Source organism: Halichoerus grypus, chromosome 6 (assembly GCF_964656455.1).
Source record: "Halichoerus grypus chromosome 6, mHalGry1.hap1.1, whole genome shotgun sequence".
NCBI classification, from domain to species: domain Eukaryota; kingdom Metazoa; phylum Chordata; class Mammalia; order Carnivora; family Phocidae; genus Halichoerus; species Halichoerus grypus.
Window position 1 is genome coordinate 178,234,347 of NC_135717.1, and position 131,766 is coordinate 178,366,112.

The following is a 131,766-nucleotide window of genomic DNA, read 5'->3' on the forward strand; positions in this document are numbered from 1 at the left end:
CCATAAAAATGATGACTTGGCTCAGGCTCCAGAAAGACCATGTGTACAAGGCATCCGTGGCCATGGGCCCCACCTTTCATCTTTGGGGCCCAAAAGCTGAGTCTCTTCAGATCCGTTCCCTCCTGCCCCTGCCGCTCAGTGGAGTGGGTAAAGGGCTTTTGTTAGGGCTAACGTTTTCAGTCTGTCGTGCTATTTAACAGCTCCATTGAGATATAATCCACATATCACACAACTCACCCATTCAAAGTGTACAGTTCGACCCCTCTTAGTGTACTCACTAAGCTGCGCATCCGTCACCACCACCACCCGGAAGACGGTGGACATTTTTACCACCCCAGAAAGAGAAAGAAATCCTGTTCCTTCGCCATCACCCCAATCCTCCGCCTGCCCCCAGCCCCTGGCAACCACGAATTCACTTTCCATCTGCACAGATTTGTCTATTCTGGAAATTTCATATAAACTGAAACACTCGCTGTGCAGCCCTTTGTGAGTGACGTCTTCCACTGATGTCTTCAAAGTCCACGCACGCCCTAGTGCGCGTCCGCGCTTCGACCCTTTTTATGGCTGAGTGCCATTCCAGCGTATGGATACGTCACATTTTTTAAATGTATTGATCCCTTGGCAGACATTGGGTTGTTTCCACTTTTTTGGCCACTGTGAATACTGCCACCATGAACATTAACGTACGATCATGGGATGAGATGAGATATGTTGTCATTTCTCTGGGGTAAACACCTAGCAGTGAGATCACTGTGTCATCCCGTCACACTCCACTTAACGAGCGGAACTGCTAGACTTTTTCCGAAGTGGTGCACCCCATGACGTGCAGGCCAGCAATGAGGGTCCCAGTCGCTCCATAGCCTTGCCAACACTTGTTATCATCTGTCCTTTAGACTCCAGCCATCCCAGTGGATCTGAAGTGGCACCTCTTTGTGGTCTTGACTTGCATGTCCCCGACGGCCAATGATGTTGAGCATCTTTTCCTATGCTTACTGGCTACTTATGTATCTTCTTTGGAGATACGTCTATTCAGATCCTTTGCTCATTTTTAAATTCATTTATCATTTTATTATTGAGTTGTAATTGTACCTTATATATTTTTTTATATTCTAGATACAAATCATTATCAGATATATGATTCACAAATATTTTTTCTCATTCTGTGGGCTGTTTTTTCATTTTGTGATAGTTCCTTTGATGTACAAAAGTTCTTAATTTTAATGAAACCTAACTTACCTATTTTTCCCTTTGTGGTTTATGCATTTGGTGTCATATTTAAGAAACCATTCACCTGGGGAGCCTGGGGGGCTCAGTCAGTTGGGTGGCTGCTCTGCATTTCAGTTCAGGTCATGATCTCAGGGTCCTGGGATCAAGCTGCATGTTGGGCTCCATGCTCAGTGGGGAGTCTGCTTGAGATTCTCTCTCCCTCTCCCCCTCCCCCTGCTCAGTGTCTCTCTAAAATAGATAAATCTTTAAAAAAACAAAAAAGAAAAAGAAACCATTCACCTAATCCAAGGTCACAAAGATTTACACCTATGTTTCCTTCCAAAAGTGTTACAGTTTTAGCTCTTATAATTGGGTCCTTGATTCCTTTTGACTCAATTTTTGTATCTGGTGTGAAGTAGGGGTCCAGATGTGTTCCTTTGCCTGTGGATGTCCAGTTGTTCCCACGTCCCCCTGTTGAAGTTCTTGACCCCCTTGTCAGAACTCAGCCAACAACAAAAGTAAGGGCTTGTTTCTGGGCCGCTCTGGGCTGTCCCACTGACCAGCCGACTGTCTACCCTTACACCTGTCCCACAGTCTTCATTTCTACAGCCTTGCAGTGAGTTTTAGAATCAGAAAATATGAGTCATCCATCTTTGTTCTTCTTTTTCAAGATTGTTTTAGCTATTTAGGGTCCCATGAGTTCCCATATGAATTCTGGGATGGAGTTTTCTATTTGTACAAAGGGGTCAGCTTAGATTTTGACCACAGCAGATCTGTAGATCAATGTGAAAAGTACTGCCATGTTAACAGTATTAAATCTTCTGACCCATAAACGTGGAATGTCTTTCCATTTATTTAAGATCTAATTTAGAATGTGTAGATACTTATATAGATAATTCAGATTATTATATAGGTCTATCTTCAGACTTATTTAGATTTAATCTCCTTCAACAGTATTTTGTAGTTTTTGAAGTGTAAGTTTGCATTCTTCTGTTAAACTTATTCCTAATTCCCTATTCTTTTTGATGCTATTGTAGATGGATTGTTTTCCTAATTTCATTTTCAGTTAGCTCATTGCTACTGAACAGAAAAACAATTTATTTTATATATTGATCTTGTAAGTTGCAACCTTGCTGAACAAATTTATTAGCTCTACTAGTTTTGAGTGGATTCCTTGGGTTTTATACACACAGGACCATGTCATCAGCAAATGGAGACAATCTTACCTCTTCCTTTCCCATATGGATGCCTGTTATTTCTTCTCCTAGCCTAATGCCCCAGGTGACCCTCCAGTGTGACGACAAGAAGGCTAGAGTGGACATTCTTGTCTTACTCCTGATCTTAAGGGGAAAACATTCAGACTTCCACTGTTCGGTATTATGTGAGCTGTACATTTTCATAGATGCCCTTTATCAGGTGGGAGGACTTCACTTTTGTTCCTTGTTTGTTAAGCGCGTTTATCACAAAGGGATTTGAATTTTGTCAAATGTTTTTTCTGCATCTATTGAGATGATTGTGTGGGTTTTGTCCCTTATTCTACTGACATTGTGGATTGCATTAATTGGTTTTCAGATGTTAAACCAACCTTGCCCCTCCCTGCCCCCGGGGGGCTTGATTCGCTATTGTCTGTTTGTTTGGTGTCTTGGCCAGGGTGCTCTAGCAGAGACGATTTTGGTGTCACTGTGGGAGGGCTCAGGCCTTGGGCATGTGCGGTCTTCGAGGGGCAGTGGCAGACCTGTCCCCGACTGTCTCTTTCCCTGACCTCTCTGCTAGGCTGCCAAGTGCCCCTTGCTCTCACACCCAGCCAGTGAGGCTCCATTAACTACCAGCTCACGGCTCCATTGTTTTTACTGCAGGGCAGGAATTGCTCAGCAGGTTAATCCAATTACATTCAGCCAGGGGTGGGTTTTGAGGTCAGTCTTTGAGGTTTGTTCTGACCCCAGGGGGCTCTTAGCTGTCTCTTCCTTTGGTTCCCTCCAGTGGACTAGTTGGCCCAGTGGGTTAGTGTGTTGTTGTTGATCAAGAAGGGCAATCTTGGGCTTGAACTTCCCAGTCAGCTCCTGGGGAGACTCCGGTGCTCTCTTTCTTACCCACCACCTCTCCCCCGGACGACGTCTTTGAGCCACTACTCTTCATGCTTCCTTCTCCTGGAGTGGAATCTCTGTCCTATGGAAGAGCTGGAGCAAAGGTGGTCATGTCCCCGCCCGGCCAGCCCGCCGCAGCCAGGACAGCCCCCAGGTGACGCAGGGACGGTGGGGAGGAGTGTAGCCCCCTCCACAGCAGCTGGGAGGGGTGAGGATGCTGGTGGGTGGCCCCTGCTGACACTCCCCAACCTTGGGTTGGGAGCTGAAGGAGAGGGAGCCCCACACTCTTGGTCCGTCTGCCGGCTTCCATCACGCCGGCTGGCGGGAGGGAGATAGGGTGAAGATCTTGGCTCAAACACCGCACGCTCTCAGCAAGTTTCAGTAGATTTTCTTGAATAAATATTTCTTCAGTTGATGTATGCCCTTAGGACAATTTCCAGAGACTTTAAATGGGATTTTTCTTTTTTTTCATAATTTTGGCAAGCTTTGCTTGTTTGCTGGGTCTGTGGAGACCCTTCAGCTGCTGTCTTGGACGTGAGACTCCTATTACCATTCATTTCTTTAAATTCCCGTCTCTAGCCCAGACCACCCACCTACCTGTACCGGCAGCTGCGTCCAGGACACCCCACTTTTGTTTCCATGAACTCATTATGTCCCCCGCTATATAACCCCCTGCCCAAGCTCCCTGTCCATGATTTCCTCCATCCACCAAGTGGACCACCCCCTCTGTCCTCGGGCCCCACGGGGCCCCTTCAGGCCCGTCCCTGGCTTCTCCCTGCATCCCCCTGTCAGACCCTCCGCATCCCGCTCCTGCACTGTGGGTCACCTCTGCCCAACAACCTAATCCCTATGCATTCACTGGGGTCGTGCTCCCACCTCAGCTGCTCCGGAGGCCCAGGCAGAAGTGGAGAGGCCCGTGCACATTGACCTCGGACTTCTAGGAGTGGACCCATCCCACCCAACGGCAGTTACCACGCCCCACCTGTGCCCCCCTCCAGGTAGCTGCCCACACCTACTCAGAGCTCCTGGAGTCTGCAAGTGCAATGTCAAGTCCTTCCAACTAGAACCTGTTAGAACAACTTTTACATGGGAGGGTCAGACGGAGGAGTTCCCATGCTGGCAAGATGGTAGACAGGGTCTCCAGAAAATGGCACGTCCACCTCCAGTTTCAAGTTCGCAGAAATGCTGGGTGAGCGCCGGATGCCACTGAAGAGCAGAGCCAGAGGAGGATCCTGTGGCACAGTTAACCAGGACGTGGATTTACCTCAGTAGGCGAGGGGACCCACAGCCCACTCTTCTCGTGCGGCAGTAAAACAGGACACATTTACTGACCTGAGCATCACGGCACAAAACGGTGAGAAAGGAACCATCCAGTAGGATCCCACTGATGCAAGGTTTATAGCACACGATTATGTATTGTTGAGGGTGAGTCTTTCCCGAGGAAGGGCGGGGGGACGCACTGCTTTGGAACTGTCCTGCGGCGGGACACGGGCTGAGGACGGTCGGGGCTGCGGCCCGGCCTCCCATGCTCGGCTCACTGCAGCGGAACAATGAACCAGCGGACGCAGATGGGACGACGCATTAATAGCTGATTGTATGGGCAGAGGGTATGTGAGTTTCTGTGATACTGTTTTCTCCACTCTTCTGTATAACTGAAATATTTCATTAACACTTTTAAGAAAATATAAGGTTATTCGTGTTACATTCATACTATGCTGTAAATGACTGACACCTGTTCCTTCCAACTACAAGCGCTTTGGTTTCGGGGAGAGAGAAGGACACATGAAGCATCCAGAACCCCTCCTGGAAGCACCAGGATCTGGGCCTTCCCCACCCCCACCCCCAGAGCTCACTGTAGTAACCCGCAGACCTCTGGGACTCTCATCAACCAAGCTGACATCAGCAGGCCCCCGGGCCCCCACCCCACCTCTGACCACGCCCAGCTGCTGCCAGGGGTCCACGGGTGGCCTGGGTTTGGTACCTGACTGGCTGAGGGCCTCTGAGGTCTGCAGTAAGAGAGTCACTGAGAATGGCCCTTTATCGAAGACCAGCAGGTGCCCAGTTGCGTGCAGAGGAGAGCAGACAGATGCGGTCCAGCCTTCCTAGAGCTCAGAGGCCATGGACCCCAGAACAAACAGGGCAGCCTCTGCGGAGGAAGACAAGCAAGCAGGCAGCGGGGTGAAATCTGAGAGGCTGGCAAAGAGCCCAAGGACACCGTCCTAGGGAGGCACGGACAAAAGCAGATACACAAATGGACCCAGTGGGCCCTTCTGAAGGACAGGAGCAAGGGGACAGAGACGGAGGACAGGTGTCAAGGGCCAGCCATGGGGGCTTGAATGTGTGGGTCACAGGGTCGGGGTGCTGTCTGCCAAGTCTCGGGGGGTGTGCAGGGAGGGTGCGGAGTGTGCGGGACGTGGGGGGCGGTGGGGGAGGTGGAGGAGACGTGGAAGGAACCGTTTCTGGACCGTGTGAAGACAGGGATACATAGCGATCAGTCTCGGAAACTACAGGGGCCATCAAGACCCCCGAATTTTGGCCTGAGCAGCTGGGCAGGTGAGGGTGAATGCAGGAGGAAGAGAGACCCCAGCCTGGCCCAAAACAAGGTCACCCAAGGCCAGCTGAGGCCCAGAGCCTGGGCGAGAGAATAGCGGATCGTGGTGGGAACAGGGAGCAGGCTTGTGTGCGTGGACACATTCACTTTACTTTCCGGATGTCATAAGTACACCCTCCCCTGAGGCCGAGGCTGCAGGGGGCTGCCCTGGGGCCTGAGCCCGGCAGAGGCCCAGCGGCTGCTCAGGCCTCTCCGGGACGCGCTGTCCAGGGGGACAGCGAGCCCACCCTCAGGCGGCTTCTGAGGGTCCAGGGCAAAGCTGGGCCGGAGAGCACCACGGCCCCTCGGGCTCTGAGGGCAGAGGTCAGGTCCTGCCCTTCGCCTGGTGCCTCCCCAGGAAAGCCAAGACAGGCCGCCCAGGGCCCTCCCGCTGCCCCTGCCCCTCCGTCCCCGCCGGCCCAGGACACACCCAGAGCCCCGCCTCCGCCCACCTCCTTCCCCGGCAATTCCTGTCCCAAGGTTTCCGAAGTTTCCTCTGGGTGTCCAGGGGGTGTGAGCAGTGATGTGTGAGCGGCGCCCCTGGCCGCACGGAGCAGATGCGGGTCGTGGTGAGCTCACGGCGCGGCCAAGCCAGCGTCTTTGTCCCTCATTCACACACTCTGTCATTAATTTGCCCGAAAGTAAGCATGGCCCAGACCCTGGCCCCGCCGAACCCTGAGAGCCGAGGCTAGACAGGAGCGGTCACTGGAGGGGGTCAGCCCAGGAAGTCCCCAGAAGGGGAAGCTTCACAGGACAGGGGCCACTGAACCAAACAACCACGGTGAGTCATCTTCCAGTGTATCCTGAGAGAGCAAGAACTTTCCAGCACTCCCGGGGTGGGGGGTGGGGGGGAGGAGATAGATGGGGACAGAGCGGGAACAGGGTCCGGGTGGAGGGGTAACCAGCGGGGACAGAGCGGGAACAGGGTCTGGGTAGAGGGAGGACCAGTGGGGACAGAGCAGGAACAAGGTCCGGGTGGAGGGGGGACCAGCGGGGATGGAGGGGGGACCAGCGGGGACAGAGCGGGAACAGGGTCCGGGTTGAGGGGGGACCAGTGGAGACAGAGTGGGAACAGGTCCGGGTGGAGGGGGGACCAGCAGGGATGGAGGGGGGCAGACAAGGGCCGGGGTGGTGGGGGGACTGAGCTAGGCTGCCTGCAGCCTCAAGGGTCCCCAGGGCCCCAACAGGAATCCCTGGATCATTCCTGACTCCTGAGCTCCCCCCAGACCTGCAGTCCCCAGTCAGAGCTTCTCCACTGGTGGCTTCGGGTGAGCGGCATCCACATGCTGCTGAGGGGTCTGTCCACAGCTCCACCCAGACCACGCACCCTACCTTCCTCAACCTGACCTCCCCCTGGCACCCCAATGCCTGGCTATCCTGTGTCCTCCGCCTAGTAGGTCCAGCCAGGCGTCACCTGCACTGGTAGGAGCCCCTCCCTGGCGGCACCGGGGCCCCCACGCTTGTGGCTGTGCTCACCGCGCACATTCTGTGCTCCAGGCCATGTGCTGGGGACACAGGCGGCCTCACCATGTGGCCCTGCCCGGGAGGTCGCAGTGTGAGCGGACGGCGGACATGAATCAGGCACCCAAGTAGTGATCCCCTCCCCTGATGTGGGCCCCAAGGTTGCTCTGGAGGGGCTGGGGGCTTCCTGGGGACCATCGTGAATGACGCGGAGGAGCCCATCGGTCAGCTTCTCCCCAGCACGCGTCCAGGTCGGAGTGGCGGCCCCTGTGCCCACAGCCCCTGCATCAGCTCCTCCTCAGGCCCCCCACTTCAAGCTCTCCGGAGCTGGGGTCCTCCACCCTCCAGGCCCCGCACCCCGACCTGCACTCCAACCCAGAGACCGAGACGCCCCCCGGGTTCTTCACCAAACGGCTGATAATCGGCATCATTTCCAAGTCCAAGGGCATGTTTCAGTTTTGCCCCCAGTTATTATTTAGCCTTTTCCTGTGAAATATTTTCTGCTTTTCTCCCATACTTCGATCCACAGAAATCAGTCTTGGTCCAAGGCTGGGCACCAGGGCCGAGCGGGGCCGGCGAAGAACGCTCCTGCCACCTGGTGGCCACATGGAAGACGCTGCCCGGGGAAGGGGTGCTCAGCAAACCCTGGGGACAGCAGGAGGGGGGTCTCGGCGGGGGGCGGCGGTAGGCTTAAAAAATCAACACCCAGCTTCTCAGATGCTGCAGAACATGCCCACGGCTGCAACACTCCCGAAGGGCCTGGAGGACCCATCTGCTGCCCACCCACCCCCCCGGGCGTCTTCCCACCGTTCCTGAGCCTGGTGGGCACAGACCCCACCCAGAACAGGACCTGTGGGCGCAGACACAGGGTGCACAAGGAGAAGCCCCGGGGAGCCTGGGGAGGGGTCCAGGCAAAGGAGCTGGAAGGAGGGAGTCTTGGAACCACTGCTTCTCCAACTCCTACCGGACTTCGAGCCCCACCAAGCACCCCTGGGTCCCAGCGAGGTCCCAAGCACAGGACAAAGTCAGAGCCATGCTGGACAGTCCGTGGGCCCCCTCCCCCCCAGGCCCTGGGAGGCCAGACTGACCCCTGATGGCGGAAAGCAAATCATGTGAGCCATGGTCAGGGGGCCACCAGGTCAGACGAAGCTGTGGGGGCCCTGAGGAGTGGGGGTCTGCCCAGAGCCCAGGCACAGAGAGCTGCCCCACCGGGAAAACCCAGTGTCCCCCGCAGAACTCACCCTGACTTTCTTCTCTTGTTTGATTTTAGATCAGCTACTTCACAGAAATCCAAGGTTCTGAGTATCTTTGGTATATTTTCCCACAGACGCCCAACGACTGAGCCACCCAGGCGCCCCATTTTCCCACTTTGAAACAAAATTTATTTTTATTAATAAAAATCACTGCATGTACATTGCAGATAAGAAAATACTCTTGGGGGGCGCCTGGGTGGCTCAGTCAGTGACGTGTCTGCCTTCGGCTCAGGTCACGATCTCAGGGTCCTGGGATGGAGCCCCGCGTCGGGCTCCCTGCTCCTCGAGGAGCCTGCTTTTCCCTCTGCCCTCCGTCCCCGTCTGTGTTCTCTCTCTCTCTCAAATAAATAAATCTTAAAAAGAGAGAGAGAAGAAAAGAAAACCCTCTTGGGGCGCCTGGGTGGTGCAGTCAGTTGAGCGTCCAACTCTTGATTTTGGCTCAGGTCACGATCTCAGGGTCGTGGGATCGAGCCCTGCATGGGATTCTCTCTCTCTGCCCCTCCCCCGGCTCACTTGCTCGCTCTCTAAATAAATAAATAAATATCTTTTTTTTAAATCCTCTTTAAATAGACCCTGAGCAACTTGACAATTTGTTCCTTGAAACCCGACGATGAAACCCAGGCCGACGGCATCTGCCACAGTGACATTTCTCAGGTCTCGGGGAGGCACCTGTCCTGTTCACACACCGCCCACAGCGCCCAGCTCAGGGCAGGGGTCTGCAGGAGGCAGACGGCCACCTCAGAGCACCTGCATCTGGGCTGTCCTGGCTCCCTGGGGGCAGCTGGGGCCCGACGGCCTGGCCAGGCAAGAACGTCGGGGAGTGGAGAGTGATCTTCTGAAAGCCAGACAGACCCCTCAGAGGCAGGGACCCCGCAGTCCTCAAGGGAGGGGGCAGGCCCGTGACTTTCCACAAAGCCAGAGCCTCCTCTCCGTTTTAGAGGACACCACGCCCCCCACAGCCCCAGGCGTCGGACCTGGAAGGGCCCCATGACATCACAGTGCCCTGAGGGGATCCAAGGAGCCCCCGCCCCCGCCCCCACCAGCCCCTGCTGAACGGTGAACACAGATGCCCCAATCCTTCTGCTTCCCCACGACCCTACGCTCAAATGGGATAATTTAGAAAGTAATCGCATATTTGAAGGTGGTGATTTACGTTTTTCACAGGCAAGGAGAACTGAAGCATCATTTTTCACCCGTGATCACTGTACAGTTATTGAGAAATTGAAATAACTATTTGTCTACAAAGTTGGAAGTGGACTGCTAATTAGGTTTTGATTTATAATTGAGGCAGACACATTGTTTTAAAATCTCTTCAAAGTGTTTTCTTGGAGATAAGCCGCGGGCCAGCTGTAGGGCGGGTGTCCCACGCCGTCCCAGGGCCACCTGCTAAGCCCACACCTGGTGAGGGGTCAGGGCTGACAGGTGTGAACTTGAAGAGGAGCAAATTTCACCACCTCCTCAGAGATCAAGATATGCAAATTAGATGAAGATCTGGAAAGAGCCGAGAGCCAGGGTCTTGTTAGACTTTCTAAAACGTGAGCGTTCCACATTCAGGCATTTAGCCTGACAGGCAGCATTTGCTTCTGAAGGGTAATGCTGAGGTCAGGTGGTGACCAGGGCTCCCGAAGGACATTGTGCAAAATGCTGATGCACAAGGAGCTACGCCCCATCTCCCACTCCAGGCGGTGCGTGCCCCACGTGTGCTGGGTACAAGCAAAAAGACCCTGTAGCTGAGTTGGCAGGAATCCGCCGGAGGAACAGACAGGATTCAAACACCCCTCCGCTTCCTCCGAAGCTCACCTGGGTGGGTTTCCCACTGAGAACAAGAAGAATCAAGACCAAACCTCAGATGAAGCTGCAGCCTCTGAGCTTAAAAGGGCTGCCGCTGGGGTGGGGAGGGTTCAACATGTCCCGGTCTTGGCAGGCCAGCGTGCATGGCAGCCCAGGAGATGCAGGCATGGAGCTGTGCGCAGCACACACCGGGGCCGCTCAGATGCCGGAACGAGGCTAGAACCAGCCGGCTGTCTGGATTCCAGGGGGCAGATGGCTGGATACTCAGGAAGACCAGCAGGGTGGGGGCAGCGGTGGAAATGGACACACCCAGGAGGCGGCAGACAACAAGCCTGGCGGCCCCACCCGTAAGACCAACACGCTTGGGTCTGCGGGATCTTTCAGTGTCGGGGTGCGGGTCGGGGAATGGACACTCTCAGGGTCCTCCCTGCCTGACCTGGCTCCCCCAGGAAGAGGCCTGTTTCCGATTAGCCAGGCTCTGTGTTGGCCTCCATGCCTCAGGAGGGCACCATAGGCCAGCGTCCCCTACAGCTGGACACTGAGACCCGGGTCTGAGCTGCAGCAGCAGGAAAATGAGCAGACAGCCTCGTGGCCACTTTGTGTGTCCTGGTGATGAATTCTTCAGGTCCCATGTGTCTGCTAGTATTTTGCTTGAAATTGTGAGAATGTTTGGCTGGACAGGGTTCTAGGTGGCCGGTATTTCTCTTCAATATTTTAATGATGTTGCTCCGTTGTCTCCTGGCCAGCATTGTTTCTGAGGACAAGTCAGCTATCATTTTTATCTGTGTTCGTCTGCCTGCCTTTGAGATTTTCTCTGTAGCGTTCCTTTTATTTTATTATTTTTTTAAGATTTTATTTATTTATTTGACAGAGAGAGACAGTGAGAGAGAGAACACAAGCAGGGGGAGTGGGACAGGGAGAAGCAGGCTTCCCGCGGAGCAGGGAGCCCGACGCGGGGCTCGATCCCAGGACCCTGGGATCATGACCTGAGCTGAAGGCAGACGCTTAACGACTGAGCCACCCAGGCGCCCCTCGGTAGCGTTCCTTTTAGGCAATGCACCTTGATGTAATTTTCTTCGGGTGCTTTGAGTTTATTGAGATTTCTAGATGTGTGGTTTTATAGTTTTCATCAAATTTGGGGACTTTTTCGCCATTATCTCTTCAAAAAATTGAAAATATCAAGTGCTGACAAGGAAGTGAAGCTGCTAGAAATCTCCTCCATTGCTGGTGGGAATGTAAAATGAAGCAGCCACTTTGGAAAACAGATTGGCGGCTTCTCATAACGTTAAACACACACTTAACATGTCATCCACCAACCCCACTCCTGGGTGTTGACCCAAGAGAAATGAAAACACGTGCCCTCTCCAATGATCAGGTACTGGAAACAACCTGAAACTAATGAATGGATAAAATAATTTTAGTATATCCATACAATAGAATACTACTCAGCAATAAAAGAGGACGAACTTCTGGTGCATGCAGCAGGATGGGTGATTTCCAAATGCACTGTGCTCAATGAAAGAAACTGGACTCAAAAGGCAACATGCTGTATGACTCCTTTTATACGATGTTCTGGAAAAAGCAAAACTGCAGAATGGGTATGAGATCAGTGATTGCCAGGAGCTGAGGCTGGGTAAGGGATTAACTGAAAGAGGGTGAAGACATTTGCCAGTCTGTTGAGTTGTGCATTTAAAAGAGGTGGGTATTGCTGTAAGTCACACCTCCATCCACCTGACTTCAGATCAGATGTGCACTCACTCAAACGCCCTCTGTTGGTCACTGATCTGAGCTGAGAGTCCTGGGAGATACAGACTAGGAAGCTCACAGTTTACCAGGGAGAGAGCCCACTCTTCCCACTTACTCTGAAAGTTACATCTTTTCCCTTACTGTTTCTTTGTTGTTTCCTTTTCACTGTAAACTTCCTGCAATAACCAACAATCCTGAGGCTCCATCCTCCAATGATATTTACGTGACCCTGTTTCCCATCCGTTACTCAAGCTCGTTGAATATGATTTAAATTCCTAGAACATGAACTCCTTGAAAGCTAAACCTGTTTGTCCTCTGCATCCCAGATCTCAATCCCTCACAGGCATTTGATGGATATTTGAGAAACAAAGGAAGGAAGGAAAAAAGGAAAGGAAGATAGAAGGATGGAGGGAGGAGGAAGGGCTGAATAAATATTCCTATACTGGTATTTTGTGTGTGAGAATTATCTCCCATCTAGATTTCAAGCATTCTGAAATGCACTGGCCCCCAGAAATCATCCTACAATGTCCAATCAAAGGATGTGTCTATGGATGGATTGAAGAAGGGAAGGAAGTAGTGGTGAAGGGGTGTATGAATACATGGAGGGGTGGATGGATGGATGATGGGTGAATGAATGATGGGTGATGGATGGATGGATGGATGGATGGATGGATGATGGGTGAATGGATAATGGGTGAATGATGGGTGATGGATGGATGGATGGATGGATAGATGGATGGATGATGGGTGAATGGATGAGGATGGATGGATGGATGGGTGGATAGTTGGATGGATGGATGGATGGATGGATGGATGATGGATGGATGGGTGGATGGATGGATGATGGGTGAATGGATGATGGATGGATTGATGGATGGATGAATGATGGGTGAATGGATGAGGATGGATGGATAGATGGATGGATGATGGGTGAATGGATGAGGATGGATGGATGATGGGTGATGGATGGATAGAAGGAAGGATGGATGTATGGTGGATGGAAGGATGGATGGAAGGAAGGATGGATAGATGGTGGATGGATGGGTGGAGGGATGGATAGATGGATGGATGGGTGGATGATGGATGATAGATGGATTGATGGATGGATGGTTGAAGTAATGAATGGGGAGAGGAAGAGTGGATGGATGTGTGGGCAGATAGAGGGAGGGCAGATGAATGACACACTCATCAACACTAGGAACTGCCCAAGTTCTTTATGACCCTGTTGAGCACCAAGTTTCCTCTTATCTGGCAGGTGTGCCATAAACACTCCCAGGCAACTGCTCATTCACCTCTGATAACGCATTCCTTGGGTTGATTACCAACTCCCTGAGATGTTTCCCCACCCACCCACCCATCATACACAGTTGTCCACACAGTGGAGGAAATAGCCACTAGGGACTGGCTGGCTGTCACTGGCCTGGATTCTGCCCATACCTCAGCAACATCCCTCCCAACCACCCACCTGACACCAGTCAATGAACATCTGAACTTTGCCCCTCACCCAGATTCGGCTCCTCTCTCCAAAAACCCCTTGAGTAATGCTCTGCCCTTACAGAACTGACCTCATTCCTCTTGTGTTGTTTCACCCCTCCTTCGGCACACATTTGCTACACATGGCCGCCTGCCAGACTCAGGGACAGCGAGCCTACCCTCAAAGAGCTCACAGCCCAGAGCAGCAACAGACACACAAATAACAAGTCAAAATCACACCAGGAGCCATGGACACCACAGAGGAGGCCCCTCACTAAACAGTGGGAATGAGAGGAAATCCAGAAGCCTTCCTGGAGAAGATGCCTCTGCACTGAATCTTCAAACACTAGTGGGAAAGCATCTATTTTCTCACCATCAAGTATGACGCTCCCTGTGGGTTTTTTGTAGTGCCCAAGTTGAGGAGGATCCCCTCTATTTTTATATTGTGTAAAGCTGTTATCATGAGTGGGTGTTGGATTCTGTCAGATGCTTTTTCTGCATCTCTACATATGATCATATGATCTTTCTTCTCTAGTCTGTTGATGTGATGGAGTACATTAATTGATTGTCAAATGTTGATCCAGCCTTGCATGTCTGGGATAAATCCCACTTGTTCATGACCCCTGTATATTCTTTTCATACAGAGTTGGGTTTGATTTGCTAATATTTTGTTGAGGATTTTTGCAACTATGTTGATAGGAAATAGAGTTTTCTTTTCTTGTAATGCCTTTGTCATGGTAGTAGGAAAATGTGGCCTCACAGAATAAGTTATGAGGTGTTCTCTCTGCTTCTATTTTCTGGACAAGATTGTAGAGAACTGGTACCATTTCCTCCTTAAATGTTTGCTAGAATCCACCAGTGAAGTCATCTGGGCCTGATGCTCTCTGTTTTGGAAGGCTATAGATTTTTGATTTAATTTCTTTAATACTTATAGACCTATTCAGATTGTCTATTTCTCCTGTGTGCCTTTTGGTAAAATCTGTCTTTCAAGGAATTGGCCTATTTCATCTAAGTTATCAAATTTGTGGCATGGGGTTCTTCATAAAATTCCTTTATTATCCTTTTAATGTCTATAGGATCTGTAGTGATGAACCACCTTTCTGATATTAGTAACTTGTGTATTCTCTCTCTCTTTTTCTTAGTTGGCCTGGCTAAAGGCTTATCAATTCTTTTAATCTTTTCCAAGAACCCACTTTTAGTTTCATTGGTTTTCTCTATTATTTTTCTATTTCCAGTTTCATTAACTTCTCTGTTTGTTTTTTCTTTAAAGATTTTATTTTTTAAGCAATCTCTACACCCAACATGGGGCTCAAACTCATGACCCCAAGATCAAGAGTTGCATACTCCAGCAACTGAGCCAGCCAGCAGGAACCCTTCTGCTCTGGTTTTTGTTTGTTTTCTTCTGCTTACTTTGGATTTAATTTGCTCTTCTTTTTCTAATTTCCCAAGGTGAGAGCTTAATTATTGATTTTAGATCTTCTTTCTTTTCTAAAATGTGCATTCTTCTATAAATTTCCCTCTAAATACTGCTTTTGCTATATCCTATCAATTCTGATCATTTGTATTTCCACTTTCATTTAGTTCAAAATATTTTTAAATTTCTCTTGAAACTTCTCTTTGACCTATGGTGTTATTTATTCCACAAATATCTGGTGACTTCCCAGTTATCTTTCTCTTACTGATTTCTAGTTTAATTCCTAGCATTAAGAAGTTACTAAGTGCATTATGTTGGATTGATTTCTAAGTTTAAATCTTGTGTTCTAAGAGCAAACTTTGTGTGATTTCTAGGCTTTTGTTAAGGTGCTTTCCATGGCCCAGACTGTGGTCCATCTTGGTGAAAGTTCCATGTAAGCTTGAGAAGAATGTGTGTTCTGTTATTGTTGGATGAAGTGGTCTACAGATGTCACTTATGTCCAGTTGATTGGTGGTGGTGTTGAGCTCAATTATACATTTACAACTTCCTGCCTGCTGGTTCTGTCCACTTCTGGTAGAGGCTGTGGCTGTCTCCAACTATAACAGTGGACTGGTCTGTTTCTCCTTTCAGTGCTCTCAGGTTTTGCCTTATATATTTTCACCCTCTGTTGTTAGGCACATACATGTCTACATTTGCTGGCGGGTCGGGCAGCCAAGGAAGGGAAGGCATTCTAGGGAGAGGCAACAGGAAGAGCAAAGGTCCAAAAGTGTGGCAGGGCAGGCACAAGGGGTGGGCAATAAGGGAAGTGAGGGTCAGACCAGTTGGGCAAACCCAGCAAGGGGTGTCTTGGCCTTTCCATCCCTAGGAGGCACATGGAGCTGTGCAGGGGGCTCAGACCACTGGGTGGTAAGACTCGCCTGAAGGGGCTTGGCAGACGGGTACTAGACCCCACATCCTGGTGTCCACACCTTTGTGTGGCCTCCTCCCCTTGAGTGTGGGTGAGACCTGTGACATGCTTCTAACCCAGAAAATATGGTAAGAGTGATGGGTATACATGGCTTTGTGCACATGGTTGCATTATGTTGGGCTGTCCTCCCATCTTCCTGGGTTGCTCTCTCCTTGGCTGAGGGAAGCAGCCACACTGGGGAGCACCACATGCTGGGACCAAGGGGCAGCCTCTGGCCAACAGCCAGCAAGAAGCTGGAGCCACAGTCCTACAACAGAAAGGAACAGAATGGTGCCAGCAACTTGAGTGATCATGGAGCCAGTCCTCCCCAGCCCAGCTCCCGACAAGACCATGGCCACGTGAGACCTGCACAGAGGACCCAGCCAGTGTGCCTGGACCCCACCCACAGAAACCCTGAGATAGGAAGTGTGCGTTGCCTGAGCTGCTGCCTTTGAGGCGGTTTGGTTTTACAGGAAAGGACCGCTAGCACACCCCTCATGCAGCTGGGGTCTAGGCCCAGCGCTCTAACACCACGGCCTTCGAGACATTTCAGGGGAGTCGAGGACAAGCTGGCCAAGGCCAAGGGGCACATCGCCAGGGGCTTGACACACACAGCACCAAGAGCCATCGCAGACTGCAGCCGGGCTGGTCTGAGACCTTGCGGGAAGGGATGGTCTGGGTAGAGGGTCAGGGCCCTCCCTGTGAGCAGAATGACAGGCGTGGGGTCAGCAGGGATGATGGGGGTTCCCCAGGGCTGTGGTGCAGGGCTCCCCAGCCCCAGCCCGCAGCTCCCAGAACCACTTCCTGGGACAGTCAGTATAAGCATGACAGCAAACGCCATCAACAACACGATTTAATTAAAAGATAATGACAGTGAAATCAAGAAGTGTATTGTGTGGGGGTGACGGTCTCAGGTGGCCAATGGCAGCAACATGGCTCAAAGTCTGGGATAGGAATGAATCGCGATGCACACTGTTTGGGGAGAATTGCCATGGTTTTCAGATGCCTTCAAACATATCCTCCTTCCTCATCTCCGAATTTGCTCTGGCCCCGCTGCTGATCAGTTCCAGTTAAATCTGCCTTTTCTCATCAAAAGAAAATATCATGTATTTTATTTTCAATTCACTTGTGGCAATCTATTGGGAGGACTTTACCCCAATTTCTCACACTGCCTGGAGCCGAGAAGAGTGGCCCCAGCAGGCCTGGCCTTCACCTGCTGGGGCGCACACCTGACTCTGGGCTGGGGAAGCTGTGTCCATGGGGGGGGCGGGGGGCATCATCACCTTGTATTGTATGGATGGAAGTTTCTGGGATTTGTCTCGCATAACCGACCACCCCGACCCGCACGAGCGCAGACTAAGGAATGTTGTGTGTGAGACTCGTGCTGCATGAGCGACCTTGGGAGCCTGGTTAGTGGACATTACCTGGCCTCCAGGTCAGAACGGGCCCTTCTGGTCTGGATGCCAAGAGCCTTGCACCCCCTGCTGCTCCAAGCTGGGCTGGCCCCCCGGAACGGAGTGTGGGAGGGAGGCGAGCACACCTAGCCCAGGCTCCTGGAAGAGGCAAAGACATGATAACACGGAAATGCAGCTCGCTCCAAACTGCACGTAAGCGAACAAATGTTTAACTTCAGACCCCATCATGTGCCCTATAAATACGGCCCTGATGGGGAAGGTCAGTGGGAAGTCTCAGCTGAGGGAGGACGCTCCGCCCCTGCCCCTCCACCGGGACTCCAGCGGCTGTCTCCACGGGGCTTCCCCAGCTGGTGAGGTTGGATGTTGCAAGCACCCGAGTTGACGTAACTTTGTCCTACCCTCCTTTACGCTTACTCTTGCCCTCACCTATGTGCAGATCTCCCTTCTCTTCTTTCGTTTCTGTTAGATTTTTATAAGATCAATAAAGTGGTTTTTCCCCTTCAAACTGAGGGTCCGGCTGCTGTGAATCCTCTCTTCAGAACACACCTGAAACCCGGACCCCTGCTCCGCCCTCCAAGCCGTCCTGCAGAGCCCCCGAGGCACAGGGCGGCCCCCACAACCTGCTTGGACCTCCTGGAGCCCCGCCCTTCCACACACCTGTCCCTAACCTGCCCCGCCCACCATCTCCACCCCATGGGCAGCAGCCCCCAGGGGCGCCCACCACCCTGCCCTCTGGAGCCGTCTCTTCACAGCCACGCCCCCCCAGAACTCAGGTGGTGTCACCCTGCTCGGACCCCAGCAGGTGAATGCCCAGCCTCACAGCATGACCGTCACCCCCCGCTCAGTGCTCCGAGAGATCCCTGCCTGGGGTCTCTGCACCCGCCTGCCGCCGGCCCAAGACCAGCCACAGAATGTGCAGAGCCCCGTGCAAAATGAAAAGGACCCCTGTCCAAACAGTATAGTTTCAAGATGCCGGGCCCGTAGCCCCACGCCTTGCCGTCTGCTCCGCCCTCACGCAGTTCCTGCCTGTGTCGTCTGAGCCCCTCTGCCCTGGGGGCCGCGTTGGCGCGAGTCTGTCCGCCACTGCAGCCTGGCGCCTCAGACCGGCCTCTTGTACCGCTCGGTCCGGCCACATCACAACATCCGCGCGGGTGGCGCCAGATGCGCGACCGCCCCAGCCAGCGTGGGGCCCCACACACCTGTCCAGGTGGCCCCGCCGGCCTTCTCGGAGGGGCTCCTCCCTCCCAGCCTGCCTCCGTCCCCTTCCGGCTGTCCGCCCGGGAGCTTCCCCGTCCTGCGCGCGCTGTAGACACTTCCTCCAGGCAGCCTGCCCCGCACGCTTGCGATTCCGTCATTGCCGACTTTGGCTCTCGCCCAGCTCTTGCCTGGGAGGGGGCGGAGGGGTCTCGCCTTTCGTCCTCCCCATCCGCGGTCCTGATGCAGACTGGCACACGGCGGGTCGCAGGAAACGTGCCCGTGTCGATGCGTGAGGAGTGAGCCAGGGAGGGGATGGGGATGAGCAAGGGGGTCTCGGGATTCAGGAGACTCGAGAAGCAGCGGGGGGGAGGGGGGGCGGGGACCAGAGCTCCCCGGGTGGGAGCCGGGGAGGGGGGCGGGACTGTGCGGCCTCGGGTCCTGCACAAAGCCCAGGGCGGGCAGGCGTGGAGTGTGGGCAGGGCGCAGAGGTTGCCCACGGCTCAGCTGCCCCCAGACCCGGAACGTGGTGGGGGGGGCTGTCTCTTTGCGGAGGGGAGACAGCGTCACTCAGCCCCCAGGGAAGGGCAGAGAAAGCCTGGGATCTGGCCGGCTGCTCCGGGAAACAATGAAGCGCGTCCCCAGCATCCGGGGTGACCAGTGCTCCCCAGCAGGTCTCCTCCCGCACCGACCGCCCGGCCCGGCCTGACCGGGAGCTCACCTCTCACAGCCAGCGGGGAGGTCGCTGCCGGGAGAGGCACAAGAAAGAGCAGGAGAGGAAATACGGATTCGGAAGAAAAGACGGACCTGCCGTCACCCGCAAGTAAGCGAGTCTGCACAGAAAACCAAAAGATCGATTCGCTGTCAGAATGAGTAAGAGTTCAGAGGCTTCTAAACTCAGGAAACACCTAGAAAATGTAATAGAAGGTAGGATACTGTCTTTCTGGAACGGTCCCCAAAACTAAGAGGGACCGAGGACCGACCCGCGTGGCCCTGAGGGAGTGGCCTCTGACACGGCCCGCGTGGGGCTGGACCGGGCGGCTCCCTTCTAACAGACAACACAGCGGAGGGACGTGACGTCACTCCCACGAGGAGGTCACCAAACACCAGGGTCCCCGAGCAGTGACTTCAGCCCGCAAGCCCCGCTCTGCTTTGGGACACGGAGAACCAATACCGTAGCTCCAACTGTTCAGGCCTTCTCCGGTGCTGTTGGGGGAACTGAAGGGCTCCCGCCTCCAGACACCGCCCCTCCGCAGCTCTCGCTCCCGGACCCGGCCTGTCCACAAAACCAGGGTTGCAGCCCTCACCCCAAGGGGAGGCGGGCAGCCCCTGGGACCAGGCTCGGGCAGCAAGGGACTAAGTCACCATCACTGGGCACCTGCCCCCGACCCGTGCTGGATCGTACCCCGGCCCCCTGGCCCCCAGAAACCCCAGACGGCCCAGGCCTCGCTGCAGGTGAACACACCTGGAGCCCAAGCTGGCCTCCAGGCACGTAGGAGGGCCCGGCTAAATACCAGCTGGGCACAGGGGCTCCTGGAGCCGGGGTGGGCAGCAGCCCCTAGGAGCCCCAGATCCAGCACCACACCCCACCGCTCGGAGCCCCCCTGGGAGGCTCTGAGCTGTTTAATATTCACAAAGGCCAATGGAGAGAGCAGCTGAAACCATCCCAGTTGGAGGCAGCGACTCACTTGGTGCATCGGCAAAATCGAAGCATCTGCTACGTAGAAATTAAAACAAATGTGCTGTTTCTCTAAGGGACACTCAGCTGTTCCAGGTTGCAGCCAACAGATCATATATTGTGATTTATGTGCAGAAAGCTTGTGTTCGCATCGAATGCAGACTCACTAATAAACACCAAGAGGACGCAGCGGATGGTCAGAGGCCTGGGCCGCGTGGCAGGGCCGCTCCTCAGCGGTGTGGGGCGCGGAGGGTCTGTCCTGGGGGCGGTGGAGGGAGTGGGGCTGGAGCATCCTTGGAAGCAGAGCCCCTAGGCCCCGGGGATGGTGTGGCGCAGGGGGCTGAGGGGCCCCCAGGGGCCAGGGTTGAGCATTTTCTTCTATGTTTAGAGCCATTTGTATTTACTTTTCTGTGACGTGAGTCCACAGTTTGCCCGTTTTTTTTTTCTATCCTATTGTCGGTCTCTTTAGAGATGACTTACTTGTAAGGGCGCCTGGTGGCGCAGTCTGCTGAGCGTCCGACTCTTGATTTCGGCTCAGGTCATGATCTCAGGGTCGGGGGATCGAGCCCCACGAGATCGAGCCCTGTGCTCAGCTCAGAGTCCGCTTGGGACTCTTCTCCCTCTGCCCCTGCCCCTCCCCCACCAAATAAATAAATCTTTTAAAAAAAAGATGACTAGTAAAGCTTTATATGTTAAGGAAAGCCCTTTTCTATGGTTTGAGTTGCAAATACCCTCAATCGTCTTTTGACACTGTAACAGATTTGGGGTCCATGCATGTACAAACTTTTTAATTTTACATTGTTAAATATATTACTATTTTCTTTTATAGTTTCCGGAAGTAGAGTCATATTTTAAAAGATCAACCCCACTCCATGGTTATAAATGATCATTTCATGATTTTTTTTCTGGAATTTTAATTATTTCACTTTGACCCATCTGAAATTTACCTGCTGTAAAGAAAAATAACTGTGGCCTTAAAAGGGTATAAATGTATGTTTCTATCACAAAAAGAAAACAAATCCTCAGGAAAGCTGTGTGTGCCCACCGGAGACCCAGGTTCTCTCTATCCTATGGCTCTGCCATTCATGACCCAAAACAGCTGCTGCAGCTCCATCCACCACGTCCACATTCCAGCCAATAGAAAAGAAAACACAGCAGGAAAGAGCACTCCTCCTCCTTCAGAGGGCATTTCCCTGAAGTGACACTTCCCGTTACTTCCCATTGGTCCAGTCTCCGGACCTCACCCAGCTACAAGGGAGCCCGGGGGGTCGCAGTCACAGTTCCAAAAGGCTTCCTCAAAGATAAAAAGAGAATGGGGGGTGGGGAGGATCAGTGGGAGTCTCGGCCACAAGCACTACTGTGTATTGTGGGGAGGAGTGCATGCTCCCGCCAAGGTGGAGACCCCAGAGCTCGTGAATCTGGGGGTGGGAGGCCCTGGAGAGAGCATGATCCGGGAGGGGACACAGGGTCTCCCGTCTGCCATGGGGAGACGCTGAGCTCTGCCCACCGAGAACAGGATCGAGAAGGCCTGGCCAGGGCGGCGGCAGGGGCGCAGGGGCCCTGACCTGGGCCACGTGGTCAGCACCGCCTACCCTCTCCGACGCCGGTTAGAGGAGCCGGGCTGTGGTTCTGCTCCTTTGCACTCGGAGCAGAGCCTCACCGCCTGGCGCGGAGACGCTGAGTGGGTCCAGGCCTGAGTCCCCAGGCCCCGGTGTCCCCCCAGTGTCCACCGGGCAATCCAGAGACCACAGGATCCTGGCTCCGGATTACCTGCAGGTGTAGCGGCAGCAGGCCAGCTGGGCTCACTGGGAGCACGCGGTCGGCGCCAGCATCTGCCCCAGGCTGCCCAGCTCCCGCCTTCCGAGGGCCCCAGTGCCGGTGCTGCGCCCCTGCATGCCCACACCCCAGCCGCCCCCTCCCCAGGACTCCCCTGCACTCCAAAGCTGCCCCTTCGGCCCGCTCACCCAGAGGTCCTCGGGGACCTGCCCAGGCGGGGCCTGTCTCCACCGGGCAAGGGTGCAGGGCAGGCCCAGGACCCCGGGAGCAGAGTGAGGGCCCAGCAGGGGCCGAGTGCCTGGACAGCCCCTTAGACCTAGAGCCAAAGGAGCCCTGAACACGGCAGGGCCGTGCGGGAACTCTGCACCCCTGCGACCTGTTCCGGGGGACCGGTAATGCGCTGGGAGGCACGCGCTCCGGTGGACGCCGCTAACGGAAAGCTCACTCGGCCTCCACAGCACCTCCTCCCAACCTTCCGTGTGACCGTGACCGGTGGGAGGGGCCGCCAGCAGCCAGCCGGCGCCAGGAGGGGGGCTGCCGGTCGCTGCCCCAGCCGGAGCCCGCGTGCAGACCCAGCTCCTTGCCGACCGAGCCTGCGCCCGGCGCACAGCGGCAGCCCCCCAGCAGGCCCCCCGAGGGCGGGCGCTCCTGGCGGAAGCACAGCACGTACAAAGCGTCCGTCACACACAGGACAGGCTATCAAAGGAAGACGTTTTATTTTCAAGTTTCTATGGAGATGTTACAAACAATGGGAGACTGAAGGGAGGAAAAAAACATTTAAAAAATTTTAAAACTACCAGTTTAAAATAAAAATATGATTAGGTAAAATAATAAATAATGCCATCCCATGACAACTTTAAGATGAAGGCATGTCGAGTGCCTCGATGAGCTGGCGGGGACAGGCTGCCGCGAGCCCGCCCAGCGCCCCAGTGAGGGAGGAATGAAGTGGCCACACCGTCCAAATCTTGACTTTATTTTTTAATATAAAAACCGCATTTTTGGAAACCCACCCTACCTTTTCCCCTAACATAATGCTTTACCTCTTAAAAATAAAAATAAAGTACTAATTCTATATACATCACATGTACCATACAAAAATGTATCCAAAGTTTCTATTGCTACCAAAGTGTTCTAAATTAAAACAAGTTACAGAAAGCCCCTCATTGTAAACAAAAGATTACAAGTTACAAAATCAAAGAACACACAGCAGAGTCATTTACACAACAACCAGCACATCCGGCTCCCAAAGCAAGTTGAATGTTTATGTGCCTGTATAAAAATGCATATCAATATACTTCTGCAAATTTATTTTTCATTATAAAGCAAATGAATACACTTTCTACAATAAATAATCCGCTGGGAGGCACACCCGTGGAAGGCTAGGGCAGGCGGGCGGAGGCTGGAGGCGGACGAGGACGGTGAGGACAGCGACACCCAGAGGAAGCGCCTGCCCCGGCCCTCACGGGGGGCGGCGGAGTGTTTTTGGTGATTTGCAAGTGATGTACACAGCATAAATTTATTCTCCACCTCTTTCCACAAAGTACCATCAAAATAATGTCATTTTCTTTCTTAAAATACACATTTGTCATCGTAAATTTACATCCCGTCTTATTAAATAGTGGTACTCCGTGTAAAGAGTATGATTTACAAAATTATTAAACATTCAAAAGTCTTTTAAAAAAAAGCTACAGATCAATGAAAGTGACGCGAGCAGCACCCTCCGGCCTGATCTGCGGCGGGCACAGACGAGTTCGGAAGAGCACCCACGCCGTTCACAGAGCGCCCAGACGGGGATGGTTTCACAGAGAACTTGGAAATAAAACCTGCCCTCCCCAGGGGAGGAAGAACGAAAGAACCAGGCCTAGAAATCAGAATAAGTTAAGTCTGGAACAATATACACGCATGTACAGCTCATCCACACTATGGACAAGGCCACGGGAAGGCGTGCAGGTCAGTCGATGTCACTGAGGTCGCTGGTGGGCTCCCCGTGCACGCGGCTCAGGTGGCTCATGGCACGGTCGAAGGCGACCCTCACGGCCTTCCTGATGCTGGAGTTCCGCCCCTCCATCATCTTCAGCTTGTCTATGGTCTCGTCCATGCCCAGCGGGACCATTTTGGACTTGGGGAGCCATTGCCTTTTTAAGAGAGAAAAGAGGGGAACAGTAAGAACTGGCCGCACGACCACCTACCGGCTCCAAGACCCCCGGCCGGCAGGGCCACGCGGCAGCCACCAGCGCTCAGCTCCAGGGCCGGCCCCATCAGCCAGCCCTGACCAGCCTCGGGGCTAAGGACCGGGGGCACGGCACGGCCCGACCCTCCCGCCGACCCTAGGAGGGCCCTGGGGGCTCAGGGAAGGTGTGAAAATCAAGTCGTCACCACGTCTCCTCCACAACACTTCCCAAGGGGCCACTGCATCCGGGAGGCTGGCGGGAGACAGGCACAACCCACCAGCCTTCCACACCTTTCCTGAGTGGCCAGGGGCACACACGCACATTCCCGGGCATACAGCCTCGCACAGCGAGCGGGGGAGGACAGGGCCATGCCAGGAGGGGAGGGCAGGCGGACCCAGCTGTGGGGCGGCCGACCAGCTCGGACTGGACAAGGCGGGCACGAGCCTCCACCAGGTCCGCCCAGGACCAGGTCACGGCAAGGAGAGAGGATGAGGAGTGGTCATGGCCGCCACACAGCACGGCACACGAACCCAGGCCAGCTGCATCCCCGCGGCCGGGCCCACAGAGCCGCTCTGTGCCAAGGAGCACCTCACCGGCACAGGGGCTTGCGGTACGGACACCGCCAACGTGCACCTCGTGAGCGCTCAGGGGGAGAGACGGGAACCGAGCAACGTCAGGGGGGTCTGGGAGCCCAGGCCCCAGAGCACCACGTGGACCCACAGGGCCTGGTCGGCTGGCCACGCAAGCCCCAGCAGGACCCAGGAGCACAGCGCCAGCCCGACAGCAAGCCCGAGGCCAGTCCCCGTACAGCCCGGGCACCTGCACTCACCAGCTTCTCTTGTTGTCAAAGAAGAGAACGAGGAACAGCTTCTCGTCAGCCTTGGTCTGCATGTGCTCACCTATCTTCAGCACGTCCAGCGGCGGGGCCGGGATGGTGACCCCGTTGTGGTGGCCAGGCACACGTGGCATCTTGGGGTCGATGATCTGTCAAGGGAGGACACGTGCAGGCCACGTCTGAGGGACCGTCCGCCACGCCCCCGGACACTCTCCTCGGGCTCCGACGTGAGGTGGCTTTTGAAGGAACTCTCCCAACACCCTGACAGCCTGCACACACGTCCCTCGGCAGGCGCTCACAGGACACCCGTCCCTACAAAGGCAGCGGACGGCCCCCGGACTCGGGGCACAGGGCCACACTGCTCAGTACCCTGGCTCCCCAAGGGGCAGCCCCACGGGCCCCCCAGTGCACAGACCAGGGTCAGGGCCCACAGCCCGCTACCCCGAAGCTCACCAGGGCCGGATAGGAGGGGTAGCCACTGCACTTGGCCCACACGACTTTCAGAGGCTCGAGAACGGAGGCCGCAGCATCCGTTGAAATCCACATGCTGTTCTGACCGACCTCTGGGCAGAGAAAGGAAGGACGCAGTGAGTCATCAGGAGGGCAGCGTGCCGAGCACGTCTGAGGAGACCCCTGCAGGAGTCCCAGCGAGAGCTACTCCCACCTGACCCCAAGCCCGGCCTGGCCAGCACCGGCCCAGCGGGTTCCTCACGCTCCGCTAGATGCTGAAATGTGGGGAACTGGCAGGCCTGCAGTCCCACATTTGGCTGCAAATGACAGACGAGCGGGCAGCCTCCAGAGTCTCATGAACAGCAAACATTTGGAACTGAGTATTCCACACAAAAATGATAAAGCGCAGGACAAAGCCAGCCCTGTTGTCCCCACAGCCCCCCTTCCCATCGAGTGGCAGCCGTCCGGTCTGCGGGGAGCTCCCACAGACACCCTGGGATGGAGGCCAGCTCAGCCCCGCCCAGCAGAGCGGGCAGCCACATCACGGCCCGCGGAGGACGGGGCTGGACTCACCTGCGGCGATCCTGGCCGCCTTGGCATAGTTCCCGTTCTCGATGCAGGAGATCAGCTCGCTGCGGTCCTCCAGCGTGTGCCTGCGCACCAGGGCGGGCTTGCCCCGGCCACACTTGGGCGCGCTAAAACTTCAGGAGGAAAAGCAAAGCTGTGTCAGAAAGCGCTCCTTCCCCTCCGCTCCGTCTGCAGCCCGAGCCGGGCCCCGCAGAAGCCACACGGGGCAGACCGCACCCGACAAACCAGGGCATGCAGGGCCTCAGTTATAAAGGGGTCTCCGTAGGGCAGATGGGCAGGAGGCCTGCACTTGCCACCCTTCCAATCAGGGCATGACTTTGGGGGGAAAAGATAAACAGTTACGTTTCCCATTTCTGGTTAAGCTCTACGAGGCAGATAAAGAGAACCCAGGAAAGGGCCCCTGAAGAGCAGGACACACGTACCCCCAGTGGGCAGGGCGGCGGGGACAGGGCAGGTGGGCGCGGGTCGGCAAGCAAGCAGGGCTGTGCCCACCTCGAGTCGCAGAGCGGGCTGCTGCTGGAAGAGATGCTGGACTCCGAGGCGCAGCGTCGTCGGGGTGCGGCTCTCCTCCCCGGGGCGCCACCCAGCTCCTGCTCGCTCCGTGCGCCCCCAAAGCCATTGGTGAGACCTAGAACACAGGCACACAGGTGCCTCAGGCCCATGTGCCGGGGGCCACGCTGCACAAGAGCGCTCCCCGTCCGAGGCCGCACAGCGTCGGGTCCGCCCCATGCCCCCCGCCTCCGCAGCGCAGACAACACAGGACAGACGGGGCGCCTTCCGAGGCCAGAGCGCACTGGTCGGAACAAGGTGCTCTTCTCGGAAAAGCAAGAATGTCTGCGTGGGCTCCACGAAGGCAAAGCCAGAGCATCCAGTTCCTCCTCCCAGATCGAAGGACTCTGCACACGGGACGAGCCCCCGCCATGGGGGACGAACCGTGTCCGGAGGAGGCCCCTCGCCACCACCACGAACAGGTTCACGCACAGGAGCCTCGATGGGAACGTTAAGTCGAAGGAAACACACGCACCTCGAAAACACTCGAGACGTGAAAGCAGAAAATGCGCTCTCTTGAACCCCGACCACCCCGCGCCCCGCAGCACCAGACCCACCGGGGACGCCACCCCTCCCCGGTTCTCAGTCTATGTAACTGAACAGAACACAACTCATCCAGAATCATGGCAACTCTAAAAAGCCAAACCACTGCCCCCCCACCCCACCCCGAAGAGCCCGACACCAGAACAGGATGGGGGGCAGGGGAGGGTGACCAGGGGTGCAACGGCTGGAGGGTCGTGCACTTTTTTCCCCAAAAAGAATCACATTCCCACGCTTAAAAAAATGTTAAACCCAGTTCTTTAAAAGTTTTTTGGAGACGGCCAGATTACAGGGTTTTCTCATCTGCTTTACACTTTGTACGTTCTCAGCGGCAAAGACACGCGTTAAGTGAGCGCAGTGAATTGACCGTGCTGGGGGCTACGAAATAAACGCACATGCAGCGGGCGAGCTTTGCTGCTTCAGGAACGGACCGCAGCAACTCGTTTTCCTGAAGTAAATTCATTAGACATCCTGCTCCGTTTCTGTGGGACTCCGCACACGGGCTCTCAAGAGAAACGCAGTATTTTTCACTGTGGATCTAACCCACGTGCACCGGCAGTGACCGCAGCTGGCTGGGGACGCTACACTTGTTGACGGCATTTGGGCATTTGTGGCCCATGAAGTACAGCAGCCGAGCAGAGGCCACGGGGCCGGGAGCCAGCTCCAGCCACGCTCACCAGCGGGTCAGAGGAACCGGGAAGAGTAAAGCGACGCCCAGGGTCCCCCCAGGAGCTGCAGAAGGCAACAGAGAGACCCCAACTCAGAGAGAGCCCGGCCCACCCAGGCACATGGACAGAGGACGGGGCCACAGTCCCACAGGTGCACGTCCAGCACCCGACAGCAGCGAGGCCACGGAGCCACCGTGGCACCCTCGGAAGAAGCCCCAGCACATCACCGACTGGCCTGCGGCAACAGCCCAAGCAACAAGGACGTGCAGCCACAACGCCGCTGTGCACGGGGTCAGCTTGGAGCTGGGGCCTGCTGACCCCGGATGGCCTCACTGGGCACCTGACCACCTGACCTCCAGGCGCTGTCATCACTTCTGCCTGTGCCCTTCCCTGCAGAGCTGGAGCGGGCCGACCCGGGCAGGCGCGCGAGGCTCCTGGGAAGAGCTCGGCCAGGGCCCCCCCCGTCCGCCACAGGCTGGGATCGCTCCGAGAAGCAAGAGAAGGCGCCCGTTCCAAGCGCCCCAGCCAAGGTCAGACTGGGGCCCGGCGCCTGTGCAGAGGCATCCGGGGAAGAAGGAGACCCGGCACCCATGTTCCCAAAACATGGCACAAGGCTTCACTTGCGACCAGGAAGGCGGCACCGAGGCCATCTGCACCTGGTGCTCGGCAAGAACCACCCGAAGACGTGCTCCCCCAGGAGACGCTGGGGGGAAAGGTGAGGCTCTGAGAAAGAGCGCGAGCACGGCTTCCTCCATCTCCCGGAGAACTGAGAGGACATGCGTGTCCACAATGACGGGTTATGCACACCGTTCATCTGTTACCCAGCAGGCACCCCAGATGAGCCCAGCAAGAGGAGGCTGCTGGGGCCAGAGCAGGGCCCCCCAGGCCGCCCAGCCCTCCCGAAAGTCCTCGAGGTGGCCGGTGGCCAGGGCACCAGCCTGCGCGCGCTCACCGCCTCTCTGCCCCCTCCCCGGCCCACAGGCTCCCTGTGCGGACAGACGCTTCCTGCCAGCCAGCTGCAGCTCGGGGAGCCCACGGCCCCGCCCCGGACAGCCCTCAAGGAAACCCAGGTTCTGGGGGTCTGTGCAGAGATGGGCCCGCGAGCCATTCGCACAGGATATCCATACGGCACCTGAGCCCCTAGCCAAAACCATGTCCACACACCAACTTTTACCAAACTACTTCAGAAAAAAATAATTTTTTCAATGCTGAACATCAAGTCAGTGAACTACAAGACACGAAAGACACAGTGGCCACATGGAAAAGGCCGGTGCCCTCCAGCACGAGAGCCGCACTTTCCCCCAGAGCACACGGGACTCTGTGCCGAGGCCCCGTCCCACCTCACGAGGACCTCCCTCTCTGCCCCCACAGGCACGACACCTCGAGCCAAGAGGCGCCTGGCCCAGCCACTCCCCACCCCATCGAGGCCTTCCTGGGGCACACCTGGGCCACGTGGGGAGGGGTGTCCCAAGGGGCCTCCTGAGACGGCCGGTCAACAGTGTCAGAGCAAAGCCCTCGAGAAAGCTTCCTGAAGCTGCGAGTTCCACGGGGAACAGCTCACACCTGCCAGGCGGCGAGAAGACCCTGATCCCCCCCCACCCCCGGGGGGCAAGGCCCACACCTGCCACACCCTCGCTGCTCCTTAAGGAACCTCCTGACTGGTGCCCGGCAAGAGGCAGAGAAGCAGGGTGGGCCGCGCTCACCGCCGTCCACCATGGGCCACGTGGGGTGGACACCAGTGCTCGGCCTGCCACCACCCAGGCTGCTGCCCGGCTCCCCAAACATGACGATCCAGGTGTGACGCGGGGCTAGCCTCAGAGGCCGGTGGGCGCAGCAACTGCACTCAGCCTCTTGAGGTGCTGGGGCCACCCGTTCCTTCGTTCATACGTTTCTATTTGTACTAGGCGATAGAATTGCATTTTTTGTGTGCGTTTTTCAACCTTTTCATAAAAACACAGCAAGTAAAATCCCAACCACCCTGCTTTTGCCTAGACCGGCTCCTCGAAGCAGTGGCGGCGGGCAGGGAAGGCCCCCACGGGGTGCGTCCAGGCCCCACCGGCAGGACCCCGCGCATGCAGCAGGCATTCGGCACGGTGCGCAGAGACAGAGCCGCCCGGCTCGCTCAGGGCCAGCCGGCAGAAAGGGACACACAAGGGGAGAAGGGAGACCAGGTAGAAACCCAGGACAGAAAGATGCTGACAAGCGAGGGGACGCATCAGTGTGCACGCGTCTTCCGGCTGTGCCGCACCCCGCGCCCGACCCGGAACAGTTCTGCGCCTGCTGAAAGCAGTCCACGTAAGTCATCCGTGGGGGCCGCAGGCTCTCTGCGCCACCTGGCTCTAAAGCTGCCCTCGGCATCGTCCACACCTACCCACGGGGTCGGGACGGGCTGAGCAGGCGTCCTGCCAGTGGAGGGGCACCGGCGGGCTCCCGCACCTGCGCCGTTCCTCCCGTGGGCATCTGGCTCGGACTTACAGAAGGGGGTGGGCGGGGTGGGGCCCGTGTCCTCCACGTGCCGTTTGTGTTTTTGTTTGGAAGATGGCTGAACGGATGCTCCCAGCGTCCTCCTCAACAATTACGTGAAACACAAGGATGTTGTGATCTTTCTGCGCTCCAGAACCACCGCTCAGCGGAGCTCCCGTCCAAGTTGAGTAAGAGAAAACAATTAGGATCCAAAGAGTGAGCTACCCAGCATGTTAGTAGTTAAACTGAGAACCCGGAAAACAGCGAAAAAGCCGTTTAGTCTGACTAGGGGCGCCGCCAGACCAGCCTCCGCCCTGAGCAGCCTGGGGACGAACACGACTCCCTCTCTGTGTCTCTGTCTCTGTGTCTGTCTCTGTGTCTCTGTGTCTGTGTCTGTGTCCGTCTCTCTCTGTTTCTGCGCGTCTGTCTCTGTCTCTCACACACACGCGCGTGCACGCGATGCACACGCAGCAGGAGTCTCAAGAGCAGAGACCAGGAGCACAGAGGTTCCGGCCCAGCTGTTCGTTATGAGAAACAGATGAGCGTCACGGAAGGAGGAAGCGAGACAGAGCGCGGGCTCCAGGTGGCGTGGCACCGGGAAGAGCAGGGTCAGGGGCTCTAACCCTGGCCCACTGGCGCTTCCCACAGCTCGCGAGCAGGGAGGGCCCCCAGGGGCCGAGCGTCTCCAAATGAACGATCTGTTTTCACCCTAACTTGGAAATCTTGCAGCATGCGGTGGGACACCAGGAAACCCCCTACAAGGCAGAGCACATGGATGGATCTTTGGAAAAAGTGGACGGCTCAGAATAGTTCAAGTCGTCAGATGGCGAAGACCGCCCCTCGGAGCGATCCAGGGCGTGCAGAGAGCACCAGGAGGCTGAGGTGAGGTGGAGCCAGAAATGGGAGCCGGGACGGGCAGCAGGAGGCGGCGCGGCCCTCCGCCTGAGTGCGGAGCAGATCCTAGTGCTACTCAGACTCCCGGGCCGCTCAGGACAGCGTTAGGACTCATCATGCATCCACTGAATCTACTGCCACTCTGGAACAAGAAAGCAAACACCCCCATGTCAGTCAGGCTCCTCCACACGCACACCGCGGCCCGCTCACGGAAGCTCCGGCAGGACTCCGTCAGCACCAGAAACCTGCAAGACCCTCCACTCGGCTGCACACAAGTGGGAGGAGGGGGACGTCGCTTCCTGCAAGGGCAAGGGTGCCCGAGGCCCCTAAAAGCGTGGCCACCAGGCTGCTGGTGGAGCCTCCCCGACGGTGGGAGGCCCAGGGGCGGCATCGGCTACGGCAGGACCCACCTGGCGGGTGAGGACCACCCCAGGGACCCCTCCTCCGACACCAGCTCTGCGGTGCACCCGCGCCTCGGTCGGAGGCCCTGGCCCGGGGCCTGGAGCCCTGAACCACGTCCACGCAGCTACGCCCACGGCACGACACGCTCTGCTCACTCCTCGCGCGCTGACCGGACCTCGGCGCACGCACAGTCCTTCCCCCAGCCTGGCTGAGACGGACCGCAGCGCAGTGGAACGAGCTCCGTCTGCAGCCTATGAACCCCCCGCGCAGCTTCACGTTACTCGGAAACAAGAAAAAGGCTTTAACCCATCAAAACAGAAGCACGAGAACAGAGAATTTCTATAAAATTAAGTGAACGTACAAAAAAGTTCTCCACACATTAAAATAAAATCCAGAAGAAATGATCCGGGCAACAACAGGAATCGCGCGTTAGCTGCGGTGCAGGGAGCGCCCCCGCGAGAAGGCCGCCCCGACGAAACGCGCTCCCGTGTGTCGCCGTGACAGGTGGACCCGCGGCGAGAACCCAGACGACGCACACGTTCGGCCGCAATCGGGAACGACGAGCACTCGTGCTGCCTGGCGGCTGTCGCCGGGAGCTGAGGAACAGGCGGCCTCCCGCGAGCCCCGCTCGGCGCGCACGCCGCCACCACGCTGCTGCTGCTGCCCCCGCGCGCGTTCGGGAGCCTCGAGGACAGTATTACTTCAGCGGCTCCCGGACAGGACGTCACCTCAGCCCCGCAGCCAGGGCCACACAGGACAGCGAGGGACCGTCACAACGCTCTCGGTCAACGGCGCCACATGGCGCCGCAGCCCCAGGGCAGACCCCCTCCGGGCCCCTGGTCCGCGCCACCGGGTGGGCTCCCAGAGCCGGACGCGGCCGCTCACGCGCCACCCGTGGAGCGGGACGCAGCGCGTGCGCGACATGAGCCCGCCAGGCCGCCCCGGCCCCCGGCCCCCCGCGATGGCGCCACCTCCAAAGGAACGCCGCAGCGGCCCCTGGACCGTCCACTGCCCACCGCAGCTGGGCCAGCGCCCGGCAGCCGACAGCCCTGGAGGAGAGAGAACGCGGCGCTGCGTGGCATTTACCTGTGTCCAGGCGCTTTCCCGGGGACCCCTCCTCCACCTCAGAGTCGCCGCAGGTGCTCCGCGACCTTTTTCTTGGCTGCAGAAGAGTCTCCAACCTCGGAAGGACTACAGACAAAAAGGTTTTGGTCCCTAGCTGAGGAGAAGTTGGCTGGGTTTCAGTGTTCTTGGCAGACTTTGGGGGGCTTACACTTTTCGATTTGCAGAAGAGAACAGAGGTGCGTCTGTTTACATCGCTTGCTGGCTCCGCCACCGCAGAGGCCGCCGCCGCCGGCGCATCGCCAGTACTGGCGAGGGTGGGCTCTGGAGGGTGTCCGATTACCAGTGCGCTCTGAGTGCAAGTGCTATGTGATTCATTATCAAATGTGACTCTTTTGAATAGTTTACTCTGCTCTGGGTTGAGTTCTACTGGTTTGAGGGTTGGTGGTTCTGAATTAGTCTCCGAGTTTGAAGGAAGAGGTAATGCATCTGATGGTTCAAGTTTAGGGGGAGATTTATCTCCTGAAAAAATTATAAATAAAGTGATTTTTGAAAACTGATAATTATAAAATCTATTATAAAACTTACTATAAATGTGAAGTCCACCAAAATACTAATTCAATTAAGGAAACAAAGCATCACACATACTGTCTGCAAGCAGTGAGGGGCCGCGGCAGCCCGGGCCCGGGGCCGTCGGGGACACTGTGCGCACTTCCCTAACACCAAAGACTGAGGCGGCCTGGCGCCCGGGCTCCAGGTTACTCTCCGACAACGACTGTCGAGGATCTCCTCCACATTCGCCAGTATTAACCCATCATTCCAGTTCATGACAATGTCTGCAATCACCCATTCACTTACCTTGAGGAAGAAAAACATTCCACATAACTAGGGGGCTAACCGGGCATTCCCACACAGTCCTGACCTGGGCCACACGGTCAGCAAGCAGGACACGAGCATGTAATCTGACTTCTGACCAGGGTGTTCTAGGTTGAGGGTAAGGCCCATCTGATGAGTGGCGGGTGGCTGTGAATGCCTCACGGGAGCAGGAAAGCCTCCCACTCGGTTCTCCACCACCCTCTATGCCACGCTCTGAAATGTTATAACGTAGATTCTTTTTCTCGAATCTGACTTTAAAAATAAGAACAGTCTTTGGAAGCAGACTATCTTTGCCTCATTTAAAAGGCTTCTTAAAACCATTAACGTAAAAACAAGACGTCTGAAGACCCGCGGAACAGAGCTCTATCCCAGTGCCCAGAGAGGAGGTCCTCCAGGGACCAAGCGGGCTGGCCGCGCGAGGTGCAGCCCTCGGGGACAAGCCACTGCTTTGGGCTCCAAGATATGTGATGTAAAACCAAGAATAACAACTGAAATGACCCTAAGTGGTATATACATCCCAAGTACAGTTCTTATTTTATTAAATCTGCAAACTGCCCCAAAACTGCGTAAAAATACCTAAGACGGTAGTATTTTAAATCCGGTCGTTTTGAAACCGGAAAGCTGCACAGCTCCTGGGTCCCACTTACATCTCAGAGCAAATGTCCTGAGAATCCTCCCTAAGGAACACGAGGAGGAGCCAAGCAAGGCTCACGCCGCCGGACCGGCGGTGGCTCCGCTCGTCCCAGACACAGCCCTGCTTGGCCATGCCCCTCGATGCTGGACACAACACGTCACAGGGGACCCACACCCCGAGGGAGGCTCCTCAGCAGAAGGCCGCGTGAGAGTCTGCGGCAGACGGGACCCGAGTCCTCCCGTGCCCACGCCCCCCGCACGGCTGCACCACTGCCTCAGTGGACCGTCCAGCATCCGTGACGCGGGAACACCGGACCACGAACCACACTGACTGACACGGGGCAGAGTTCTTCCTGCCCGTCCCTGCAAGTCCCTAACGGGTTTAGGAAAATAACCTTCACCAACCACCAGGGAGACTGAGCACACGAGAACTGGGGAGCACGACAGATGCTGCCGCTGGGAAGCTCTTCCAAGAACCCCGAGGCCGGGCAGGCACTCGCACCCGCGGCCCGCGTGTGAGGAACCACCGCTGCCCCTTCCCCGAGCACGGGCCTCAGTTCGCCCCCTGCCTCTTGCCCTCGCCTCTGGCCTCCCCCTCGGGCCCCCACGCCGGGCTCCCATCCAGACCACGGCACCAGTCCTGCCGCAATCCCTGCGGCCAGCGTGGGGCCGCGGCCACGGCCAGCAGTCCGCCTCCCTCTTAGCCAGGGGGGCCTCAGCAACAGCAGGCAGCGGCCGCGGGAGCCCGAGGGAGCCACCCCAAGGCTCTCCCGAGCCCCCTCCTCACAGGCCCCGTCCACGCTCCCACCTCACACTCCTGTCCTGGCTCAGCCCCCAAGCCCGCCCATCCCTGTCTGGGCAGCCGGCTGCCAAGGCGCCCACATCCCTGGCCAGGTACACAAGGCCCTGGACCACCAAGGTCCACGCCCGCCTTCTCCTATGTTTCATGCTCAGCCCACAGAGCGCTTTCTCCTGCCCTCACATCCCTCGCCAGCCACAAAGGTGAAGACGTCATCAGAGGGGCCTCCCCAACCCCTCCTCCTACCCACAGGTGGCCTATGGCACAGCCACCACCGCTCTGCCTGTCCAGCGTCCCCACTCTGCGGTCGGCCTGGGCAGCTCACCCGATGCATTTCTGAGGCATGAAGGGGCGGGAGGATGCGGGCTACTCAGGTGACCGGGCGCAAACCACGGCCACCACCAGCTGCCACACCACGGGGGCTGCTGGAGCCCTGGGCCTCGCTCTCCTCACCCATGAGAAGAGAAAAGAGCGGGCGCCTGGGTGGCTTAGTCGTTAAGCATCTGCCTTCGGCTCAGGTCATGATCCTAGGGTCCTGGGATCGAGCCCCGCATCGGGCTCCCTGCTCAGCGGGAAGCCTGCTTCTCCCTCTCTCACTCCCCCTGCTTGTGTTCCCTCTCTCGCTGTGTCTCTCTCTGTCAAATAAATAAAATCTTCAAAAAAAAAAAGAGAGAGAGAAAAGAGCGCCTGTGCCTGGTGAACCCCGTGGCTGCGCCACTGGGCCCGTCAGCCGGCAGCCCCCTGCGGCCCGGCCCTTCAGGGCAGACGTGCCCGGTCCGGACCCTGAGCGGAGACCACACTAGAAGTTACTACGCAAACGTGAACGTTGTGAGAGGTCACTGGCTGCTAAGAATCCTGTCATCTAAGCGCACGTGAGAAATGCTCTATGACATCAAAGTCCAAAACCCCACTCCCTCACGAGAGCGACACGGTTCCCCATAAAGGATCTGAAACCAGCTCCTCTGGAAGTTCCGTCTGCACACCAGCCACTCGCCAACTACACCGAATGCGTCCGCAGCAAAGCCACAGAGCACCTGGGCAGGCTCAGCATGAGGCAGCGGCCTGCCGTGACCGACTGCTCCACCACCCCCGCCTCAGCTTCCTCCTCACAGTCCTCGAAGGAGAAAACACCTACGCGCACTGCACACTAGGCTGCCTCCTGGAAGCAAGAAACATGACAGGTCCTCTCCTGCTCCAACGGGACCAGCCAAACCACAGCTCTCGGCTGCACCGGACTACAGCAGGCCTGAGGGGGCCGCGGGGGCCTGAGGGGGCCTGGGGGGGCCTGGGGGGGCGTGAGGTAGCCTGGGGGGGGCATGAGGCAGCCTGAGGGGGCCTGAGGGGACCTGGGGGGGCGTGAGGGACCCTGGGTCAGGGGGGCCTGAAGGGGCCTGGGTGGAGGGGGCCTGAGGGAACAGCCTGAGGGAGCCTGGGGTGGGGTGTGAGGTAGCCTGAGGGAGCCTGAGGGGACCTGAGGGAGCGGCCTGAGGAAGCCTGGCGTAGGGCGTGAGGTAGCCTGAGGGGGCCTGGGGGGGGGGGCGTGAGGAAGCCTGGCGTAGGGCGTGAGGTAGCCTGAGGGGGCCTGAGGGGACCTGAGGGAGTGGCCTGAAGAAGCCTGAGGGAGCGGCCTGAGGGAGCCTGGGGGGGGGGCGTGAGGTAGTGCCCTGAGGGAGCCTGAGGGGACCTGAGGGAGTGGCCTGAGGGGGCCTGGGGGGTGGGCCTGAGGGAGCGGCCTGAGGAAGCCTGGCGGTGGGGCCTGAGGGGGCCTGAGGGGGCGGGGGCGGGGGGGGAGGGCCTGAGGAAGGGGGGGGGGCCTGAGGGAAGGACAAAGGCATGGTCCTGAAACATGAGAACAGAGCTCCAAGCACGACCTAAACCCCAGTGACTGGACGGGAAAGGCCTGGCCAGCGACTCGGTGACGGCACTCTGCGCCCCGCCGGCCCACGGCTCACCGCTCTCCCAAAGCCACCTGTCTTCATGACTGCCCCCAATCAGTCACCTGGGACCAAACTCTGAGTAGCAGCAGAGACTAAGCTCCCTGAGCGCGCCCGCAGACAGGGACGGACACACCAGGCACGTGCAGCCGTGACTGGGCCACCCAGCCCGCACGTCAGCCCGGAGAACCAGCGGAGCACGGCACACAGAGCAAAGGCAGGAGCACTGGCCCCAACCACGGGGGTGCAAGGAAGGGCCACCGTCAGAGCAACACCCCGGGGTCTCCCTCCAGAGGAGGCGCCTCGGCGGGCCCGACCCAAATGTAACCCCTGTTCGGTTACAAAAGAGACAGCGAGCTGAGCGGTAAGGATCACACAGCGCTCAGGCGTCCTCAGCTTTCATCAGAAGATTCTTGGCCCTCGTCCCGCAAGAAGGATCACGAGCTCCCCTTTCTACGCTAGCTCCTGGCTGTCTTCGCCAACCTTCACGAGATGACACCCCACCCCCGACCTGGAGGTCCCGCTGCTGCCTCAGGGCCTCCCCGAAGGCTGCCTTCTCCCCTGCACCGCTTCCACCAGCCGCCAGTGAAAGGCCCTCTCCATGTGGATTCCAGTCCATCTTTTGTCAGATCTCCTTGCTGTCTTCCTTCCAAATGACCCCAGCACCTCAACAGCAAATGTGGGCTGGAGTGGGGGGTGTCCGCCTGGCGGGGAACCTGAGCTGCAAGATGGCTGGGATGACTGGGGAGGACACTGCGTCCAGCAAGCGCCCCCGGCCCAGCCCCCATCGATGACGGTGAACGAATGGTTCACAAGCTTTCCCCAAACTCCCTCTTTTTGGAGCAAGTAACATACGAAGAGTGGTTTCCCACAAAGAGAAAAAGATCAGCTCAGCCAGAGTGACCGCTCAGGCAGCGGGAGGGGACTGGACCGGACAAAGGTGTGCCTCCCACTCTAGGCCTAACAGCTGGGGCCACCCTGGACCCCAAGGACCATGAGGGTGCAAACGGGGGGCAGCCAGCACCAAAGCCTGGAGGAGCAGGTGCTCTTCAGAGCAGAACTGTCCAGGGGCGCCTGGGTGGCTCAGTCAGTTGAGCGTCCAACTCCTGATTTTGGCTCGGGTCATGACCTCAGGGTCGTGAAATCGAGCCCCATGTCAGGCTCTGTGTTGGGCATGGAGCCTGCTTGAGATTCTCTCCCTCCCTCACTCAGAAAAAAAAAAAAAGAAAAGAAACCACCAGAACTGTCCTTCCTTTCCCACTGAAGCCTCTCTCTCTTCCTACCACCCAAAAGGAAGGTTGTTCTAGAGTCTGCATCTCACACTAGGGAAGCCTAGTCAGAGACACTGTGAACTGAACGAGGGAAAGCTGCATAAACAATTCTGAGTTGTATGCACAAGAGATCACTTCCCAGAAGAAAGAAAGGCTCGAGGGCTGCAGCTCTTGTCTCCAGCAGCAGGAACCACAGGAGCAGTGACACGGGAGGACTGGACCGGCTGCACCGCCCAGCACCCACACGGGGAACACAGCGGGGCTGCCGCGCTGATACGGACGCCCACGACGAGGTTACTGCTCTTGCTGTTCTAATGTGGACGTGCCAAGAAAAAACGCAGACTACGAGGCAGACTGCCAGCGTTCTCTTCCGTGAAACTAAAATGTGTGGACTCTCTACCAAAACTAAGAGAGCATCTTCTACCAGGTTCTCTGGGCTCCAACAACTGGGCTACAGTGCCCCCCCCCCCCCCCGCCCCGACAGTCCGTGTCCCGAGCACAAGGCCCGCCACCCGCGGCCACCGGCAGTTTCCGTCAGCACTGGGCTTCCCTGGGGTTCCCTCGGGGCGGGTGGGTTTCCTCTCCTCATTGACTTCCTATGCACAGAAACATGCTCGATGCCCAGCTCCTCTCCCAGACACGTGCCCCAGGAAAGGTCACCAGCTCTCGCCGCTGTGCATGTGATGTGTCGGGACGCCCAGGAGGCAGCTCCAGATCAGATCCCTGCTCCCTAGTGACAGCTGTGCGTCACCTGCCACCCTTCAGACATCAGAGAGGAGCATTCACCTGACAGGGGCATCCCAGCCCTTTCGAGAGCTGATGTGACCAGCAAAGACCATCCCTTTTGTCCCGTAAGCCACGTCTACTGGATGGTGAACGAGGCCTAAACCACGCTTTTTAAATAGCGTTTCAAGAACAGCTTGAGAAATAAAGCCTTATTCTGTGTCTACAGCTTTGTGACTGTGGTAAGTGCCGCGATGCAGCAGGGACGGCACCCCACTGTGACAGGAAACCAAAGCCCGGCGGGGGCTCCGGGGGGTCAGTGAGGACCGACGCTCAGCACGTGCTTACCTTCCTCCCCCGTCTCCTGCCCCAGCTGAGCACCTTCCTCTTCAAAGCTTCCAGTACCTGATTCCGCGGGCGGGGGCGGGCTGTGCTGCTGGCTCAGTTTGTTTCGAAGGACAGCGATCTCCTTTCTCAGGAGCTTGGCCCGCTTGCTCCGAGACCCGCTGGACTTCATGGCGCACGTGAGGTCCAGCTTGTCCAGCAGCTCTCGCAGCTGCTCCTCCAGGACCATGTGGGCCCTGTTGGCCGGGTTCAGCAACCTGTCCACTGGAGTCAAAGGACGCTTCGTCAGTCATCTACCACGCTGCCCCCGAGACCACCTCACTGGCATCGGCCCCGCCCGCGGGAGCCCCAAATGCCCTCCACGCTCCCTGCAAACCCACGACGGGCCGCTGCCACAGGGAGACACACTTGCACCCAGTGGGCGTCAGGACGCGCCTGCAGGGAAGTTTCTACGTCCACGGCGGGCCGGCCAGGCGCACGGGGACACAGCGCACTGAGGCAGGGCCAGCGCCTCTCCTCGTGCGCACCCGGACCAAGGCCCTAAGTGAGGACCAGCGGCCGGGCCAGAAGGAGGCACGACAGGATGAGCCCCAAGGGAGGCACGCTGCCCTGACCACATGCACGGGGCCACCCCTACAGACAGGGCCTCAGGTCTGAGCCGGCCTAGACGCAGGCCGCCGGGTGGCTTCACTACGACTGGGCCACACAACGCACAGACCGTTCTCAACTCCAGGCATGTTTACTATAAAAAACCCTAGCAACTTCAACTTAAGCAAAACAACAAAATTTATGAAACACAAGTTACCTGAAATTAGTGAAAGGTGACTAAGAAAAAAACAGCTCTTTCAAACTAAGACAAAACCAGGAGTGAGAGAGATGGGAGGGAAGGTGGAAAGAGACAGAAACCACAGCACATCCACCAGGAGCGAGTGACACCTTCCTTCAGAAACAAGCGTTTACTAAAAGCATCCGTGCTTTTCACAAAGGAACGAGACATTAGTATCGCAAAACAAATAAGAATGCTTAAAACCTAACGGCCTGGCTTTCATCCATACTGTCTCTAACAAAATTTCACAAATAACAGCCTCAAAAACATGCAAATAAACAAAAGTGTGTCATTTGAAGCCCCCTCAGATCTTTACCCTTTAAGCAGATGAGGGACAGCTGTGTGTGCACCGCCCACCAAGAGGCAGCCCACGGGCCTCGGCACAGCGTGGATGAAGGCGGCCAGGGCCCGTGCGGACTGCGTGGGGAGGAAGGGGGGAGTACCCACTGCCCGGAACACGTGCTCGGCTAGCTCCGCCATCTCCCCGCACAAATGCGGAAAAAATTAACACTTCTCATCCTTGAGTTTATCCCTAGTGAAAACGTGGGTGCTGGACTTTACTGAGGAGGCCCCACGGTGACCCATCTGCCCATGTCCTCAAGCCCGCAAGCCCCTTCCTGTTCCAGGGAGGCTGCAAGGCGGCCGGAGCGCCGTGGCCAGGGCAAGGCACAGGGAAGGCAGCCCCCACCCGTCTCCAAGGACAGGAACAAGCGAAAAGACCGCTGTGCGCCATCTGAGAGGCACGCGGCAGCGCTCGGACGGCTGCAAGGCCAGAGTCCGGGGGGCTGGGCACACACCCACTCCTGGGGCCTTCTCAGCCACAAGACGTCATTGGAATTGGATTAAAACCCACCCAGAGTGTAGCCGCCAACTAAACTGCTTCCTGATCTGTATCATTCAGACCCAGGCTGTCCCCTACGGGGCCACTGCCCACGTGTGTCTCTCTAATGGGTCCCTCAAACACGCCTGGTCTGAACAGAAACGTGCTAGGGGTATAAAATACACACTGCATGGTAAAGAAAAATTAAAAAACAATGGAAAACGTAATCAGTAATTTTTATGGTGGACTATGTGTTAAAAGCACAATACGTTAGGAGTGCTAAGCTAAAGATAGCGTCTTTAAAGTAAATTCCTTCCCTTTCTTCATGAGACTACCGGAAAACGTACGGTCACATATGCGGCTCGTGTTCTAGTCCCACTGGGCCGTGCGGACGAGGTCTGCGGGCAAGAGCGTGCTCCCACCTGGGCCTGTGCTCGGGGCTGGTGCTTACCGTCGTCCCAGGAGAAAGGCCGCCGGGGGGCCGCAGCAGGCCGCTCAGGCAGGTGCATCCCCGAGGCCTCCTCGAAGCCGATGCTGTCCGCCTGGCGCCTGGCCTGCCTCAGAACGACACCGCCCTGATCGCGCAGCCTCACGGCGGCTCTATAAAACACCGTGTCCTTGGCGTTGTACTTCATGCAGTTATCTACAATGAGATTAAAATCCTCCTCAAACTCAGTGAGGTGTCTATACCCTTGAGCTTCTAACCGTTTCCTCATTGTGGCAAAGTCCATGGGATGTTTAATGTGATCCAAATAATCTGGTACCTAATTTCAGGGAGGAAAAATAAGCATTTACAAACAAAGAAGGACTCTTATTCGTTCTCTATAACCCCGTACACCCGCTACTTAACGTATGAGACGCGCCACACGCACACCCCACATCCTGCCGGGGGCCCCTCTACTCAAACTCCTTAAACCGAACACACAGCAACTGGTGCACTCGTCTGGGCAGGGCCGCCGTCCACGGACAGCTTCTCTCTAAGGGGGAACTCTGGCCTCTCATTTCCCCTACTTTACAGTGAAACCTACCACTTTTACAACTTAAAAGGAAATGTGTTAAATAAAAATGAAACACTAGGAGACAAGTAATCGCACTCCTGCACCTAGTGAACGGTTACTAAAGTAGCAGAGTGAGCCCCGTCCCGAGCGAGTCGAGCGTGTGAACACTCACCTCCTTCAGGCTCACCGGCTGGGCAAATATCCGAGCCGGGTCCTTCTCCTGCAGCTGGTCGAGGACGGAGCGCAGCAGCACCGTGAGCGGGGTCAGCCGCAGCTCCAGGGCCATCTGCTCCACCTTCACCTGCAGGACACGGCACCTGGCTGTGATGCTCACCGGCGACCCTCCTGGACAGGCTGCACTCCTGCCCGCCCCCCACCCCCCCCACAGCCCCTCCAAGGGCCCACGTCAAATGCTCTGGCACACTCCGTCTCAGCGGCCACCCCACCACTGCCCAGCGCCTCTCTCCACACTCCCCTGCAGGGCACCCCCAGCCTCCTTCAAGACAGAGGTCAACGTCCCCCCCTCGCCCTGCTGCCCGCGACCCTGGCCCTGGGGAGGAGGATGGGTGGAAAGGCGGGGGCAAGGTCTGCAGGTGCAGCCGGCTGCAGGCGCCCACGGGGGAAGCCCACGCGGGGTACCACCCCGCCCTGGGGAAGCCCCAAGGGGCGCGGAGCCTCACCTGCTCTCGCTTGAGCTTTTCCCGCTTGCGCAGGAGCTCGATCAGCAGGCGCGCGCGCTCCAGGTCGTGCCGCAGTCGCTGCCAGTACTTTAGCTTCTCTTTGGCAGCTTGAATCTCCTCGTCGTTTTCTCTCTGAGAAGAGGAATCCAGAGTCAGACAAAGAGCCACTCGAACCCGGAGCCGCCCACGGAAGCCCAGCCAGGGCGCCAACCAGCAGGGCCGAGGAGGCCCAGAGCAGACGTCCGCGTGCACAGACTCGCCCCGCGGGCTCCCTACGAGGCCGGCATGCTCCGGACCCGAAGTGTGGGACGGCCGTGCGCCACGCACAAGTTCAGGGACTGGCGTCTTGACCCTGGCACAGGAGGAGCTCAGGTGAGTGGGGCACTGTCGCCTCCCCTCCTGGACACCGGGAATGGACGGAGCGGCCCGGGGAGCAAACACCAGGGACACGCCCACACCCAGGGGGAATGAAATCGGCACGCTTGGGGTCACCACTTGAGCGCCTCCTCCTTCCCTGGCAAAACACAAGTGCCACTGACCTCAACACAGCCCTTGACTGACCCACTTCCATTCTAGCACTTTCAAAAATAAACATGCCATATGCAGAGAGCAAGCAGATGGCGGCCCCCTCCCGATGCACCTCGGACCGCGACGCAGGAAGAGCTGCTCTGTCCATGACGGGGACGTCCCCACACGACGGCCAGAGAGACCCTCCCAGCACGGGGCAACACGCGAACTCCAGGAAATCACAACCCAAGGTCCCCCACGCTGGCGCAGCACCTGGACAGCCCCACAGAGGCCAGAGCCGGGAGCTGAGCACCCCTGGGTCTGCGCAGCGGCTGAAGGCCCCTTCTGCCCAACCATAGCTCCTGGGGCAGACCCAGTGCACACGGTGGAGGAGGCAGCAGTCGGGGCGCTCTTCCCCCTGCCCCTGAACCCCAGCTCCGCTGAGATGCTCCCATCTGTCCCCGTAGTACAGTCTTCCAACACGTGCCCGGGCCTCCTGATCACAGCAGCCCAGGATGCCTACTGCAAGTGCACGTGCACGTGACCCCGGACCGAGAGAACGTCCCCACCTCCGGTGGCTTTACCTCACCGTTCTGCAGACACACACTACAGCCTCGGGCAAGGCGCTCACCGTCCAATTCCGGGACATACACCACACGCGTCAGATCCCCCTCTCTCTCTGGACGGCTCTGCCCCTAAGGTTTCCAGCCCACCGCATCCAGACAGAGCTGAAACAGCACACCCACCAGGCAGGGCCCCACCCCCGGGCACCCCTCACTCCCCGTCTCAATGCTGAGCACCTGGCAGGTGACAACTGCCGAGATTTGACCCTGTGGCCGCACACACATGGGGCTATGACACGGTGCCCTCACTTCAAGGTCTGTGGGCAGAGTCACTGGTGAGGCTACCAAGATCCCCCCCTCCCCGCTATCAAAGGGACGGGAAGGCTGGGCCAGGCCCCCGCTCCAGGCTCTCCCGCTCCACCGGTGCCAATCAAAGAGCTCGTGTTAATGGTATTTAAGTCTCAGGCACTGGGGCGCCCAGCTGGCTCAGTCGGTGGGGCGCGCGACTCCTGATCTGAGGGTCGCGAGTTCGAGCCCCACAGTGGGCGTGGAGCCTACTTAAAAAAAAAAAAAGAAAATCGTCAAAGTCTCAGACAGTAAGTACGCATAAACAGTGACATCAGCTGCGTAAACATGGCCAATAAATACATTAAAAAGTAGATTTAGAAAACCAAATTACCCCAAAGCATCTGAAAATCCCCTTGTCCATTGGTTTGAATAAACACTCCGAAAACATCAACCAAAAGGACACTGAGCCTGGCAATCTCACGAAGCAGAACATGGTAGGTGCCCCCCACCCGCCGCGCTGCCCACGGCGCTCACGGTCCTGGCTGGAAGACAGCGTGCACAGCCATGGAGGGTCCTACAGGACAGGACCCGACTCTGATGCACACGGCTTCAGCAGCTTCATCAACGCAAAAGGGCCTGAGTCTCCTGACTCTGCTGTTCAGAGAGCTTTACTTCCTCCATAAAAACCTACCCGGGAAGACTCCATGAAGTGGAAGAAAAGCAAAGTGGTTTCTGGTACCGAAAAGCTATCAGGAAAGAGAATTTTAGATGACCATGTTTACAGCTTCCACCTGGCAAACAGGAAGATGCTGGATGGAGGGGACAGGGCAGGCCAGCCCGAGGAGGTGAGGACCCCAGCACATCCACCCGAGTCCCAGGACACTACCAAGGACTTAAGCCCCAAGAGGCAGTGCTCCCTGCCCCTAAAAAGCAGGACGCATGGAGGGGCCCAGCCCTGGGGCTGAACCTCGCGCCCACAGCAGCAGGGTGGATGCAACAAGCTCAGCCCCAGCACAGCAGGGTGACCGTGTTGTCCTAAAGCCACCAGAGAGGACACGGAGATGCCATCAGAGGGAAGCATCGCAACACTCGCCCACCAACCCTCACCCCAACCAGGGTCTGAGGATGGTGGAGGATGGGCTCTGGAGACGGTGCCATGAAGGCCCCAGGAAGGTGCCCACAGGGACCCCGCGCTCGAGGCCAGACCAGAAGAGCTGAGCCAACTCCTCCAAGACCACCGTGCACAGCAGCGTCCAGCAGCGCCAACCCGAGGGCCCAGCCCCCGAGGCGCCTTGTCTGCCTGGATGTGGGGGACCTCACTCTCAGACCAGCTGGTCCCGCCTGTCTGTGTGTCTGTCTCCCCACCAGAAGGTCAGCCATGGGAGGGAAGGGCTGCACCTGACCTCTTCCACAGCCCGGCCCAGAGTGGGCACCCAGAAATACAGAGAAACAAGTCAAGTTAAACCCTAACATCAAATATGTCCCAATTTTCAAAAACACAGGAACATCACACCAAGCCCACATGTTCCATGTGGAAATTACTGTTTCGGACCCTGCGAAGTCGTCAGCACCTACGGGGTGAAGCAGGAAAGGGCAGTCTGGGTGCAGTCCTTCCACAGAGCAACTCCGGGGCGCCTATGCAGGCCACACGGGGGGCTTCCACCAACCACGTCACTGACTCGCCCTGCAGGAATCCACCCCGCAGGTCGCCCCAGGGGCACACCAGGACACCCACATTCAAGCTGTACAGACTCAAGTCCAGGCAGGCCCTTCTGCCGAGGACACGGACATTTCCACAGCTCATGTTCCCGTCCCTACACAGGTATTTCGCATGTGGCAGCCCCAGGCTGGTCGCTCCCACTGGCCCACGTGTCCCATGGGCACAAAGCCCGGACAGGGGACACCAACACCATTCCCAAAGGGGAGGAGGGACGAGCAGGCAGCTCATCACTGAAGCAGACATCGCTAACAAAGACCTCCAGTGGCATGTGGTTTCGCATGGATTCTGAGGCCCCAGACCCAAGCGTGTGCAGGAGGCACATGGCCCCCAGGGTGGGCAGTATGCACACCACACAAGGGATACATGCACACGAGTCCGCAGCCCCAACGCACCTTGGGACAGTCAAGCAGCCTGGCCTCACGTGTGTATGCGTCCAGCGTCACCGAGACCTCAGACTAAGTGAGCCCCCTTCACTATACTGGAATACCCCACCCAGCAGCCCCTGGCCCAGCAACCTTGGACATCCATGGGATGTGACTCAGATAGTGCTGAGGGCACCAGGCACTTGGCGTGGACCACCGGGGGGAGGGTCGGCCCAATCACCGAACCCTCAGAGGGGCATCGGCTCCAAGAAGCATGCCCTTCCTTTCCCAGACATGGAAAAGGGTCAAAGGCAACCCCACAGAGGTCCAGAATCTTCAGCTTCTCCATGGCTTCCAAAAAGTATAAAAAAGATGTTAAAACCCACGAAAAACTTTTTTAACTGAGTATTTAAATGTGTTAATACTTTGCCTCTTTTTGTCACCATAGAATCAAATAAGTTAAGATGAAGGGTTCCCCAGGAATGGCACCATCATCCAGGGCGGGGGCAATGAGAGAGGGTCACACTCGACCTGGGCTTCGAGCTGTGACCAAGGAGGAGGGACAGCAGACAGGAGCTACCTCTGCCAGTGAAGGGGGTGAACGGGGTGTCAGTTCACTCCACAACCACACACTCGCCTAGGCCGTCACTCTGCCAGCGCTGGGCGGGTGGCGACGTGAGGGAGGATACGTGCCTGGCACAGCCAGGCCGCCTCCAGGGAGCTGCGGCCCAAGCCCAGAACAGCGCGGACGGGGTGACTCCACCCCGAGAGAACCCCACCAACCAGGAACCCGGTGGATCCAGGGAGCAGAGTGTCCAGCCGCATCTGACAGTGTGCCCTCCGACACACTCAGCCCCCTGGCGACTCAGGATCAAGAGAGCAAGAGAGAGAGAGAGAGAGAGAGAGAGAGAGCAGAGCCTTTAAGAGGACAGCAGCACGGCAGCCAGGCGGCGATCCGACATGGACTCACGGGAAGGACAGTTTCTGCTGCGCCCAGCATGGCAGACAAAGAGCAACGAGGGGACTCCACTCTCTGCCATGTCCTCCGGGCTTCCTAGCCTGAGCAGGTGGCCTAGCCCAACAACAGTCACGGACACAGCTCCCCTACAAAGCTGCCCACTCCCCACAACAATGAAGCGTACTAATCAATTTTGGGCAATGTGCTGAAGAACCATTTTTGTCTTCCATTTATGTTTGTGACATCTCACGGAGCCAATTTCTTACTTTCTAAATCCATTTTTCCAGAACCACATCACACGCTCAGATGGTTCTACAAAACCAGATGTACTAGAACACAAGAGCTGGTTTGGTTTTGTTCTTTTAAAAAGCAAATCCTGTCTCCTCTCACGCATCTGGGCTCCTGTCTCCCTCCCTCCCCACCGTGGTCAATATGCAGCGGGCCTTCAGAGCAAGGCCCTGGAAACAAACCACTCCTTGCACGTTTGAAAACCCAAACTCCCAGCCCAGCCCACAGACCCACGTCCTAGGGGCCCAAGTCTCACCTCCTGCCGCTCCCTCCCCCGGCATGCCCACCCCGCATGGCCAGCTTGGTAACGACTTCCCTGGGCATCCCCAACACGTGCAGAAACATCACGTGGCACGGACAGATGGGAGCGGCCCACACAACCCGCAGCTTACACAGCCCGGGACAGACACGGGTCTTGCACGCCTTGCACCGGACCAGACGGGGGCTCGCAGACCAGAGCCTGGGGCCAGCCTACGGTGGCAGGCGCTGCTCCTGGGAGTCGCCGGGCCGGCCCGGGGTGTCGGGGGGCAGGAGACACCACGTACCTGCTGCGAGCTCCTCTGGGACTGCAAGCTGGACTGGAGCCGCCGCAGCAGGGGCGCGCCGTTCCTCGACAGCCGTTTGAGCAGCCAGTAGCTGTGGGCTCTCTCCACAAACTGCTTCTTCCGCTGGATGGCCACCTGATTCGCAATCCTATTTAATCTAAAACACGGAAAAACTCAGAGTTTAGCTTTAAAGGAGCACACGAACATGTTTTCATCATGGAAACTAGAAATGACAGGGTCACTTTTCACCACCAATGTCCATACTTTATCGTCCGCACTCAGCCACGCACACGAACTGCTGCCTCCGCCGTCCCCGGTGCTGGACCAGCCCGACCGCCAGCCACCCACGGGTCCCACCCAGGGTAAGTCACGCCAGCATCTACCAGAGACATTAGACACGGAGAAGGCAAATACACTGAGTGGTGCTCTCACTTCCTTCCACGTTATGCCGACCACATCCAGTGACCGTGAAAAGCTGCCGCACCAGGTGGGGTGAGGAGGGTACCGGTCCCCCCTCAGTCACCTCAAGAGGGAAAGAGATGGGACAGCTAGGGGTCAGGACTGCAGACAGAGTAGCTGCTCCTCACTAAAATGACCACGGGCAGCTGCAAGTCGTGGGAGACAGCTTCCCTTCAGGGACTATAAAATGCACGAGGTTTGTGAAAACACTTGCACAGGGGGAATAATCATTTAAAAAAGCCAGACACTTCCCCATCCCTGTTACTATCGTTCCTGCTGAAACAAAGCAATAATTCATCAATTTGCCAAAGACACTGAAAGAGAATATAAACTCAATCATAAACTAAGAACTTAATGAAAATACAAATGAAACAAGATGTTCCTCACTATAGAGCCAACATCAAAATGTCAGGATGAAACCAAGGAATTTTAAGACCAAATTTTGAAGTATGTAAATCGTTCAAGTTTTACAAAATGACCAGTGATCAAAACAGCCAGAACACCCCCAGCTCTGCCACGTCCAGCTCCAGCTCATTTCAAGAATGTCCCAAATCCTGCTGCTGGTCGGCCTGCTAACTGTGAAGGACTCGCCTCCCACATGGCTGCTCTCGTCCTGGGGTCCTCGAGACCGCACTCCATGCACAGAACCAACACGGCCTCTCGTGGCAAGACACAGCTCGAGTGTCTGTCCTGCAAAGGGACCCAACACTGAGGAACTGACGTAGGGGGCAGCCCCAGGCCAGACACAGGCGGGAGGGCTTTGCCAGAAAAGCCCCGTCAGACCCTAAAGGAAGACGCCAAGGGCTTGTGTGGGCCGGTGCAGAATCCATGCTCAAGTCTGTCCGCAGCCTGCCCGAGCACGGGGCCGTGGGTCTGCGCATTCAAGGACCCTGGGTCACACGGCCTCAGCAGCAGGCAGGGGAGGACACCTGTCGCCGCGCCCAGGAGCTTCTCCCACAGAAGGTGCTGGGGAACACCTGGACTCTGCTCGCAGCCGCACGCACGACGCTCCTCGGCTGCAGGGGGGCTGTGCCGGTTCTGCTGGGGGTGGTCTGTCCGACCACTGTCAAATGAGGCACGATTCAGGTGCAGTAAGGAGCACGAACCTGAACACACACAGTTCAGTGGATCTCTCCACCTGTAGACAAGTGTTTTAACACAAGTACACAGTTATTTCAACAGCGAAATGAGGCAAATAGAAGTATTTTTTGGCAATCTGAAGGTTCAAGGAAACGCATGCTTATAAAGATTCTGAACCTCATGACACAAGCCACCACCTCCTCAGGGTCTGGATCTCTGAGCCATGAACAGCTCACAGACATGAGCAACGAGGCTCTGATGAAAACGTATTTCAAGGTGTCCTAGAGTATTTATTGAAAAGCTGCATTCAACTGAGCGGATTCTACGTCATAAGCTGCACGAGTCCTGAAGGAGCAGGGTGGGTGCAGAGCGCCCGGGCACCCAGCACCTCCTGGAAGCAGCAGTGCCCACGCTGAGCATGCCCACATCAACCCTGCATCCACCCAGCCCAACAACCAACGCGGAGCGGGTGGAGGGCAGAGGAATGCGCTAAACCACAGAAACACTAGCCACACAAGACTGGCCAAGGGGCAGGGGCCCAGGGGAGTCGCAGCAGGATGGGGATCCGGCTCCCTCAACAGTTCAACTCCAAAGAGACAGAGACAAAAAGGGACCTTTACAAGAGGAGAGACAGACAGGACTTGTGCAATTTTAAAGGCATGGCACACCTGGGTGTTCAGAAAGAAGGTAAAAAGGTGAGTCCCGCACAGGTGAAGAGAGTGGGAGTCCCAGGGACAGGAAGGGGCTGCAGGAAGGGCTGGGGGAGGGGGCGGCCAGGTTCTGTCTTCTCCAGTACATAGCGGTAACAAGGGTGTGTGCCCCATAGTCATGCATTTGTGATTCTTTCTCCTTTTGTGTTTTACTTTAAATACTTTTTTTAAAGATTTCTTTCTTTGAGAGAGAGAACACACACACAAGCAGGGGGAGGGGCAGAGAGAGAATCTTAAGCAGACTCCCCACTGAGCAGACAGCCCGACTCAGGGCTCTATCTCACGATCCTGAGATCACGACCTGAGCCAAAATCAAGAGTTTAAACGCTTAACCGACTGCGCCACCTAGGTGCCCCTTTACTTTTTTTAAAATACGGTATTTGGCAAAGGTAATAAAATGATTAAAACTTTGATTTTCTCAAGGCTTTCTGAATACATCTCATATACAAGGTGCCTTAAAATGAAAAATAACTAGGCTTCTGGAAAAACTGAGAGAGGGCCCAACAGAAGGTCAGTTGATAAAACATCGATCTGGGACTATGGCATATAATTTGGAACAAAATGTTTTAAATTGAGTACCTGCTACAATAAAACTGCTTTTACACAATCTATTCACACACACGATCAAGCTGGAGATTCAAGTCCACAGTAACAAAAACCAGGAAGAGGATTAAGGGAGAGAGCGTCTCATCAGGGCAAGAAGCAAGCACATCCATCCACGGAACACAGCCATCTTTGCAGAGCCCCGTCTCCTGGACAGGTGCCCAGCACACGCCTCTCATGGGGAAGGCACTTCAAGCCAAGGGGCATCCGTCTGCTCGAGTGCGTGCTGGCAAGGGCAGCCCCACCGGATGAGGAAGAAACCTCGACACTCGAGGCCCAGCGACGGTGGCGGGACAGCGATTGGCCCGGGGGGGGGGGGGGGGGCGGGGGGGGGCGGGGGGGCCGAGACACAGAGGCACACAGCCCGACTACCCAGATTCCACTCAATTCACTTTCGGGAACGATGAGGCTCCTAACTTGCCTATTTTGAATATTCCAGAAATTACACCTTTCAGCTATCTGATCTTTGGGTGAAAAATGCTGGATTTCAACTCAAAAATGTGGGAGGCACTACGCTGTTTTTCAAAATTAGAATCTAATAGAATTAGATTCTATTAGATAGAATCTAAGACAATTAGATTCTATTAGATAGAATCTAAGACATTCTATCCAAAATGTCTTAGAAAGGAGAAAGGCTGACTCCATAACGTGCTAAGCACCGCACTGAGGACAGTCGGGAAGCGCACCGCTCCCACCACCCCCGCCTCGGCTCCGGGCCACGGAGGGCAAGCCATCGGCCCAACACCCACAACACCCATGAGTTTCACATCACCACGCTGTCACCTGAAACCGACAACGATGTCTGTCCAGGGCACCTGGATGACGCTGGGGGAAAGAGACAAACAAGCAACACCTAGTGAAATGGAAACAGGAAGACATGAGGAGCCACCCCTCCTGCTCCCAGAGACGGGTGAGCAAGCTCTGGCGAGCCCTGCCCAAGAAAGCAAGAGGACAGACACAGCGTGAGTGTGGAGAGGACAAACGAACCAGAAATCAGTTAAAAATGAGAATCACGAAAGCGGAGATGGGAAACCAACCCAGAAAAAACACAACTTCCCAAAACTGACTTCTGAAGCACAAAGAAAAACTCAATACATTCATAGTAGTGATTTTAGGAACAGAATCAATAGTCTAAAATTTTCCTCCTACCTCCGAAAGGAAAGGAAAAAAGACAGTTTCTCAGAAGAGGTCGGCCCCTGGAAGACCAGGCATCCAACCTCCTGCCCACAGCTGGGGAGACAGCGGGTGTGTCCCATGCTGAGGCGGCGGACGCTCCAACACACGGGCAGCAGGTACACAAGGGAAAGGCCAAACTCACTTGCGAAAATACACACAAAACTGAAACAAGTCCATTTGGGTATAAAATGACACTACCCACCATGAGCAAGGGGGTCTGTCCCAGGAAGGCAAAGGGTGGTCTTGAGATGACAAGTTCTATCAAGAGAACTCACAGCCCGACGGATAAGAGGGCGGACTGTGATTATCCCAAAGGATGTGGAAAAGCAACAGGTCAACCATGACCCACAACTCACATCGAGGGGCGAGGGTCCTGCCAGCAGGGCTGGGAGAGGCTCCACCCTGAGACCTAGAGCAACAGGCACACAGGGAGATGCTTCTCAAGATCGGAACCAACATAAAGATGCCCACCCTCCCTGCTCCTATGAGAACTATACAGGATATTCTTTTTTTTTTTTTTTTTTTTAAGATTTTATTTATTTATTTGACAGAGACAGCGAGAGAGGGAACACAAGCAGGGGGAGTGGGAGAGGGAGAAGCAGGCTTCCCACGGAGCAGGGAGCCCGATGTGGGGCTCGATCCCAGGACCCTGGGACCATGAGAGCTGAAGGCAGACACTTAATGGCTGAGCCACCCAGGTGCCCCCAGGATATTCTTTTTTTTATTTTTTTAAAGATTTCATTTATTTATTTGCCAGAGAGAGCGAGCGATCAAGTGTGCGAGCGTGCCCAAGCAGGGGGAGGGGCAGAGGCAGAGGGAGAAGCAGACTCCCCGCTGAGCAGGGGGCCCCAGGCAGGACTCGATCCTGGCACCCCGGAATCACGACCTGAGCCGAAGGCAGACACTTCACCTACTGAGCCACAGGTGCCCCTACAGAGGATATTCTTGCCAATGGAAACAAGAGGAAAATTTAAGGACTGGATGCGCACAGCCTTCATGGGGGGAGAAAAGTAGAAAACATTACTGAGTGACATCAAAGAAAATTTAAATAAATAGAAACACTCAACACTAAGCAAGGTTAGCAAGAAAAAGACGAGACGTAATAAGTATACAAATTGCCTCCAAATTGGTCTGTAGGTTCCATGGAATTTCCAAATTCCCAAAAAGGTCTGTCAAGAAACCTGACAAGATGACTCCAGAACTTACACAAAGGAACCACAGCTGAGCAAGAACCACATGCGTGTGAAGAACCTGCTAAGGCTGCAGGAGGCCGAGGAAACACAGCCAGCCACCCACCCAAGGAAGCTGGCCCGTGGCTGCAAGATCTCTAGGGAGAGCAAAAACGGTCATCCACACTGAAAAATTAAACCGTACTCCTACCTCATAAGAAACTCATCCCCAAGTGACTGAAGACACGGACATGAGGGACACTGATTCAACAAGTGACCGAGGCCTCCACGCACATGCTGGGACACTTCAGGGAACAGTGGCCCGCCCTGGGGGCCGACCCTCTGCAGGGAGGCCAACCACACCCAAGGCAAATCCAGAGAGACGGGTCGGCACTGAGGCCGGAGGAGATGGCGGGACACGGACAGGGAAGGCCATTTGAAAGCTTTTAGAACATCCTGAGGCCTTCAGGGAAATGAAGGATTATTTAAGCGAGCTATGACAAGCACCAACCATAAAATAAAGCAAATACACACCCATGGGCAATGAAAGGCAAACTCTTGTAAAGTGCCAGGACCACGGCAAAGATGTCTGCTCCCACCCCACCAAATCGACTCTGAGCTGGCGGTCCTGGCCTGCCCCGAGCCTGGATAAAAGACAGGAAAAAAGAAGGGACGGCGAAGCCCGCCCACACCATCATTTCCTCACACACACTGTCCACAAAAATAATCTAGTAAACTACAATGCATTGTATCAATCTAAGAAAAAAAAAACTAACTTGAAAAAACACACTACTTACAATACTCCATTTTTTATGAGAACACCATGCACTCTCACAAGACGTGAAAACAGCCCCGCGCGCAGCGAGGCGGGCCTGCTCGTGTTTATGTGACACCCGGGCCGCGGAGTCCAGGCTTCCTGCGGAGACACTGCCATCTCGAGAAGTAGGCCTGGGCCTCGCACGTGGGGAGGGTGACCCAACAACAAGGGGTCGGCCCTACGCGGATCAGGGCTCCGTAGGGACACCGCGTGCTTGTCAGGCAGGGCGGCCAGAGGTGCAGGGATGGGGCGTGAGCGCTGGAAGCCATGGGGTCAGAACTGGCCCACTGACTGGCTGTGGGGGGAAGACACAAACCAGACGGGGGGGGCTACGGACTGCCGGAGGAAATACAGGGGAGCGGCAGGACCTCGGGAGAGCGGGGAGGGAGGCAGCCTCAGACCGGACCAGGACACACAGACCACACACGAAAAGACAGTAGGATGAGCAAAGTTCCATTCATCAAGACACCGAGACGTTATGGTTGTGTTCTTAAGAATTCTTACCTGTTCTCAGGGGCGCCTGGGCGGCTCAGTCGGTTAAGTGTCTCTCTTTGGCTCAGGTCAGGATCCCAGGGTCCTGGGATCGAGCCCCGCATCGGGCTCCCTGCTCCGCGGGGAGCCTGCTTCTCCCTCTCCCACTCCCCCTGCTTGTGTTCTCTCTCTCTCAAATAAATAAAATCATAAAAAAAATATATTCTTACCTGTTCTCTACACAGACGTGTTACTGGATGAAATGAGAACGACAAAAAGGAAGGGACGGGCAAGGGAGACCTCCAAGTGCAATAACTGTTGGAGGGGGCTCCGGATTTCCAAAGTTGAAGACTTTTTACAGACATAATTACAAACGAGACAAGAAGCCGAGGGGCAGAGACACGCGCACAATGAGCACAGCATGAGCACCTCGCTGCGCGCACCCGAGGCAGAGGCCCCCCCCCCCCGGCCACAGCGACGGGCACACCGCCGCCCCCACCAGGCTGCAGCGGAGACAGACACACACCGGCTCGTGCTGAGGGCAACGCGCCAGTACCCAGAAACGCCCAACTCTGAGCGAGCCAGGACAACTCCCACACCAGCAGCATGGTCGCCTGCGATGCCACCCGCCCCCGCCCCTCCAGACCCACGGCAACACCAGGAGACGCCACACGCGCGTGACAGCACCGTCTCCAAGGTCAGTGCATACCCAGCAGCAGACCGTGTGTGCCCACGTGCAGAAAAACCAAAACATGGACTGGAGGAACCCACCCCAATTCACGATGAGTGGCTGCGTGAGGGGTGGGCTAATAGTCTCTAGTTTTCCATTTTAAAACTTTTTATTTTTTTTAAGATTTTATTTATTTATTTGACAGAGAAACACAACGAGAGAAGGAACACAAGCAGGGGGAGAGGGAGAGGGAGAAGCGGGCCTCCCGCCGAGCAGGGAGCCCGATGCGGGGCTCGATCCCAGGACCCTGGGACCATGACCTGAGCCGAAGGCAGACGCCTAACGACTGAGCCACCCAGGCGCCCCCCATTTTAAAACTTTTTATATAAAAACCATGGGAAACAGAAAAAAATGCCATTAAAAAAATTATTCTCCCTACACATGTGCATAGCCACTGAAACGTGCCCATGATGACCCAGCATCACCCCAAAGAGTGAGATTTTAGATCCCACCCTCCCTTCATAACACCTTCTCAAGTGTCCCGAGTCTTTATGACGGGTACAACTCGCTTTTGGAACAGCTCAGAGGTCAGATGGAGGTCAGGATGGCAAGAGTGAAATCCAACCCCTCCGACCTGAAAAGGCCAGAATTTGCCTTGGGAGGGATGTGGTTCTGCACCACGCAGCTCCCAGGAGAACCTCCTGCCCGGTTTGGTGCGGGTCAAGCCCCTCCACACCCTTCTCAGGACTCCAATCACAGAACCCAGGGGTGGCTAGGGAGCGTGTGTCACCCAAGGCCAGGTGGCTGCCTGCAGCGAACTAACCAAGAGCCGAGCTCCCCAAGGTCAGGTGGACAATGACAGCCAGGTGGGCCACCAGATGCTCACCTCCCACCTGTCCAGGTCCTGCTACAAAGCACAAGGACAGGAGAAGGGAAGGATCCCGCTGAGGAGAAACCAGAGGGAGGGCTGAGGTGGACACCCCTTTCCAGCCGTCTCGGGGACGAGAACCCACAGGCGGGACACCTAGGCCGCTGTGAAGAGGTGCCAGGTGGCTGCACGGCCCCCTTCTCCCAGACCACAGGCTGGATGCCAGAAGAACACAGACACAGAAACTGTCCCATGGAAGCACCAGCAACACCGTGGTCCCCCGGGAGCAGGGGCTGTCACTCCCTCCAGGCAAGGGACACATGGTACCTCTGTGGACACCAGACAAACCCAGAACAAGGCTTACTCTGCTAAGGTGGAAGGGCTGTCTTCTCCAAAACTGGCCCACTTGGGAGTAGCTTTGGAAGCATCCAGATCCCAGCAGGCTCGCCCAACGGGACAGGTCCTGAATGGAGGCTCACCCAGAGGCCAGTCCCATCCTAGGAGACGTGCGGGGACACGTGGGCCTACTCTGTGTGCCGGGCAAATGGGACGGCACATTAGTAAGAGATGACTCTGGGTAAAGAGGATTTGGGTGTTTCTCTCCTTATTTTTGCAACATTTTATAAATTTAGAGTTATTTCCAAATAAAAAATTGAAATAATCTGGCCTCCACCTGGGCCTACAGAGGGCACTCCAAACACCGTCCGTCCACCCACTGTGGCGTGCAGGTATGGACTCCAAGTGCAGAGCACACAGGTTTGCCCCTCATCAGCCCAGGGAACACCTAGGCTGGAGCAGCGGTGAGACGGTGTGGCGATTACCCACTGCCCGTATTACAGAAAACCTCTAGTAAGTTTCAATCCTATTTCTGCCAAAAATAAGCAAATACAATGAATATGAACAGAAATAACAAAATTCGCTACTCTGGCAGGTTCTTCCCACGGACTGAGCGCCTGGGATGCTGCGGGGAGAGACCCAGCCAGACCCAGTGGGACAGCGAGGATGCAGGCGTGCTGAGCACAGCAGCTCCCTGCAAGACCACCGCCAAGCAGAGCACGCTGGGGGACGGGCCCCAGGGCACAGGCCGACGTGTCCTGATGCTCGAGTGACCGTGGACCGTGGCCCACAGCAGCACACTCACAAACACTGTCTGTCACGCACTAAGCACCAGACCCTGGGAGGAGCCTGCGGACACGCACGCCGTGAGGCACCCAGGTCCCTCCCCAGCACTCTGTCTCTTCACTTCAGCTCTCTGGTCAAAACAAACCTGCTCACCAGACGCAATGTGTCCTGCGCCTCCCCCTGCCTCCCGGGAAGAGAGTCCTCGCGGGCTGCATGGCCTGGGGCTGGGGGAGAAGCTGCAGCCTGGGGAGGACACACTCACAGGATCAGACACCCAGCCCCCCAGTCTGAATTCAAACCAAGGAAAGCACAGAGGTCAGGGTAGGTGGGAACGAGAACAGTCCAAGAGCACTGGGGAGCCCACACTCCAGTGCTTTCTAAGTGGCTGGACGCAAACACCAGCACCTTGCTTTTCCATAGAACACACACGCACAACCTGGAGGTTTTACTTTTCGGTTTTACTTTTCGGTTTGGTTTTTAATGCTTCTCTCCAGAGTAGCCGCCGCCTTGGACCGTCCGGAGGCCCTTCCCTGGGGACCCCAACGCCGGCAAGGGCGCCACGCCTGCCTGTGTCACTGCATCCAGAGGGCAGCAAACACAGGGCCACGCAGCTGTGGGGCGGCCAGAGCTCCCACCTGCCCGGAAGGGGCAGGCCAGTGCTTCTCTCCTTTCCCCAAACCACGGCCCTACAGAACTTCTCTCAATTACAGTCAAATTAACTGCCAGAAACATGGCAAAAAAGACATCCAAAGCTCAAGTCCACACTTCTTACAGTTATATTCAACAAGCGTAAGATTTCTCTGTCAAATGCTACTAAGTACTCGGTCTCCCACATCTGTCCTCATCTGGCGTCTGGACAGCGGGAGGGCACCTACCAGGGATGCCCCTGCGTTAACTGAGCTGTGGACCCGATCCTCCATCTCATCATTAACTAACAACTTATTAGGTGTGCACGTGCCCTGGGCCACGCACACATAAATGACCCAAATGGCCAAGAGGACCAGGCTGGTATCAAGACCAACAAAGCACATCAGCCTCTGTCCATTAGAGGCCATTCTCCTCCCTAAATAAAGAGCAGCACCCACCAAAGAGCAACAAAGGATCGCGCTCTGGGAAAACTTAATTCCTCCAAGGGAACTAGAAGGCTACAACTCGCTGAGTCCCTCCTTCTGGCCTGTCCCCCTCTCCAGTGCCCACCTCGTCTGGTTAACCCCCCAAAAAAAGCAGCATGGAACAATGAGGAACCAGAGAAGGATTTCATCAGAAGAGCAGCTACTCGAGGAAAAGGCACCAGTCAGAACAGAAAAAGGCCTATAACAGCACAGTCAAAGCGCTGATTTTTCTTGGAAGGCAAGGCAAAAAGGGAGCAGATGGGATTTCCTCTCCAGACTTGACTTTTCCTAACTTCTGCAGTTTCATATTGTTTCTATGTTAGAAAAATATTCTGATGAAAGTGATGGAGACAAGACAGACAAGGACGGGCACAACTCAGACCTTGGAAGAACACTCAAATAACTCTGTGGCTGCCAGCCACACCGACGGTGGGACCCTCCCAGGCAGAAGCGCTAAGAAGCACAATGACCCCGCCCGACTCCACCCACCCCACCCAAGGCAGAGCACAGCACCCCTCCGATCCACCCTCCACCTCCCGCACGCTCCCTAGGAACAGGGCCGCCAGACCAGCCACACCTCAGGCCACAGCTTCAGGACAGTAAGACTAGTGGCTGGCAAGCCCGGACCACACCAGCACCTGCCAGGACAATCCACAGGGTGAACCGACCACGGATTACCCACTGGCTAAGGGTGGCTGGGAGATCTTCCAAGGCTGGGATTGTGGCCCAAAACATCAAGGTCCCCCAAAGTCTGGGCAACCCAGCTGCATGGCCACAAACCCTTACCCAGGTACATCCTTGATCTCTGCTCCAAAGTGAAGCAACAGTTTATTCCTAAGTTAGAAAAAGAAAAGAACCAAACACGGGCCAGACTACACCTTTGGTACGTGGTTTAGCCACATCACCTGCTTTGAAATACTCAGGTCCAAAGCATGGGTTTTCTCCTCAGTCAGGCCTGGTCACCTGAGACCCACGAGCACCCATGTTCTCCAGCTGGAAGTGCTTTCTCCTGCGAATGGCCCAGCAGCCCCCAGCCCAGCCCTTCATCGGCACCCTGTCAGGAGCAGGTCACCACATGGTGCTGGGCACAGAGAAGCGAGCACGTTGCACTTCTGGCTCCTCAATTTGTTAGGTCACATGTTTTTCCTTTCATTTACTTCGATTACAGTAAAGCTAAAAATTTTTAGGGCTCTTCAACAGAAGCTCTTGATGCAAATCTCACACTTTCTGCCCCACAGGTAGAAATGCAAGTAAAACTATCTTTTAAAAAGTCTAGCTGAATGATTTGCAAAGAGACACCTTGGTTCTGACGATGTTTTTTTTCTGGATACGAGGGACGAGCACTTTTATTCATTCTGTCCGAATTTACTGATTCTACGATGAGTATGTACTGCTCTATAAAATTTCATTTTGGGGAAAAAGTCATACTTCTAATTCTTTTTTCTTAAAAAGATTTATTTTAGAGAGAGAGACTGCATGCGCGGTGGGAGGGGAAGAGAAGCAGACTCCCCGCTGACGTGGGGTCCGATGTGGGGCTCATTCCCAGGACCCTGAGATCATGACCTGAGCCGACATCAGGAGTCGGACACTCAACTGACGGAGCCACCCAGGTGTCCCTACTTCTAATTCTTAAGAGATACTAAGTGCTTACTGTCTCTGGAGAAGACAGTATTCCGGCTGACACACCCCACTACCTCTTACAACCTAACGAGCGAGCTTGACGCAACTCGTGACACGTTAAAACCAAACTACACTGTTTAATCACAATACGCTGGTAGGCATGAATTCCTTCACGTCACAGATACACAGGAAAACAACACAAAAAGCTAATATTCAATACGTTTAAGGTAACTTTTACTTCTTAGTAATTAAAATATCCCGCAAGTCTGTCACTCAGTCTGTAAGACGAACAGGTTCTCTTTCCAGGGGACTCACTTGCGTCCAGGTCACAGCAATTAAGTCACAAGCTGCTCTCAGGAGCATGGCGATCTGCACCTTCACCTCCCTGTCTCAATGCCATGTCCTTCACCAAACTGAAAGCCCCATGCCCGGGGACAAAGTGTGCTCCATCCTCAGAGCTCAACAAGTGTCTGAGGGAGCTATCTGCTCTCCCACACTCAGGCTCTGCTACAAAAATCATCAAGTCACTCACCTCACATTCTGAGCAAAATACAAAGAGCAAGTCAGTAACGGGACGAACAGGCAAAGAGGAGGAAGCAAGTTCAGGGACAAGAGCAGACACAGCTGTATGGGGACTGGCCCCTGGGACACTTGTTAAGAGCAAGTCAGGGCCTGACCCCACCACTGCAGACTCCTCCCACACTGCAGACCCCCCACCACCACTGTGGACCCACCCTGACCACTGTGGACCCTCCGGATCACTGAGGACCCTACCACCACCACTGCAGACCCCCACCACTACCACCACCACCGCTGTGGACTGCTCTAAGCCCCTACACTGACCAGCCAATATTCACACCACGAAGGCAAGGGTCAGGAAACCCAGAAAGGCTGTCACACAACAGGAAGGAGACCAGCGCCTCCCCACGAAACTCCTGGCAGCCCCATTCTGATCTCCACTCGTCGCTCACCCTCCCTTTCACTTTACAAGGAATTATTTTTAAAATGCCCCACGGCTCCCAAAGTTGGTGGGTGAGCAGAGCGAGGAACAGCTTTTATCGTGTCAAAGGTGGTGGCGCCAGGGACCCAGACGCTAATTCCTGCAGTCGGGAAACTACGGGCTCCGAGGTCCTCACAGCTCAGGGAGGACAGTTAGAGAGCCAGGTCAGCAGAGAGGGCCAAGATCCCCAGCCGGCATCCCCCGTCCCGGGCTCCCCTCCACCCCACGCCCCGCGCCTACGCGCACTCACCTCTGAGGGGGGATGTAGGGTGCGCACACAGGCGGCAGGGCCGCACACGGCTCACTCAGCGTCTTCTTAGTCTTTTTTGCTTTCTTCCTGACCTTGGACGTGGACCTGACCGCTTTGACGGAGCTCTCTTTTCGACAGACACCGTTTTTCATCTCGACATCCCCGTAAATGTTCAGAGGCCTCCGCGTACAGCCCGGGGGCGTGTGGACGTCACAGTAAGCGGTCTTTCTGACGGAGAAGGTGGTGGCCCCGCCAGTGAGCTCCTTCACGGGCTCCATCTTCATGTAGAGGCCGGCCTTCTGGGCACACGTCACGTGGAAGGCGGTGTAGCAGTTTGCCTTGTGGCACTGGATACAGGCACCCACGCCCTTCTGCTTACAGAGGTAGCACGTCAGTTTCCACCGGGCCGGAGGGATGTTCCTCACGCCATCGATGGGCTCGATGAACACCGTGTTGGCAAAGCCAACCTCCGGGATCCACAGGGCACACACCACGTGGCCCCAGCGGTCGTCGTCTGTCTTTTTGAAGGCACCGCCCTTGTTCGGGCAGAGCACGCAGTCGGCGGGCCGGGCCCGGGCCTGCAGGCAGGGTCGGCACAGCCACTGGCCCTCGGGGATGTAGGGCACCCCGTAGCACTCCTGGTGCACCGCCAGGTTACACATGTCACAGAAGAGAATCACGTTGCTGTTCTGGCACTCGCCGTCCATGCAGATGCAGCACACGGCGTCCTCGTCAATCAGGGACTGCTGCTCCCCCTGCTTCTGGTTCTCGCAGTAGGACTCCTTCTCGAAGCGGTCCATCAAGAACTCAAACACGCTCTGGGACACGGCCGAGACGCAGTCGCCCTTCCGCTTCTCGTTGACGATCTCCAGCCAGGCGTAGTCCTCCTCGTCCATGTCGTACTCCACCTCGTTGTCCAGCTCCTCGGCCGACTTCTCGATGAACTTGTAGTACACCGGGGGCCGCCTCGGGGCAGAGGGCGGGCTGTACTCCACGATCCGCACCTTGGGCTCAGGAAGCGCGCTGGCCGACGCCAGTGGGCCGTGGGCACTGGGGACGGCTTCATGTTTCTTTTTGACTCTGTTGTTTTTGTGGCGCTTAGTTCGTAAGCACACGGGCGGCCTCTCACTGTTCTCCTTATTGCTGTTGCACTCGCTCAGTTCTTGAGCGGTGAGGTCATCTTCTAATATGATCTCCAGGGGATCAAAAATGCTGATCCTGTGCAGGCGCCCCTCAATCTCGATCTCCACCATCCTCTGGGCTTGCGCGTAGGTCAGGGTCTCTCGCGTGGGGGAGTGCTTAGTACTGCACGGGGAGGAAGGGTGTCTCGCTGCAGCGCCGCGATGACATCGTCCTTTCCTCCTCATTTGGTACTGACTCCCTACAACAGAGGCAGAGGTCAAGTTAACTCCCTGCAGAAGACACAAGACGAGAAAAACCACCAAATACGCTGAGGGCAGAGCTCACCAACCAGCTCAAACTAAATCAAAACCAAACTCCCAGCTAACATGGCTCCGAGGTTTCCAAAACCACTCATCCCAGGACTCATGATCCTATTTCATGGACCGCGTGGACCAAAAAGACACAATGAGCAGCAAGGAGTGGCCTTTGAGAGGCACAAGTCCCTCTAGGCCACTCTGTGGTCCCCATGGCTCGCCAGTCACCTTCCTGGACCATGCTAACAGGTCACCAAGATGACTGCAGCATTCTTCCTGAGGAGGGGTCCCAACCCTGAGCCCAGGAAAGCCCACACACAGGGCTGGGCTCCAGCAGGCACGGAGGTCAGGACAGCAAGGCGAGCATGCTCAGTGGCTGCCCACTCCTGGCCAACACTCCCCTTAGCCCAGGAGTGCCCCGACAGCCCCGGGGCAACACCCCTGCCGACTGCTGGAAGCCTTGCCAGTCTGACCACAGCAGTCCATCCTCCCCACCAACACAGCCTCCACACCGTGTTGAGGCACAGGGCCACTAAGCCATGCCAGGACTAAAGAGAGGAGCCCCGTACTGGTCTGGGGGCAGTCTCCACTCCCAGGAGGCCCAAGCCGGCTTCTAGAGGGCCTCCGCAGCGACCGCCACAGAAACCCCCACAGCCCAGCCGACCTGCCCCCTTCCCCCGGGGGCACTTCTCAGCTGCTGGCGTTGACTGTGGGGCTGGCTGTGCCCTCCTCCTCGTCACATACACGCAGACAACATGTGCAATGGGCCACAGAGGGCATCTCTGCTCGCCCCCCAGTGAGTACCACCCCGACAACCACACGCTGCCACCAGAGCCCCTGCCCTGGAGCTGCCGGTAGGGCTCAGAAGACTGATGGCCTGGCCACAGACATTTACGAGAATTTGCTCTTTTCAGACCTCCACCGTCTAACTCAGTAACGGAGTCTATCTTCAGTCTCCCTCATGTGAAGACTCCTGACTCTGGACCACCAGCCGCCAAGCAAGGTGTCACCTTAGGAGCTGATACTGAGGACCTCTGACTCCTCCCTCCAAACAACCACATTTTCCTGATAGGAAGCAAGATGACTTTTAAGAAACTGGCTTAAAAATGAACATTCCAACCTGGAGCCCCAGGTCCACTGCTGTATGTGGGCACCCACAGGAGCCTGAATCACGGCCTCACAGCAACCTAGCTGGTCTTGGGGAAAAGCCCTCAAAGAGCAAGTCCTGAGAGGCAATCCCAGCAAACCCTAAATGTACTTTTTAAGACAGAGACTTCAGATTTTTCTTTTCCTTTTGTCAAATAGAAATCCATGTTTTATGTTGAAACTTAACAGGAATCCCCTGTAAAAACATGCATGGAAAACGCTGTGGCCAGCTGGAACCCAGCTCACCTGAACGTCAGGGGTGTCCAGGCGCCCACTCAGCCCTGGACCGCCAGGGAATGGGCAGCAAAGCCACCACCCAGCCAGCCCGGGACCAGCAATCCCTTGTGAAGGGAGCTGGGTGCAGCCCCAAGGATGTCAACACCACAGCCCACAAGGAGGGGACCCTAATGCACCCAGGGACAGCTCGCATCTCCCTCCTGAGACGGGGCAGGAGCCACAACTGGTTACGCACCAGATTCAGAGCTAGCGTGTAATTTTCTCCTCCAGCCACAGCACCAAGAAGCTCTATCACCAGCCTTCAAAACCCACACGCTCCCAATGGGCTCTTTAGCCACTTTCGACAAGAAGTTCCCCTAACACTTACTGGTCCCGTCACTGACGGGAGAGAGGGCGTTCAGCACCACCGAGTGACCGGCCGCCTCCCCACGCCCGACTACAACCGGCCACCAGCTCCATCCGCGCCGGGCGCGTCCCCGGAGCGCCAAGCATTCCCACCGGGAGGCGGTCAGCAGGGACAACACGCCCGCCCTCCCAGCAGGAACTCACTCACGAACGCGCGGAAAAGCCGTGCGAGCCACCCGGGGAAGCCCGCACACCAACGACCAGCGCACGCTTCCCAGTCAGGTCATTTCCTGCCCGGCTCGGGACAGTCGCATCCACGCCCCCACCGCCACTCCTCCGAGTGGGAGCAAGAAGGCTCCCCAGCCCACCGGCCCGCCCGAGGCCCGGCCCCGCGCCGGTGAAGCGCTCTGGATGGGCGTGGCGGCTTCCTGGGCGCACAGACTCGCGTCAAAACTCAACTGTCCTCACACCCCGGCGCGTTCTCTCCACTCCGCCTCGGTAAAGCCGCTGCTTCTAAAAGGGGCAGGAAAGCGGGCGTGGAGCTCGTCCGCCACCGACTCCGCGCGCCGCGCCCGCTCCCCGGCCACCCACCCACCAGCAGCCGCCAAGCGCCGCTCCGCGAGGCTTGCCCGGCGCTCTCGGTTAGGAAACGTCTAAAGTCCGGCCCTATTGCAGGGAGTTTCCTGTCTTGGCAAAACAAACCGAGCGTATCTGTTACATAATGCGACCCGCTCGGGCACAATAAACGCTCCGGTCCGCGTTACCACGCCGTCTCTAAGGCAGAGACCCCGCGGCCCGGACGCGCGGCCGCTCCCCCAGCCCTTCCTGCCGCCCGCCACCGCGGCGGCCGGCACCGAGAGGCCGGGCGGGGACGAGCGCGGCCTCCCGGACACCCGGGCCCCCGACACCGCGGCTCCCCGGCCTGCCCTGCCTCCGCGGCCCGCTTCCCCGACACCCCGGCCTCCTCGACACCCCGGCTCCTCGGTCTCCCTCCCCGGCCTGCCCGATCTCCCTCCCCGGCCTCCTCGACACCCCGGCTCCTCGGTCTCCCTCTCCGGCCTCCCCGATCTCCCTCCCCGGCCTCCCCGACACCCCGGCCTGATCTCCCCGCCCGGCCTCCTCCACACCCCGGCTCCTCGGTCTCCCTCCCCGGCCTGCCCGATCTCCCTCCCCGGCCTCCCCGACACCCCGGCTCCTCGGTCTCCCTCTCCGGCCTCCCCGATCTCCCTCCCCGGCCTCCCCGACACCCCGGCCTGATCTCCCCGCCCGGCCTCCTCAACACCCCGACACCCCGGCCTCCCCGATCCCCGATCTCCCTCCCCGCCCGGCCTCCTCCACACCCCGGCTCCCCGGCCTCCCCGCCCGGCCTCCCCGACAGCCCGGCCTCAACAGCCTGGTCTCCCCGCCACCTCCGCCTCCCCCCCGCCCGGCCCGGCCTCCCAGCCACCCCGGCCGCCCTCAGGCCGCCCACCAGCCCGCCCGCGGACAATGCGCCGCCCGCCACGGCCGCCAAACATGGCGTCGGCACAGGCACCCGAGAGGCCGGCGGGCGAGGCGGCGGCGGCGGCGGCGGCCCGGGCCCGGCCCCCGCCCACTCACCTTCGGGGCCGCGGCCGCGGGAGCCCGGCGGCGGGCGCGGAGGCCGGCGCGGCCGAGGCGGCGCTAATGGCGCCCGCGGCTCCTCCGCCAACGGCCGCGCAGGCCCGGCCCGCCGCCGCTCTGGGCGCGGGCTCCTGTCGGCGGCGCCCGGCCCGGCTCGGCGGCCGCGGGCTCGCGGGCTCTCGGGCTCTCGCGGGCGGCGGCGGGCGGCGCGGTCCCGGCGGGGAGGCCCGGCGCGGGGGCCCGGCCGGCGGTGGCGGCGGCGGGCGCGGGGCGCGGGCGCGGGGAGGATCGGACGCCCGGGCCGGCTCGCTCGCTCGCTCCCCAGCGAAGCAAACAATGCGGCGAGCGCTCCGCCCCGCGCGCTGCGTGCGAGACGCGCCCCGCCCGCCGCCGCCGTGACGCGCGCCGCCGGGGGAGGGGCGGGCCGAGGGGCGCCGGCGGGGCGGGGCGGGGGCCACCCGGCGGGGCGGGGGCGGGGGCGGCGGGCTGCGCCGGGACGCTGGGCCGGGGGCCTGCGCGGAGGGCTGGGGGCCGCAGGGGGGCCTGAATGGGGGGCCTGGGTCGGGGGCCGCAGGGGGAGGGCCGGGACCGTGGGCCGGGGGGCGCCGGGGGCTTCCGGGGAGGGCTGGGCCCTGCGCCCAGGGCCCAGGGTCTGAAGGGGAGGGCCGGGGACCTCAAGTGAGGGCGGGGACCCTGGGCTGGCGGCCTGAGGGGGAGGGCCGGGGGCCGGGGGGCCAGAGGGGAAGGGCCGGGACCTAGGGCCAGGGGTCCTGAGTCGGGGCCCAGGGGCCTGAGGGGGTGCGCGGGGACCCTGGGCAGGGGGCCTCAGGGGGAGGGCAGGGACCCTGGGGGTGGGCCTGAGGGGGTGCGCGGGGACACCGGGCTGGGGCCCAGAGAGGGCGACTGGACTAAGGGTCGCCTGCCGGGGGAGGGGGCTAACCTGAGTGGGGGACGGCACACTGGGCAGGGGAGGGAGGCTGGATTCCCAAGGTAGAGGCCACCAGACTAGGGGAGCTGGCTCTGGAGAGGTGAATCCGAGGTGTCCAGGGAGAAGCCTAGATGGTTCCTTGGTTTCCTGGAGGATTCCTGGTTAGCACAGTGACCATGAAGGAGGGCTGGGGCCCTGGGGAAAAGGAGCTGGCGGGTGGCCCCTAGCTGTGGCAGCAGGAGAGGCCCCTCAGGAAGAGAAGGGACACACCTCCCCCCAGGGCAGAGGCTGGGTCCTTCTGAGCTGGTAAGATCTTCTCCTTATATGGGCAGGCAGGGCAGAGTCCACTGCCTGGGACCCTCCAGCAAAGGCCCTACTTGGAGTGGGCCGGCCCTGACAACCCAAGTGTCCTCAGTGGGAGCTGGAGCCCACCAGCCTTTTGCTGACCAGTGCTTGTGCTTAACTGCCCCCAGTCTATGGGCTGAGAAGTGAAGGCTTGGAGGGTGGGCTAGGATTGCAGCCAAGGTCCCCCTTCGAAGCTGGTGGCCCCTCCAGACACATCCTTGGGCGAAGGTGGGGCCGGCCCAGCATTGGGGCCCCAACCACATCTGCACCAGACCCAGGAGCTGCAGGTGCCTCTCTGCTCTACAGATGCCTACTGACCTGAATCCAAACTTGCCAAGGCATCCAGTAGTAGAGGACAAGCAAGCTGGGCCTGCATCCCTCTCTCCTCAACCTTGGGTGGGCCAGATGCAAAGCAACAAGCTGGAGTATCTTACGGCAGGGAGCCAAAGTAAGAGGCTAGTGAAAAAGAAGATGAGAACCAGGAAACCCTTCTTCATGGTACAGGAGAGGGAGAAGGGTTTCTCAAATGACAGAAGTAATGCCTAGGAGGGGTGAAGAAAAAACACACACAGTCATGTCAGAGTGACATTCTGGAATTCCAGGGATAAAGAGACGAGCTCAACAACCTTCAGAGAAGAAGGGTCTTCTTTAATCAGACTGAATCTGATTGTCACTTCACAAAGAAGCGGTTGTTAAAATTCTAAGAATTCAACCAAGAATTCCATTTATAGTGAAACTCATTCATGAGACAGCAAAATAAAGGTGTCTTCACAGTCTATAAACATCCAAGTTTACCACACACAAAGTCTCTAGAAAAATGCTGAAAGATAGACTCTAGCAAAATGAAAAGTGTATCCAAGAGTAAGACATGGATGCCAGCAAAGAAAAATCAAATAACAACTTGAGAGAAAATCCCAGATGAGCCCAACACGGCATATGGCAAGGGGAGATGAGAGCAAGAAGGAAAAAGCACACTAAAGTTCTTGTACTTTTAGAGGATTTTAGAATTGGTAGAAGTTGGGGGAAAGCTGAAACGAAGAAAGATTGGCAGTATCAACAAAAAGCAGAAAAAGATAAATGCATGATAAATAAGGAATATAGTATGAAATGACAGAAATTCAAGCATTTGTGTAATCACAAACACGACTAAATCTATTAAAAGAGACTCTCAAAATGGCATACATCATTACTATTTACAAAAAAAAATCTAAAAATGTTACAGAGAAATTGAAAATAAAAGGATGGAAAGTATGTATCCTACAACTTTTGTTCCTCAAAAGACTGTAAAGAGGATGGAAAAAAAAAAACTAAACTGGAAGATATTTGCAACATCTATACCTTGCAAATGATTAGTGTCCAGAATCCTTTCAAATCCATCAGAAAAAAAGACAAGCCAATAGAACGACGGACAAAATCCATAACCAGGCTCCTTGCAAAGAAGAACATGGAAGGACCAGTAACCTCACTAGTAACTTTAGAAATGCAAACTAAAATCACACCAAACGAGCACAAATGTTAAAGTGAAACCCAGGGATGACAGGAAGGTGGATCAACTGAAATATGCATACCCTGCTGGCGGGAATGTCCTGTGGTTCAATTCCCTTGGTAAATAATAAGGCATTACCCAGGAAAGTTGGACATGTGTATCCGTTATATATTGCTGCATACAAACCACCTGCAAAACTTTGTAGCTCAAAACAACAATAATCTTCCCTTTTGCACACGGATCTCCTATTTGGATTCAGGATTCAGCAGGCGCTGCTTGTCTAGGGTATCCCTACTGGGGGCTGGAGGGCCCACGTCCAAGATGGTGCACTCATGTGTCCGGTAGGCTGGTTCCAGCTGTGGACTGAGCAGGATGGTGTCCAAGTTCCAAGAGCAAGAGTTCCAAGAGAACCAGGTAGGAACTGTATCACTTCTCATATTGTAGCCCCAGAAGTCACAAAGCATCACTTGTTCCCAAGCCCGTCCAGATTGGAGAGATGAGACACCGACCTCTGCCCTCTGTGGAGACGAGTGTCAAAGTCACATTTTAAGAGGAAGGGACATGTGGTATGGGAGAAGTTGTGGGCACTTAGAGAAAATGCAAGCTGCCACATGTGCACACCGATTCCCAGCTCTAGGGTTAAGCTGATATGTATTCCTAGATCCAGTCCATGCCTGAACATACACCGAAGAAACCTGCACTTGTTCATGGGGGACGTGAATCAGTGTTCAAGACAGCATTTTTTTTAAATTTTTTTATTGTTATGTTAATCCCCATACATTAGACAGCATTGTTTTTAATAGCAAAAATACTACCTTCAATGTCTTTGGACAATAAAATGAATAAAGTGAGGTATATCCATGCAGTGGAATAGCACACAACAGCTTAAATGAATGAATTGCACCACTTGGAGCCATGTGGCCGAATCTCAGACTCAACGCTGAACGGCAGTAACTCAAGACTATAATTGAAAGTGATTCCATTTACACTCAACAGAGTGAGCTAGGAAATATACATGCAAGTATGTGCACAGACCCCGTATCTTCTTTCTGATATCTATTAATAAAGCTAAAGTTCATGCTGACAGCTCCAATTCCAGTCCAACAGATTTCATTCTGTCCTCTCTATAGAACTCTTTTTCAACAATGAAAAGCCTCTGTGCATTCACCTGGTAGCTCGCTCAATCTCCACTGTGTGTTGAGGCTGTACCAGCCAGAGAGTTGACCCAAGACCTCAACCACCACCCCATACCCCGCCTCCATTAAGATGTACCTCTAAAAGATGTGCAGCTGAGAACTTGAGCCTGACAAAGGCAAGGAGAGGGCACCGGTGTTCTTTTCTCATGTTCTATTTTCTAGCAAAAGTCAGATGAAATCCTTTTTCTTTGTGCTTGATCTACCTCTAACCTTTGACATAGTAGATTGTGCTTCCGTAAACAAACACAACATTCTTTAAACGGTATTCTCACTTCAGAATTCACGGAAAAAATCATTTTTGGTGACTCTTTCAATAGAAATTTAGTTATTTTCATAGTTTCAATAAAAAATCAGTCCTCTTTTTTACCAGAATTAGAGAAATTGTGCAACCAAGACCTTATGTGGGTGTCACATTTGAGACTGCATTCAGTGTGACCCACCCACCTTAGGAACGAGGGTGGCAGCATCCGTGTTGAATCAATGCCCACAGAGCCCTCAGACCCACCCTACTCAGGTTCCTGTCCTATGGTATACCAGGTCTTAGTCCTACAAGTAGTAAGGAAAGCAAGAAGTGTGCCAGACACCATGTCCTTGAGAAGATAGGAAATTACCCACCTGTCTACGTACTGCAGGCAAATCAGAGGGAGATTAGTTTGGTTCAGTTTCCTAACCTAGGAATAGAAGAGCAAATGAGAGAAATCTCAGGCATAATAGAGGCTCAACCCCACATTCCTTATGATGACATCTCCAAACAGAAGTTGATTTTCTGGACTTGATCATTGGGTAACACGATATGACTTAGATGGGCCAGCCCAACAAGGAGGCTCATACAGGTTAATTACCACTTCTACAGCACCTGTGTAGATGAAATCAGTTCCAAACCAGGAAGACCCAGCTTTCTGTGGTCAAGAATAACCTTTGCAGATAATTTATCATCATAAGGAGGGGTCAATAAAAATTTTCCAAAACTTAAGAATGGGTTAAAGGGGGTGCCTGGGTGGCTCAGTCGGTTAAGCTCCTGACCCTTGATTTCAGCTGAGGTCATGATCTCAGGGTCGTGAGATCGAGCCCCGTGTTGGGCTCCGTGCTCAGCCCAGGAGTCTGCTTCTTCCTCTCTCTCTTTGTCCTCCCCCATGCTCTCTCTCTTTCTCAAATAAATAAAATCTTAAAAAAAAAAAAAACAGAATGGGTAAAGGGATGGTGGTGGGTCCTTTGGTGGGAGGCTAAATGTTGTCTAGCAGACCTGCCAAGGGAATTTTTTATATTCTCAAGACTGTGCACCTATTTCGCTGCCATTTACTATTATGATTTTTTTATAACTCATTAAGGGTAGACTTTAACTTGTAGAAAACAGCTAGATAAAATGATCCCTGTCTGATAGCAATGCAAATGAATTTTGTCCAGTAGTAAATGATAGAAATTATTTTTGTCTGGTAAAAAAAAATATTACAATTAGAAGAGGTTGCCATTTTATGGCTCTGTAGATCATTAACCAATTTTTAATCTAAATTAGCAAGCTTGCTCAAGCAAGCTTGTCTTCAGCTACTACCAACACTTCCTTCTGTCTTCAGACTTTTTTTAAGATTTTATTTATTTGAGAGAGAGAAAGTGAGAGAGAGAGCACAAACAGGGAAGAGGGAGAAGCAGGCTCCCCCCGCTGAGCAGGGAGCCTGACATGGGGCTTGATCCCAGGACCCCGGGATTATGACCTGAGCCGAAGGCAGATGCTTAACCAAATGAGCCACCCAGGCCCCCCATCTTCAGTCTTTTGAACGAACCTTACCATCATGCTGGTTTCCTCATTAATTATTTAGTCTTAGACACATCCTCACTTTAGAGCTGTAGAGTCATATTTTTAACTTTTTGAAAATAATGTCTTATAGTCCCTACATCTAGCTGCCTCTCAGCATCCCTCTACAATGTCTAATGGGCATCTCAAACTTAACATGCCTGATACTCAACTCCTGGCCTTCATCCCCAAACTTCTCCTCTGTTGCCTTCCCCATCTGTTATGTGTTGAATTGTGTCCCCCAAAAGATATGTTGACATCCTCATCCCCAGTAGCCGTGAACTGGATCTCACATGGAAATAGGCTCTTCGCAGATGGTCAAGGTAAGATGAGGTCATTGGGGTGGGTCCTTATCCAACGACTGGTGTCCAAGGAAATTTGCACACGGACACACAGACCATGAGAAGGCCATGTGGACAGAAGCAGAGATTGGAAGGATGCCGCTGTAAGCCCAAGGAAGGCCGAGCCTGACCGCCGCCAGGAGCTGGCACACACAGGGGATGATCCTGCCCCACAGGTTTCAGAGGGAGTGCTGGCCCCTAAGCTACGAGACAATACGTTTCTGTTATTTTAAGTCACCCAGTTTGTGGCCACTTTGTTATGGCAGCCATAGGATACTAATCCACCTTCTCAGTAAATGGTAACTTCATGTTTACTGGGTAAGCCCATCTGATCCATCTGCAGATCTTGTTGGCTCCCCATCCAAAACGTGTCTAGAACAGCCTCGTGTCACCACTTCCTCTGCTGCTACCCCAGGGCCGGTCACGATCGCCTCACAACTGGATTTTCTCGACTAGTCTCTGTCTCACCTGTGAACCTATATACTTCTTTCTCGACACAGCAGCCCAAATGATAGTGCCACTCCTGTGCTTAGAACCTTCCAGGGGCTCTCCCTCTCTCTCAGAATAAAAGCCAGAGTCCTCAACCTAACAACCAAAAAACAAACAACCAGATTAAAAATGGGTAAAGGACTTGAGTAGACATTTCCCCAAAAAGACATACAAATGACCAATAAGCAAATGAGAGGATGTACAACATCATTAGTCATTTGGGACATGCAAATCAAAACCACAGAGATACCACTTCATACCCACTAGGTGGCTGGAATCAAAAAGTCAGATAATAAGTGTTGGGGAGGATGTTGCTGGAGCGAATGTAAAAAGGTATAGCTGCTTTGGAAGATAGTTGGACAGTTTCCCAAAATGTTAAACATGGAGTTACCATATGACCCAGAAATTCCACTCCTGGTCGTATACCCAGGGGAAATGAAAACACATGTCCATACAGAAACTTGTTCATGAAGATTCGTAGCAGTATTATTCACGATGGTCAATAAGTGAAGATAAACCAATGTCCATCGACTCAGGAATATCGAATGTGATATATCCATGAATGGAACACAAAGGGACGAGGTGCTGAAATGCACTATGTGGAGGAATCTTGAAAACATTATGCAAAGGGGAAGCTGTCGATAGGCCACACTGAATGATCCCATTTATATGAAATGTCCACAACAGGCAAATCTACAGACACAGAAAGCATACTAGTGGTTGCCAGGGCCTCAGGGAAGGGAGAAATGGAGACCGACGTGTGATGGGTCTGGGGTTTCTTTGGGGATGATGATGTTCTAAAATTGACTGTGGTGAGGGTTTCACAACCCTGTGCCTATACTAAAAACCACCAAATTGTACATTTTAAATGAGTGGAATGGTATGGTATGTGAATTATATCTTAAGAAAGCTGTTGTAAAAATATATTGAAGAAATAATTACATAAGTAAAAATAAAGAGTAACACCAGAAACTTCTGGTTTAAGAGTAGATGATGTGGACTCATCTCTCCCGGCTCATCCAACTGAATACAACTTTTAAAACCAGGAAATAATACAGCAATTATAGGAAAAGGGAGGGAGTCTGGCTGGGGACCTGGGATTGAGGAATAACACAGAAGCCTGGAGTCTCCCATGCCCGACCCAGCAGAAGGCAGCCCAGGCCCACTGTCTCCCCATCCTCCCCCCAGCAGCTGAGGGGAGCCCAACTATCCTCCCCTGGGGGAACTGGCAGAGATTAGGAAGTACTCTCCTTCCCACAGATCCATCCTTTTGCACAGCCACCTACCAGCTCTGGGCAGCCTAGGGAATCACCTCTGTCCCCACAGACAGCATCAGCAGAATTAAGTGGGAGCTTCAGTGGCACCACATGAACAAAATAGACCAGAGTAGGAATTCAGGGGCTCTAAAAACTAAACTATCGTTGGAACCACAACCCACAAAAGTAGGCCAGGATGTGCTGCACCGAAACAGGATGACTGCCTATTAAAATAGAAGGTTTAAATCAGATTCAGAGTCTCCTAACATAATATCCAAGCTGTTTAGATTACAATTTTAAAAATCACTTGTCATACCAAGAACCAGGAAATTCATACTTGACGTAAGAAAAAATAATCCACAGATGCGAATGCTGAGGTGAGTGGGATGTTGGAATTACCTGATGGGAACTGCAAAGCAGCCATCACAAAAAATGCTTCAACAAGTAATTATAAACTACCTTAAAACAAATGAGAAACTAGAAACTCTCAGAAACAAAGAAAAAACAAATGGAAGTTACGGAACTGAAAAATACACTAAAATAAGAAACTCACTGTACAGAGGCTCAACAGCATAATGAATATGACAGAAGAAAGAATCCATGAACCATAAGATAGAACAACAGAAATTACCCAATCTGAGCAATAGAGAAAAAAGAGATTGGAGAAAAAATAATGAAGCCTCAGGAACCCATGGGACTATATATATATATATAAAAAAAAATAGATCTAAATTTGTATCATTGGACCCCAGAAAGAGAAGAAAGGGTGTGAAGCTGAAAAAATATTTGAAGAGCTAATGGCAGAAACTTCCCAAATTTGGCAGAAGACCTACACATTCCAGAAGCTGGGCAAATGCCAAATAAGATTAACTCAAAGAAATCTGTACCACACACAATAATTGAACTTCTGAAAACTAATGACAATGAAAAAAATCTTGAAAGCAGAGAGAAACAGCACATTGCCTGTAAGAGTAGAACCATGGGAATAACAGTGGGTTTTTCTCGAAAACCACAGAGGCCGGAGGAAGCGGCATATTTCTCAGATGCTGAGAGGAAAGAGCTGTGGATCATGATTCTGCGTCAGGTGAAAACATGCTTCGGGAATGAAAGAGAAATAAAAACATTCCCAGACAAAAAAAAAAAACAAAAAAACAAAAGAATTTGACCCTCGCAGGACTACCCTTAAAGAGCACCTAAAGGAAAATCTCCAAAGAGAAAAGAAGTGATAACAGATGGCTTAGAACTTCAGGAAGGAAAGAAAAACAAAGGAGTGGGCAAAATAGAGGTGAGTGTAGTGGACCATCCTTATCATGAGTTTCTTAAATTATATTGCATGGCTGAAGCAAAACTTGTGACTATCTGATGTGGCACTAAATATATATAGGAAATAATTTAAACAATTATATATATACTTTTTTTAAGTGGGGATGGTAAAGGGAGCTAAGTGGAAGTGAGGTTTCTATGCTTCACTCCAAGTACTAAAACGGAGTCAGTGGCCTCTGACAACTTGTGTGTGTAGTATAATACTAAGAGAGCCCCTAAGAAAGCTATACAAACCATTATGCACAAAAACACATAAAAAAATTGAAACAAAATTCTAAACAGTGTTTAAGTATCTCACAGGAAGATAAGAAAAGAGAAAGAGATGAATAAGAAATAGAGGGAATAAACAGAAAACAAATAATAAAATGGCAGACTTAAGCCCTGATATATAAAAAAATAATAATATTAATGGTCTAAATACACTGATTAAAACATACAGATTGTCAGAATGGATTAAAAAAAATACAGCCCAGCTGGGATGCCTGGCTGGCTCAGTCAGCAGAGCATGCAACTCTCAATCTCAGGGTCATGAGTTCAAGCCCCATGTTGGTCATGGAGCCTACTTAAAAAAAAAAAAAAAATACAACCTGGGGCACCTGGGTGGCTTAGTTGGTTAAGTGTCTGACTTCAGCTCGGGTCATGATCTTGGGGTCCTGAGATCAAGCCCCTCATAGGGCTCCCTGCTTGGCAGGGGGGTCTGCTTCTCCCTCTCCCTCTATCCACCCTCTTCCCCCCACACCTATGCTCTCTCTCTCAATAAATAAATAAAATCTTTAAAAAAAAAATACAACCCAACTATGTGCTGTCTACAGGAAACTCACTTCAAACATAATGATGTAGGTAGTTTAAAAATAAAAGAATGAAAAAAGATATATATTGCAAATATTAGTAAAAATGTAGGAGTGGCCATGGTATATTATTTATTATGTATTACAATGTATATAATATGCTGTCTTATTATTTATTATACTGTATATTAAAATTGGATAAACTACATTTGAGAGCAAAGAAAATTACTGGGAACAAAAAGGAACGTTACATAAGATAAAGGGATCGATCCATCTGGAAGACACAGTGATCTTAAATGTGTATGCATCAAATAACAGAGTTTAAAAATACATAAAGCAAAACATTATAGAGTTAAAAGGAGAAATACACATCTAAAATTACAAAAAATAAAATTATAATCAGGGATTTCCACACCCCACTCCCAGCAACTGGTAGAACTAGGAGACAGAAAGTCAACAAAGATATAGAACTCTATGCCACCAGAGACCAATGGGATCTAAAAACATTTATAGAACACTCCACCAAACAACAACAGAATACACATCCTTTTCATGCACTCATGCAATATTAACCAATATAGACCACATCCTGGGTCACAAAGCAAACCTGAACAAATTTAAAAGAATTTAAATCATACAGAGTATGTTCTCTAATTATAACAGAATCAAACTAGAAATCAACAGCAGAAAGACCATGGGAAAATTTCCAAATACTTGGAAACTAAACAATAAACTTCTAAATAGTCCATGTGTCAAAGAGGAAAGCTTAAGGGAATTCAAAAATATTGAACTGAGGGTTGCCTGGATGCCTCAGTCGGTTGAGCATCCGACTCTTGATTTCAGATCAGGTCATGATCTTGGGGTCGTGGGATCTGAGCCCTTGTGTCAGGCTCCATTCTCAGCGGAGAGTCTTGAGATTCTCTCTCTCCCTCTGTCCCTCCCCGCACTCTCTCTCCTTCTCTCTCTCTCTCTAAAATAAATAATTTTTAAAAATATTGAACTGAAAAAAATGAAAATACAATATATCAAAATTTCTGAGACCTAACAAAAGCAGTGCTAAAGGGATACCTATAGCATTAAATCCATATCTGAGAAGAGAGGAAAATTATCAAATCAATAATCTAAGCTCCCACTTTAAGTACTTACAGAAAGAAGAGTAAAATAAGCCCAAAGCAAGAAGGAGAAAGAAAATAATATAAGTAAGAGTAGAAATCAATGAAATTGTCCCTCCCCCCCCCCACTCATGTGCCCTCTCTCTCTCTCCCTCTCAAGTAGATAAATAAAATCTTAAAAAAAAAAAAAATGTGCCTGGGTAGCTCAGTCTGACTATCTGCCTTCAGCTCAGGTTGTGGTCCTGGGGTCCTGGGATCAAGCCCCACATCAGGCTCCCTGCTCAGCGGAGAGTCTGCTTCTCCCTCTTCCTCTGCCCCTCCCCCCTGCTCGTGCTCTCTCTCTCTCTTTCTCTGCCAAATAAATAAAATATTAAAAAAAAAAGAAATCAATGAAATTGGAAGTAGACAATCAAGGAAAGAAAAAGCTAGTTCTTTGAAAAGGTCAATAAAGTTGGCAAACCTCAGACAAGATTGACAAAGAAGGAAGAGAGAGAAGACAATCACTAACGTCAAGAATGAAGCAGGAGGCATCACTCCAGACCTACAGACATCAAAAGTGTATTAAGAGGACTGTGATGGTTAATTTTATGTGTGAACTTGACTGGGCCGCGGTGCCCAGATATTTAGCCAAACATTATTCTGGTTGTTTCTGTGAAGGTGTTTTTGGATGAGAGTCACATTTAAGTCAGTGGACTTTGAGTAAAACAGATTGCCCACTATAATGTAGGTGGGCCTCATCCAATCAGCTGAAGGCCTGAATAGCACCAAAGGCAGACCTCCCCCAGGTGAGAGGGATTTCTCCAGCAGACTGCCTCTGACTTCATCTGCAACATCAGCTCTTCTTGCTTCTACCACAACTATTAGCAATCAACACAAGGACACTGAAATTAAAAACACAACCATTTACAATGGTTCAAGGGCCAATGAAATACTAAGAGTAATCTAAAAAATATGTATAGAACTTGTATAATGAAAATGATAAAATGCGATGAAAGAAGTCAAAGATCTAAATGAATGTAGAGATATACCATTTTCATGGTTAGAAAACTCAAAATAGTAAAAATGCCAATTCTCTCCAAATTGATATACAAGTTTACGCAATTCCTATCAAAATTCCAGCAAGATTTTTCTTAGATACAGACAAGATTATCCTAAACTGTATATGGGATGGCAAAGGAACAATTCTAGCTATAACAATTTTGAAAAGAAGAAGAAAGCGGTAGGAACTGGTCTACCCGATTTCAAGACGTTATAGCTATGGTAATCAAGTCTGCACAGTATTGGCAGAGGGAGAGAAGCACAGATCAATGGAAAAAATAGAGACCTTGGAAATAGACCCACACAAACATGTCCAACTGATTTTTGACAAACGCAGAAGCATTTCAATGGAGGAAGGATAGATTTTTCAACAAATTGCACTGGAGCTATTAGATACCTGGAGGAAAGAAAGATGGGAAGTGGGAGGAGGAGATGGGGGGGGAGGGGGAGAAGAACTTCAACCTAAGGGTTTCACACTTTATACAAAACTTATCTTGAAATGGATCATGGACTTAAAAATATAATGCTTTTAGAGAAAAATAAGAGAAAATCTTTGGGATCTAGGGCTAGGCAAAAAGCTCTTGACATAAAGACACAATCATAAAAGAAAATATTGCTAAACTAGACCTCATGAACATCAGAAACCTCTGCTCGGAATGAGCCTGTGGAGAGGTTGGAGAGACAAGCTGCAGACTGGGAGAAAAGGTTTGCAAACCACCCATCTGACGAAGGACTGAGAGATAGAATATATAGACTCTCAAAACACAAGAGTCAAAAAATAAGTCATCCACATAACATCTCGCCAACAGATGGGAAGAGATAGCCCAAGCAAGAGCATATGCAATGATGTTCAGGGTCGTTGGGCAGTAGGGAGATGCAAACTAAGCGACAAAGACAAAAGGTGGTGAGCACAGCGAATGCTGGTGAGGATGTGGAGAAACTGGACCACTCGCACGCCGTCAGGGCGTATGCAAGATGGTGCGGCCGCTCTGGAAAATGGCTTGGCAGTTGCTCTGAAAATGAAACATGCAGCCAGCACGTGACCTCATTGTGCTCCTGGGCGATTGTCCCAGAGAAATGAGGACTTCTGTTCACACCAAAAGCTGCACACAAATATTCAGAGCATCTCTCCTAGTAATGGACCAAATCCAGAATCAACCCAGATGTCCTCCAGCAGGTGAGAAGGGAAACATGGTGTGCCCCCCACAATGGAGCACCACTCAGCAGTGCAGAGGAACAAACTATTGACATCCAACAACTTGGGTGGATCTCCAGCGAGTTACGCTGAGCAAAATAGCTAATCCCAGCAGGTTACTCGCTACGTGACTCCCTTTGTGCAAGACTAAGATGACACAATTTTAGGAATAGAGGGCAGATGAGTGGTTGCCAGGAACACAGGACAGGGCAGGGGCAGGAGAGAGGTGGGCGTGGTTCTAAAAGGGGAACAGGAGCAATCCTTGGTGGAACTCTTCAGCATCTTGACTATGGATCCATGAACCAGCTTGGGTGTTAAGAATGTACAGGATGAGGGGCGCCTGGGTGGCTCAGTTGGTCAAGCGTCCAACTCTTGATCTCAGCTCAGGTCTTAATCTCACCGTCTGAGTTCAAGCCCAACGGCTCTATGCTGGTCGTGGAGCCTACTTAAAAAACAAAAATTTATTTATGTTTTTATTTTTTTTTAAGATTTTATTTATTTGACAGAGAGAGACACAGCGAGAGAGGGAACACAAGCAGGGGGAGTGGGAGAGGGAGAAGCAGGCTTCCCGCTGAGCAGGGAGCCCGATGTGGGGCTCAATCCCAGGACCCTGGGATCATGACCTGAGCCGAAGGCAGACGCTTAACGACTGAGCCACCCAGGCGCCCCTAACGTACAGAATTTAATACACACACTAGTACAAGTAAAACTGGGGAAATTGGAACAACATCAGTGAACTATACCAGCGTCAATACCCTGGCTGTGATTCTCCTACTATCATATTATTTAGTTATTTTTAAAGATTTTATTTATTTATTTGAGAGGGCGGGAAGGGAGAGGGAAAGAATCTCAAGCAGACTCCATGCAGAGCCTGATGCGAGGCTCGATCCCACACACGACCCTGACATCATGACCTGAGCCAAAAACCAAGAGTGGGACGCACAACCAACTGAGCCACCCAGGCGCCCCTCCTACTATCATTTTAAAAAAGGTTAGTTACCTTTGGGTAAAACTAACATGTACAAGGGAGCCTTCTGCATTATTTCTTGGAATCACATGAGTCTATAATTACCTCCATAAAATTTTCAATTGAAAAAACGGCACTGCAAAGAATGTTTTCTGAAGAAACTGAGGGACTGGCCAGGGCGTCAGAGCAGGTGGACTTCTCTGAGAATGGCTCCCCGCGGGGAGCTGGACACAGCTGGGACCCTCCGCTGGGCTGTGCGCTCGCCCACGCTGTGCGGCATCGAGCAGCTGTCAGAAATGAACCTGTGCAGCCATAATCAGTGGTATGGATACAGGTAAGTGGGTACTTTGTCAAGTGAAAACATAGGTTAGAAAAGAGTACACATAGTAAAGTCTTTTCTGTTTTTTAATCTGCAAGCTTGTATATAAAACCAGGTAAGATACATGTCTAATTTGTTTTCCAAGTTATCCTTTTGGGGTGGGATTGTAGGTAGTTCTCACCTTTTCTTTATTTTGGTGTTGGCTGGATTGTTTATGGAGAATAGCATCTCTGTTATGATTACGGTTGCTAGAAACACTACAGTATGCCCAGTTAAATTTTAAACTCAGATAAATAATTTTTTAGTATGAAGATGTCCCATGCAATATTTGTACTTTTACTTGCTAAATCTGGCAATCCTAGTTATGACCATAAACCCCACAGCCATTTCCACCTTGGAAAATACAATAGAACCCGCGGCCGCAGGCTGGCGTCCTCCGTGCGGGAGGCCAGGGCCAGCATGTTCATCCACCTGAACCCGCTGCACCGTTTGGGGCCTGCTCTCACCTGGGCGTCCCACCCCCATTCTCACCAAGGGCGCTTCCCGGGTTTCATCAGCTCCATCCAGCGGCAGACACAGCCGCTCCCCCCCGCCCCCCACCCCACCGGGATCATCCGGTCACCAGCCCACTCCAGCCCTAGCAGACCCTCAAGCCCCTTCCTGGTCTGGCCCTCCCTGCTCGGCTTACCACGCACACAGTCGCGGGTGCCTGCCCCAGGGCCTTGGTGTCTGCTGGTTTCCGTGTGCTCCCTCCCAAGGACCCCATCCCAGCCACAAGCCCTCGCCCAGATGTGCCGAGGCCCCTCCTGGCAGCCACTGCTGGCAGGGTTCCCCAAAGCCGGTCCATCTCCGCTGAGGTCCTCGCTGCTGGCTGGTGCCCCACTGTAGCCCCTGTCCCCTGTCCCTCACCGATCCGTGTATTTCCCTCCTCAGGCCCGTGGTGCCTGCCGGAGATGCCGTGGTTCTCCGCGTGGACCATCACCTCAGTGCCGCCCACACCCTGAGTGCTCTTGACAGTCATCCCCAGCTCTCCTTCAGTCCCCTCTTCTCCACCCCAGGAAGGGCCAAACCCCAACGAAGCACCCGGGGGTTGTTCCCGGCTGCTTCCTTGGCCTCACTTTCTTGCCAGCTGGGTGTCTGCACCCTCGGGGCCTCCACCTGGACAGGCTCTGTCCACTCTGGAGCAGAGGAGCAGGCCTGGAGGCGTGGCGGCTCTGGTGGATGCTTCACACCATCCTCATGCTCCCTCACTACCGTCTTCCCACTTCTCAGGTGCGGAAAGGGAAGCCCCAAGATCTCAGCAGCAGGGCTGGGACTGGGGGCTGGCCGGTGGCCCTGGGCACGCCGGGTCGCCTGCCCTGACATCAGCTATGGGCAGCAGGTGCCAGCATTCATTGCACACCTGGTCTGCGCCAGGGACCCCCACACCTGCCTGTTTCTGGCCGCCTCACTCCACAGGCTGGCTGGCCTCATCCTGACGCCAACGTCCCTTCCGGCACCAAGACAAGGACCATCTGGCACAGCTCTGAGGTTCCAGGGCTGCGTGGCGGGCTTTCCTGAAGCAGTGAAGTGCAGGCCCTTATAGCTCATCTAGTGCAAAAAAGGGAGGTCACTCCCGGCCATGAGCGCCCCAGAGAAAAACTGTGGGGATACCTCCACGTGTCTACATCAGGGGCCTGGAGTTCTCTGGCCTCTAACAGGACAAACTGACAATGCAAACGCTGCAAAAATGGAACGCCGCAAGGCACTTCCTCCTGCAGGTCTTGGGGGCTGGAGCCTCCATTCTGGGCTGCACCCACCCCAAGGAGGCTTGAGGTCCTGGGAGAGCAGTGATGGGGATACCTGGATGGGGGATACCCAGGTGGGGGGATCACAGTGCGGGGTGGGGGGGTGCCCGGGAGGGGGGGGATTCTGGATACCCAGGTGGGGGGATCACAGTGCGGGGGGGGGAGTGCCTGGGAGGGTGGGGATTCTGGATACCCAGGTGGGGGGGATCACAGTGCGGGGTGGGGGGTGCCCGGGAGGGTGGGGATTCTGGATACCCAGGTGGGGGGATCACAGTGCGGGGTGGGGGGGGTGCCCGGGAGGGGGGGGATTCTGGATACCCAGGTGGGGGGGATCACAGTGCGGGGTGGGGGGGGTGCCCGGGAGGGGGGGGATTCTGGATACCCAGGTGGGGGGATCACAGTGCGGGGGGGGGAGTGCCTGGGAGGGTGGGGATTCTGGATACCCAGGTGGGGGGGATCACAGTGCGGGGTGGGGGGTGCCCGGGAGGGTGGGGATTCTGGATACCCAGGTGGGGGGATCACAGTGCGGGGTGGGGGGGGTGCCCGGGAGGGGGGGGATTCTGGATACCCAGGTGGGGGGATCACAGTGCGGGGGGGGGGAGTGCCTGGGAGGGTGGGGATACTGGATACCCAGGTGGGGGGGATCACAGTGCAGGGTGGGGGGTGCCCGGGAGGGTGGGGATTCTGGATACCCAGGTGGGGGGATCACAGTGCGGGGTGGGGGGGTGCCCGGAGGGTGGGGATTCTGGATACCCAGGTGGGGGGATCACAGTGCGGGGTGGGGGGTGCCCGGGAGGGTGGGGATTCTGGATACCCAGGTGGGGGGATCACAGTGCGGGGTGGGGGGGGTGCCCGGGAGGGGAGGGATTCTGGATACCCAGGTGGGGGGATCACAGTGCGGGGGGGGGAGTGCCTGGGAGGGTGGGGATTCTGGATACCCAGGTGGGGGGGATCACAGTGCGGGGTGGGGGGTGCCCGGGAGGGTGGGGATTCTGGATACCCAGGTGGGGGGATCACAGTGCGGGGTGGGGGGGGTGCCCGGGAGGGGGGGGATTCTGGATACCCAGGTGGGGGGATCACAGTGCGGGTGGGGGGTGCCCGGGAGGGGGGGGATACTGGATACCCAGGTGGGGGGATCACAGTGCAGGGGGGTACCCGGGAGGGGGGGATTCCAGAGCCTTTGGATTCACCTGGTGTCAGTGCCCAACTGTACCCCGGCAGCTGCAGCCTCCTGCCAGGCTTGGCGTCCGCCTGCCACCACCCTGTCACCTTGTGATCCCTCCACAGTCTCACAGGAGGGTGGAAAGTGCTCGTCAAAGATTTGTCAAATGAATGGACACAGCTCTCAAATAGGGCCACCATGCATCGTGACTCGCTGAGATAGTCCCAGTTTATGCCAGTCTGGCTTCATGATTAGTAGCTCCATGTGCTCCTTTCAGGCATTAGGTTGCATGGCCACCCTACGTACACAACAAAATCCTTCCTGGGAGGGGTCAGAGCAGGCCACACCTGGCCAACCTGCAGGACGTGGAAGGTGCAGGAGGGAGGGTGCACCTGGGAAGGGTTGCTACCATTCTGCTAGGGGAACCTTTCATGCCCACACCTAGCCTGGCGCCCGGCAGTCGTGGGGACTCAATCAACCTACTCTGCCAAGACTTAGGACGTGTTTGCTCTTCTCATGCTGGCTACGATACATCGATACACACACCAGAGAAGGCCCCGCTCTCCCGGAGTGTTTATCGTAGTTAGTGAGGCTGGCCCCATAATTGTCAGAGAACAATGAAGCTGGGAGACAGGGGTGAGGGGAGGGGCGCTACCTTATAGAGAATGGTCAGTATCGTGACATTTGGGCCAAGATCTGCACCGGTGAGGGGTGAGGCAGGCAGACAATTGAGGAAGAGCATTCCAGGTGGAGGGGACAGCCAGGGCCAAGGCCCTGAGGTGGGGCACGGAGGACGGGATAGCTGGAGCCAAGTCAGGGAGGGAGGGCGGTGTGGGCCCGCTCACCACGGCTGCGGGGACTCTGGCTTTGAGTGACACAGGGAGCCCCCCGAAGGTATCAGTGGACAGGTGACCACAGCAGGGACCAGGTAGGAGGCTGTTCATTCATCTAGAGCGGGATTTCTGCAAAGGGTTAGGTAGCAAACATTCCTAGCTGTCAGAGTCACGTGTCTGCTGGACTCCCCCACTCGGCCTGTCTGCTGGGAAAGCCGCTGTAGGCAGCGCACGAGTGAGCGGTCACGGCTGTGTTCCAGTCCACTCCACGAGGACACTGACATCCCAATTTCATATAATTTTCACACGTCATGACATATTACTATTTCGATTTTTTCCCAGCCATTAAAAAGTGAGAAAATATTCTTAGCTCAGGGCAATTAAAAACAACAACAAACCAATAACCACAAACAGGTGGCAGGTTGGATTTGGACGGTGGCCATAGTACCATGCTGCCCCCCCAGCTATATGCCAGCACCCACCGTTACTCTGTGCCAGGCAGAACTCTAGGAGGTGGGATCCATCAGTGAGAACAACAACAAAACCAGTCCGCTGCCACTGAGATTTGATAACAAGCAAGTACATTATAGGGGTTTGTGAAAGTCCTAAGTCCCGTCTGCCTGGCTCAGTCACAGAAGCCACCCCCTGAGGCTGGAGCGGAGTGAGTGGGCCAAGACGGTGCATTCCGGGAGGAGAGGGTCATGGACCCGTGGGGGTGGGAGGGGGGGAAGGGAGCCATGGCGGGCGCTGGGCAGGAGGGGGCACAGCCTGACTCACCGCCCCAGGCCAGTCACTGAGTGAGCGGCTACTTACCTAAGCATGAAGACGTGTAAGGTGAACACCTGTCTCATTTTCATACAAAATCAGCTGTAGTCTAAAACAGGGTGACAAGGAGGGGTCTCTGGGCCAAATTTAGTTTGCACAATTTGGTCGGTCGACACACAAGTTTGTATCAGGAAATTGTACATTAAACGTCCAGATTTGTGCATACACTTTAGAGGGCCCGAGTCCCCGCGTGTTCAGCACCTGCGGCCGCTGGCCAACCCCCCCCCCCCCCGCCGAACGGCGGCTGAGAAGCCCCAGCCCACCACCCTGAGGCCTCCGGGTGCGGTCACCGCATGAGGGTCTTTCTCCCGGGCCCCCACAGGGCTTAGGTTTTAATCCCTGTGGTCCAGTGAACGAGGCCGCGCATGGAAGCACCTTATCTTCTTAGACTTAAGGGCTTAAATGCAGCCAGCACGACGCTGCAGCAGCCCTCGGAGCTCCGGTGCACGAAGGAAGACACTCGCGCTGCTGCTGGGTAAGCCGGGCTCCGGTGCTGCGCGTCCCGCGGCCGTGGGCGCCCTGGGCCCCGCGGGCAGTTCGGCCCCACGCCCGCAGCAGGTGTGCTCCCCGCCGCGTGGCTCCGGGGACCCGCGGCCGGGCGGACTGGGCACCGGGCAAGCGCGCGCGGGACGCCGCCAACGGCCGGGCCAGGGGCGCCGCAGCTACCGCGCGCCCAACCACCGCCCGCAGACCCTCCAGCTGCCCACCCGGCAGCCTACCCGGGCTTTGGGGAGGGGGGGCCGGGGCCGGCGCGCCTGGACTGCGCCTGCGCGGTCGGCCCAGCCGGGCCCGGAACCAGGCCGGCCAGCGAAGATTGCGCCTGCGCGGCCGGCCTGGCCGGGCCCGGGGAAAAGGCCGGCGTGCGGGATCCGCGCCTCAAAGGCTGGTCCGCACCAGCCCGGGGCGGGGCCCACCCGCGGGGACTGCGCCTGCGCGGTCGGACCGGCCCGGGGGCGGGGCCGCGCCTGCGTAGCCGGCCCGACCCAGCCCAGGGACGGAGACCGCGCCTGCGCGTTCGGCCCGGGCTCGCCCCGTCAGCGGCGCCTGGGTCCCTGGTGCCGCCCGCCCGGCCGACCCCGCCCCCGGCCCCGCCCCGCGCCGCGCGGGGCCCTGGGAGGGGCGCAGCGTCCGGCGGCGTCGCGGGCGGCGGGCGGCGGCGGCGGCGGGAGGGGCCGGCGGGGGCAGACAAAGCCGCGGCTAATGAATGGGAGCGCCCGCCCGCGCCGGCCGTCGTCCGCAGGCGGGCGGGAGCCGCGCCGCCCCGAGCCCCGCGCCCGCGGTGAGTGCACGGCGGGCGGCCGGGGCGGGCTTTGCCTCGGCCGCGAGCTCGCGCCCCGGGCCCGGCAGTCCTGGCGCGCCGTCGGGGGTCGGGGCCGGGGGAGCAGGGGGCCGGGGGGCGGGGCGAGGCGGGGTCGGGCCGCGGGGCCGGGAGGGTGGGGTGGGGTGGCCGGGGTCGCCGCGACATTGTGTGCGCCGGGCCGGGGGCGGCTTCGGGGGCGCGGGCGCGGCCTCCCGTGGCCTGGACCCCGCCCCGGCCGCCCGACTCGGCCGCGGGGCCCGAAGCGCCTGGGCCGGCCCGGACCCCAGGACCCCCGGCCCGCGCCCCCGCCCCCGGGGCCCCCGGCTGACAGCTGGCGCGCGGCGGGGCCGGGCAGGTCGCGCCCAAGAAGCGTTTTCCGGACGGCAGCATTCTGTTGACAAAACACCTCAAGTGGTGGAAAGTTGGTGCGGCCCGCCGCCCCTCGCCGCCGCGGGCAGGGGGGCCGGGCCGGGGGGGCCGGCTGCTGGGGGGCCGGGCCGGGCTGCTGTGCTGGGGTCGGGGGCCGGGGGTCAGGTGCTGGGGGGCCCGGCTGGGGTGCTGGGGCTCCTCGAGTCTCCTCCAGGCACTTTGTCCGCCGCCGCTGCTGCGAGGTGCTTAGAAATTGCTTCTGGGGCTGTTTCCTAGATGTATTTCGTCCTCAGTGGTCTTTCCAGGAAGAGACAGCCAGCGGCGTCCCTTAAATGCCTCAGGAAGCACATGCTTGGGAGCTCGTTGGTTGTCGTCTCTGTGTCGGGGTGCCGCCGTTCAGGAGCCATGGATAAGACGTGAGCCAAGTTGCAAAGTGTAATTGCACATGCTTTTCAATCGTAGTCGTTCTTCTAGACCCAAACTCGGCCATCGGTGTGTCTTCTTTCGCCCTTTTTCTGTGAGCCGCATCCCCCCGCCCCCTTGCTGGAGGGCGTCCCGGCCCCGCCGCGGCCCGTGTGCTTGCTCGGGTGTGGGGGTGACCCTCCGTGCACACGTGCACCTCTCTGGAAGCAGGTTACTGCCGGGCTGGGCCATCGGGAGCAGCGTCTGCTGGCATTCTCTTTGTAAGGGGAAAAAGGGAAGTTATTTGTTTTGAAGTTAACGCTGACTAGATCAAGTGCATAGTTTTTACAAAACCCACTTCAGCGACGCCTGGGGGCTCAGATGGTTAAGCCTCTGCCTGCAGCTCAGGTCATGGTCTCGGGGTCCTGGGATCGAGCCCCACCAGCCGCACATCGGGCCCCCTGCTCAGCGGGGAGCCTGCTTCTCCCTCTGCCTCTGCCTCCCCCCTGCTTGTGCTCACACTTTCACTCTCAAATAAATAAATAAAATCTTCTAAAAAAAATCCACTTCAGACTTTAATGAGGCAGGTTTGTTAGCAAGGGCATCCTTTGTGACTTTTTATATAGAAATATTAATATTTGTTTTGTCTATATCATGGTGATAAAATTAGGAGACTTGAAAGGATTTAGTTGGAGTCTTTAAAAAAGTACTATGAATAAGCCAGATTTCAGTTGGTCACTAAACAAAGCTACCTTTTGAGATGAAAGGTCTCACGGCAGTCGGACTCTACTCTGAGAGCTTCCAGTGGGACATTGGTGCAGGGACACACACCTCCCCAGACCCTTACGCAGGTCATCCCCTGTCATGCTTTACGTTTTCTCAGTACAAGATCTAGCACAAGGTAAGACATGTTCTGTGAATCCAGAACGTCTCAAAGGACAGAGTTAATCCCCTGTGTTGGAAGAAAGCTGGGACTCTTAGTCTACCTGACAGGTGATTACCTGACAGCCGTCCCCTCCGCACACACTGTTTGCTCTGGTTCTTCCTGATATTTTGGACTTGAGGACTCTGCTCTCCTTTAATGTCACTACGTGCAAACAGGGAGGCTTGTAAGTAAGTTACACTGTGGAAAGAATGTTCTAGCACCCTGGAGAAGATTTAAAATACATTGTGAGGGCAGTTGGTTGAATTCTGTGTCTGTGCCGTGAAGCTGCTGTGCGGTATCACTGAGGGGACGGAATGTGTGCATCTGCGTTTCAGGCCCTGTCCAGCACAGACTTCGGAGAGTGAGCGCGCTGGGAGGTGGGGCTCGTGCAGCAGGCGGGCGGTGGTCATGGTCAGTGCACGCCTTGGCTTCCCTCTGCGTTCTCAGCTTCTCTTTGCCTGGCCTCCGCTCCTTCGGCTTGTGAACTCTGGTCTGATTTCCTTCTTCCCCGGGAGGATTGCCTTGTGAGGGGAGGGAAGCAGGTGAACGATGGCGGGCACGGTGCCGACATGGCGCCAGAGTCTCAGATGGCTCTCCCTTACCAGCATTCTCTTTCCTTCTGAGCTTCTCTGCACAGAACACAGAGCTTCGAGTCTGCGACTGTCGTTCTTCTCATTACTATTTGGTTTTTAAGGCACTATTTAAATCTCAGGGCTTGAGCACATAAGCCGTAGGAATCCGTTTTCTTATTTACATTCTGTGTTTCAGTGAGTTTAGCTGCATAAAGAGTCACAGTGTGCCTCTGGCCCTGGCCGTCCCGTAGCCTCTGCAGTGTCGGGACTCCACAGATCTCCAGTCCACGCCCCTCCCAGGGGCTCACCCTCTTTATACCCCTGTCTTTCCTGCCCTTCTCCCTCACCCCACTTTCCAGCACCCAGATGTTTCTTCACTCTGAAATGGCTCAGATCACTTCCTTGTTAATTATTTGATAATGTGCTTTTGGTGGCTCAAATTCCGGAAGGCACTGCTAGGAGGAAAACAAAGCCTCTCCTTCTCGTGCTCCCTGTTTCTGAGGCAGAGGGTCCTGGGAGACACAGGTGCTTGACTCTGTGAGGATTCTGGCCTCTTGCTCTGTACCGACCACGGTTCTGTCTGCAGCGGGCAGCAGTGGTTTTGGAAAAGAAGGCCTTGCCCTCAGGGAACCTAAGCAGCGATCCTGGGAATAGACTTAAACCAAAGAAAAAGGCCCAGCGAGTGCTCCCAGGAAAAGTACAGGCAGGTGTAGACAGAGGTGATGGGCAGTTTCTGCTTGAGAAGTATGTTCCAGGAAGACCTCTTTTTAGAGGGAGTCCAACCCTGAGGGGTCTGGGGCCACAGATGGAGGCCCCAAGGACGAAGCATCAGTGCGGTGGAGAGGCTGACCCCTCTGATTGAGCCCGAGTCCCGTGGGTACCTCTGGGTCCGCAGCAGCCTGTGCTCCTGATGGAGCTTCAGAAAAGAAACTTCACAGAGCCCCTCACCGCTGATGGCAGCCTGGGGTGGGGTGGGCTGTCCCCTGCTGGCCCACCGCGGCGCTCTCTAGGTGATGGCTCCTTGATCTGGACAGGGAGGACCTGGCCCCTTGGCTGTGTGGCCCTGCACCTGCTCTGTCCTGCTTCACCGCCCCCACAGATGTAAACCACGAGGGACTGAGTTTTCATCCAAGGCCACTGTTAACTGATCCTCACCTTACAGTCTGCTCACTTGATTGCCTCGCGAGGGAGCAGCGTCGGAAACAGTGAGCTCTTCCGGGAGAGCTCCGGTTACTCTCTCGCAGAGGCCATATTCCACATCCTGTAAGTAAAAGGACGCTTTAAAAACTCTTGGTAGCTTCCAGCCACAGCAGCAGTTTCACACCTATCCCTCGTGGGACTGCCCTGGTCCCTGTGGGAAAAGGTAAGCAGCAAGGGTGCTGGTGTTGGGTAAAGGGGACCCACAAAACGAGTGAGCAGAACCACCCAAATAGCCCTGGTCTGTGACCCAGAACATTTCAGGGACAGAACAGGGACCAGCTGACCTTAGCATGGTCTGTTTGCTTGCTTTGGAATGTGCTTTGTTTCCAAGGTAGCCTTATCACGATTTCTGACTACATCTTATGGAAAGGGCTCTGGTTCTGGGTTCCTGAAGTTTAACCCTTAGCAGCTGTCCCTGGCTCTTGGTTCTGTCCCCCATCTCTGCGCAACTGGGGCTGGATTATAGTTTTTCGTTGTGTGAGCACAGTGGCTGAGGCACCTGATGCTCTAGCCACCCCAGGATGTGTTCGTCATGGTGACACGTGCTCAGAATATGCGAAAGGTACTCTCAGACCTAGGCCAGGTCTGAATTTATGACCTTGGTGGGAAGACTGTTGTCTCCCAGTGTGAACTAGGCAGGAGTGTTGCTGTGGCTCATCGATTCGTTGAGAGCGTGTGAACCCTGAGCTGGACACAACTGTGCTTCAGTGTTTGGAAGGTTCTATTATGACGTTTCCGACTTACAGAGAGCGCTTGTGAGAATGTTGCTGTGACTGCTCCCTTCTGCCCATCTGGTGCTTGCCAAACTTTTCCGAAGGAAATTGCAGATATCCCAGCATGTCATCCCTAAATGTCCTTTTCTCCAAAGAAGAGGCAGAAAGGGACTCTTCTGTGGGACCTGCACACCATCACTGACCACGTCTAGGACGGGGCCCAGGCCAGTCCCTGCTCCCATCCCCCCACTTGCCCCCAGTGGTCTTTGGGAGCTGATGTCTCCAAACCAGAATTGAGTCTAGGTCATTATTGGCTGTTACGTCTCTTTAGTTTCTTTTCTTTGCAGAAAAATGCCTCCATGACATTGACTTTTTGAAGAGACTAGGCCAGGGGCACCTGGGTGGCTCAGTCATTAGCGTCTGCCTTCGGCTCAGGTCATGATCCCGGGGTCCTGGGATCGAGCCCCACATCGGGCTCCCTGCTCTGCGGGGCGCCTGCTTCTCCCTCTCCCACTCCCCCTGCTTGTGTTCCCTCTCTCGCTGTCTCTCTCTGTCAAATAAATCAATAAAATCTTTTAAAAAAAAAAGAGACTAGGCCAGTTGTCTTGCGAGTGCCCCGTGTTCTGGATCTGTTTTGCACTGTGCCGTTTATCTTGTTCCTCTGCTCCCCGTGCTCCCCGTGTGCTGTGGTCTGGTGGTAAGAGGCTCACTTGGAGGCAGGCGGCACATTTTCACCAAGGCGATGCTCTGTGCTTCCTGCCGCACCATTCTGGGGGGCTGTCCTGCTGGTACTGACGCCAGCTTCCCTTGTTCTTTATCTGTGTTCCCTCATCTGGGCGTCCTGAGACGAGAGGGAAAATGCTGGACCCTCCCTCTTTGTCACTACTCATCGGGGGAGCAGTGCTCATGACATTTAGCTTCACTGTGGTAAATGCTGCCGTTCTTCCTTTTTCTTTCTTGAATATCAGTGCAGAGTAATGGGTTTTTATTTATTCATTGTACTGGGGCCTATTAAAGGCTTGTGTTTGTGTTTGGATGTTCACACGGTTGTAGCTGAGCAGCTGGGCGCCCCGCTGCGCAGGCTCCTGGTCCTCCCGCGCCATCAGCATCGTTCTGAGAGCACTGCTCTGGCCCCTTGCCCTCCCTTCCCGACCTGCAGGCCCTGACCTGCCGGCCGAGGTTGCTCCCAAGTGCCGCGGTCCCTTTCCATGCAGAAAAGTGTTGGTGTGTGCACTGTGTTTACCTATTATTGTGGCTGTAAGCACCTATCTCATGGACAGAACTGGGAAACGCTTGTTTAAAACATGGTAAGTTCAAATCATATTTTCAATACAAGTTTGAAATTATATGGTTTTACTTAATTTCTTTGATTTTTAAAATTTATCCTTTTCTTATCCTGAAAATCTTGATTCTTAATGTCATTGGCATAGTTATTTTATGCTCAAGGATACATAAAATAGGGTGCAAATTACTATATTGTGTTGCTACTGCTAATGGGACTCCTTAGCAGAGTTTAAGGTGTTTTGGTGTTTGTCTGTTTTTAAGATTTTATTTTTAAGTAATCTCCACACACACCCACCGTAGGCCTCGAACTCAAGACCCTAAAATCAGGAGTTGACCCTCCACGGACTGAGCCACCAGGCACCCCTACGGTGCTTTTGTTTTTAAGTTCCTTTGGTTCTTAGTACATATTATGTTGAGGATTAAGTGCTGTGTTTGGAAACAAGCCTCTTGATGAGTATTCTTTTGTCTGTGGTTGTGTTCCCCATTTGATATACAGTTAGGTATTTTTGTTTCAGATTTGGAATTTTTAAATTTTATCTTTATGTTCAAAATCGTTACATGGCTCAAAAGTCAAAATCATATGAAAGATATGATCAGAGATTTCACATGTCCACTCTTTATAGGCAGGCAACCGTTTTTATTTCTGTTTTTCCTGCAAAAATCTTGGTTTCCTCTCTCGTCTGTCATAAAAGGTGGTAGCAAGAACTGTTTACACTGTGTGTGTCTCGCCTCTTTATTCACCACGTCTGTGACTGTAGCGGCCCTTCCTGATGGGCGTGGAGTGGTTTTCCAGCGCGGACTGGGGAGTGCTGCGGTGACAGCTAGGGCCCGTGTTGGTTTCTACTTGAGGAGCGCTGTCCTGGGGCTCCGGTCGTAGCGGTGGGATTGCTGGGTCCAGGGGTGTGATTGTAGGAGGTGTTTCCACGTGCCTCGCGTGCCCCGCCACGCGTGTGGTCCCGTGAGTGCTTTCCACAGCCTCGCGGACAGGGAGCTTCCCAGCTCTGGGTCTTTGCCAGTCTGACCCAGTGAGATCTAATTCTTGGAGTAGTGTTCCTTTAGTATGCTTCAGTTTGGATGTGAAAAGTGGAAAAATACACGTTACTAAATCGGATATGGTTGGTAGCCAAAGTGTTTGAGATCATGAAATAGACGATTGTGTTAGTAAGTCACCGAGTGTGAGTAGCTGCCGGCCGGGAGCCGGGCCGCTCTGCCCCTGCCTTCCGCATCCGAGTAGTTGGAAGGTGGTTTCTTTCACTCTTTCAATAAAAAATAACAGTCGATTCTCCAAGTCAGAACATTTCCATGCATTTTACTTTTTCTAGCCTATGGAAAGGAACCTCTGATTAGCTATCTTTTACTTTTTGGTATTTTTGTGTTTGAAATGAAAAGTAAAATAAGTTCAGGAGACTTTGGTTTTGGGTGTCTCTCCTCTCCCGTCTCTTGGCTCTCGTCATAATTTGGGATTGCTGTGCTTACTGTCAGAGTATGACATTATTTCCTTCATCGCGGGAGTGCCCAGCATCTGGGTAGCCCTCGGGCTGCAGAGAGCTGGGGCTGCCTCCTGTCTTGGGGGACCCAGGCTGCAAGTTGTTAACGGAAGGATTCTGTGTTACGCGTTGTCGTTGATTACCCCATTTCTGTTTGCTGGAGAATAGAGTCAGAATCATGGTGTTGGTTCCAGATGCCGTCCACATAAATCCCCTCCTGAGTTTTGGGGCAGGTGGCAAAAACCAAATGATTCTTTACACATATGTAAAATTATCAAAACTGCCACAGTAACATAATCCTTTTGTGGTTTGAAAACCAAAGATAACATGCTTCTTTTTTTCCTTTAATTTGTGCTGAAATAGTAGGAAAACATTATTTTCTTCAATGGTAAACTGCTGGATCAAATGACAGTATTTTTCCTAAATTAGCAACATCGTTGCTATTTATGATTATGAAATAATACGAGCAAATTAGTCAAGGAGTAAAGAAATACATAGAATAGAAAGTGAAAGTCTTTCATGATGATTGCAGTGAAGTTTTATATACCCGTCCAGACATGTACGTGTGTGGGGGCCCTTACACCCAGGGCAGTCCGGGCTGACCTCTCACCTGCCGTGAGGGCCGCCGCGGGGGGCATTCCCTCCTGCTCAGGTGGGACAGATGCATCGTGGGGGCACTCACATGGCAGCTGCTGAGGGATGTGTAGATGATTCCCAGCTTTTAACTCTTCTATTTTTTAAAAAAGATTTTATTTATTAACTTATTTATTTTACAGAGAGAGAGAGAGAGTACACACATGAGTGGGGTGAGAGGCAGAGGAGGAGGGACAAGCAGACGCACACCCAGCATGGAGCCTGACGCAGGGCTCAATCCCATGACCCTGAGATTATGACCTGAGCCGAAGTCCAGAGTGGGCCACCTGACCCACTGAGCCACCCAGGCGCCCCTTACCTCTTCTTGTGAAGCGTAACATACATGCAGAGAAGTGCTCATCTCAGTGAATCATCACCAGTCAAGAGATGGAAAATTGCCCCTGTGCCCCCGGCCCCCCCAACCCTAAAGTTAATAATTTTCGCGGCTCGTCCCACTGTCCTTCGAGTCCGGGAGCTCCCGCGGCCTGTGGTGATTGGTGTCTGGCTCGTGCTTACCGGTGTAGCTGCTGGGTATGATGGCAGTCGCTTCATCTTCGTTGCTGTGGGATCCCCACTGCCTGGGTCTGTCCCAGCGGGTGTCTGCCGTCGGTAGCCAGCTCCCGACCGTTAGGAGTGCTGGCGTGAGCGTCTTTGGACTCGTCCTCCGCTCCGTGTCACAGGCATCTTGTTGGCGTGAGACCCTGTGAGTGGTCATGGGCTGAGACCAGCTTTACCAGGTGCTGGCAGGCGTGTTCTGGTGTGGTGGTCGTCCTTGTGTGTCGCAGACCGTCAGCAACATCCGGCATTATCAGGTCAGAGAGAGTGTGTGCGTGTGTGTAGCCATTTCACAAGGCGTACATTGTTGTGGCTTTAATTTATATTTCCTTGATTTTTAAGTTTCTTAATTTTAATGTGGCCTGATTGCCCATCTTCCCTCAGTAGTTCTGTTTTGCTCTAAATCAGGGTTAAAAGGATATTTTTCTCTATTATATTCCTCATTGTTTTGCCTTTAGTGTGACCATCCGTGTAGTGTGATTTGGGGGATGGCGTGAACTAGGAGGCAAGTGTCGTTTTTTCCACAGAGCGATCGAATTGTCCTGGCACCATTTATTGAAAAGATCCGTCTTCCTCACTGCTCTGCGGCATCTCCAGCATAAGAAATCAGGTGTGTGCAGACATGGTGCGTGGGTCTGTGCCAGGACTCCCCAGCCTGTGTCGGTCTGTTGGCCCCTGGAACCAATACCACGGTGCCCTCAATGTAGTTTCATAAGGTGGTTTTTGTTTGTTTGTTTGTTTAGAGATTTTACTTATTTATTTGACAGAGCACAAGCAGGGGGAGTGGAAGAGGGAGAAGCAGACTCCCCACTGAGCAGGGAGCCCGACCGGGACTCGATGCCAGGACCCTGGGATCGTGACCTGAGCCGAAAGCAGACACTTAACTGAGCCACCCAGGCGCCCCAGTTTTTTTGTTTGTTTGTTTTTTAAAAAAACCTTTTTAATTTTAAAGTCTAGCACAGACACAGAAACTGTATGAAGTAAATGTACAGCTTGAGGGGTTATTGTAAGGTGGACATTTTTGTGACCATCGCTTTGGTCAAGAAAGAAACTTTGGCCAGCCCCAGAATCCTCCCTTGTATCCTGTCCCTGTCCCGTGTCCGTCCCTCCCTCCTCCTGACAGAAGTAACTTCTGATCTCACCATTATGGCAGCTCCTTCCTTTTCTTCATAGTTTGATGGCTGAATCGCATACCTCCAAATAGTAGTTAAGTTTCACCTATTTATTCAGAAGATGCCAGGGGCACCTGGGTGGCTCAGTCGTTAAGCGTCTGCCTTCGGCTGAGGTCATGATCCCAGCGTCCTGGGATTGAGCCCCGCATCGGGCTCCCTGCTCCGCGGGAAGCCTGCTTCTCCCTCTCCCTCTCCCACTCACCCTGCTTGTGTTCCCTCTCTCGCTATGTCTCTCTCTCTCAAATAAATAAAATCTTAAAAAAAAAAAAAAAAAGAAAGAAGAAGATGCTGTAGCTCACCCCCCAGCTCCCGTGGAAGTTTTTGTGGTTGGACTTGTGTTTCTCCCGGTCTAGATTTTGCTGATGGTGGTCCTCCAGTATAGTTTGATCTAGCCTTGGTTTCCTGTAAATCGGTACTTAGATAGAGAGGTTTGATCAGATTCAGGTCTGGTTTGTTTTTTTTTTTAAGATTTTATTTATTTATTTGACAGAGAGAAACACAGCGAGAAGGGAACACAAGCACGGGGAGTGGGAGCGGGAGAAGCAGGCTTCCTACGGAACAGGGAGTCCGATGCAGGGCTCGATCCCAGGACCCTGGGATCAGGACCTGAGCCGAAGGCAGATGCTTAACAACTGAGCCACCCAGGTGCTCCAGATTCAGGTTTTTGACCTCTGGCAAAACTCCTACATGAGGAAGCACCTAATGTGTGGTGTCTCTCTCTCTCTTTTAAAAGTAGACTCCATGCCCAGTGCGGAGCCAATACGGGGCTTGAACTCACGATCCTGAGATCAAGACCTGAGCGGAGATCGAGAGTAGGACACTTAACTGACGGAGACACCCAGACGCCCCTGGCGTCTCTCGTTTTTGATGTTGGCCCAGCCGACGACGTATAGACATACATGCATTAATTCGTAACAGGTTAAAAAATGATGATGTTCTGGCTGAGTTACTGCTGCTTTGTTTATGAGCTGGACTCGTAGTAAAAGGAACGTGTCATTATTATTTGGTTATCTAGTTCTATACTTCATATAGGACACCCAAGATAAATGCTTGATTCTTCTCTTCATCAGTTTTCAAAATAATGAATCAATTTTCTATCATCCTCCAAAGGTGACCTATTGAGGATTTTATTTTGGTATTATGAACTCAGATTGAAACATATTGGATGAATTTTAATGTCTTGTTCATGGTCCTTATTTATGTTGAGATTGTCTCATGTTTGGGTAACGGGAGCCTCTATAAGCTCCCAGACACTTCTGACCCAATTCTAGCTGGTTCTCCTAGGTCCCTTGCTCTCGGGTGTGCCAGGATGCTCCGGGCTTGTCATGTATCCTTCCTGCCCCGGACCTGGGGTAAGCCGTTCTGTCAAGAAGCCCTGGTCTTTGTTGATGGGAAATGATGTTTCAGATCCAGTCTGCATGTTAGGGACACTCGTTGCTGTTGGGTTTGTGGTTGTTTCTGGGTCTGTGCAGTGGACAGAGCTGGTCACAGACGGTAGCGTGTTTATTTGACCTTTTTTATCTCGCATGCCCACCTCCCTTCTCCACCAGGAACCCCCGTTCTCCAGGATGGAGGAGAGGAGAATACTGGACCATCACTAAGTGCTCGTTTGCTGTACCCGTCACCGCACGTGTCACAGCCTCAGACTGACCCACGGTAGCGCCGTGCACGTATCGTTACTGTTTGCGTGAGACCCGCTCTCCATCTCCTGTCCTCCGTAGTCCTTGCAGAGCCTAGCGCGTCTCTCCCAGAAACCCTTGTCAGTCTTAGCTCTGCAAGTAAATACACGCTAAGTGCTCACACCTGTCCCTCTGCCAGCGTCTCTAGACTTTTACGTGAGATCTCTTCCTTCCTAGGGTTCTCAGGAAGGACTCATGGAAAATATTACTCGAATTCTTACATGTTGATAGTTTTTATGTGTCCTTTGTACTTGAAAGTCAGTTTGACTGTATGTAAAATCCTCAGCTCACGTTTTTTTCCTTTGAATGCCTTAAATATTATTCTCTTGTCTTCCAGCATAAAGCATTGCTATCAAATGCATGGTAATTTTACTTTCTTTCCTGTGTAAGTGACTTTGTTTTTTTGCCTGAATAGTATTCTTTTTTAGTGTTGTTAGGCGTGGATTTCTCATTCAGATGGCATGCCCTATTAATATGGAGCTCCACAAGTTTTATTTCAGGAAAGGGTTTTAAGTTTTTAGTATTCTGTTCCCTGGCTTTGTCCCCTCCATTTTTGCAGGGTGGGGAGGGGCTCTGATTATGTGTGTGTTGGATCTTCTTTACCATCCTTTCAGTTCGCTTCTCTGGGGTCTTTTTTATTCCTTCATTTCTTTTTCATTAAAAAAATATTCCTTTCCTCTTCTGTTTCTCTTAAGTAAAATCAGTTGTGGAGTTTATTTGTTCTTATGGTGCTTCTAACTTAGTCTTTATTCTTGGAATGGTACTTTACTTTTATTTCTCATATTTTCTTAGGACCGATAACCTCATTTCAGTATTCTAGCCTGACTTAGGTTGTCCTTTTGTGTTATTTTAAAATATCTTGGGGCACCTGGGTGGCTCAGATGGTTAGGCGTCTGCCTTCAGCTCAGGTCGTGATCCTGGGGTCCCAGGATCAAGCCCCACATCGGGCTTCCAGCTCAGCAGGGAGTCTGCTTCTCCCTCAGCCTCTCTCCCCTGCTCATGCTCCTGCTCTCTGTCTCTCAAATGAATAAATAAAATCTTTAAAAAAAGTCTGTAGCTTCTTTTGAAATAAGTTGCAGTTTTCAAATGGTTTAATTTGAGGTTATGGTTTTCTGGTGTTCTTTCATTATCTTTGGAGATGCTTTCTGCTCTTCATTATTTTTTCTCTCATTCTTTTGTGAGACTTGGCCTTAATTCTTTCTGTTGCTTATTGTATTCATTTTCTGGCTGCCTTAACAAATTATCACAAACTGAGTGGCTGAAAACAGCATAAATTTGAAGGTTAAATCTGAGATGGGTCACACTGGACTGAAATCAAGGTCTTGTTGGCAGGCTGCATTTCTTTCTGGAGGACGCCTGCATCTCTCGGCCAGCGGGCCCCTTCCTGAGTCTTCAAAACCAGCAACACCACATTGCGTGGGCCTTTTTCTTTTTTTTTAAGTTTTATTTATATATATGGGAGAGAGAGTGCATGCGCATCAGTGGGGAGGGGGCAGAGGGAAAAGCAGACCCCCCCCCAAGTGTGGAGCCCAACGTGGGGCTTGATCCCAGGACCCTGAGATCATGACTTGAGCCGAAGTTAGACGCTTAACCAACTGCGCCACCCAGGCACCCCAACCTGGCCCTTCTTCTGAAGGTGTCACTCCCTGTCTCTCTTCTGCCTCTTCCACCGGGAAGACCCTTGTGATCACACTGCATCCCCGCAAATAAGCTAGGATAATCTTCCTTAATTCCACATGATTAATAATTCCTCCTTGCCATGTAACCCAGCATACTCACAGATTTGAGGGTTAGGACATGGACTTCTGAGGGGCCCATTATTCTGTCTGTTGCATTTTTTATATAATACTAATTTTTTTGTTTTTTAAGGTTTTTTTAATGTAAGGAGATATGACTTAGACAACATTTTCTGGCTTCATGGTGCTTCCTTCCCTGTGGTCCTCTTGTGCTGTGGGAAACGCTGGGGCCTCCTCTGTGTATCTAGTGATCTGTAGTTCTTCCTTGCTGTTTTTGTCTGGCTTTGGGATAGAGGTGATGTGGCCTCTTAGACTGAGCTGGAAAGTATCCCATCCTCTTCTGTTTTCAGAGTTTGTGACGGATCAGTAGTATTTCTTCTGTAAATGCTTGAAAAAATTCACAAGTGAAGCCGTTTGGGCCTATGACTTTCTTGCAGGAAGATTTTTAAATCACTAATTCAATTTTTGTACTTGTTATAGGTCCATTCTGGTTTTCTAATTCTTCTAGAGTCACTCTTGGTAACTTACTACTTTCTAGGAACTTTTCCATTGTACCTGAGTTGTTGAACTTGTTGGTACCAAGTTGTTCATAGTATTTTCTTATATTCCACTTTGTGAGGAATCAGTGGTAACGTTCCCACATTTTCGCAAACTTTGTCTTGTAGTCTTGGTTAATCTAGTTAAGGATTTGTTGGTTTTCTCGATCTTTTAAAAGAATCAACTTTTGGTTTTGTTGATATTCTGTATCCTTTTTCAGTTTTTCATTTCATTCATACCACTCTAATCTTTATTATTGCCTCTTTTCCTGCCTTTTTTTGCAGTATTTTTTAAGGTGAATGCTTACATTATCTTTTTTTTTTTTTACATGCATGGTATGATTTCAGGGTTTTTTAAAGTTTTGTTTAAATTCTAGTTAATATACAGTGTGATGTTAGTTTCATGTATACAATATAGTGAGTCAGCACTCCTATATGCTTTTAGTTTTTTGGAATTTACTGAGATTTGTGGCCTTCTATATGCACGTGAAAAGAATGTATTCTACGGTTTTGGGGTGGAATGTTCTGAAGAAGTGCTTACATTATTGATTCGAGGTTCTTCTTTTCTAATACAGGTATTGAAAGCTATAAATTTCTCTTTGAGCACTTCAGCATCTTATAAATTTTGTTGTGATGTTACTTTCATTTGGATGAAAATACTTTTTTCTTAAGATTTTATTTATTTATTTGACAGAGAGAGAGCAAGAGAGCCCAGGCAGGGGAGGGGCGGAAGAAGAGGGAGAAGCAGGCTCCCCGTGAGCAGGGAGCCCGATGCGGGACTTGATCTCAGGACCCTGGGATCATGACCTGAGCTGAAGGCAGACGCTTAACCGACTGAGCCACCCAGGTGCCCCACAGATGAAAATACTTTCTAATTTCCCTTGTCATTTCTTTCTGACACATGGATTATTTAGAAATGTACTTTTATTTCCAAATATTTATTGATTTCTCAAATTCCCTTCTGTTACTGTTTTATAATCTAACTGCATTGTGGGTGAAGGACATACTTGTATAGTCTCTGCCCTTTGAAACATAGTAATGCTTGTTTCCTGGCCTCGCATATGGTGTTTTGTGTGCAGGTGAGGGGAGTGTGAGTGAGACGGGTGTCGGTGTAGCTGCTCAGCAGGGCGGTGGATGGTCTTCCGCAGCTCTGCCGGCTTCCCGTCCGACTGTCCTGCTGACCTGTCTACAGGTTTGCTGGTTCTTCTGCATGAGTCTGAACTCCTCTAGTGAATGTTCCCCTTGTACTTCTGCATTTCAATGTCGTGATTTCTGCTTGGTTCTCTTCTATAATTTTTCTGTCTGTATTGATATTTATTCGGTGAGACATGTTATTCCTTGTTTTATATGTTGTCTTTATACACTGTTTCCTTTAATTCAGTCAACACATTTCTAATGCTTGATTTAAAGTCTTTGTCTAGTAAGTCCAACATCTGGGCCCTCTCAGGGACAGTTTCTTTGGACTTTTTTTTTCCCCATGTATAGGCCATATTTTCCTGCTTTTTTTGTATGTTTTGTAATGCATTAGTTTTGTTGAAAACTGGACATCAGATCCTTCTCCCTCTCATGTTTGTTGTTATTGCTGGAGTCTTGTTTTGTTTTAGTCTGTTTCTCTCATGGCTTTCCTGAATGAATTCTAGAAAGCCTGTGTTCCTTGTAGTGTTTGGCCACTGAAGTCTCTGCTTGGGTAGCTTAGTGGTCAGTTAAGGATTGGTCAGAGATTTCCTTTAATGCCTTCCTTAAATGCCAGGTGTGTCTGCCATCTCTGCTAGGGGCTGTGTGTGCACGTGCACCTCTGTCCTTGAGCACTTTGCCCTCGCCTTCACCCTCTGTCCTTGAGCACTTTGCCCTCGCCTTCACCCTCTGTCCTTGAGCACTTTGACCTCACCTTCACCCTCTGTCCTTGAGCACTTTGCCCTCGCCTTCACCCTCTGTCCTTGAGCACTTTGACCTCGCCTTCACCCTCTGTCCTTGAGCACTTTGCCCTCGCCTTCACCCTCTGTCCTTGAGCACTTTGACCTCGCCTTCACCCTCTGTTTGCACAGCATTTCAGGGGCAGCCAGGAGGGAGCGATTGGGGTGTCCATCCAGGTCTTTCCTGGGCGTGTGCACAGTTCTGCACATGCATGTCCTTCTGCATCCCCAGGAATTTGTCAGAGCTTTTCAAAGCTCCCCATAGACCTCTTGTTCCCCAGATCTTCCTTTTAAACCTCTGGCCAGGCTCTTTGCTGGCCTTGCCTGGTACTGCAGCTTCAGGCAGTTGTGGTGTTGAAAACAAACAGCTGCAATTTTTTTTTTTTTTAAAGAGTTTATTTATTTGACAGAGAGGGACACAGTGAGAGAGGGAACACAAGCAGGGGGAGTGGGAGAGGGAGAAGCAGGCTTCCCGCTGAGCAGGGAGCCCGATGCGGGGCTCGATCCCAGGAGCCTGGGATCATGACCTGAGCGGAAGGCAGACGCTTAACGACTGAGCCACCCAGGCGCCCAGCTGCAATTTTTTAACAAAATCCCTGGGGAGAGGGTTTTTCCTCACAGAGCAAGCTCTGAGTCAGGTCACATCACAGCCCTGCCCTATGAATGGGGCTTTTCCAGGGACCTGTGACAAAGGTCAAATAGTGGCAGGGCTGTCGCGTGGGACTTTTCTGTGGGGCTGCTGCTTTCTCAGCTCCCGTGGGGAAGAAGGATGGCAGATCAAATGTCACAAGTTGCTGTTCTTAACAGCGGCCCAGTCGTTTTCTGAGTAAGTGCTCCTCAGATTGTTGTGAGCCTTTCATTAATCCCAGAGCTCTGACCAGTCTGACATGGACAACTGGGCAGCGCTCTCCTGGCTCTTACGGAGCTGCGGATTCCAGAGGCCCTCGTCCTGACGTTCTGGAGCAGTGGCTGGCTTTCTGAGACCCCTTCTCAACCCTGTCCTCTGTTTGCTTCTTTGATCCCCAAGCTGCTCAATTTAGTCTGTTCCCACAGTTTCTTTCATGCAGATCTTTGCCCTGGAAGGAAGTTTTTGGCTGGTTGTTCTGCTCCAGCCTCTTTGGACCTTCCCGTGGACCCCTGACACACATCTGCTTCACCGCAGTGCGGGAAACACCCCCGGCTTGAGCAGCGCGGTCCTCGGGACTCCAGTGAACACCTCTTGGCTGCTTCGGGGTTTCAGTGTATCATGTGCCCAGGGCTGCTTTTTCCCGTATGCATCTAATACCACACGGGCCTTGTATATATTTTTGGTTTGTTCTCTGTGCTTACATTTTGGAGTTAAGGAAACTCCTGTCGGTTTTGCCTTCGTGTCGATGTCCTCCTCGAGATGTGGTTTTGCTATTCTAGTTCTGTGCTGTGTTATCATCAGAAACAAGTGAACCTAATTGTATTTCAAATGAATAAAATAGCTGCATTTAAGAGAGAAGACTGACCCAAGAAACTTGGACACAGTGCTAAACCTGCAAGCCCAAAGACATGCTTTTATAAACTACTCTCTCTACTTTGAAAGCTTGTTTTTCCTTGGTGATATGGGTTAGTATTCTGAAACTACTTTCTGGATATTGTAGGATTGAGCAAATGAGTATACCTTTTAAGGATAGTGGGAGCCAGATTTCTCACTGTTGGAGAGAGAACTTACAAATACGGAAAAAGGGAGGCTAGAATGATCCTGGGATGTTGGGTTGAGATTGGAGGTATCAGTATGAACCGTGGTTTGTATTCACCATGCATATGCATGTAGGTTTGCGTGTGTGTTGATGGTTTTAGTTAATTCCGCTGAATGGGCCCGGAAGCACAGGCGCCTAGGTGCGATGGGTGTCCCAGGCACCTCGCTCCGCACCCCGACCATTACTGTTCTGTTGTGCTTACTGTCCTCTCTGCATTACTGAACTTCTCCGGGGGGGTTGTGTGATTTCTGCTTAAAGGACCCCCTGTGCATTCTCCTCAGTACAGGCCACCTGGTGACACATTCTGTGTTTGATTTGTCTGACAGTGTTTTTATTTTACATCAATTTCTGCAGGAATATTTTCACTGAGTACTGAATTCTGGTTTGGCCTTTTTTTCCCCAGAACTTTGAAGGTATCATTCTTTTGTCTCCTGGTTCCCATCGCTTCTCTTGAAAAGTCAGCAGTCTAAGTTTTTTTTCTTAAAATAATTTTTTTTTTTTTAAAGATTTTATTTATTTTGACAGAGAGAGGCACAGCGAGAGAGGGAACACAAGCAGGGGGCGTGGGAGAGGGAGAAGCAGGCTTTCTGCCGAGCAGGAAGCCCGATGTGGGGCTCGATCCCAGGACCCCGGGATCATGACCTGAGCCGGAGGCAGACACTTAACGACTGAGCCACCCAGGTGCCCCTTTTCTTAAAATAATTCTTATGGAAGTACTGTAGTAGAGATTAGGAAATGCACTCCCTTCAGCAGGTACCAAGTCATGGCCGTGCGTTTATCAGTATCCCCCACTCAGTTATTTTCAAGCAAATACCAGAAATCACATTTCACGTGGACATATTTCAGTAAGTATCTTGGATGGATGAGAGTCTTTTAAAACTTGTATCCACAATGCCTTTATCACAGCTTTAAAACTAACAATAATCTTTCATATCAAATATTCTGTATCCAGATTTCTCACATTGTCTAAAAAATGTTCATATATAGTTTGCTAGTTAAGGTCAGGATTCAAATATAAATTGTTTGTTAAGGAAACTGGGTTGTTTGTCCTAAAGAATTTCCCATAATCTGGATTTTGCTGATTTCATCACTCTGGTGTTGTTTAAACACGTTCCTCTGTCCCTTGTAATTTTTATGTTTTATCCCTTGTTTTCAGCACTTCTTAAACAAAAATCTTGGGTTTGGTAGGGGTGCTCGAGCCTGTGGTCTGCAAACGTTCATTCATGGTGGGAATCGCTGTGCTGTCAGGCTGCCTCTTTCCCACGCTCTTGTTTGCCCCCTTCCCCGTTCATGCCTGTGTGCCTGCGATGGGTTTCTCAGCCTCTCTGTGGAGAAAAGGCAGAGTAAACCATCCTCAAAAGATTGTCATGTGGTTTATTATTTATTTAAAAGATTTATTTATGTATTTGAGAGAAAGAGAGAGCAAGCGAGCATGGGTGGAGGGAGAGGGAGAAACTTTAGCAGATTCCACACTGAGCATGGAGCCTGACTTGGGGCTTGTGATCACGACCTGAAACCAAGACTCGCATGCTTGATCAACTGAGCCACCCAGGGGCCCCTGTCACTTGCTTTAAGTGAGATAATGCAGGTCTGACTCTTAAAAGATGGCCCGTGGTAAACACACAGTAAGTATTAGCTCTTACCATCTCCATCATCCCTCAGTGTTGCCCCGAGATTCTTGAGAGAGGGCCAGGGTCAGCCTACAATGAGATGTTAGCCTGGAAGGAAGAAGGGGGTGTTCTTCCAGCCCCGGAGGGGGAAGGGCCCACCTGGCCACCTGCAGAGGACAGAGGACAGCATGGTCCAGGAGTGGGACCGTGAGCACTGGGGAGTGAGGCGGTGGCCAGCACGGGAGGACGGCTGCACTGCACGACCGGTGTCTTTCAGTAGAGGCCCTAAGACCTTTCTTACAGGAATGACTGTGCCTTTGGTGAAGGACGGCAGTGTCCCCTGACCTTTCCATCTGCCTGTTGCCTGGGCCGCAGCACAGCGTTGGCGGGAGCGCGGCTGGGGCGCCGTTCTGCAGGGCTCGCGCTCTCTCTGCCCCTGTGCGCTGTGCTGTGGCGGTAGCTCTTCCCAGGCGTCCTCGGAAGGCTGGGGACCTGTGTCTCTGCTTTGTCGAGCACTTTTGTCATGAATGGGGATAGAGGTGTTGTTACGTGTCTTTATGTAATGTGACCATGGCTTTCCTCCGTTATTCTGTTAATATTTTATTCTCATGATCACCCCACTTACTCGTGGTATGATATCTGTAGTTTGTTTTTTAAAAAAATATTTATTTATTTTAGAGAGAGGGAGAACATGAGGGTGGGGAGGGAGGGGCAGAAGGTGAGGGAGAGAGGATCTCAAGCAGACTCCCTGCTAAGTGTGGAGCCCCCTCCACGATATCGCGACCTGAGCCCAAATCAAGACTCAGAGGCTCAACTGACTGAGCCACCCAGGTGCCCCTTGATTTGCTAAAGTTTTAAGAAGTTGCTAAGTTTGTTGAAGTTTTTCTGTGATCATAGGGACACGAGTCTTCTTGTAGTGTCTTTCTGATTTTGGTATCAGGGTAATACTGCCTCATGAAGAGCTGGAAAGTATTTCTTTTATGGAAGAGTTTGTGTTTCACTGGTTCTTTTTCTTTAATGTTTGGTAGAATTCACCAGTGCAGCCAGGTGGACCTAGAAGTTTCTTTTTTGGGAAGGTTTTTAACTACAGGTTCAATTTTTTAAATAGATATTTGGCTTACCTCTTTATTGAGTTTCTATAATGTGTGTCTTTCCAGGAATTTGTCTGTTTCATCTAAGTTGCTGAATTTATTGTCATAAAGTTATTTATGTACTTCCTTATTGTCCTTATTTCCTGTGAGATCTAGGGTGGTACCCCCTCTTTCGGTCCTGGTGTTGGTGATTTCTGTCTTTGATCTTATTGATCTTTCTAAAGAACCAGTGTTTGATTTCACTGACTTCACATCTTTTCTCTGTTGTTGTCCTTTCTCTGTTTACTTTGGGATTAAATTTGCTTTACTGTTCCTTGTGATTTTTTCCTCTGACCCTTGGCTTAATATAGAAGGGTTATTTATTTGAAAACAATTTGGATTTTTCCAGATATTCTGTTGTTGATTTCTTGTTCAACTCCCTTGTCAGAGACCTTTCTTTGATTGATTTTGTTTCTTTCACATTCATTGAAGTTTGCTTTTTATTGTCCTGAGAACAATGGATCTTGATGAATGTTTTGTGTCCATCTGTAAATGATATGTATTCTATTTTTGTTGGCTGAACAGTTCAATAAATGTCAATTAGGTTGTGTGATAATAGTGTTTTTAAAGCTTCTGTTAGCTCTACTGATGTTCTGTCTGCTTGTTCAGTTAGATGTGTTGAAATCTCTATGATTGTGACCCCATCTTGTCTCCCTTTAGCTCTTCTGGTGTGTGCATGTCCGGTGACTTGGCCCATTGTCACTTTACGCAGTGTCCCTGTTGTCCCTGGCACGTCATCCCAGGCTCCCTCTAATGTGAATGCGGCCACTGCAGCTTTCTTTTGATTAGTATCAGCATGGTGCACCTTTTCCATCCTTTGGCTTCTAACCTGTTTGTGTCTTTATGTTTAAAGTTTATTTCTTGTGGGCGATAGTCTCGCCTTTTTATCCAATCTGACAATCCCTGCCTTTTAAAAAAGTAGGTTTAATTGTGTGTCTAGGGAAACTCCCGTTTCTCCTTTACTCTTACTCTCCAGTCACAGAATACGTCACTTCTGGTCACCAAATATATGGGTGCTTTCCCCCCCATGACCAGTTCTCCAACCCACGTGGGGCATCCTCCAACTGAACTCACTTCTCACACCATCTGTCCAGAGTTAGTGTCACATCCCACCAGGAAAGGCTCAGTCCCACGAGACTGCCCCCCACTCAGGAGCAACCCCCAGGTGGGGCAGGTCCCCGGGTTACCCACAGCCTCTGTCCAACATGGCTCCAAATGGGGTTCCCAGGAGCCCCTTCTGGAATCTTCTGATCTGCTAGAGCAGCTCACAGAACTCAGGGGAGTGCTGACCCCCAGTCCTCCGTTTATCACTTAGCAAAGGGTGTGATGAAGGATACAGATGAAGCTGGATCCACAGCTTCTATCCTGTCTCTGTCCACAGCCGGGTGGAGACATGCAGGGTGGGTCCTGGGAGGGTCCCAAGCACAGGAGCTTCTGTCCTCGTGGAGTTGGGGTGCGTCACCCTCCCGGCATGTGGACGTGCTCACCAACCTACAGCTTCCCTGAACCCCACACAAGTTTGGGATTTTTATGGAAGTTTTATCACATAGGTGTGATCAGGTGTTCACTGCATCCCCAGCCCCGTTCCCCCTCTCTGGAGAATGGGGAGCAGGGGTGAAAATCCCAGCTTGGGATCATAGCTCGGTCTCTCTGGTGACCAGTCCCCGCCCAGGAGCCCACCCAGAGTCGCCTCATCAGAACAGAAGACACTCCAGGCTCCCAGGAGGTTAACAGGGTTTCAGGAGCTCCATGCCAGGACCCGGGGGCAGAGACCAACACGCGTGTTTCTCATATTATCCACACTGGGATTAATTGACATTCAGTAAATAGCACATGTTTAAAGTACACAGTTTGATAAATAAATATCTACACACACACACATTTATATCCAGGTAAACAGCTGCTGTCAACGCTGTGTACAAACCTTGGTGTGGACATAAACCATATATGTATGTCTGCATACAGCTCATTTTCAAGAGGTACAAAGGCATTTATCCTTTGTTGAAAAGGATAGTCTTTTCAGCAAATGGTGTTAGAACAGTTAGATATTCATATGCAAAACAATGAATTTAAGTATTTCAAAGATCTAAATATATAACATAAAGTGGTAAAACTTCTAGAAGAGAAAACACAGGAGAAAATCTCTATGATTTGGGTTAGGCAAAGATTTCTTAGCATAACCCCAAAAGTATAATCCATAAAAAACAAATTGGTAAATTGGACTTCATTAAAATTAAAAGCTTATGCTTTTCAAAATACACTGCTAAGAGAAAGACAAGCTTAAGACTGGGGGAAAATACTTGCAAATCACATATGTGATAGAGGACTTGTTTCCAGATATGTGGAGAGCTCTCAGAACTCAGTATTAAGAACTGCCCAGGGGCGCCTGGGTGGCTCAGTCGTTAAGCGTCTGCCTTCGGCTCAGGTCATGATCCCAGGGTCCTGGGATCGAGCCCCACATGGGGCTCCCTGCTCCGCGGGAAGCCTGCTTCTCCCTTTCCCACTCCCCCTGCTTGTGTTCCTGCTCTCACTCTCTCTCTCTCTGTGTCAAATAAATAAATAAAATCTTAGGGGAAAAAAAAAAAAAAAGAACTGCCCAGCCAAGCAGGAGCACAGGCAAATATTTCACAAAGAGCTGCGAACGGCAGATAGGCACCTAAGATGCTCAGCATCGTCAGGCTGTCAGGAACACACCTTCAGTGTTTGCACATCTTAATACTTTTTCCCTTTCTTTTTTTTTCTTTTTTCTTTTTTCTTTTTTTAAAGATTTTATTTATTTATTTGACAGAGAGAGACACAGCGAGAGAGGGAACACAAGCAGTGGGAGAGGGAGAAGCAGGCCTCCCGCGGAGCAGGGAGCCCGACGCGGGGCTCGATCCCAGGACCCTGGGATCACGACCTGAGCCGAAGGCAGACGCTTAACGACTGAGCCACCCAGGCGCCCCACTTTTTCCCTTTCTTACTGTTACTTTTTAATACTAGCCATCCTAGTGGGGATGAAGTGATCTCTCTTTGTACTTCTGGTTCACACTTCTATAATGATTAATGACGTCAAGCTTTTTCCATGTGCTTTTTGGTCATTTGTGTATCTGTTCCAGGCCTTTGTCCATCTGTGAGTTGGGTAGTTGTTCAGTTGTAGAACTGTTTATCCTGGATATTAACCCCTTATCAGATACATGATTTGCAAATATTTTCTCTCATTCTACATCTTGTCTTTTCACCCAATAGTGTCATTTGATGCATAAGTTTTAAATTTTTCAGTTTTTTTCCTTGTTTCCTCGTTTTATTTCTGCTGCTATGTCTTCATAATTATTGATCTTTTCTCTTGTGTTTAAACTGCTGTCAACCCCATCCAGTATATTTTTGGTTTCAAATACTGTATTTACATCTCTAGAAATTTCATTCAGATCTTTTTTTTTTTTAAGATCTTATTTATTTATTTGACAGAGAGACAGCGAGAGAGGGAACACAAGCAGGGGGAGTGGGAGAGGGAGAAGCAGACTCCCCGCTAAGCAGGGAGCCCGATGTGGGGCTCAATCCCAGAACCCAGGATCATGACCAGAGCCGAAGGCAGACTGAGCCACCCAGGCGCCCCTAGGTTTTTTTATAGTTTGTCCTGCTTATCATGTTTATCATTTCATTTACCTCCTCAAATTACACCATTGTGTTCGTAATGCCTGTTTTAATGTTCTTGTCTCCTAATGTTATTGTCTGTGGCCTAGCTGGGTCTATGTCTATTAATGGTCTCCTCCTGGTTCGGGGTCACGTTTTCCTGCTTTTTTGTGTGTCTGGTAATTTATGTTTGATGTCAGCCATCTCGAATTTCACTTTATTGGGTGCAGGGTGTTGTTACTTCCTGTAAGTACGGTTGAGACTTGTTTTGGGATGTGATTAAATTAGTTTCAGTTTCCCCCTCTTGGGGCTTGTGCTGAGGCTTTGTGAGGGTGGTTCCTGAGCTGCCTTTATTCTCTGCCTCCTGCTGAGTTTGTGCCCTTCTGAAGATTCTCCTTGCTGTTTCCTCTTGGGAACACAAGCCAACCCGGCCCTCCAAGCCCTGGTAATTCTTCCATCAGCTTTTTCCTTAAACTTACCTGATCCATCAGCCACAGACAGTAAGGGAACCCTGTACAGATCTCTTGGGCTCCGTGGAGCTGCTTCTTCTCCAGTACTCTGTCCTGCAGATTCTGATTCTAGCCACACCTGCCCAGTGGGGGCACCAGGTCTGTGTACGTTCCTGCTCCCAGGACGGTAGCCCGTGCTCGAGGTGAGCCTGTCGGCCGCAGGGCCCACCTCACTCATTTTCCGTGTCCTGGATCACTGCCCCATGCTTCCTGTTCTTTTGTCTGGGGTCTGGAAAACATTGTTCCATATGTTTTATCTGGGATACTAGTTGTCTGATGTGAGAAGGTGAGCCCACCCCCATCACTCCATCATGGCCAGAAGCAGAAGTCAGTGTAAGTCCTCCAACTGTGCTTTTTTAAAAAATCTGTGTAACTATAAAATATGTGTCAATCGACTTTGTGTGTTACATTTATTATATACTGTATTTTTACAATAAAGTGAGCTAGAGAAAAGAAAATGTTATCAAGAAAACCCTAAGGAAGAGAAAATACACTTACAGTGGTGCCCTGTAGTTAGCGGTGGGGGGAAAATTCTGTGTATAAGTAGACTCGTGTAGTTCACACCCGTGTTGTTCAAGATCTGCTGCATTTTCCAGTCAACAGTAGTTAAGTTTTGGGGGAGTCAGCAGTTACATGTAGATTTTCAAGTACATGGGGGTCAGCACCCTAACTTGCTTGTGTTGTTCAAGGGTAAACTGTAATTTTATTTATTCCTGGTTCTTTGTATTTCCGTACAGATTTTCAGCTCTGCTTATCAGCTATGGCAAAAAGAGCATTTGGGGATTTTGATTAGAATTGCATTGAATTTATAGATCAATTCAATTCAGGAAGTACTGATATCTTACCAACAATATTGGATTTTCCAAATCAAGAACTCCCATCTCTTTAGCAGTGTTTCCGTTTTCAGTGTACGGGTCTTGGGACATATTTTTTAAAGGTATCTCTATTTTATATTTTATATTTTATATTTTATGTTAAATATGGAATTTTAAAAAATTTCGTTTTTCGATTATTGTATATACAAAAATAATTGCTTTTTTATTTTTATTTTTTAATATTTTATTTATTTGGGAGAGAGAGCAGAGGGGGCAAGGGAGAGGGAGAAGCAGGCTCCCCACTGAGCAGGGAGCCCAACGTGGGGCTCGATCCCAGGACCCCAAGATAATGACCTGAGCCAAAGACACTTAACTGACTGAGCCACCCAGGTGCCTCAGTTGCTTTTTTAAATTAATCTTGTATCTTGTGATTTTTCTAAATTCACTTATTATTTTTAGTAGTTTTTGTAGATTCCTTATGATTTTACCCCACACATCCAACATGAGTGAAGACAGTCTCACGTCTGTGTTTTCAGTTTATGTGTGTCCTGCGTCTTGTGTCGGACCCCCTGCTTCTTGCTCCCACTCCAGCATGCAGCTGCCTGGAAGTGACGGGACAGAGTTTTGATCTTAGGAGGACGGTCTTCAGTCTTTGTAATGAAGCATGAGTGATACCGCCTGTAGGCTGTTCTTATGTGTCCTTTATCAGGTTAACAAAGTTTTCTTTTGCTGAGAATTTTTATCATGAATGGGTGTTAAATTATATCACATGTTTTTCCTGCACTGTTGAAATGATTGTATGGTTTTTATTCTCTTACTGTGGTGAATTACATTGACTTATTTTCAGATGTTAGATGAACTGTGCAGTCTTGGATTAGCCCTGTTTGGTCCTGGTGTATTATAGTTTTTATTACTGAATCTGATTTGCTAATGTTTTAAAAGGAATCTTTTATTTTTATGAGGGTCATTGGCTATAATTTTTAAATCTTTTTCATTATGGAAAATTCAAGCTTACCCACAAGTAGAGAGAACCGTAAACTGCACCCAGTGATGCCGCCATGTGCCTGTTCTGTGACCATCCACACCCGGACGGTCCCGCTGCACCTGTGCCTTCTGCCCGCCCCCCACCCCAAACTGGATTATTTTGAAGCAAAACCCAAACAGCATATCATTTCATCTGTAGATACCTGAACACAAAACTTAATCATAATACCATTTCACCCTCCAAATAAATACTTTGTTAGTAGATTCAGACATGCACTTAGTGTTCACATTTCTCCAACTGTCTTTATAATTTTTTAAATTTATTTTTGTATTTGGATCCTGACAAGTGACTGCTTGTGAGCACTCTCCCCCACCCTCTTTGTTCTGCAGTTTCATTAGTGCATCTGTTTGGATCCAAACTCAGGTCATCCCCTCACTTTGTCTGCAGTACTTTATGCTTCTGTGTATATTCACATCTGCCCTTAGTTCTGGGGACTCTGTCGGGAGCCCTCTGACACCGCCCTCCCTCCACCTGGTTCCCCGAGCCACCAGCCCTGCGCTCTGTGTCTCCATCTGCTTCTGCTTCCCTGCTGCCGCCTTTGTTTGCATCCATCTTCAGTTTATTGTTTGTTTCTTCAGCTGGTTTGAATCACCTGTTTCCCTTATTTTGATTTTAATTCTAAATTTATATAATTTCTTTTTATTGAGATGTCATTCACACATCATAAAATAAACCTTTTTGAAATATACTCATATAAGGTCACAACTGTCTAATTCCAGAATTTTTAATCACTCCAAAGGAAAGGAAGCCCCCAGCCCATCAGCGGTCATTCCTGTCATGCCCCCCAGCCCCTGGGCTCCCCTCACTGCTCTGTCTCTGGGGTCCGCCTCTCTGTGAACACTGCAGGTGAACTCAGTCCCACAGCGTGCTATCTTTGTGTTTGGCTTCTCTTAGCTCGGTGACGTCGAGGTTCGTGTCGTGGCGAGCACAGTCTTGCTGTTGTAGGGATGCGTGACATTTTTTAATCCACTCATGGATTATATCTGGGTTGTTTCCACTCTCTGTCTGATGCCATTCACGTACAGGTTTTTGAGTGAGCACACATTTTCATTTCTCCTTGGTATCTATGTGGGATTGCTGGGTCATATGGGGACTTCGTGTACGTTTGGGAAGCTGCCAGAGTGGTTTTTTGAAGGGGCCCCAGAGTCTTACACCCCCACCGGCAGTGCACGGGGCACCGTTTTTCCACATCCTTGTCAACACTTGCTATTGTCCATCTTTTCGAGTCTAGCCATCCTGGTGAGTGTCTCATTGTGGTTTTGATTTGTATATACTTACAGTTTTATTTTTTAAAAAGTCTTTTCCAAATCCGGCTTCTCATTTTTATAGTGTCTTATTTTTTGCTCATTTTTCTTTGTTTTCTATATTTTATTTTTTTAACAACTTTTTTTTTTTTTTTTAAGATTTTATTTATTTATTTGAGAGAGAGAGAATGAAAGACAGAGAGCATGAGAGGGAGGAGGGTCAGAGGGAGAAGCAGACTCCCTGCCGAGCAGGGAGCCCGACGCGGGACTCGATCCCGGGACTCCAGGATCATGACCTGAGCCGAAGGCAGTCGCTTAACCAACTGAGCCACCCAGGCGCCCTATATTTTATTTTTTTAAAAAATTATACACGTAATTGTACTTATGAACTATGTAATCACACATTCTGTTTTAGAAATACAGTTACGCATAATTACTCTGTGCTCTGTGTTGATGCCAGTGAGTCTTTGTTGTTCTAAATCTGGTGCCCCTCCTGGTTCTCACTCCTGGTGGCCTGCTTCCTTTATGCTTGCTGATACTTTATTTAGAAGCTAATTTTTTATTCTGAGTATTTGGCCGAACTTTGTGGAATTTGTGATCTGGGATGCTTTCTGGAAAACCTGCATTTGCTCCTGGCGGGAGCTAGCTGTTTTGTAAAGTGCACACACTTTTTTAGGGTGACCGCACGTCCTGCTTTGCCCAGCAGGCTCCAGGTGAGCCTGTCATCTCAGCATTATTGTCAGTCTTGCTTCCCTTTGCTCTCAGAAGCGTGCTGCTTTGGAACACATTCTGGGCTGGCCTCGCCGCTGTGGCTCCTGGCACTGGGTGACGGCTCACCTGGTTGGTGTGGCCGCTGTGGGTGCTGCCGTGGTCAGCCTCGGTTTGCATAGCAGGGCACGGCGCAGCCGCCGTGCAGCCAGGTGGCAGTGGGAGCTGCCACGCGAGAGGGTGCGTCCAGGGGAGGAGGTGCGGCTGGGCACGGGGCAGGGGCACAGGCAGGGCGCGTGGGGCCGGCTGGGGCGGGGTAGAGACGCAGCGGTTCTCACCACTCCCATCCTGCCAACCCCAGTGCCCCCGGCGTGGGCCATCCCCGTGGCCACAGAGGGCCTGGCGGAAGGGCAGGCATCTCTGCAGGGAGCAGCTTAGACCCAAGGCAGAGGGTCCCTCGCTGTGGGGCCGGCAGCCCCAGGCAGCCTATGGCCCGGCCACGGATGAGCTAGAGCCCCTCGGGGCTGCAGCCGCTGCGCCCGTAGATGCAGCGTTCCTCACCGCGTGTTTGGGCCCCGGCCCCGCTGGCTGGCCCCACTTCTGGCCTCAGGTGGTCATTTCCGGGCACCCAGCGCCCCTCAGCAGCCTCGTCCGGGCTGTGCTGGCCCCGGGTGGGCAGGACGGGCATGAGGCGGCCGAGGATGCCTGTCTGCACCGATGCTGGCGGCCCAGCCTGAGTCTGGAGCCGGCCTCCTGGGCTGCTGGGGCTGAGGCCGGCCTCCTGGGGCAGGCAGTGACCCGGTCCGTCCCATCCCCTCCGCGGGCACTTGAACGTGCATGCAGAGCCCGTCTAGACCCCAGCCCAGCAGGCCCCATCTACCCCACGGGGCAGGCGAATGGGCACTGCCCTCGGCCGGGCACAACCTCCCGGCCAGACAGGGCCCCAGCGCCCTGGGCAGCTCAGCTTTGGCTAAGTCGTGGTGAGGGACCTGGTCCTCCCTGACCCGTGGCCTCTGTGGCCATTCTGTATGGCGCACAACCCCTCTCCTCCCACAGATCCTTTGCTTCTCCTTTTCTTGATTTCTCCCCCTTGTTGGTTTTTATCTGGGGGCTGGCTGAGCCAGAGGGTCAGGAATCTGCCTTTCGTCCTCCCACTTGGCATTCTGGTTTTGGTTTATGATTAGTTTTAAGTTTTTCTGTGCTGATTGTATTTCTAGTAAACCCCTGGTTGGTGTAGGAAAAAAAACATAAGCTTATTGTAGGTTTTCTAGAACCTACTGTCGTATATAAGCACACTCTTCCTGGTATCTCTGCTGCTGGGCCAGGAACGGCCTCTTGTTGCTGCCCTATTAGCTTTCCCATGAGCTGCTCCCTCCACCCGGGCGGCCTCCTGTCGTCCCTCCCGTGTCCACTCCATCCCTGTGTGCTGCCCCCGCCTCCTGCTCACGCACCTGCCTTCGCGGCGCTGCGGACCGACCCCGCGCGTTGGCTGCCGTGTCCTGGTTCCCAGCGCCGTGGTGCCCGGGGAGTGGACAGACGGGACCTGGCCTGACGCGGCTCGGCTCTCACGGACTCCCTCTTAGGTGCTGGGAGTTGCTCTTTTCTTTGTGGCGTTCAGTGTTCGGTCTGTGAATTGATTATCTCACAGGTCGGCTGGGTTTCATCCCCACTTGATGTATATGTTCTTACAGCAGTGTGAGGAGAGCTGCTCTGGGGGCTCTGTACCCCATGGGGCCCAGCCAGCCTGCTTCCCCAATCCTTTATGGATAGGCCCTTGGCACTTAAACTCGTGTCCTTATTTTTTGCTTATTTTGTAGTTTTAGTTAGGGTATTTTCCTTGTATAAGTGGATTGTGAAACGTCAAGGAACAAGTGTTTTCGATTTTGACTTACCGTTATGGGACTTTTCCTGTGCTGTTGAGGCTGATGTACCCACGTCGGGATAGATTTGAAACGTACGATTTAGGTCAGTCAGTGCTAACCTCGATTCCGTCTTCTTTTATAGATGATGCAGAAGGGTCATCCTGCTATCAAGATGACGGCGGTCCGGTTTCCAGGACAAGGCTCTGGTCTCCGCTGCGTCAGTTCGTGTCTGCGCCCAGAAGCGGGCCGTGGCGGGGCTCCTGGCAGGTGGTGCTCCACACCCTGAGATGAGGTGGCATGCTGTCCACATGCCCTCTTCTTCAGTCAGGTTGATGATCAGCCACAGTCACACGCAGCTTGAAAGATGGAATTATTTTTTAAAAGCTGAAGATAACGTACATTTGGGGGCACAAATGAGCCTTTGGATCAGGTTTTTACCCACCTGAGAACATGACGGAGCAGCCAGAGTAGTTATGGTCAGTCATGGAGAATAACCAGGAAACTCATCCCAAAAGGGATGGTGAATTTGTTTCTGATAAATTAAATTTTAAAATAGAAGAGGAAGATGTTGTTCAAATCCCTAATCACAGTTTGGAAGGAGTGGAGTTTAAGGGCGAGCAGGACAGGCACCGGGCGGAGGGGGGTGGGGAGCGGGCGGAGGCCGGGGAGGCGGGCCGGGGCTGCGAGCCCCCCGGGAAGCGCCTCCCTGGCGGCCAGGAGGAGGAGTACGGGTCTCTGTTCTCCCAGTACAGCAGCACGCTGTACGACGTGGCCATGGAGGCCGTGACCCAGAGCCTCCTGTCGGGCCGCGGCGTGAGCTCCAGGAAGAAGTCTCCGGCCTGGAAGCATTTCTTCATCTCGCCCCGCGACAGCACCAAAGCCATCTGCACGTACTGCATGAAGGAGTTCAGCCGCGGGAAGAACGAGAAGGACCTGAGCACCAGCTGCCTCATGAGGCACGTGCGGAGGGCGCACCCCACGGTGCTCATCCAGGAGAACGGCGGCGTGCCGGCCCTGCCCTCCCTCTCGCCCCCCCCACTGAGGCTGCCACCCCCGCCCGCCGACTCCGGGGACTCGGCTGCCGTGCTCTCACCCCTCAAGCTTGCCCCTAAGCTGGCGTCCAAGGTCCCGTCCCCCGATGACGTGACGGAGGAGTCGGTGTCTGTGGTGTCCTCTGAAGAAGTCCCCTCCGACGCGTCGGCCTCTGACAAGTACGGCAGGGAGGAGGCCCTGGGGGGGCCGCCTCCCCTCCCCGCCCTGCCCGGTGAGGAGAGTGCGGAGAACGGGGCGGAGAAGAACCCCCCGCTCCCGAAGGGCACGTCCGGGTCCCGGCGGCGGTCGGCCGTGTGGAAGCACTTCTACCTGTCGCCCCTGGATAACTCCAAGGCCGTGTGCATCCACTGCATGAACGAGTTCAGCCGAGGGAAGAACGGGAAGGACCTGGGCACCAGCTGCCTCATCAGGCACATGTGGCGGGCGCACCGCTCCATCGTGCTGCAGGAGAACGGCGGGGGCACAGGCATCCCGCCCCCCTACGCCGCGCCCCCCACGCTGCTGCCCGCCCTGCCGCCTCCCGACGGGGACCCGAGCTCCGTGTCGTCCTCCCCCGGGAAGCTGGTCCAGGAGTCCCCCTCGGCGCCCTCCTCCCCTGAGCGGCTGGCCGAGGACCTGCAGGTGCGTTTGGCCGCCGGCGACGGCCTGCCGGAAGACGCGTCGGCACTGTCCTCCGACGACGTGGGCGAGGCCTCGCTGGCCGCCTCCCCCGAGAAGCCGCAGGCCGGCGGCTTGGGCCCCAGCGTGCTGGAATGCGGGGCTGTGCTCCCGCAGAGTAAGAAGGTCATGAAGAGGCTGAAGTCGGAGGTGTGGCAGCATTTCTCGTCGGCGCCCGCGGACAGCCTCAAGGCGGTGTGCAGACACTGCGCCTGTGTCGTCAGCCGGGGCCGGCGGGGCGACGTGGGCACCAGCTGTCTGATGCGGCATCTGTGCAGGCGCCACCCGGAGGTCGTGGGCGGCCAGAAGGGCTCTCCGGGCGCCGGCCTGGCAAGCTCTCCGTACGCCACCTTGGCTTCTGCGGAAAGTTCCTCCTCCAGATTGACTGACTTGCCAGCCACGGTCACGAAAAACAATCAGGTTCTATTCCCCGTTAACAGCAAGAAGACCTCCAAGCTGTGGAACCACTTCTCCATCTGCTCCGCGGACCCCACGAAGGTCGTGTGCCTGCACTGCGGCCGCACGATAAGCAGGGGCAAGAAGCCCACCAACCTGGGCACCAGCTGCCTGCTGCGCCATTTACAGCGGTTTCACAGCGGCGTGCTCAAGACCGACGTGCCCAGGGCGGCGCGGGCCCCCTCGCCCAGCCTCCGGGGGCCCCTGAGCGCACAGCTGTCGGGAGCTTCCTCCTTCGACGACACCAACGAGAAGTTTTACGATTCTCATCCAGTTGCCAAAAAAATCACGAGTCTCATCGCAGAAATGATTGCACTTGACCTCCAGCCATATTCTTTTGTAGACAATGTTGGCTTTAACAGGCTGCTCGAATACTTGAAACCTCAGTACTCTCTGCCCTCGCCTTCCTACTTCTCGAGGACAGCCATCCCAGGTATGTACAATAATGTGAAACAGATAGTCCTGTCGCACCTGAAGGAGGCGGAGAGCGGCGTGATCCACTTCACGTCCGGGATATGGATGAGCAACCAGACCCGCGAGTACCTGACGCTCACCGCCCACTGGGTCACCTTCGCGTCGTCGGCCCGGCCGTACTGTGAGGACCACCACTGCTCAGCCCTGCTGGACGTGTCTCAGGTTGACTGCGACTACAGCGGCAGCAGCATCCGGAAGCAGCTGGAGTGCTGGTGGGAGGCCTGGGTGACGTCCACCGGCCTCCAGATCGGGATCACCGTCACCGACAACCCGAGCATCGGGAAGACGCTGAGCGAGGGGGAGCGCGCCAGCGTGCAGTGCTTCAGCCACACGGTCAACCTCGTGGTCAGCGAGGCCATCAAGAGCCAGCGGATGGTCCAGAACCTCCTCAGCATCGCACGGAAGATATGTGAGCGGGTGCACCGGTCGCCCAGGGCGAAGGAAAAGCTGGCAGAGCTGCAGAAGGAGTACCAGCTTCCACAGCACCACCTCATCCAGGACGTCCCGTCCAAGTGGAACACGTCCTTCCACATGCTCGAGCGGCTCATTGAACAGAAACGGGCCATTAACGAGATGTCCATCGAGTGCAACTTCAGAGAGCTCATCAGCTGCGACCAGTGGGAAGTCATGCAGTCCGTGTGCCACGCGCTGAAGCCCTTTGATGCCGCCAGCCGGGAGATGAGCACCCACGTGTCCACGCTCAGCCAGGTCATCCCCATGATCCACATCCTCAACCGGAAGATCGAGATGCTCTTTGAGGAGACGATGGGCATCGACACCATGCTGAAGTCCTTGAAGGAAGCCATGGTGAGCCGGCTGGCCGCCACCCTGCACGACCCGAGGTACATCTTCGCCACGTTGCTGGACCCTCGCTACAAGGCCTCCCTGTTCTCGGAGGAGGAGGCGGAGCAGTACAAGCAGGATCTAATCAGGGAACTGGAAGTGCTGAATTCTACCTCAGAGGACGCGCCTGTCTCCAACGGCTGTGACGCGGGCTCCCCCTCGCGAGGCGCGGTCGGGGAGGAGAACCTGTGGTCCCTCATGGCCAAGATGACGAAGAAGGGCCCCAGGGAGAAGACAAAGGTGCCCGAGGACATGGTGCTGGCGTACCTGGAGGAGGAGGTGCTCGAGCACACCTGTGACCCCCTCACCTACTGGAACCTGAAGAAGTCGGCCTGGCCGGGCCTGTCCGCGCTGGCCGTCAGGTTCCTGGGCTGCCCCCCAAGTATCGTCCCTTCCGAAAGGCTGTTCAACACACCGACGGAGAACGGTAGCTTCGGCCAGTCCAGGCTCATGATGGAACATTTTGAAAAGCTCATCTTTTTGAAAGTGAATCTTCCCTTGATATACTTTCAGTATTGAAACTCGCAACGGAGCCACCGGACAAAAACTGTTGTTGCTCATCAGGCACCAGCTGTCTGTCCCGGGGCGGTGGTGCGCCCCGGGCGGGGCCGTGTGGGATGAGGCGGGCACGAGCCTCCCCGTCCAGCGTCACTGTAATGTCTACGTGTGCCTTACTCCCAGTCCTGCAGGCCGGGCGTCGCCGCGGGCTTCCCACGGGCCCGCGAGGAAAGGCCTGTCTTGCCGATGATGAAATACGATGATTAGGATTTCATTCATAACTGTAAAGTTTTTTTAAAGTGGGGGGTTAGTAATTTGTTTTACTAGAACGTCAGAGGAGATGTAAACAATTTTATTCTGTAGGCTTTTTATTCAATTATGTAAAAACCACAAATCAGGTACTGTATTTTAGTTAAAAATTGCTTTAATTCAACAGAACAGCTTTTGTGGCTGTTTAATGAAATCTGTAAATAGGAGGTGGAGTTCAAGCCATCCTGGCTGAGCAGTTTTTAACTGCAGGCTCTAAAGTATGTCAAGTACAGAGAATATTCTGGAACATAACTGTTTACTGCAACAGAGGTGTGGCATTTGAAGAGGAAACTAAACGTAGACGTGTCCTGGAATGTCGGTTCTGTAGTGATTTGGTAAAGGGAGCGTTCCCGGTCTGTGCTTCTGCATTCAGGTTTTATTTGGTCGACCTCGATCATGAGCCCCGGACACCTGCTGTCGAGCCCGCGCTAGGGGCCTGTCCACAGCACTCCTGCCGTGGACGCCCCGAGCCTCGGACCTGCTGTCTCGACACCAGGAAGCTATCTTCTGAAATTTGTGCACTGACCCCATGACCCCAATTTGATCAAATTATGTATAAAATCGTTTTTAGAAGAGATGGCTCATTAACAAGGAGGAGATCGTTCTATTGCAGTTGTAAGAATAGCCTTAGGTGTCTAGATTTTTTTTTTATATATAAAATAGGGAAGATTCAGCCATCACTGGGGTGTTTTAGAATCCCAAGGACAGCAGAATGAAGCGTCAATTGTCATTCTTTTAACGATGATCTGTCTTCAGAATTTTTGCTTCAACATCTAGAAAAGGGTTCATTTTCTTATTTCAAACCAATTAAATATTCTGGATGAAACAAGTCACTCATTTGCCTGTGACCTTTTAGAAAAGTTGTTTTGTTAAAAAAAAAAAATACCTATTATTAATCTGGATTTGCATTGACTATGTTTTAGTGTATTTATAAATGGTGAACTCAGTTTCTGAAATTAAACTTTTTATTTGCAATTTTCTACTGCTGGAGGACACTGGCTTTTTATTCTGAGGATGACAGGAGGGTCCTACTCCGGGGAGCCACGCTCACGCAGCCTTCGGAGTTGGAATTTTCGTCGTGGCCCCGACAGGGCGGGGGGGCTGGGTGGTGGAGATGTGACTCACGGCAGCGACAGCGTTGCTGGTAGCGGGGACGCCACGCGAGACCTCCGGGGCTCGGGTTCACAGTCCGCGCTGCTTCGCACCGGGTGCCGGAGGGGAGGAACATCCCTCCGCTGTGTGGCCCGCGCGCGCCCTTCCCGGGCCTCCCGAGAGCAGCCTCTGCCCGGACGCCCAAGGAGCACCGGCCAGGGACACACTGGAGAGTCGTGCTGACGTGGTGCTTTCCGCGTGAGTCTCTGAATGTGTGCGCAGAGTGATGCTGTGTGGGAGCCTTCGCAGTTTGGGGTTCAGCCCGCCGTCAGTCTTCCCCAGCCAGGCTCTAACCAAGCTGCAGGAAGTGAGTCCAAAGTCCAGAGCAGGTGTCAGGAAGTTCGGGTATTGGAGCCCGTGGCTTCCCCAGAAGGAGCTCTCGTGTCTCTGTTTTGCAAGCAGAGAGCTGCACGCGCCTGCCCGTGAGTTCCAGGAGCCGAGGGGGGCTCCAGTGGAGTCCCGGGCGCTCACATGCGTGTGCGTGTGCGTGTGCGGCCGCCTGGCTCCCAGCAGGGTGCTGGGAATCTGGGACTTGCTCAGGTCTCCGGGGTTGACCCAGCTCTCCCCCTGGGGGAGGGTCCGACCGCGCACAGACGGCGAGCCGTGGGCCTGCAGGCCTCCCCAGCCTGTTGGTGTTGGGTGAGGCCGCCCCCGCCGGAGCGGGGCTCCACCCCTGGGTGAGCTTGGGCAGCCCGTCCGTCGGCTCGGAGGCTGCGGACGGAGGTGACTCAGTGGCCCAGCCGTCCTGGCCGTGGGGCTGCACGTGGGCAGGAGGGGGGCCTGCCGGACGTCGTGGGCTGTCCCCTGAAAGGAGGGAGCACAAAGTAACTGCAGGACGCAACCTGTCATTTGCTCGGTGACCGAGTGGCCCTCCTTCCTCCGGGCCCAGGCCGGCTGCTGGCACAGGGCGGTGGTTGATGTGGACGCGGTCCGTGCCCATCAGAGCCTGTGGTCCGGGCCGTGCCTGTGCTCGTTGCCGAGCTGCTCCGCAGACGTGATGCACCCCGGGCCCACAGGACACGAGGGTTTGCAGCACGTTGGTTCTGTTGCTTCTGAGCTGGTCCACTTTTCTGTCCAGCTTTCAAAACCTGTGGCCTCAGGCTGCTGTTGTCCAGCGAGGCGTGCGGGTGACAGTCCCCGTGGGAGGTGTGGGAGGGGGCTGCAGAGCACACCCCCCGAGCGCTGGCCCCAGGGAGGTGCCCCCCCTCACGCATTCGTCCCACCCTGTGGCCGGCGGGTGGTTCTGGAACCCGGGTGCCGTCCAGCACTGCGGGAACGGCAGGCCGTCCGTGTCCTCGCGTGGCTGACGGTCCCGCGGGAAGGAATGGCCGACGTTGACGGCGGTGTGCGAGGGGGACGGTGGCCAGCCTGCGAGGAGAGCGGGTCTGTTGTGTGATGTCCCGCCTTCACTCCGTTCAAACCTGAATCGTGAGCTGCTTGTTTCAGACGCCAGAGGACGTTTTGGGCGGGCTGCTAACTTCCCTGGCCGCTCGTAAGAGAAAGCCCTTTGTGTGAGCTCAGGAATGAGTGCAAGTCAAACACCGGACTTCATCTAACGTTACGATGCCCTTTCCTTCCGCTTCGGACTCAGGCGGCGGCAGGGGGCAGGCCGGCCTCCCCGAGGAGCAGCAGGGCCAGAGCACAGAGTTTTAAAAGGAGCTTCCCGACGACAGCACAGCGCACGCACCCCTTCCTCGGCATCCGAGGAACCAGTCCCAGCGCGCGGAGTCCCCCGCAGGGACACCGGCTGGCGTGGAGAGAAGGTGGCGGCCCCGGGCGGGGAGAGCAATGGTGGCGCGGCCAGGAGCCCAGGTGCTGGAGGAGGGGGGCCTCCGGAGGGGCCTCGTGCTGGACCGCCGCCCGGAGGTGGGTGCCGGCTGCCGCGAGGTGCGCGTGCCCGGACGGCGGCTGGGAGCTGAGCGGGCGCCCCGTGCGGGACACCTGACTCGGGGCCTGCCGCTGTGGGGGCCCTGGGTTCCAGGGCCGGCGGGAGACCAGCCTGCACACAGCGGGCTTGACCACATCAGGAACACGTGGATTTCTTCCAGTGAAAAGATCCGGAGCGTCTGTAACTTCACATAATTCACCATGACTCTCAGTAAGAAAACATAAGACACGCCAGAAACACCACCGTGACCAACGACTGTGAGACGGAGGGGAACACACCAGACAGACTCAACGGGCATCCGAGGCAGAGCCGAGATGTGGGCTCTGACTAACCCGCTCGGGAAAGTTGACAGACGGGTGGGGATTGTCGCCAGAGCGTGAGAATCTGATGCGGGACAAGCCAGGGATTCAGTCCGCGGGTCGCGTGCCCCACGGCACAGGGGCATCAGCGGCGTGACCCCGCCCAGCCCGGAACGCTGCGGGCCCCCAGGCCCCCAGGCCCCCAGGCCCCCGGGCCCGCCTCCCCTGCAGCCTCTGAGGTTTGCATAAAGCACCTTGTTCAAGCTATTTTAATAATTCCTGTGTGCAGCTATTTTAATGAAAACTCCTATATATAGGCAGGTTTTCCTAAAATCCAAACTAGTTTTAAAAATTATTTTATCTTAAAACGATCTGTCTTGCAGGATCGTTGCAAGTAGGACACAAAGAACTTCTTCCCTGAACCTCTTGAGGGTGTTGTGGGCCTGATGCTCCCCGGCCCCCGAGTGCCTGCACCCAGGAGACTCACCTCAAGAGGGGTCAGCCCCCCAGGAAGGTCTTGGGGGAGGGCAGGACGCGCAGGAGAGCCTCGGACCCCGACGCAGACCCGAGGGCCCTGGCCACTGCTGCTGCTTCCACGGAGGGCCAGCCGTGCTGACCGCAATCCAGCCCCGCAGCTTGTGTTGAGCTGACCTGCCCCTTCCATCCCCTCCCGTCCGGAACATTCCTCAGTGTCCTCGACCTCCACACTCCTGCCAGCAGGTGGTCATTCTGTGGAGTGTCCCTCGAGTGGGGCTTGTGTGGTGGCTTCACAAGGTCACTCACCTGGTCGCTCACCTGGTTGCTGGGTGAAGGGAGGTCTACCAGGCCTCTCCCTGCGAGTTGTCTTCCCTTTATAATTACAGAGTATGTTGTATGAAGCTCTTTGAGACGATGTAAACATCCCATTCCTCGTAAAATTTTAAATTTATTCATTTTTTAAATAACATTTAAAAATCTCACTTATGAGCTGTTACTATCACTATTGTGCACAGATTTTTCCCGAAATGGCCAGAGGGAGCCCCTTGGTCTGGCCTGTGTGTCCTGGTAGGCCGCCATCATTCTGCAAAATGGCCTTCTCCAGGGGCAACGCCTTCAGGCTCATCTTCTTCCTTCCCTGCCCCATCAAGGAGCTGGGTGTTTCTCCAAGGCGCCCTGGCCCCACACTGGAGGCCGCGTAGGGGAGCCCAGGTCCAGGTGCGGGGCATGCTTGTCCCTGCTGGGGTGTTGCTCCTCATGGGGACTCGCAGGGCACACGTGCGTTCGTGTTTATATTTCTGTCTGATATGCTGGAACCAGGACTCTGTATCACCCGTTCGGATCCAACATGCAGGGTTCATTCCAGTTTTCTCCCTTCCCATATTCACAGCCCCCGTTCTCAGACCATCTCTGAGCATCCTCAACACAGTCACTTACTTAACAGGTGCCTCCGTCTGCCTCTCCCCGACACCCTCCTACCCTGCTCAGGCTCTGTCACCTCACGTCGGGCCGCTGTGCCCCGCTCCCCTACCCCATGCAAACCCTCCTTACTCTGGCCTCCACACTGGGTGCTAGGCTGCCCTCCTGAGCAATCCCCTTCTCTGGCACCTGGCCTCTGGTGGCTCCCTCACCCCTCGGGGGCAGATGCTCCTGCTGGGCCGTCCCTAATGGTTTCTGGATCTTTCAGGAAGAGAAGTGGAAGAGCTGCAGGTCCCCATGGTGGCATTTGCCAATAACCACTGTAATTGTGGATCAAACCCTTCGCCCCTGGCAGCGCGGTAGCGTCCTCACGCACGCTGGATGCAGCAGGAAGTACGGTTCACGCGGGAGGAGCTCTTGCCAAAAGGATGGAGCCTGGATTCAGTCATGCCCTTCGGCTTCATCAGAAAGACTGTAAAAACGAGAGAATATCCAAAGACTGTGGGACAACCACAAAAGGTGTAACGCACCTGTAATGGGAACACCAGAAGGAAAAGGCAGGAACAGAAGAAATATTTGAAATGATGGTTGAAAATGTCCCCAACTTAACGTCAGACACAGACCTCAGAGCCAAGAAACAAACAAAGCAAAACAAGGGGCGCCTGGGTGGCTCAGTCGTTAGGCGTCTGCCTTCAGCTCAGGTCATGGTCCCAGGGTCCTGGGATCGAGCCCCGCATCGGGCTCCCTGCTCTGCGGGAAGCCTGCTTCTCCCTCTCCCACTCCCCCTGCAACAACAAAGCAAAACAAAAGAACCAGCACCTTTAAATATCTTCAATTTCTAGAAAATCACATATAAATTTTATATCCTGAAGAAGCTGGGTGGGAGGGGGGACCTTCCCTATAAAAAAACAAAGATAAGAACCACATCTGACTTTTCAGAAGTCATGCAAGTAGGAAGAAAGTGGACCAAAATACTTGAAGTGTGGAGAGAAAAATCCCACCAACATAGGACTCTACGTAGAATGCTGTGAAAATATATTTTTTTTATTTTAAAGATTTTATTTATTTATTTGACAGAAAGAGACACAGCGAAAGAGGGAACACAAGCAGGGGGAGTGGGAGAGGGAGAAGCAGGCTTCCCGCCGAGCAGGGAGCCCGATGCGGGGCTCAATCCCAGGACCCTGGGACCATGACCTGAGCCGAAGGCAGACGCTTAACAACTGAGCCACTCAGGGCGCCCCGTGTGAAAATATTCTTAAAGATGAAGGAGAAACAGACTTCTCAGAAAGACACTGAGGGAATTCGTGGCCAGCAAACAGGCTTGGAAGAAGGTTAGAGGGAGTTCATTAGAGGGAAGGAAAAGAATGTAGGTCAGAAGCTCAGATCTACATAAAATAAGGAAAGCCACTGAAGAAGGAGTAAGTTAACAAGTTTTTTCTTAATCTAACATAAGTTTGTTCAAAATAATGATATCAACAACCTGGAATTATGTATGCTTACACACATATAAGATACGTATCTTTATCCTCATGTAGCTTATATAAAAGAGAAATGAACACCAGCAACAGCACAAGTGACCGGGGGGAAGGGTTCGGGTTATTCTATTATAAGGTACTCACATTACCCATGAAGTGGTATAGAGCTGTTTGAAAATACACTTGGATTAGCTGTAAATACATATTGTAAACTCTAGGGCAACCACTTAAAAAAAAAGTAAAAATGAATTATAACAAATATGCTAAGAAGGAGAGAAAATGGAATCATAGAAAATGCTCAATTAAAAGACAGCCTGACGGAGTAGATCAAAAAACAAGACCCAACTATATGTTGCCTACAGGAAACCCACTTTGGTTTTTTGGGTTTTTTTTTTTTTTTTTTTTTTTAGTTTTATTTATTTAAATAATCTCTTCACCCAACACGGGGCTCGAAGTCACAACCCCAAGATCAAGAGTCACGTGCTCTACTGACTGAGCCAGCCAGGTGCCCCAAGAACCCACTTCAAATATAAAGACACATATGGATTAAAAGTAAATGAATAGAGGAAAGTATGCCATGCTAACAGTAATCAAAAGAAATCAGGAGTAACTGTATTAATTTCACACAGCAGACTTCAAAGGAAGAAAAGTTATCAGAGATAAACAAGGAAGAGTATTATATAATGATAAAGGAGTCAGTTCTCCAAGAAGACACAACAATCCTTAATGTGTATGCACCTAACAACAGGGCATCAACATATATGAGGCAAAAAATAAGAGAATTATAAAGAGAAATAGCTGAATCACTATCATAATTGGAGATGCAACACCCATCTCAGAAATGGATAGATCCAGCAGGCAGAAAATCAGTAAGGACATTGCTGAACTCAACAAAACCATCAATCAACTCGATAAAAGTGACATCTGTAGACCACTTCATCCAACAACGGCAGAACACACATTCTTCTCAAGTTCGCATGAACATTCACCGAGGTGGACCACATTCTGGGCCATAAAACACCTCAACAAATATAAAATAGTAGAAATCCTACGTCTGCTCTCAGACCATGATGGAATTAAACTAGAAATCAGTAACAGAAAGATGACTGGAATATCCCAAAATACATGGAGATTAAACAGCACACTTTTTTATTCTTCGAGAGAGAGAGAGAGAGAGAGCACACACACATGTGAGAGGGGTGGGAGTGGGGGGCAGAAGGAGAGAGAGAATCCCAAGCAGACCCCATACCCAGTGCAGAGCCCGATCCAGGCTTGATCTCACGACCCTGAGATCATGACCTGACCTGAAATCAAGAGTCAGATGCTTAACCAACTGAGCCACCCAGGTGCTCCTAAAAACACACTTCTTTTTTTTTTTTTTAAGATTTTATTTATTTATTTTGTGAGAAAGAGCATGCCGAGCGAGGGCGGGGAGGGGCAGAGGGAGAAGCAGACACCCTGCTGAGCAGGAAGCCAGACACGGGACTCGATCCCAGGACTCCAGGATCATGACCTGAGCTGAAGGCAGTCGCTTAACCAACTGAGCCACCCAGGCACCCCTAAACAACACACTTCTAAACAATGCATGGGTCAAAGATGAAATCTCAAGAGAAATTTTAAAATAATTGGAACTAAATGAAAATAAAACAACATCAAAATTTGTGGGATGCTGTGAAAGCACTGCTTAGAGGGACATTTATAGTGTTGAATGCATATATTAGAAAAGAAGATCTAAAATAAATACTTTAAGTTTCCACGTAAGAAACTGGAAGAAGAGCAAATTATGTCCTAAGTAAGCAGAAGACATAATAAGAATCAGAGCAGAAACTGATGAAATAAAAAACAGGAAATCAATGGAGAAAATCAATGAAACCAAAAGCTGGTTCTTTGAAAAGATTAATGACATTGATAAGCCTGTAGCCAGGCTAACTAAGAAAACAAAGAGAAAGGACGCCGATTACTAACAACAGAAATGAAAGAGGAGACATTACTACAGATCCATGGACGTTAAAAGGATAATAAAGGAATACTATGGACAACTATGCACACAAACTTGATACCTAAATAAAAATGGACCAATTTCTTGAAAGACACAGTCTGCCAAAAGTCACACAAGAAGAAATAGACAATGTGAATAGGCCTGTATCTATTAAAGAAATTGAATCAACAATTAATGATTTTCCAAAACAGAAGCACCAGGTCCAGATTAGTTTACTGCTGAATTCTACCAAACATTTAAGGAGAAATTAAACAATTCTCTACAATCTCTTCCAGTAGATATGAACAGATGGAATACCTCCTACCTTATTCTATGAAGCCATCATTTCCCTGATACCAAAACCAAAGACACTACAAGAAAACTACAGACCAAGATCACTCATGAACAGAGATGCAGACATTAAAAAAAAAAAAAGTAGTGAATCAAACCCAACAATGTATGAAAACAATTATACACCATGACCAAATGGGATTTATCCCAGGTATGCAAGGCTGGTTCAACATTTGAAAATCTTTAATGTAATCCATCAGATCAACAGGCTAAACGAGAAAAATCACATGATCATAATTGATACAGAAAAAGCATTTGACAAAACCCAACACCCATTCATGATAAAAGCTCTCAGTAAACTGGGCATAGAGGGGATGTCCTGTCTCTCCACTCCTTTTCAACACTGAACTGGAAGTGCTAGCTAATGCAACAAGACAAGAAAAGGAAATAAAAGGTACACAGATTGGCAAGGAAGAAATAAAACTCTTTATTCACAGATCACATGATCATCTAAGTAGAAAGTCCAAAAGAAGTGATAAGAAGACTTCTGGAACTAAGCAATTATAGTAAGGTTGCAGGAGACACAGTTAATATACAAAAGTCAATAGCTTTCCTATATACCACCAATGAACAAATGAAATTTGAAATTAAAAACATAAGGGGCACCTGGGTGGCTCAGTCGTTAAGCGTCTGCCTTCGGCTCGGGTCATGATCCCAGGGTCCTGGGATGGAGCCCCACGTCGGGCTCCCTGCTCCGCGGGAAGCCTGCTTCTCCCTCTCCCACTCCCCCTGCTTGTGTTCCTGCTCTCACTATCTCTCTGTCAAATAAATAAATAAAATCTTAAAAAAAAAGAAAAAGAAATTAAAAACATATAATTTATATTAGCACTCAAAAAAGTGAAATATTTAGGCATAAATCTTTTTTTAAAGATTTTATTTATTTGAGAGAGAGAGCATAAGCGGTGGGCGGGGCGGGGTAGGGGGAGAGTGGCAGAGGGAGAAGCAGGCTCCCCGCTGAGCATGGATCCTGATGCAGGCCTTGATCCCAGGGCTCTGAAATCATGACCTGAGCTGAAGTCAGACGCTTAACCAACTGATTCACCCAGGTGCCCCTAGGCATAAATCTTAATAAAACATATACAAGATTTATATAAGGAAAAGAACAAAATTCTGATGAGCAAAATCAAAGAACTAAATAAATGGGGAGGAATTCTATGTTCATGGATAAGAAGACTCAATATTGTCAAGATGTGAGGTCTTTCCAACTTGATCTATGGATTCAATGCAATCTTGATCAAATCTCAGCAAGTATTTTGTGGATATTGACAAAACAATTTTGAAGTTTATATAGAGAAGCAAAAGACTCAGAATAGCCAACAGAATATTGAAGGAGAAGAACAAAGTTGGAAGATTGTCATTACCTGACTTCAAGACTTACTATAAAACTACAGTTACTCAGGATAATGTAGTATTGGAAAAAGAATATGTAAATAGATCAATGGAACAAAATAGAGAGCCTAGACATAGACCTCCATATATCCAGTTAACTGATCTTTGAAGAAGGAGCAAAGGCAACACAATAGAGCAAAGACAGTCTCTTCAACTAATGGTGCTGGATCAACTGGACATCCACTAGCCAAAAAAAAAGAACCTAGGCACAGACCTACACCCTTCATAAACATTACCATGAAATAGATCACATACCTAAATGTAAATGCAAAACTATAGAATTCCTAGAAAGTAATATAGGAGAAAACCTAGATGACCTTGAGTGTGGAGATGAATTTTCAGATGCAGCACCAAAAGCACGATCCATGAAAGAGAGAACTGATAGTAGACTTTGTTAAAATTAAAATTCTCTGCTCCATGAAAGACGATGTCAAGACAATAAGACACACCACGGGATGGGAGAAAACATGCAAAAGACACATCTTATCAATAAAGGGCTGTTATCCAAAATATACAAAGAACCCTTAAAACTCAACAGTAAGGAAACAATCCCACTGAAAAATAGTCTTAAAGATGTTAACAAACGCCAGAGATGTGCAGACAGCAGGTAAGCATCACATCACGTGCACCCAGCAAATACACATTGAAACAACGAGACACCACTGCACGTCTATCAGAACGGCCAGAATGTAGGAACCGACACCACCCAATGCTGGTGAGGACTGAAGCAGCAAGAACCCTCATCATTGCTGGCGGGACGCAGAGTGATGCAGCCACTGTGGAAGGCAGCGTGGTGGTTTCTTACAAAACTAAATATACTCTCACATTACAATCCAGTAATCATGCTCCCTGGTATTTACACAAAGGAGCTGGAATCTTATATCCTCACAAAAGCCTGCACACAGTTGTTTATAGCGGCTTTATTCATAATTGACAAAATTTGAAATGTGGACGTTCAGTTTGTGACTTCAAATCTCTGAGGCAATGATGGACCTTTAGTAGGCGGACAGCCACGTGAAGAAAGATAAAATAAGGCCCAACCCTCACACAAACAGAAGTAACCTCAAAAGATCCCAAAGTCTACATGCAGAAGTGACTGACAGAAAACACGGCGGAGCCCGAGTGTGGGAAAAGCTTCCCAACTACGACACAGGTCAAGAAAAGAGTGGTAAACACGCAAACATGAAACGAAGGAAACTCGTGCCCAGGAAAGTGGTTCATAATCAGTCAGAAGACAAGTGACAAACAGGGAGAAATTATTTGCAGCATCTACTGGACAGAAAGAGTGACTACCCCTAATAATTGAGTTTTTAAAGACTTTTTTTTTTTTTTTTTTAATTTATCTGAGAGAGAGAATGGGAGACAGAGAGCATGAGAGGGGGAGGATCAGAGGGAGAAGCAGACTCCCCGCTGAGCAGGGAGCCCGATGCGGGACTCGATCCCGGGACTCCAGGATCATGACCTGAGCCGCAGGCAGACGCTTAACCGACTGAGCCACCCAGGCGCCCCAATAATTGAGTTTTTATAAAGTGAGGGGGAAATGACCAAAAGTCCAATGGAAAACGGACAAAATATATGGACAACTTACAAAACCAGATGGTTCTTAATCCTATGAAGATGTTCACCTTCACTCCTGAAGAAATGAAGAGAAGTCCACAGAGACGCCATTGCTCCCCCATCAGAGCAACAGGGGAGAGCGCTAACACTCTGCCGGCCCCAGGGAGGGCAATGCAGCGATACCCGGCCAAACTGCTCGCAGTCCCACTTGTAGGAATTCACCATAAAGACACACCTCACACAGCGTGAAAATACACACGTGTGAGGTCACACGTGCAGCACGGTGTGAAGCTGCCAAGTCCTGGCAACGACCAAATGCCACTCACAGGAGACCGGCTGAGCGAACCACAGAACAGTCACACAGCGGAGACTAGGTGGTTCCAAGAAGTCTCTGGGT

The 131,766-nt window shown here is 53.2% G+C and overlaps 2 protein-coding genes and 2 long non-coding RNA genes across 17 annotated transcripts; 1 reads left to right on the forward strand and 3 right to left on the reverse strand.

Annotated features, from left to right (window-relative positions):
- Positions 1 to 16,814: 16,814 nt before the first annotated feature.
- Positions 16,815 to 18,794, reverse strand: LOC118534124 (uncharacterized). Its single transcript, XR_004916508.2, has 3 exons — positions 18,579 to 18,794; positions 17,389 to 17,517; positions 16,815 to 17,044 (listed from the first exon to the last, which is right to left on the reverse strand). It is a non-coding gene; the product is annotated as an uncharacterized LOC118534124 (long non-coding RNA).
- Positions 18,795 to 22,721: 3,927 nt separating this feature from the next.
- On the reverse strand, positions 22,722 to 65,819 carry BRD1 (bromodomain containing 1). Of its 9 annotated transcripts, none has more exons than XM_078076764.1 (13): positions 65,676 to 65,817; positions 60,913 to 62,293; positions 47,786 to 47,942; positions 42,555 to 42,686; positions 42,047 to 42,175; positions 41,328 to 41,640; positions 39,291 to 39,494; positions 32,674 to 33,171; positions 26,564 to 26,699; positions 26,057 to 26,184; positions 25,487 to 25,596; positions 25,028 to 25,182; positions 22,722 to 24,162 (listed from the first exon to the last, which is right to left on the reverse strand). In XM_078076764.1, exons 2-13 carry the CDS (start codon positions 62,277 to 62,279, stop codon positions 23,979 to 23,981), a joined length of 3,513 nt encoding a protein of 1,170 aa, XP_077932890.1. In that variant the 5' UTR covers positions 62,280 to 62,293; positions 65,676 to 65,817; the 3' UTR covers positions 22,722 to 23,978. The 9 variants fall into 9 exon arrangements, 8 of the variants coding, with proteins under 8 accessions (XP_077932890.1, XP_035945654.1, XP_077932892.1 ...); XM_036089761.2 differs by having other exon boundaries at positions 39,234 to 39,494; XM_078076766.1 differs by having other exon boundaries at positions 32,674 to 32,778; positions 65,676 to 65,816.
- Positions 65,820 to 68,584: 2,765 nt separating this feature from the next.
- LOC118534122 (uncharacterized) lies at positions 68,585 to 85,758 on the reverse strand. Of its 6 annotated transcripts, none has more exons than XR_013449401.1 (8): positions 85,233 to 85,758; positions 84,846 to 84,906; positions 83,228 to 84,161; positions 81,683 to 81,840; positions 80,037 to 80,233; positions 72,232 to 72,348; positions 70,249 to 70,304; positions 68,585 to 68,955 (listed from the first exon to the last, which is right to left on the reverse strand). It is a non-coding gene; the product is annotated as an uncharacterized LOC118534122 (long non-coding RNA). The 6 variants fall into 6 exon arrangements; XR_013449402.1 differs by adding an exon at positions 69,710 to 69,843 and having other exon boundaries at positions 84,846 to 85,758; XR_013449404.1 differs by adding an exon at positions 84,515 to 84,590 and having other exon boundaries at positions 84,846 to 85,758.
- Positions 85,759 to 85,996: 238 nt separating this feature from the next.
- Positions 85,997 to 120,865, forward strand: ZBED4 (zinc finger BED-type containing 4). The gene is made up of 2 exons (XM_078076769.1): positions 85,997 to 86,136; positions 115,738 to 120,865. Exon 2 carries the CDS (start codon positions 116,079 to 116,081, stop codon positions 119,595 to 119,597), a length of 3,519 nt encoding a protein of 1,172 aa, XP_077932895.1. The 5' UTR covers positions 85,997 to 86,136; positions 115,738 to 116,078; the 3' UTR covers positions 119,598 to 120,865.
- The last annotated feature ends 10,901 nt before the right edge of the window (positions 120,866 to 131,766 follow it).

Bases quoted from the DNA above. Each gene is read 5' to 3' on its own strand.
- BRD1 (XM_036089761.2), bottom strand. From the start codon at position 62,279: ATGAGGAGGAAAGGACGATGTCATCGCGGCGCTGCAGCGAGACACCCT. The intron at 33,172-39,233 runs GTAAGCACGTGC...TAATTTTTTCAG, and splicing joins GCAGGAGACGGGGGAGGAAG to GAGATAAATCTCCCCCTAAA. The intron at 25,183-25,486 runs GTGAGCTTCGGG...CTCCCTTGACAG, and splicing joins ACCCCTCCTATCCGGCCCTG to ATCATCGACCCCAAGATGCC.
- ZBED4 (XM_078076769.1), top strand. From the start codon at position 116,079: ATGGAGAATAACCAGGAAACTCATCCCAAAAGGGATGGTGAATTTGTT.